The 144,179-nt window shown below is 41.7% G+C and overlaps 1 protein-coding gene and 2 pseudogenes across 36 annotated transcripts; all 3 read right to left on the bottom strand.

Moving 5' to 3' along the window:
- Positions 1–614: 614 nt before the first annotated feature.
- Positions 615–4,262, bottom strand: LOC148035254 (uncharacterized; annotated as a pseudogene).
- Positions 4,263–24,589: 20,327 nt separating this feature from the next.
- Positions 24,590–110,470, bottom strand: UBP25 (ubiquitin-specific protease 25). Of its 36 annotated transcripts, none has more exons than XM_087680254.1 (12): positions 109,319–110,465; positions 108,738–109,227; positions 96,625–96,700; positions 96,457–96,549; positions 81,444–81,530; positions 59,136–60,010; positions 58,893–59,018; positions 49,083–49,266; positions 25,307–25,740; positions 25,001–25,042; positions 24,823–24,882; positions 24,590–24,703 (listed from the first exon to the last, which is right to left on the bottom strand). In XM_087680254.1, exons 1-8 carry the CDS (start codon positions 109,491–109,493, stop codon positions 49,146–49,148), a joined length of 2,043 nt encoding a protein of 680 aa, XP_087536380.1. In that variant the 5' UTR covers positions 109,494–110,465; the 3' UTR covers positions 24,590–24,703; positions 24,823–24,882; positions 25,001–25,042; positions 25,307–25,740; positions 49,083–49,145. The 36 variants fall into 36 exon arrangements, with proteins under 36 accessions (XP_087536380.1, XP_087536362.1, XP_087536364.1 ...); XM_087680236.1 differs by having other exon boundaries at positions 25,001–25,131; XM_087680238.1 differs by having other exon boundaries at positions 24,998–25,131.
- Positions 34,737–36,623, bottom strand: LOC148035256 (uncharacterized; annotated as a pseudogene).
- Positions 110,471–144,179: the final 33,709 nt, after the last annotated feature.

Below are 144,179 nucleotides of genomic sequence, written 5' to 3' on the forward strand. Positions count from 1 at the left end.
GTCCATCTTGTAAAACTTAGTGCGGTGAAACGCATCAGCCCTTTGCATTGGGCATGCCATGGAGTAAAAAAATAATAATAAAGAAAGCGCAGCATTCCATATAGAGAAGAGAGGCAAGTGTGTCCTTGTGAGATCACTCCATAGTTCAACCCTTGATGCCAAGAGCTCGAAAAAGCAGGAGTCCCTACTCAGATTGCAAAAAGTTCTTCATGTTCTTATGAGACACAAAGTAGAGGCCAACATTAAGAAAATGACGAGTGTATCAACACTAACATTTTGGTCACATCTCAACCACCCTCAGCATTTAGGGTATGAAGCTACAAAAATAATACGCTACTACATGGCAAAGACATGAAGACAATGAGGCTGCTAAATATAAATTTTTGACTTCAATATATTTCCTTGCATATGATTTGAGCACCAAAGAGAACTTTTTTATGCCACCAGCAGGCAAATGGGATAATCGGTACAAAGTTGACTTTGCATGCCAACGAACCTAATAAGGTATCACATGATACAACTCAAGGCAAATATGTTAGTTTTCTCACCATGCACCAGGAAGATTGTAGAGAGTATTACCTGCCTAAACATAGCGGTCACTAAAAAACTGCATTTCAGAAACCAAATTTGAAGCTGCCAACTTTGGCATCCATCACTGTGTCCCAAAATGAGCCAGCATTTCTTTGCTTAGCTTTTGCTGCAGCTTTACTCTCCAGTTCTTCAATAGAACCAGGAAACATCTGGACATACAAGCTCTTGAACTTGTCATGCAAATTTACACGGTCTCTTGTGCCTGATACCAGTTGAGCAGAATTTGGCCGCTTCAGAAAGTCTAATACATTGAGAAGATTGCTCCTGCTCAACAGTGTAAAAAATATCAAGTCTATGTTCATCATGAATCAGCCCAAGTTTATAGCAACGAAAAGTCGACAAAGAAAAGAATGATCATGGTGCTGTAACAGGTATAAAAAGAAATATGTTCAGCTACACAACTTTCGTCTAGTGGAAAGCTATCAATGCAAATCAACAGAAGAAGCTACCTTTGAGCTTTGTACTCCCATGAGCATGATCATATTGAAGCTTAAAATTAGATGGAACAATGGAGCTTTGTACAGATAGGTCTGCATTTTAAAAAAATGAAAAAGATAAGATGGAATCTAAAATATAACTGCCACTGACCTCCTTCACTTAGGCTCCACTTATTCTTGTGAAACTTTTATACCAAAGAAATACATAATACAAACAGTAAAGTGAACAATAGAGCTTACCTGGTCCTGTGTCTGTGTTACTGGCATGACTACCACTACCATAATCTTTTATAAGCCTCTCTTGAAGCTTCAGTTTTTGGAGTATTATATTAGAGGAGTGCTTATTTGCTTCCTTGTTGACCTCTTCGAGTTCGTCGTCACCTTCTGAAGGGGCAGATGCAGATACACCATCCCTCACAATGATATCTGGTGTTTTGCGACTTTTTCAACCGAACTTCAGCAAGCGCTTGAAACCTCTTGCAGGTTCTTTGGGTGGAACGATCACTACTATAGACTTTTGAGAGGAGCCCAACTTCTTTTGTGAGTGAGTGAGATCCGTATCAGAAGAATACTGAACTCCAGAAGAATCCCGAGAAGCAAGACTTCCAACTGGGGACTCCACAAGGGTAGCAGCAGAGGGACTGAAGTAGTCAGGAATGATAGCGCCTAGACGCTTCAAACTTGAGCTAGCCAGAGAGGCAGCTTTCATAGGAGAGACTCTGGGTGCATATTGCTCTCCACTTGCTAGATTAGCACGAAATGACGCAGAACCACTTGCTGAGGATGCAATATGCACCACCTGGCAAGTACTCTCAGAGAGAAGTTGAGACAAAGTAGCACTTGGCACTCCCTTTCCAGCTGCTTCATCCCAAGGTGTGTGAGGTACAGAGTCTGGCTCAGATGCAAACTTACTATCGTGACGTTCATTAGTGCCCAATTCCATGGGAAATGAAACAATGTGACAACCCCTCTCAACGTGTGGCAATTTATCATCCTTCAAAAGTTCAGTAGCCTTGGCATCTTCGCATACAGCAAAGAAGCCACCATCTGAGTTATGAGTTACATCAACATCTGACAGCTCTAGAGTCTGTGCTTTCCCTTTCTCCTCCTCCTTGTAAGAAGATAAGGAAGCATCTGCAACTGGGGCTTCCACAGGAATGCATTCCCCATCGCTGGTGTCCATGACGCTCCTTGCAGATGCATGAGCCTCTTCATCAGAAATTCTTGTAGGAGTTCCTGGGACATCTTCGTCAGAACTCTTCACTACTTCGGCCTTCAGTTTTGCAATCCCTGGCCCAGCACCAGGTCCAATGCCAGACCCTTTGCGCAAAAAGGGCTTCATTTCCTGAATAGGAGCAACAGAACTTTGCCTTATCTTGCTCATGATAGGAGCCTCCACTTTTATGTCAGTTTCAGTGCTCAAGAGGGAGAGGGAGACCTCCCCTTCAGGCATAGGAGATGGATCTGTTAATTCACCTGTCACAAAACTCTGCCTGGTTTGCCTTGGTCGGGTCTTCTTCTCTACCCTTGAACTTCTTTTGGGTACACTGCCATTTGGTCCTGATTGTAAAGCCTTGCTTGCTCCTGGATGCTGAGCAGGAATCCCAGCATCCTTGGAAAGCACTATCGCAGAGCCCGACAACTTCCCTGGAGATGGTTTCATGTTTTCATTCTTCGGGTCTGAAAAGCAAGGAACCAAGGAGGAAAGAGAGTTCTCAGGGGCATTTGAGGAACTAGGGGTCCTCTGGACCAATGGCTTACCCCAGAGTTCCTCAAGGAGTGGTTTTAGGGGAGATGGAAACTATTCGTCTGGAGCTCCCAGGAGTGCTTGAGTTCTTTTGAGATGCATACACCGCCTTCTTTGCCCTATGAGCTTTTGGTGTCAATGCCTGCTCTTTCACCACTCGGGGTGTTAAGGGAGGAGAGGGAGGACTACTATCAGACCTCGAGTAATCCTTTGTCAACAATGGTTGAAGATTGCCATGCCCAACCATTCCATCCTCCTGCCAACAGATGTCAAATATTCATAACACATTAGAATCTATGGACAAAATCTCATGCCAAAACAAATTCAGCCAGATCTTTACCTGGAGTCTTTGCATATCCCTCAACTTGGCCTAAAGGGCAAGCAGCTTGGCAGCACGAGCCTTGGCATGAGCTTTGTCATTGAGCTTGGCTGTTTGGGCATCCATCTCCGCTTTTCTACGCTCTAGAGTTTCCTCCATCAGTCTTAGTTTGGCTCATCTAGAGTATAGCTCTTAGCCTTTTCTTCACCATCCCTGCTGCTACTGGTGTCCATAACATGGTGTCTCTCTTTACTCTGGCGTTCAGAAAAGTAATTGATACTGCGAATCACGACCGACCCGGCCCGCCGGCTCCCAAATCGACCAACTTGAACCTTTTTTAAAGGAGAGGCAGACCACCTTCTAGGAGAAGCTCTTTGTGAAAGACCTTTGCTTGGGTACCCTTGCGGTGGTCTCATTGGGCTTACTGCTGCAAGCTCATCAGGCAGTGGCATTGGGCTTGTACATTGTGAAACTACAGCTTCATTTATAGCAGAACAACCCCCTCTTGTATCACAGTTATCATACACTTGTGAGGGACTCCAAGATACTCCTCCATCAGCCTCTTTGGTTGGATTTGGCAGCTTACTCTGTAACTTCGGCAAGCCATGCAGGACTGCCAATCTGTCAGACGCCCTCTCCTCTCGTGCGGTGAGCTCATAGAACCAATTGCAGGCTACACTGCAAGAAAAAATAGGAAAAAAGCAGCTGTAAACTTGGGCTGATTCAAATAGCTGCTCTCACTAGATACTCCTTGTTCCAGTTCATCAAGGCTGGCCACTTACATAATGCATCTGTTATGATTACTAGCTCATTCGGTTCTTCATAGTTTGTGATAAACTCCTGCATAGAAAGGTTGCTCCGCTTGTCAATGTTGTCCACTGAAAGCCACTCCTGTTTCATACTCAGGCTGCTGCACAACCAGCCCAACTCTGAAAAAAAACCAACCACCTGCTCTTGTGTTACAAAAGGAGACCTTGATAGTGATATAAAATTTCACAGTGACTTGCAAACAACTGCTAGATCACATAGGGGTCGAATCTTCCAGTGAATTCGCCAGATTTCTTGCTTCAACTAGCTGAACATAGAGATGGCCCATATAGCTTGCGTCCGGATCACTGTCAAAAATACTTTTTAGAGATGACTCAACACAAAAATTAGTTACTGACATGCTAAATCAACAATTGAACAAAACAACTGATAGGAACCTTCACCATGTTGTCCTCTTAGATATTCACCATGTTGTCCTCTTAGCTAAATCAACAATTGAACAAAACAACTGATAGGAACCTGTACTGCAAATATCAATAACACAATCAATTGCTACGTGAAACTAATCTGAATTTGGGCTACTATAAAACTAGAGTACTATACGAGATAAACCCCGTTCTTCCAAGAGACAATGGTTGGAATTTACCTGCTCTCCCAAAAAACATATAGTGGATGTCATTCAGCTCATGTCATTCCACAAAAAAACACTTCAATCCCACAAAAAACACTTGAGTCCCACAAAAATTCAGCTTATGTCATTCCAACTCCTTCCCAAAAAACACTTCAGTCCCACAAAAATCCAACTCATGTCATTCCAACTCCTCCCCACTTTGCAAGGTGGAGGATTCGTTGCCTGCAATCATATGAAAATGGAAAGAATAAGGTCACCTGTGTTATAACATGACTAAAACACAAATTACAACCAAATGGTTCCATACTTACATGATTTAAATAAACATCTAACCAGCAGACTTCAAGAAATCGTTAAAGATTCGATAATCATTTTGATCAAGAACATATCTATCAGTAGCCTCATTGTATGTTAAATGTGCCAATGCAATAATTGACTCAATATCAACCATGTTTAAGTTTGTCACATCATAAGAGTATGTATGGTGTCCTTTCACCTTCTGATACCAACCAAGCTGAACCTCCATCCCTTGTGGTCGATCTACCAAGTCAAGACCTCGCTTGTAATCTACATACCTGCCACCTACCTTCTTTCGCATCTTTTGGACTCTTCCAAGATACCATGTACTATGAAGAGTTTGCATCTTCTTCAATTTTGTGGCTTTTCCATTTCTCTTGAAATTTGTGTCTCTGTTTCCACATGTATCATCGTAGAAATAAACAGCACAATCTGACCCTATTCCAAAGAAATTTCCATTGGTTGTTGATGCTAATTTTCCTTCATTGCTGAAATACACTCCTTGTCTTACCCTTGTCAACCTATCTTTTGATAGTGTTGAGTTTCCATTGAGTTGACTCACCAAAGTAGACTTGAAGATGAATTTCTTGTCAACCTCCACCACGGGCGAGATAGTCTTGTTTTCATCCTCAATGCTTGCCTCATCTAGAATCCCATCCACCTCATGTCGAATCTCACTCAGAGCAATGACCTCGTCATCTCCGTCGCTACCTTCAATGGGCCTATCTTCACTGCAAGGCTCCACAAAGTCATCGTGCTCATCGGCGTCACCCATTTCAGCATCTATCTTTGACCACATTGATTGTGTATCTATCCAAGGCTCTGTCCACCATTCAACTCCTTCGATTGTGCTAGGTTTGATCCCCAATGACTCACAAAGATCTTGTACCCGCTTCAATCCCTCTTTCAATGCATCTATCAACTTTTCATCAGAGGAAACGCTCTCGTAATTCCCAAGATCTGCTTCCAAAATGCCTTCATGCTTGTTCAAAACCTTCCATATGTGTTCTTGTTTCTTATGTGCCCTTGAAAAAGTCACCCCATTTGATTTACATTCATGCACGGTAATCTTGTTCAAGCTTCCAACACAATGCAAAACATCTCCAAAATCAAATGCTCTTTCTTGCCCAACCATACCTCCAATCTTGCTGAAATAAATTTCTGTTGCATCCGATCCTGTGAGATGTAAAGGACACTTGAGATTTGGGAAGAAATCCCGAAACATCTTTATAAGTAGAACCACAAAATGACAAGAAAGCTGGGTATCTGTGTAAGCCTCTTTGCTAATGAAGTTTTTCTTAAGAGTGTATGTAGAATGATGATGAATCCATAATCTCCACAACTTGAAGAAGAAGACCACTTTACTAGCAAGCACCACACGCTCTCTCAAGTCTAAATGTGGAGACAAAAAAATGTCTATATAATCAGCAACAACCTGCAAATATGCCCCAGTCCCTTGCATGCTCCTCTCTTTTTTTTGCATTTCTATCATACATTTTTGAACTTGTCTAGAGACAATCACTTGGGCTGCTCTCCAATTTTGCCGATCGTTTCGTTGTATATCTTCTTCTCGTAACTTGTGTTGATCGATAGAGAAATGATTATAGACCAAAGCAACATGATTGAGTGTAATCCAAACTTGTCCAATCGCTAGTTGTCGAATAGGACTATCAAGAGGGTTCACAAGCTTCTTTCCACAATGCACAAAATCTTGATCATGTAGTCCATACACATTGTCTCCTATGATTCTGCCTTTGAGTTTCCATCCATCCCATTTGATACCAAACTTTCTATCACTTTTTCCTAAATAGTCTTCAAGCATAAGCTTGCGACGTCTACTATCACCATCTGAAGCATGTCCAATTATTGGCCCTAGGCAATCCTTCCATTTTGCATTCCACATTTGCTCCACAAGACTCCATTGAGCTTTGATGAAATCGCTATCAAAGCGATTACAAGTGCAATGCACAGCAAGAGCTAACCGTGGAAGACTCTCATGAAGCGGGTTGACAATGAGCAGTCTTGCATAATGTCCCACTACGTGATTTTGGAAGGCATCCACTATTGTCTCATATCCTTGTGCTCCATCTCCAACAATGATAACATCATTTGAGGAGCATTGATGATCCTCTCCCTTTCTTCCACAAAACCCAATTAGAGTGTCATCCTTCTCATTCCATCTGCAAAAACATGAAGCTCCACTTTAACATCTTTATTTCCATGGACTTGTTACATAAATAAATTTTAAAACTGAAGCGAAGAGAAATTCAACTAAGTTTTTACCTGATGCGACGCTTGATGGTTGTTTCATCTTCAACAATAATGAATGGCACCCGTGATGCTATTCCATGTTTGGACTTTACATCCTTGTATATCTTTCCAACCATATCAACGATATACTCATGCTCTCCGGATTGAAATTGAGTTGCCTTTCTTCCTTGCCTCCTTGTGGTTGACAAAGATGGCCCTCCAAGGTTTACGCTTAGAAAATCATGCAAGCGCGGCCCACCCCATAGCTTTGCAACCTCAAAAATGGTCTTTGAGGATTCTGCATATCTTTGCCCCTTTTTCAATCTTAATGCATTATTTGCAATGTCTTGAAGAAAAGCCCATAAAGCTAATTTGCCACCAAACTTTCCTTGCCTATGAGCCTCAATAATGTTATTGCAAAAACGTTGCACATCCTTCCTATTAATAGCCTCATAGTTTGCTTCTTTTAAAGACCTGATTCTCACTGAAAGCACCACAATCTTTGCCTTCAACCACCATATTTTTCTCTTGGCCTCTCGCAAGTTTTTCTTTGTCTCAACTACAACACTTTTAAGCTCTGCACCAGAAAGGTAATCCAATCGCCTTCCTCGACCTGTTTGCCTCTCTCCTCTTTTCTCAATTGCACTACCCTCCCGAAACACTCTGCCACGAAAATCAGCGCAAGATGGAATTTTCTTACAATACTCGCATGTGAAACTTTCAAACGGAATTCCAATTCTTGAGATCCGAAGACAGCACACATGCCTAAAGCATCCATCTATCCTGTATTCAACATCCCCATCATATAAAGTAGCTTTTGTATGTGGCTCACAAAACCACTCTTCACCCATCTTTAGGTCTTGGAGAAAAGGTTTTATATCAACCTCACTACCATTAACATCAAGTTTACACTGCCATAATCCCCAACACAGATTTAATAAATGAGAGCTTGAATCACCTGCATGGATGGAAGCCACCTCCGCATGCTCTTTGGTTGATACGAGGAATGCACCCAAAGTTTGTTGACATGGATCCTTTTCAAAATTCTTTTTAGGTCGCCCACTAGCTCCTGTGAAGAGAGAAGATGATTGCTTTATTGTGGTCTTCTTGCTCCATGCATTGATGTGAGATTTTGCATTGATATGTTGTGTTAGGATGGTCTGCAAATCTGAACCTCGAGGACATAGGTGCAGCCACTTCCCATCATATTTGCACACAACTTTGACACTATTTTTATCTTTGTAGTCATGTAAAGTTGCTTCAACCAACTGAAAATCAGCCCCTACATGAGGATACAAAATTTTGATAAGAGTTTAGAAACGTAGCTGACAATTGAATCTGATATGCACAAGCAAAAATCCTTAAAAAAGGAACCAAAATAAGGGACTAAGAATTGTCTTACATGATTCAACAAATATCTTTTACAAAAAAATATTACAATTTACAACATAAAACAAGAAGTTGATTCTTACCTTCATGAGTTCTATTGAAATTATTCATCTCCTCAATAGCTGCCAAGATTATTATTGCATCATCAGAATCATTCTCGTCTTTTGGAGTACTTCCATGAGAACCATGAGTAGAAAATGCATCAAACCTCAAACTTCGGTTAGATAAGTATCGTTTTTGATGTGCTTGACCATCTAGAATGTGAAATCTCATGAAGTTTGACAAGCATGAGTATGCGGATTGCTTGCCACTAGTCACTCCCGATCCATAAGCACTCCCACATTCATTGCACCACACTCGAATCAAAGGTTGGTCATTGACATCTTCCGTGATGAGCTGAAATTTATCATCTCTAGATGGCTTTCTCTCACTCAACTTCTTGCGGACCTTCTCACATTGGACCTCCCAAATTTTGAGCGCTTCTTGTGTTACTAAAACACTCTTGAGCATGTTGACTCTCCCACCATGATCACCCGCTTCCCTTATTTGATCGCCCTCTTCCATCCCATCCATAGCAGTAGCTTCCATGGAAGTATTTAAGCTTCTACAAACACGCTTTGAGGACCCTCCATCATCCACCGTGGTTGATAACCTCTTTATGCCAACTCGCTTGCTATTCTCAATTTTCCAACGCTCCTCTTGTATTGCATTCAATATGCATACTCCATCACAGTCTTCATCTTCAATAACAAACTCGAATGATTCACTTACAATGCCATCTTGGATGATCTCTTGACGTATATCACTATAAGTGCAATCTGCCATCACTCTGACGTAGCCCAGCACCTTCTTCTCGTTACTCCCATGATCACACACCTTTATGTGAGTCTTTGATGCCATGAATGATCAGATCTCTAATCAAAATAACCATACAAGAGACATGAATGATCAGATCTCTAATCAAAACAACCATACAAGAGAGAATGAGGAAGGAAGAGTAAAAAAAAAGACAAAAAAGACATTGACACACAAACTATTCTCTCTTTTTCTCTCTCTCTCTCAATCTCTCTATTTCACACACACTAATGATGGGAATTGGAAAACTGGAACCTAAATAATATGTGCATGTTAGAATCAAAGATTACCAGCTTTTCAAGAGGTCATGAAGTAGATGCGGGGGATGCAGAGATCGTTGCCACCAGCCAAGATGGGAATCAAAGCTATGACGGGTGAATGGCAAGGTGAATGTAATCCAGCTCTGCTCTTTCTCAGGAATTGGAAACTTCTTTACCAGATGTTGGGGACTACTGCAAACATGCACAGTTCAGCAGCATACCATCAAGAAGTAGAGGTCCAACATATCATGCAAGTGGTATAAAACCAGAGCATTAAAAAGCGAGAGAGCAATTCAGCATATCATCAAACACGAGCAGTACACCATATCATCAAGAATTAGAAATCCAACATATCATCAAGAATTAGAAATCCAACATACTAGCCACATTGCTGGCTGGACGCTTAGATAAGAAAGCATCCAGCTTTGGCTGAGACTTTCTCTTCTTCCTATGAGAAGAAGAAGATTTTTCTATTCTCTTGTTAAGATCCATGGTCTTTTGATCAGATATGTGCACAAATCTACTCTGGAATCCATAAAACCATATCATGTAGAAAGCAAGAGATGATGACAAGATCTCATAAAATAGAGCACTCATATTACCAACGAAACCTTACAAATAGGGCAATCATATTACCAACAAAACCTTACAAATATGAGACATTGCAATTTGTCAAATACATGCAGTACAAAACAATAAAAGAAAAGAATAATGTTTAATATACCTGTGTAGCCCAAAATCTAAAAGCTTCATGTGCCCATGGCGATCTAGTAATAGATTGTCTGGCTTGATATCTCTATCAAAAACAAGTGACAAATCACAAACTAAATCCAAACCTTTCCATGCAGTAAGAATCCAGTAAATGACTTGATGTACGTCTTGATATGTTGCCTAACGGCCTACATACCGGAACCCTTCCTGGAGAGGGAAAACAGGATGCAGATGCAGTTTGGTCCTAAGCTAAGGTACCAACTTCAAGAGAAGAAGGCATCAAATTATGCTTGTAATTATGCCAATAAACAAAACGGCAATTATTGATGTAGCATGAGACAAGCAAACAGCTATGCTTCAAGCATTCCTATAATAGGAAAAGATTTCAAACCACTCACCAGTATTTTTCCACTAGTCATCCAATAACAAATGGAGTCACAAGAAAGCCTACCCAACCACAATAGTGTCACACTTAAAAGTTTTCACAACTTTTTTCAATTGAAGAAATGCTTACCAAGTTCTACGAGTTACATGGTGCTCCTCTCTCGCTTTTAAAAATAACACAAAATGATATCAGCAAACAGTTTTGTGGCATTTTATTGGGTGTGTATAGTTGGTGATTGCTACTAAGACTTTCTTCCAATCTTTCTTCCAATCGCCTATTCTCACAGAGAGGGACAAATAGTCTCTCACAACCTCCTTTGCTAAAGTTGAGGCCAACACTCATAGCTAAATAACGAACAACCTATGGCTTTATTCCAACACGTTGAAGCTTAGGAAATGCACCACAAGATGTCTCGATATGAACATAGTTAGGTGCATAACAGGAGAAACCTAGATGAGCACCTACTCAATAACGTAGCCAGGCACTGCTTTGCAGAAACTGGCATTGGACATGTTAGTAGAAGAAGATAGTACTTGATGGAGCTAGGCCTTCTAATATTAGACGAGCCATCTCACAAACTATAAAAATTCAACGATCCAAAAAGTTTAGGAAGCTGTAGTGTAGTCTCCCATGAGGGGAACCCAAAGATTCATAAACCCAAACTATGCATGAATGTGAGAGACATTACTAAAGGATAAATGGTGCCCTAGCTTTTTCCAAAAGACCCCCTACTTGTTATAAACGAGGGCAGCAACTTGGTTAAGACAAGCAGTAACAGAAAAATCCAAGTTTTCATCACAAATAACCGAGAGCATCAAGTAATCAGAGAGAAAAACAGAGAAAAGGATGCACTCAGGCGAGCACATTTCCTGCATTGCAAAGGAGCGTAGCGCCGCTGAACGTCCACTTGATTCACTGGATCGTTTCCATGTAGAAAGAGACACTGAGCCCAAAAGAGAACTTCAATCAGAGAAAAAAAGCTTACCTGGGTACGAGAAGAGCTTAACAGAGTGATCAAGAGAGCAGAAGGCGACGCTGGTTCCAGAAGGGGAGAGAGCGAGACTCGTAATGGCGGAGCGGTGGTGTAAGAGGCGCCGAAGTGGAACAATGGGAGACGAGGCGGGCCAAGAATGGATGAAGAGGGTAGCATGTGAATTAGAGGCAATAAGCTGTCTCTGCTTCTGGTGTTCGTGAGGAGGGAAAGGAGGGCAATTTTTTTTTTTTTTGCAATACCCTCCCCAACAGAGGGCAGACGATACCTCCGGGGGTTGAACTCACCCACCCATTCACCTTTTTTTTTTTGGCAATACCCTCCCCAACAGAGGACAGACGATACCTCCAGGGGTTGAACCTAAGTCCTTTACTCACCCACCCATTCACTTTAACCACTCGACCAAGCCCCCTTTGGTTTAAAAAAACTTTAAATGTAAATATTAAAATAAATTTTAAATGTAAATAAAAGGAGGGCAATTTTAACGAGAGGAGAGGGGAGGGGGTGGGGAGAGCAATTGGTCTGTCGTGTTTCTTTTCTTTCTTTTCTGAAGAAAGAGAGGCTTCTTATCGTGGGAGACGTTCCCATTGGGTATGGTGGTCGATAGATACCGAGAGAGAGAGAGAGAGAGAGAGAGAGGGAGGGAGGGAGGTACCTACTGGCACTACATTTATTAGTTGTTGATGGTTTCTCACGGGAGGAAAAAAAATCTTCATTTTGGGCTAAAGCTGGGGCCAGTGGACAATGGGCAATGGACATTGGGCACCGGACAATCCTTTGATAATGAGTCGTGACTCATAACATTCCCCCCGCTCTCCACTCCTTAGACTAGTTATCTTTACTACTACTAATAACACAAAAAAATGACAAGAGATTGATACATTTGAGCATGTCAATTGACATGCAAGGTTTTTCAACACTTGTCAAAGTGACAGGAAAACTTTTAAACATGAGTTGTTATTTGACAGAGAAATTTTTCCATTGCTTTTTTTGACAGGCAAAATGGCCCTTGATAGGAAAAACAGCCGTCAATTTTAGGCCTTGCATACCAGCCCTAAAGGCTGCACCCTCCCCACATGCGTGGAGTTGAGTGAGGGAGTGTTGGTGAGGGGGTTGTCGAACGTGTGGATGGTGTGGTTGCTGAAGTCACAAGACATTAAGTACAGACTCTCTTTCTAAAGGCCCATTATCAACACCTTGTGACCAAAAATCGCCAAATCCAGGTAGCTCTCAAAATGGTTTCCAGTCCAAAATTCCAAATCAATCCTCTTATGAAACAGAAAAAAAGGCAATCAAAGACCTGGAGTAACACCACAGGCTGGGGTTTTCTATAAAAAGGGATTTGTGTATGGTTTATAAAATGAATTTTCTAACTACAATAATGATGAAGATGCCGTGTTTGTTTTTTACTTGATTTTATAGTACTTTTTGTTATATGATGTTGGGAGAGTTTGGTGTATTTTTTAAAAAATGCCTTTGAAATTTAGTAAAAAAACATCCTAGTTCTTGCTTTTATAGGTTTTGTAAGCTCTTGCACATAAGTTTATTTCGAACACTGGTAGAAACCCATCACTGGAGAGAAAAGGAAAAGATTAAGGTTAGGACTTTTTTTTGGCCTTGGTATACGCCTCTGTATAAGTCTCGGTATACGCCTCAGTATTTTTGTATACCGACGCACATACCGAGACGTATAGAAAGACTTATACCGAGGCATATACCGATTTTTGCGTCGATAGGCCGTGTCGGTATATCCATAATACCTTGTAGTGTGTGTGTGTGTGTGTGTGTGTGTGTGTGTGTGTGTGTGTGTGTGTGTGTGTGTGTGTGTGTGTGTGTGTGTGTGTGTGTGTGTGTGTGTGTGTGTGTGTGTGTGTGTGTGTGTGTGTGTGTGTGTGTGTGTGTGTGTGTGTGTGTGTGTGTGTACTAACAACCTAGTTCTGAAGATTTATGGATAAAAATACCCCTTATTTTAATTTCTCAGTATACAATATTTAACCCCCTTCTTTCATTTTAAATCTGTAGGTGAAACTGATATTAAACCCCCTCCTGTTGAGTGCACGTGCTACACCTACGGGCCTATAAGGTGGATCCCCCGGGGCTATCTAGCAGAATGTTATGATTAATTGAGTTTCAATGGAAGATATTGCAAAGGGAAAACAATAGCAATTGTTGTTGCTGGCCTCTAAGAAAGTATACCAATTTTTGACACATACATTTTTCTCTCAAAATTGAGTTTTGTTAGAAATAAGCCGAGTTTTAAGCATTAATGTTGGCATGGTATGTTGACAGGTAACCACCATGGCAGGACAAGACAAAGGGGGCAAACTCCCATTTTCTGAAGAAGAGATGACCAAGTTCGGCATCAGCGTTGAGACACGAGGATTCAGTCAATTCACCTTCAAGCACACGCTGAACTTGGATGAGGCCATCTTGGAGGAACCTGCAGTCAAAGAATTGGTGGACAGATGCCACCTCCACAAGTATGTGGAAAAGATGGGGCAGGCCGTGGATTACGGCATGTGTGCTGAATTCCTGAGGAACTTTAATAAGGGCAGGAACTATGGCACTGTCACAGTGAGGACAGGGGAGCAGGAAAGAAGAGTTGAAGTGCCCCTCAATGCAGCAATCGTAGAGAAGGCCTTGGGGCTCGTACCCAAGAAAGAGAGGCGGCTGAGAAGGGATGTTTACGCCATGCTGGGGGTAAAGAAAGAAGAGGTACACACAGTGGATAGAATCAGCTTAGCTGACATCCCGGATCCAGCAGTGAAGGTGCAAGAGGAGATGATCCACACACTCTTCTCGGGCCAAAGGTACAACGCATTGATGAACAGGATCGGGGTCCCGTTGTTAGAAAGCATCGCAGCAGGAGTCCCTGAGGAGGTAGTCTGGAATGGGTTTGTGCAGAAAACCATTCAAAGCTCAACTGCCCTTCTTACTCCAGCGGAAGCACCAGCAGGAGGAGAATCCCCTGCCTCAACAGCACGCTTCACAAGGAAGAAACCTGTCTCAAATGCGGCCACAATTAGATATGGTGGTGTTTTGACAGCTATCATAAATGAAGCAATGAAGGATGCTGGAGTCATGGAAGAGCAAACTGCACATCAAACCCCACCGCATCAAAGCCCACCTCACCACCACGAAGGAGAAGAATAAAGTGAAAGAACGATAAGTGATAAGGGAGAACAGGAGGTGCCGCCTACACAAGCAAGCAAACCAGAAGGACAAAAGAAAGGGGACAGGAGACAGAAGGAAAGGAAAGAGGAATTAAGCAAAGAAGAACGAGCTGAAATCAAGAGGGCTCAAAGAGAGTCTAGGAGGGCTGAGGAAGAAAGAAGGAGGAAAGAGAAGGAAGAGCTTGCAAAGATAAGAGAAGAATCAAAGAAGGCAGAAGAGGACAGGAAAAGCAGGGCGGAAGAAGAAGCTGAAGAGCAGAGATTGAAGGAGCTAGCCAAGTTGGTAAAGGCTACACAAAGATCTGTGGAAGAGACCCACGGGGGTGGAGAGCTCGAACCTGTGAGCCCCCGTCATAAAGTCGAAGCTAGTTCAAGTGTGGAAGCAGCTCCAGTGTGGCTGTAGGCAAGGGCAAGTCCCTACTACATCCACTTCCTTCCTCTTTTGTGCCTGCAACGACTGAAACCACGACTACAACCACCACACCACCCACACCTCCCCTCGACACGGCACAGCTAATGAACATGATGCAAATGCTAGTGAGCAAAGTGGCCGAGATCGTGCCAAGAACCGGATTGACATGCAGAGCCATGGCAAGACCCTAAAAGACAAAGGTTGGAGGCATCAACCACCACACCCCATACTCCCATGCCTGCCGACACTGACTATGACGCATATGTGGCTGAGCTACTGGCACAACTAGACAAGGCGAAGGAAGAGAAGAAAGTGGCCTTGATGGAGCTAGAAAAAGAAAAAGAAATGTCAGCTGCTCTTAGGCTAGAAGTATCAAGGCAGGGAGCCGACCAACAAAGAGAAATGAAGGCCCTGCAGGACCAACTAGTAGCAAAAGCAAAGGAAGCCCAGGACAACGAAAGCCGCCTTAGACAAAGGCTGGAAGACGAAGAGCAGAACCTGGTGGCAGAGCAAAGGAGTCTAAAGCTACTAGTACAGCAATACAATGATCTACAGCAAAAGGTTGCTCAAGTGGAAAAGCTAAGACACGAGGTTCAGGAAGGCGAAGCCAGTACACCACAAGAACATACCATGGAGCTCCGTTTGTGGCAGGAGCTAGAAGAACAAAACAGATTAATAAGTGAAATCAAGTTTCTGAAGAGTGAAGGGCCAGGAGTCTCAGCAGCAGAAGTAAAACGGCTACAAGATGAAGCGCAAAGATTACAAGATGCGTTGGAGACCTCCCAAGAAGATGTAGAGCCCCTCATGGCCATGGCTTTCAATCAAAAAATACTATTCCTTGCTGAGATCCAAAGCCAAGAGCAGCTGGCGCAGGAAAAATCAGAAGTACTGGCTGAGGTGCACCAAAGGCTCAGCATTGTAGATCAAGCCAAAGGGATTGCTCAAGAGCAGCTGGCTCAAAGGTCAAGAGAAAGGAACCAGTTGTGGTTTTTAACAAATGAGCAGCAACAGGTAGTGACCACTCTGGCGAGCCAACTGAAGGAAGAGAGAGAAAGGATGGAAGAAAGAGCTATGGATTGGGAAATGAATAATTTTGACAAGGTGAGAGACTTGACCGAACGCTTGGTAGTGGCAAAATGCGAAAGGGTGCCTGCAGAAGCCAAGGTTGAAGCTGCTGAAATAACTAATAAAACACAGCGGCAGACCTTCCTCAACACGGTACTCCATGTCACACAAGCTGAGGGCGATGATCCAGTGGAAAATGTGAAAAGAAAGTTGGAGCTGACCACTCGGGCTCTAAGATATGGTCTTCAAGAGCAGGAGCTCCCAACAAGTACAGGGATCACTAAGGAGCAACAATTCCACTACTTATGCCATACGGGCCTTTCCACTGCTGAGCTCAAGGAGCTAGGTTTTGAGGAGCATGAACAGCCACCACCACCGCCGCCAGTCATCCCATCTGTGGTTGAGCGACATGTCGAAGAGGGTCCGGATTTCGAGCAAGGTGATGAAGAAGAGCAACAAAGAATGCCGAGTCATCTCCCACAAGAAGAACCTGCAGATGCCCATCTGCCTGAGCGTATAGTTGTAGCAAGGAGGAGAAGACAAGAATTAGCTGAGGAGGCCCAACGCCGAGCACGCACAATTCCAAGACAACTTCCTGAAGAGCCCATGCCACTGAGAGGTGATGCACATCCTGTAGACTGGCCCCAGGAGTTGGTCATCTGGCGTCAGCAAGAGTTCCACAAAAGGCCATTTGAGCTCTCATTTGCTTTCCCACGCTCTCTGGACCGGGCCCTGCCTCTAGGAGTCTTAGCCAAGATCAAGGATCTGGCTAATGAACTTGCAAACAGGTGGAGTGAAGAGAGGAGCCTGATAATGACTAGGTGGCGACAAGAACCACAGGATTACTGGGAAGATAAGGTCAATCTGGTTCCCAAATCCGTCCAAGGCTACGAGGCACAGTCGAAATGGCGGAGGAGCATTTGGGACACCAATTTTGATGCATGGACCGCCTTTTGCAGTTCACTCCCCGAAGAGCGCAATGATCCTATCTACATGCCCTACCCCCGTAGGCATGGAGTGGACTATGATAGAGACTTGCATGGGGATTACGACTTCCCAAAAATATATAATGTAAATGCTAGGAGCCCTGAGGAATGCTTAGTGTTTAGGTTAGAATATATACTTCCTTCTATAAATCGTTTCCTTTGCAGACTTCTCTTCCTGCCCAGATCCAACGTTTTTGACCACTTGTAATTACCTCCGACTTATCAAATTCCTGCTACTCCAAAAACCCACAACAGAGGAAGCCCATCTTCCCCCACTCTTCTTTGATATCAACCTAGGAATAGATAGTAGAGCTATGACTAGGTTAATGATGCGGGCTACTCTCCTTCCTTCCTTTTATCAAGAGCTCTTAGAAAATATGAGTGACACCCGCTTCACAAGGTGTAATCACCCTTTCTTGTCAACCACTCCTCTAAGAGCTAAGGCCGATATTAAAGAATACCTACAAAGTCGCGCATTCTTATCTCAATGCCTGCGATCGCCCCGTGATTAAATGGGTGTGATATGCCTTGACAATTGTACTCCCTCTCTCATTCTCAAAAAGAAAAAAAAAAAGAAAATAAAGCAAAAAGAGAAAAAGCCACAACGGAACAAAGACAAGGTGACTGGAGAGAAAAACAAGAGCAAAAAATAGCAAAGCTGAAAGATGAATCTACTACTAAGCAAGTTAACAAGGAGAACACTTCACATGTGCTTGCAGTCTCCCTTCATTGTTATTGTGCACCACATTCACTGCATCTAGGGTTCTCCCTAGCCCCTTCCCCACTTCACACTTAGGGCACATCAAGGGCAGAACTTTCAGACCTGTCACCCTAAGTTTTGCATCGCACCTCTAACGACGCACGAACTGGGTCCTCAAGTATGGGACATTACCAAGGGCTTACCCAAGGTTAGATCCATCTCCCAGTTCCACTGGCACGGACACCATGCACTACACAGTGAGACAGACACATCCCCTAGGAAGTGCACAACTTTTCTGGCAGGTTATGTTCGTGTTTCAAGAACTGGCTACTTGGCTGAAGAAGATCATCCACTACATCTTCCAATGACAAGGAATTTTTCCATGAGTCGGACATGACTCCATTACTGCAACTTCAGGAGCTTCGCTGCTAAGGTTTAAATGGCTCAACAGATTTCATGTTGCTAGCCATCTGCCTGCTATAATGGCTACCATGATTGAACCAAGGTAGAACTGCCATTGGCATAGATCTTGGAACCTCACCATCCAATGATCCATGCCCAACGCCTCAAGATCTACGGATTGCTTATTGATTCCACAAGCCTGAAGACCTTCAACTCAAAACTGAAGACTTTCAACTCAAAGATAAGGATCTTCAATCAAAGCAATGGATTTTCAAGGCAAACAACGTTCGGGGGGGTTTCCCCAGAATAAATCCCTCCAATACCACCCTCCTAAGGGATTGCTTATTGCTTCAAGCATTTCTGATACTCAAAAGACGACCGGCTACATAAGGGGCGCCACAACAGTGTGAAAGATGCCAAGTATCTCCATGAACCCTAAAGCATGTCGGGAATCTTTCCTGGTCATCGTCCTTAAACCACATCACCTATCATTCACCCAACCACATTGGAAGCAGTGTCACCCACCTACCTATTCCACCTAGCAGCCGACCTAACTAGCCACTACGTCCTTGTCACCCACATCTTCGGTGCATGCTACAGCCTGCTACCTACGACGGTGAGTGCCATGGAACTGGCACTCGTCTAAGAGGGGGGTAATGTTAACCCCAACATGAAGGAAGCAAAAGGAAATAAAAAAGATGCAGGGCAAAGGCGGAAAAAAGATAGCCCCGACTGAAAAAAGAATAAGAGAAAAGGCCAAAAGCGCAAGGGCAACCTTAAAAGTCCAAGGCAAATGCAAAAGGGGAAAGGCGCATTTTAAAATAAAAAGGCGCACCCTGAAATCTTGTAAAAGAACTTCGGGCTCTCACCCGTGCAATTTGTAAATGTAGACGGGCGGTGGAAAGGAATCTAGGAAGATAAAAGGACAATGAGAAAAAGGGCCTAAGCCATGTAAAAAAGAGGAAAAGGGGATGACCGCCCAAAAGGGATTTAGGGTTTTGTATATAAAGTTGAAAAGTGAATGAGAAGCTCATTCTTGTGTGTGGCCAAAGCTTCTTCTTCTTCTTCTCTTGTTTCTTGCCTTCTTGCTTGTGCTTGAGAGAGGGATTGAGAGAGTGTGAGGGAGTGAGGGAGTGATTGTGTGAGAGTGAGGAATCTTGGAGAAGAAGCTCTCTATCCTCTCTTTTCATCTTTCCCTCCTCTCTTCTCTTCTCTTGTCTCGCGCGTGGCTATGGAGGATGAAGCTCATGGGAGAGGAATTGAGGTTGCTTGAGCTTGCCTCACGGATCGTGGAGCTACCGGTGTGCAAGAAAGAGGAGGGTACTCGATCGAGCATCAAGGTAAGCTCACTACACCCGTAAGGTAGGCATTGCACGTCGGCTATGTGAGAGGTAGCCATGGCCACTCGGTTCGAAAAACTTGAGCAATAAGTGGTCCGTAGGTCTCGGGCTAGAGCTTGTAGCTCCCCTTCAGTTGAAACAATGTCGGGTCAAGGGCTTAGGCTCTTAGGGAAGATAGCTCTAATACCAATTGAAGGGAGTGAACCGCCCTAAAGTGAAAGCACGGAGCAAAAGCAAGAGCTATGGTGCAAGGAGCAAGAGCAACACAAAGAGAGAGAGAGAGAGAGAGAGAGAGAGAGAGAGAGAGAGAGTCAAGCCACCATCTCTAGTACTAGTCCCCTGATTTCATCAACTCCTATGAGAACCTTGGGGCTTTCACTTTGGAGAAGACATGAATTTTGATTAGATCCAAAGTCTAACAATCCCCACGTGCTACATAGCTTTCTATTACTTACCTCCACCAAGTCCATTAGCATACAAGACCAAGGGAGGTCCTCTGACCACCAACATCTTTTTAGCATTTTGACCCTAAGAGCATGCACCTCATTCGAGGGATCAGGAGGACTCATCAGGACACCATCTAAAAGTGAAGCCATGTGCTTGTCTAGAGCAATGGATGTAGAATATCTTTGCTTTTCCTTGCTTGCCCCATAAGAATATGTTGACTAGAGAGTCCCATTGCTTTTGCTCCTATTTCCCCCACCTAATGAATGGCAAGTAGAACGTTAACATTGGAAGGCTGAAGTAATGCAATATACTCAATCTTATGTGAAATGGGCATTTGGTTGAAGCCCAGTTACAGACTTTCTCCCTTACTTTGTTTAGTAACCAAGAGACCTACTTGATTCATGGGCATCCACCCCCCTAAGTATTCCCAGGTATTACATTAATTGCACTTTTAAAATCCCATCTCTTTGTGATTACTTGAACTCTTGAACTTGTGGCCTTGAGTGGAAGTCTTAGCCAACACATAGCTCTCTTGTATCCCTTGCCTTATTTTATCTTCTCTATATGTACCTCATAACGGCTCTTTTGTGTTCTCCTACTAATAACCAACTTCATGATACTAACTACTTATCTTAAGAGGGTCCTTTCATAGGCTTGTTGTAGACAAACTTAGGTACAATTGAGGTTGATGTCTCAATTTGATGCTCTCAATGCTTGAAATTTCATAGCTTTAGACAAGGGTGACATGCAAAAGAAGAAAAATGTATGGTGCTACCATTGTGTCAAGATGGGACATCTCCAAAAGGATTGCAAGACATTAGGGGCACAATGGTAGGAAAAGTAGAAGACAAAGAAAAAGGGTAATGACTCCTTTGATGATTCATCATCCTCTTCATGGTTAGACTTGGATTTAGGCCATGTAAGCAAGGTGATAGCTACACAAGCTTCCTCATCTATAGTGCACACAGTCATGACAACCTCCACTTCCTCCTCCTAATCCTAATGGTGTTGTCATCCCTCATGACTTTCCAATGCCATAGAGGGAGTGTGAGAGGATGGTGAAGATAAGGTATCCGAGCCTCACCCATATGTAGGTGCAATGGACCCAAAGTGTTGCTTCCAATATGTAGGTGCAATGGACCTAGAATGAAATGGACCCAAATTGGGGTTAACCAAGCGAAAATATATTGGACCCAAAACGTAGCTTTTCTACATATAATCAAATCTAATTGAAATCTTGGTGCTAAGGTTGACACCTAGGTCTTATATGCTATTGCAGAGGCATTGTTCAAAGGCACATGATGTTACTATGGTTACTTTGTATTTTTAGGGATTGGTATGATCGACATCGATATCATTGTCTTTCCAATGCACCTTGGTGGTAGATTGATCACACACTACTTGGGTGTGCATGGTCCTATCTAAGTGTCATTGTTGTATGCACAATGATAAGCCATCATCATTGGATATTGCATTGTGTTGATCACCCATGATCTAAGAGAGGGTGTTAGTAGTTTGTACATCTCATGGATCAAAGTTACATATTAATGGGCTTTCCACATTGTGTGCCAAAGAGAGGATCAAGATTGACTGCCTAGATTGTGGGTACCAGTTCTTTTTCCATGGTGTACCCTCTTTTTGGGCTTGCCACTTCTAATATTTTGTATGCCTATTTATATCTAGGCTTCCCTTCCTAATTGAGAGAGAGAGAGAGACCGTCCGCATTGCAAATGCTATATGTTAGTACATTCTTCTAGAGTTCTTTTGTTCTTTGTAGTGTCCTTCATTCGCCTCATAATCATGCAATCTTTTATAACAATTTCTTATGCTTCCATTGCTACCCCCTATCTTGACAACACCTTGAGCTTCTTCATTTACTATAGGATCCATGCCATCCAAGAGTCAAGTTGTTCACTTAGGCAATTACATTAGTTTTTTGGCTTCTTTAAGCTCATTATTCTTGTCATGGTGCAATTATTGTGCCTAAAGAACCACCTTCCTCCTCCACTTAGCATGGTTGCTCAACAAACACCACATCTTGACTTATGGACCTTACTTTTAGTAGGTTTGTAGAGCCAATAGTGGTTTGTAGAGTAATCACTATACCCAGGGAAGATACATTTTTCACTCTTTGCATCCCACTTGGTTAATGAAGCATGTGGCACATGTCCAAAACATTTACTTCCGAAAACTTGAAATGAGCAATTGAAGATTTCTTATTGATAAAAGTTTGTGAAGGCATCATTTCTTCTATGATTTAGGATGTAAATAGCAATCTTTACTAGACCAATCGAAAAACACAGTAAGAAGATTCTTTCCTTTGAGCATCTCTCTTTTCAAACTCCATTACGATACAATTATTGCATTCCACCACCCAAAAAAAAAATGTGCACATATATCTACATCAATAATGCATTAATTCCATCTAGGGTTTGTCTCAAGCAATGTGGTCACACCTGGCGACCATCCACTTTGATATTGCAACTAAGTAAATCTTAATTATTCAACTGCACATACTTTTGTCTTATAATTTGCTAAAACTTATCTGATCAATTAATCTTACAAAAAGAATTGTCTTGTCCTTGGACAATAATACAAAAGTTCCAACAAGATTACACAAACGTAATACTTTGTATACTAAGTGTCAAAATTATAATAATCCCACACCAAAGTGCACTTCAATGATAAACATAATTCATGATTGCATCTAATCATGTGGTCACCAAAAATGCACAACACATTAATTAGCTACCATTTATTTGTCATGCCAAATGCAACCATTGTTACAAGACTCCAAGTGTAAAAGTCACTATTATGCAACAAATAGAAAATTAAAGGCAACCAAACAAACAAATAAAATTTTATTTGCATATGTGGCACCACATGCGATAAGTCATTATTATTCAATCAATGGACAAATTAAAATTCACATTTACACTAAAAAAGCATGTTTCGAAATTGGAACATCAACTTTCAACCTACCTGGCTTTTAATACAATAAAAGTTAGTGTCAATTTTCTTTATACACGTGCAAATATAGCTTATACATTTAGGCAACTAAAGCATCAACCTTGTAATGTGGCTCACACTACCTTTCTTGAAAGCCCTACACATTGGAATCTTAACATGTACTCATAGCCCAACATCGTTTACCATTTCAAATCTATGGTACAACATATCTTTCAAAAAGCAAGCTTTAGCTCATGCTTACAATGGCAAATGCACAATGAAAATGCACATGCACATCCTTTTTTAAGGTCCAAGTCTTTGTCTATATTAGAATTTACATTTGTAAGGTGCACCTAAAGGTATCTTGCATTCTTTCTTGAAGAGAAGTCATATTAAATCTTGACTAGCACTTTTAAATCTATATCTAGTTCCATGTTACCAAACACTATACCAACCTATGTAGCCATGTAAACGACTTGTATTATCTAAAACAAATTTTATTATTTCTAAAACATACATAGATTTTTCACTGCCACATTAAAAGATCAATGAATATATCACCACAACCTACATTACATAACTCATATCTAATAATTAAATATCCAATATAGCTTTGTACAAATAAAATCTAATGAGTTTTAAGAATTTGTATACTCAAGTCCTTCAACAAGAACAAGCATCACCTAACCACCTTTGTTTCAACCACCTATAACTAAAATATATCATACCTATAACTATAATATATCATAACTCTAGATGAATATAGCCACCATACGTTTTAATCTCGATATAGGTGGACTTTCTTTTTTTAAAGAGAGAATCCAAGCTTGCCAATAGACCTTTTTACATGAATGCTTATTGTGAAAGAAATTGTACAAGCTAGCTTTGATAACAAGAAATAAGAAAGAAAGATGTATTGGCATCCTTTTAGACAACTTATAAAGATATGTATATGACAAAAATACACATCAAAGTTTTTAGTTACAATCCACTCCAAGGAGCTATCGGCACACAAAGAATCATGGAGTCAAGGCACCATTGGCACCAAGAAGAAGACTTGTTACTAAAGCTATCAAAGTTACTTGATAAATCACGACCCAAAGGTAACTTAATGCTTCTATGATGACTTTGCCATCTGGTTAAACTGTTTTTTTGACCCAACGCTCTAGCCACTTTGCCACCTTGATACATTGTCAATTTCCCCTTCTTTCTACCTACCTTTATCTTGGCAATTTCACCTAGTCGCACAATCCATAGTTTACTTCCCATGAAACATTTTGATTGCTTTAATACTTCAACTAGATTGAGTATGCCTTGGAATTGAAATAGCATGAATATGAAGAAAACTAAAGAGCAAAAAAGTATTCACTACCTGAATGGACACAAACAAGCCAGATAATCACTAAGACAGCATCATCCCATTGATTAAAAAACCACCTGGAAACCTGACATTTAGAAACAAAAGGACCCTCTACACAGCAAAAAACATCAAAACAGCAGCACTGTATTATCTATGAAATGCAGTTATTCCACAACTGAGGATATGGCAGCAGCTACCAATGGTTCAGTTTGAGAAATCCTGAGACTGGGTATATGGCCTATAAACAAGTTCAGGTCCTACTGTCAGAATGTTGTTTCAGGCAACTCTTCCAGTGTACAAGCTACAAGTACAAGAAATTAAACATTAGCGGAAGAATGTCAAGTGGGCAGCCTAAACCTTTAATCTTTGCTGGATGCTCAAGGAGCTTATGAACGTGTCCTTTGCTCTGCTTAATAACTGGTCAAGATTTAAACTAGATAATGAAACCAGTTTGTACATCCAGATATGCTCAACAAGCCATAGGATTCCCACATAAAACCCAAAAGAAAGAAACAGCACCATGATGGCTCACCACCTGAAATGCTCAGCTTTTGCTCCTTTGTAGGACAATCACTCCCTGAAACATAATTTGAACGTCTCATTCAATCATCCAAACCAGCCCTCAACTTCACAACAAGTCGCATTTGAGCTGTTAAGACACCTTACCTGAGTACAACGCTTTTATTAATAACAGATAGCTTTTGTCTTCAAGGTGACCTAGCAAAGGAAACAACCTACTGACAGCAGCTTTGCATTCACCTAAAAATATGTAAAACAACAGAAGCACAAACTACCACACACTGGAAAGGTCTTCAAAAGCTTGGGAGCCTACAGTACATACTGGTATTATCACGTCATGCCCAAACTTCTCGAGATACTCTTTAAAGCATGGAGCATCTGTTACAGCTTTCAATGGAAGAAAATCTTTGCCAGCCGTGGAAACAAAACTTTAAATTCTGAATGCCAGCTGTTTCCGTCTTACAAATCTCATCTTCAAAATTTCAAGGTGGGTGATCTGCAATGTCACAAACTATGAAGCAAAAGGCATTACTTTGACTTGTCTTACAATCTTAAATATAAATTAAGTCGAGTAAAGCTCGAGATGCTATCCTCAAATCAACCTTTACCAAATTAGATACCCCTTGCAAGCAAACCTCTTGCCTTGGTATCTAGCAAAATTTCCTCAGAAACTGCACTTGTAGTAAGTTTGTTCCAAAATCATTCTTGGCCTCTATACCCTTGAACCATACTCAACTCGCTCTTGATCCCCCTCACCTGCAAAAGGAAACCTTATATTTCAGACAAAATTTTCCACATACAAAAAAGACAACAGCCATGCGCATAATGACAACTGTGTTCCCTTCTGCATACACTCACAGTAATAAACCTGATTTATAATGCAATATAAACACTATCATTTGTGAATCTGTGATCAGGATAGCAGTCAATTCCACCCTTAAGAGGTAAGGCATGTAGAAAAAATGGACCTGCACCATTTACCTGGCAGAGATCACATGGTGGAAAAGAAAGAAGCATGAATGGTAAACCCTGTAAAACTGATTACCACCCATCTAGTTGAGATCCTGTTCACACAGCTGTACAATTTTCTGAAAATGGTAACCCTCCCAAAAAAGAGGTGGCTCCATTTTCAACACGGCACCAGAAAATTTTACTGAAGTGGAAGATAGGGAGCATGTGAGGATATAAAGATATCTTGGCATAAGCTATGATATCAAAATTCACTGTTGGAAACAGGGTGGTGTCTAGGCTGATGCAATTGCTGAAGCCGGTAGCCAGATGCTCTAGGCATTCACTCTTAATTAGATAAATGACATAAATATGTATGTTTGTACTAATGTAGACATGCTTGCAGTAATAAAGAGAAAACTCCAACATAAATCTAAATTGGCAGAGGCTATGATATGATACATATAGTTCACTACTGGAAGCCAACGCAATTGCCCAAGCCAGTTATTTTGCTAACGTGGACGAGCTTCCACCTTTCTCTAGGTAACCAAGAAAAATTATAGATTATCATCAAGATGAACATGTACATGCTGCTGAACCCTAACCTAATAGTGGTATCAGAGCCATAACTCTCAGCTGCCACCTTGCTCACGTTCCACCATTGAGCCTCGATCTCAGCTGCTCTCTTTCGTGTGCTTGCTAGGCATCTTCCTCGACGGCCTGCACATTGTCTGCATCTTGTGCATGGCCTCCTGTCTAACGAGGTCTCAACAGTTCACTCCACTGTCCCTTCACGCAGCCTGTTCCTCATCAGTCTGCCTGCCCACTGTTGACTCTGTCCAAACAGCACCGTTTTCCACGTCATTTCCAGTCAACAGTCCACATACCACAGCCGACAACCTGCGAGCTTTCATACCACGTCGATCTGTCCCATCACGCCATCATGCTGTCCATCAAACACCAATTTGTTGCTCACGTGGTCATGTTTCTGCTCCAACATTATTTTACATTAAAATATTCAGCTGCCTTTGGCCTTAATCCACATTAACCTAACAAATAGCTCTTGTCCGCACGCAGTGCCTCAATAAGCACAAATTTTTGGGATTGTACAAAAAATCTGAATTTGCCCCAAATTTCTTCTTGAATTTTGGGGCCTGAAAACCCCAAATCTCAGAAAATTTTTGGGGGTTCTCCACTTGGTGCTCAAAAATTGCTCAATCTTGCAGCAAGATTTAGGGCTTTTCACATTTGAGCTCCAATTTCACCAATTAAATTTGAGGCTTTTGCAAAATTTTCCCAAATTCATCAACACTGAGGCCAATTACACCTTCTATATTGAATTTGTGCACATTGGAACCCTTTCAACTGAAAATTCTTCATTGACGCCATCAAATTTTCCAAAATTTGTGAGTTTTTAATCTTTTCTTTGCTTTATTTTTGTGCTACAATTGCATTTGTACTTTGAAAAGCAGCTTGTTATAAATAAACCAAAAAAGTTAGCAAGCAATGGCCGGGCAAAATGATTTGCTCAATATGTTTAGGGACACAGACAAATTAGATGACACTAACATAGTTATGCGAAACGGCCTAATATGGCACTTAGAAAGGGGCGAAATGCCGAAACAGGGTCAAAATCTCTCGAAATGTGTTTCCTCGACCGAAATGTTTCAGAATCGCGAAATGGTGCCACATAGTGTTTCGGGCCAAACCCAAAACGTTTCGGAAAATGTTTTGAGATATAAAATGTCTACATGGAATGGGATGCAATGTTTATGGTCAAATTTTGAAGGTTAGGAACCTTTTAAGAAAACATAATAAATTGCAAGTTACAAATGTGTGTCGTTTTGAGTGTTGATCAAGCGTAATCAAATGTGCCATTTCAATACAACCTGTTACAAGTAAAAAGGCATCTACACTAGCCTTTCAATCATGACCTTTCATTAAAGAAAAATCTTGATTCTTCCACGCGTGAACATTCTCTCTCCACCTTATAATGCATTCCAGCTTATAGCTTCATTAACATCTTCCAACTTACAACTATAAGTTCTTACATATTGATAAATTTAAGTTTTTAAAGAAAGTCTTTAAATCTTATTAACTAGGATATCATGTACTCCTCATCTTCCCTAAATGATGTCGTATTCTTATTCCTGTTTCTCCCCTTTTGAAAATTCTCGTTCCTATTCTCGTTTTCGTTCCCATTCCAAAGTTTTCCTCAACTATGGACACTATTCATCCCATGTGGGCATACATGATGAAACATATACTCGTTGCCAAATAACTTTGGAGTCATGCATGTGGTTCAAAAGTTAGGCTTGAAAGCTCTACTACACAGAATACCAGAGTTTCTTTTAACTCATCCATAATCACCAGTGGATCTTTAGCTCCAACTCTTCTTGTACCTCCCCTAGCAGTTTAGTTAAGATGGGATGGGCATGATGCCCAAGCCCATGCTTTGATTGCACTTTCGTACAAGAGACAGGTTATCCCACATATTTAGTCATGCACAACGGCCAAGGATGCTTGAGATAAGCTTGCCTCATTGTACTAGGTGCGTAATGAGGCAAATGTGGCCTACTTGTATAAGCAACTTGAGATGCAGCACATAGTAGACAAATTCTATGGATGCCTACATTACATGTGTCAAGGATATTAGAGAGTAGCTTGCTAATAGTAATGAAATCATTCCTGATGCATCTCTTGTATCTATAGTCTTGGCAGGTCTACTTGTCACTTATCAGAGCTTTGCGACTACACTCCATTCACTTGCAAAAGGAGAGATTAATGCTTACACATTTGATACATTGGTATCACTATTGTTGCAAGAAGAGCAATCAAGGCTGAATCGCTCTAATATAAATATGGATAATCAAGCATTTGCAGCTGACCATCGCAACAAAGGGAAGTCATGGAAGCTCTCTAACTCCAAAGGAAAAGGCAAAATAGGTTTTTCTATAGACTCCTCAAGCACAAAGGATGATGATGCTAAGAAAAAGAGATGCAATTATTGCAAAAAAAAGAAGCATGTAAGTGAAGAATGCAGAAAGAGGATGGCAACTTTTTAAAAAAAAATAAGACATGAGTGTTGTTGAAAATTCACCAAACGCAAAGGATGCAACCGCACCTTTGGCTAGCTTGGGGACAATGGTCAGTCTTATGCCTTTGTTGTGCGTTATCCATATGATTCTTTTTTTCATGAGCACGGTCTTTTAGTTGCTGAAATTTGCACACTTGGTATTTTAACAATGACACTTCTAAGCACATAATGTCCTTTCATGACTTGGTTGAATCATATGCAAATGTACAAAAAAAAGGGACCAGTTGTATGTGTAAAAGATGCTTTGTATACTATTCAAGGCATTGGTCAAATTTCCATTATTGCAATGGATGGGAACACTATCATGCTTGAAAATGTCTTGAATGTGTCAAGCATAAAGAAAACTTTCTTTCACTTTCAACCATTGCATGTACTAGTTTTCGGGTCAAATTCCACATGGATCGATACAATGTCTATGACTGTAGTAATGAGGATGCCCTCATTATCACTGGTACTTTATACAATGGACTCTATCAACTTGATTTATATGAGGAGAGCATCAGAGGATGCATTACATATTGATGCAACCATTGTGAATGACACTATGTTATGGCATGCTATCAACAAGGACCTGAAATTTTATTGTTTTGCTTAGCATTTGACTAAAAGTTAATCAAGTGTGCTAATGAGGTCCAAGTCAATTATTTCACAATGTGGAACCCAAGACCCTAAGATATCAATTGGTGCCAAAGATAAAAGTTGTAATAAGTTATTGTCTCACAGATACTAGGTCGTACCTAGTGTCAAATTTTAGTCTAGATCAATTTATTGACCATTAATCTCAGTGGTGACATTAGATACTAAGCATTAATTAATTAATCAATTAATGTTGATCTAAGGGCTACTAATTACTCACGGATATTTGAAAGACAAGTTGACCTGACAAATGTAATTGTTGACTCGTAAAATAAATTTTTAAAAAACTAAAATAATTATTAAATTAATTTTCAGTATTCTAAAAATTAATTTAATAAGTTGGATAATGTTGAAAAATGGGATTAAAAGGCTTCCACTTGGCAATACTTGCCCTTGCAAGTCAAAAAAATATTTTTAGGAGCTAGTGAAAGTCTATTCCAACCATTGTGAGAGAAAGAGGAGGTTGTTAGAGAGCAAGGAGAGGCTGTTGAAGTGATTTCCAGCCACCAAAGGTCGGTTTTACGGCATGTGACAACAATTTAGAGCCCAAGGTACTTCTGGTGCAGATAATAGCATACACGAAAGGGCGATAGTCTTTCTGATAGTCCTAAGTTGTAGGTCACACCTTGGCTATTTGAGTAAGGCAACAATAGTTTTTCAATGTTTCTCGCAATGAAACTCTGAAATTTCTCTCTCTACACATTCTCTCTCATTTTCCAACCATCTCCCAAGTTATGGGTTTGATAACCACCTCAAGATGTATACTCAAAATTAAAGGCATAGGACTTCAAATCTAGCAGCTGAAATTGAGGAATTTCAAGGATATTCAATAGGCCAAGCAGCCAATGTCAAATTTGGGGCTGAATTTATCTTTCAAGAAACAGGGTCAAGGCCAATCCCCATGCAAACCAAGGGGCAAATTGATTTGGAGGCTTGCATGTCAATTTTAATAGCAAGAGGCACTTGGATTAGCAAAGAAGATTAAAGGATCTCAGTTATACTCCATCCATTTGCAATTAAAGCTTTAAAAATATCACAAGGGGCACCAATTTTGAGGCTACATGTAAAAAGCAAAAATATGATGCTCAATCTCCCTCTACTGAAAGCATCTACTCACAATGTATGTAAAAGTTGTATGTACTCAGCAAAATGCATTGCGTTTTATTTTCCAAAAGTGAAACTATACGTGCTGATAAAAAATTACAGCTTGTATATAGTGATGTTTGTGGGTCCATGAGTGTCCCTCATTCTTTATGTGGATGACATGTTATTGACTAAACCTCATGACACATATTTCAGCTTTGAAAGCTAAATTATAGCATACTTTTGATATGATAGATCTGTGAGAGTGCACAACAAAAAGAAAAAAGTGAACACGGAGAGGAGGAGGAGACAAAGAGAACGCAAGATAGAGAAGGAACAATGTGGCTGCGATGGCTAAAGGGTACAAGTCTACAAAAGTCAACCCCAACACGCAGCTCTGTGCGTCAGTGTCTATATATAGACAAAAAAGATGAAAAACCCTAAATGTGGTCAAACTCCTAAAAATAGCCAAAAGTGCACAAAAAGAAATGCACTACAGTACCCTCCATCTAAAGTATCTAAAACACATAAAATGACAGACAAATACAATGTCAAAGCTCTTAATGTCCTCATCTAACTCAAACTCACAAGCAGGAGATAGCCATACGAGACACACGATTGCTAACACCCCCTCTCATATCCTAAATGTGTAGAAGGCCAAAGGAAATGCCGATCCAAGGGTGGCAATAAGAGTGTCAATGCCGATGTAATCCATCAATGAAAAAAGCCATTCAAGGAGCAAGACCCCTTCTTCATATAGCTGATCAAATGGAAGGCCACCAAAGGGCAAAGGTAATGGAGAGACCTCGACGCTCAGGGATAGGTGAGCCAAGCCTCTAACCCAACTAGATGACAATAGTAAGGAACTACAGAAGGTGCCATAAGCTACATAGAAACACCAAGGATGAAGGACCAAGCAGTAGGAAATGGTGGCGCAATGACAAAGAAAAGGGATAGCCACATAAAAGAAAGGCCCAAAGTAGACTGGAAACCCTGAAGCAACTCCTCACAATCCTAGAAAGCCCCATCTGAAACACAAAGGGATAGGAAATCCATAGCTGCATCACCAATATCATCCCCCTCTGAAAGGGATGGGAGATATGAGGTAACCACCAAAGGAGATAGTGAGGGATGAAATGAAACCTGTGGAATTGATGGTGCACAATCGAAAACGGGGGTGACAATAGAAAACTGTCTCAGAGGGCCCTAAACAATGAAAGGAGAAGGAACAATAGATAGCCCCCTCTCCTACAAACTTGTCACAAAAGTGGCTCCTATAAAAGAATCCCAAACAAAGATGGTCAACTCGATGAAGACAACACAAGTCTCAAGTCTAGCAAGGCCATAAACTGAGAGAAGAGGGAGACCCAACAACATATAGGGCCTCAAAAACACAGCTCAATGGACAGTTGGACAATATAGGCAAGGTGCCAACACCACTAATAGACATCGAAGAAACGTTATCCGCAGTGACAATAACCTCTAACAGACAGAGAACTTGTAACAAATCTCCTCAGGGAGGCATAGAACTCGATGCACCACTAGCAATAAGCCAAGGCTGCTTAGAAAAAGGAGACAACCAAAGAAGGCTCCTCCACCTAATAAATGTTTAGAAATGCTGACTCAGTGGAAATAGCAAGTGATGAAGTAGAGGTAGACAAAGCCTCCCAAACGAAGGTGACAGTATATCCAACACTTTTTCTCAATGTGCGAGGTCTTTTTAGAATGAGGAAACATGGGATATCCTCTACCCTTTCTCACAAAAGTTGTATCACAATCAAAAGATAACTGCAACTTTCTTCCTCTCCCCTTTCCTCTACTTGGTGTGTCCTATAATTGCAAATAAAGCCACAAAAGTACGACCATATACACAAGCTCCATAAGAATCTCTCTCATTACAATGCTCATTCTCCTCAAGCACCAGTGAGACTAGCTCCTCCCAAGTGAGAGTCTCCTCACTACAAGAAGTGAGAAGACTGATATAGAACATGTCATATGCCGGTGATGGAAGATGTGAGAAAAGTGTCACAACTAGGTCCTTCAAATAAATGTATGTACCAAGGAATGAAATCTCATCACAAATCTCCTCCATCATGACGATGTGATCCCTCATTGTAGGGGAATTTGTGACACAGAGCTATCGTAGCTTCAACTCAAGAGAAATGTCTAGATCGGAAAGAGAGATACCAATCTCCTCCATATCTCTACAATGATGCAAAGATGTCTAACATGTACGAGCACAAAATCTGTACAACTCCAAAGGAGAGAAGAGTGGGATTTGGCATTCAACCAATCCCATAAAGCTGCCGAATCCATGGTCACGTCATCATAAGGATCCACAGTAGGTCGGGGTATAGGGATTGTAACAAATTTCCAAATGTCACAATATTCAAGAGACACTCCATGCAACACAACCATAGAGGGTAGTTTGTCCCATCTAGCTTGTCAGATGCGGAGAGAGAGGGTAGGACTAGCACCAGCTTAAGAGATCCCATCAATGTCAATCAAGCACTAGAAGCCCCGAAAGAATATAACGAGAAAGAGTAATAAGATGGTGGCTGGCCTGAATGATCCCGAACCACATAATCTCCCATAGCATATACATCGGCCATAGAAGTCCTTCAATAAAGTACCAACAAGAAAACAAAAGAAGATATTTTCAATGGAATAAAGGTGACCAATAAGAGATGTCCTCGAGATAATCAAGGTCCATCAAGCCATGATACAAAAGAAGACTGCCCGGGGCAAGGTAGACAGGAAGTATCTGCCAAAGGGAACATATAATGTTGGGCTGAGAAAGGAAGCAATAAAAGCAAACGAAAACAAGTCTTCAATATGTAATCGCAGCCAATCCAAGGGCCGGTAATGTACCAACAGTGCCCAGAAATGGTGTGCCAGCAATTAATGTAAATCTGTCTTGCTACTAGCCTAAAACAGAGGCTATTCAACAGTAAAAAGAAGTTGCCCTGGTCAAAACAGATCAGCCAGTTTAAAACGCAGTAGAGAAAGGAATTTGTTTACCTGTCAAAAAGCCACCCAGCAGAGATCAGGTGCCACTCAACCTACAAATATGCCGCCCAACAAAGAATAGGTGCCACCCAACCTACAAATATGGCACCCAGAAGCACTGATGACCTACCTACACAAAAATGGAAGTAATGCACGGCTTTGGTTCTGTTGCATGTCCTGTCGAGGGCTGCCTACAGAAAACGTATGTCTGTTTTGGTGTCGTCCAGCCTGTTTGACGCTGCCTGGGTGCAATAATGGTGCCGCCCAGCCTGGTAGAACCCACCCAAGAGTAAAACGCAAATCTACCCTAGTAAATGCAGCCTAAAAAGGGGTTGGAAACATGCCACCCTACCATAGTACAGGGGAGTTTCGGAAACAGGGGAAACGGAAACGGGAAAAACCGGAGTTTCGGAGTTTCGGCCAAATTTTGAAAACGGGGAAACAGCGTTTCGGATTGTACACTAAAAAAAATACAATAATATATGGGTATATAATTATATCAATGTCTACAACAACATGTATTCAAATTTCATACAAAATTTTGAGTCTTCATGTCATATGATTAAAATCATGATTCATTACACATTTCACGAGTCACGAGTCACAAGTCACGAGTGAAGATTAAGGAGTCAAGACTCAGGACTCAATGGTTGAAACTTAAGACAGCTTAATACAATTAAGACTCAATTTTTAAATATAAGGTAATAAAATGAATTAGAATTTATGACTCATGAATAATCTATGATCTAAACTTTAAAGAGCGGTGAAGACTGACATTAAGAACAATGAAACAAGAATCAAGATACATAATAAGTGGGATCAAGATACAATGATAGTAACTATGTCATGTGAATAATCTATTATCTGTCAAAACTCCAAAGTCCAGTGACGCTATAAGTATCAACATCAATGAACAACCAACAACTCTAATCTGGACTCTACACTCCTAGCAGCTAAACTAACTCATGTATATCACGAGTCATCTGGACTCTGAGGATCTGTGCACCATCTCCTCGTCCGACTCCGAGGTCCCTGATCGAGAAGTTGATGAAGCAACCTCAGCCTCAGCCTCATCCTCAGACTCTGGCTCTGGCTCTGCCTGTAATACACTACGTGTGGCCCTTACTCTAACCCTCCTCTGTGTACGAGTCTCATGCGCCGGTGCCGATAGCTTCTCATAGAGCATGGAGTAGATATCCCGCTCCTCCTGTGGTAGCAAATCATCATCTACTCTTCTCATCATATCTATATCATCCCCTGTGAGGCGTCTCATGTACTCCATGAAGCCCTTCTCTAACTCCTCGCTAGTGTATTGTTCCTCGCTACGCCAAAGGGGATGCAAGATATGTGCGACAGCATGGATTGGTTTATGGAACCAATCCCATCGTGCATTCCACACTGCACGAATCTCATCAACCCTATAGATAAAATATGTTAAAAACTTAGATGTTAAAATAATTACCAATCATCAAGGAGTCATTAATACCAAATAATTACACATGTAAAAGTTAAACAAAAACTTGTCTTGGGGCAAAAAGCTATTGCGAAACAAGGCTTGGCCAATTTTATCCATATACTCATATAGAAATCCCAAAGTACTCCCCTCAATATCAGTGATGCTCAATACAGTGTAAATAGGAGTGAGACTTTCACCAATGCCTCTGCCTCAACCCACCAACTCTCATTTAAAACATTGCGCCTAAAAGCAAGAGCCTTTGAAGACTCTCTCTCGCTCCATGTGAGCCATTCCTGGCATGCAATGGTCCGTATCAAATTTGGACGGACCCGTATCAACCTCTCCAATACAATAAACATATAAGCAAATCGAGTGGTGGAGGGCTTCAATAGCTCAAGTGTGCTATTGGCTCGAAACATACTTGTGACGGATGGCCTCTTACAAATCTTACCATGCTTGTTGTCGTTTTAAAAATGTCATCCACCCAAGATATTTGCCCAACATCTTCAATAAGCAAGTCAAGGCAATGGGATGCACATGGAGTCCATACTATGCTAGGAAACTCCTCCTTAAGCATACGTCCCATAGACACACAATTGCTTCCATTATCTGTCACCACCTACACCACATTTTGGACCCTATGTCCATGATAACCTGTCGCATGTGATCCCAAATAAAAGCTCCTATGATGGTAAGACCTGAGGTAGAGGCATCGACGGCCTTAATGAACATGGTGCCTTTACATGAAGACACCAAAACATTGTAAACATTCCTTCGGTGCATATCTGACCATCCATCGCATAATATTGTGTATCCATATTTCACCCATGTCTCCTTCAAGGGCTCCAATTGAGCCTCTATGGATGCTTTTTCCTTTCGAAGCTCCCGTGTGCGTAATGCATCTGCGGATGGACCTTCCCACTCACACCCTATGCGGTTTACTGCCCTGATTGTCTTCTTCCATTGATGTGTAGTGGCCACATTGAAAGGGATAGCACACCAAATAAATAAGCGTGTGAGTTCCCTAGTTACCTCTACAATTGTCTGCCTTTGAAGTCCTACATGGACACTTGCACCATGCAAGGAGCCCTTTTGCCTACCACCACTAAAAAATGGCAACGTGATCCTTTTTGCACTTGGACCCGATACGGATATGGATGCACTTCTTTCTGATGGGCCACTGGCACCTCCAATTTGGCGCCAAAGATGGAGACTTACTATTACTTCTGCCGACACATTTGCATAAGGCCCAATATCTTTGTTTGGAACGCAAGCCAAGTAGTCTTTCACACGCGTTACACTCCCCGATTTCTCCAATCCACAATAGTTGCACCGCCACTTCTTTGATCCGTCGGAGCCCTCGTATCCCTTGATCGGAGTGACGCGCCTCCAATATGGTTCCGGCGCCATGATATGATTAGCCTTTAGGAGTCAAGACCTAGGTAATGGATTAAAGGAGGAGGAGAAGAAAAAGAAAAAAAAGAAGAAAAAGAAGAACAAGAACAACAACAAGAATAAGAAGAATAAGAATAAAAATAAGAAGAAGAAGAAGAAGGAGAAGGAGAAGGAGAAGGAGAAGGAGAAGAAAGAAGAGCAAGAGCAAGAGAAGGCGGGAGGTGGCTGTTGCAGGTCCGAGGTGGAAAAGGATAATCATTGCTACAGGTTCGAGGTGGGGAAGGAGAAAAGCCGCGCGAGCGAGAGTCGAGACGAACTGGGGAAGGACTCGAGAATCACAGCGCTGGACAACCACGCGAAACGGAGCCGACGGGCCGTAGGATCCCAAAACGGCGTACTCCCATTTTCGTCCCGGTCCGAAACAATCGGTCCGTTTCGGACTCTCCAAAACGTCGTTTCGAGGTACATAGCACCCTACCTTGTTAAACTCCAAGTGCAAAATGTGCAGCACATGGGGATGGCACTTAGCAAGTTTTGTTGTGGACAGTATGCTTCTCTTCGAGATCTCGGACTCCCGCACATGGCTCTGATACCATGTGAGAGTGCGCAATGGAAAGAAAAAAGTAAACACGGAGAAAAGAAGGAGACAGAGGACCCATGAGAAAAAAAAAACAATGTGATAACAATGGTTGAAGGTACAAGGCTACAACAGTCAGCCCCAACACGCAGCTCTACGCATCAATGTGGGCGACAAATGGTGGCAAGGGGATAAGAGAATGAGGAGGATTGGCTGATCACGAAGTATCAATGATGGATAATGGATAATGAAAGTAAAGCAAGTTGCCTATATATAGGCGAAAAAGAGAAAAAACCCTAAATTTGGTCAAACCCCTAAAAAGTAGCCAAACGTGCACAAAAAGAAATATACTAATGTGCCATTCATCATAAGTGTCTAAACACATAAAATAACAAACAAATACAATATCAGAGTTTCTAATTTCCTCGTCGCACTCAAATTGGGGCTCACAAGCACGAGATGACCACACAAGTCACACATGACTACTAACAAGATCTTGGCCACTTGCACTACTATTTTAGCATGTGTCACGAGGACGTGAAATTTTAAATTCTTGCCGATCAAATGTGCGATGTTGTTTAGCACATTTGATATACATGGCAATTATTTCATGGTACAAACCAAGGTCCCCATAGATACACTAGGTATCAAAGAAAAAAGTTGTGATAAGTTATGCCAACTGGATTTTGGTGGCCAATAAGTGTCAAAAATGACACTAAGGACTAGCATTAATAATTAATTAATCCCATTCTAAGGTCGGAAACTACTCCAGAATGCAAATGGCCTAGATAATTAAATTATGGATGGGCACATTTAATTTTGGACAAGGTCAAAAGGACTGAAATTAATTTTCAGGATTATTTTATTCCAAAAAGTAATTGAATTGCTAGATAATGCTAAAAAAATGGGTTTAGAAGGTTGTCACTTGACAAAAAATGCCCATATAAACTGAGAAAACGTTTTTGGGAACTGGATCTCAGTCATTCAGTTAGTTTACAGCTTGGGGAAGAGAGAGAGACTAACCCATTTTCAGATCAGAGAACAACAATTTGCTGCAAAACGCAATCTTCTGGGGATCTCACCAAGTAAGGAGTTTAGCATCCACCTTAGGATCCACGCCAACAAGATAAGGCATCGTACACTAAAATTAGCACTTGAAATTCGTGGCATTGATAAGGATTTTAGATATCAGACCATCCACTGTGAATTGGGGCTACAATTGGTCCATTGCTGGTTCCATTTGTGCAAGTCTTGGCTCAAAATCAAGGGGCAATTGGCCCAAATTGCTTGCTAATTGCTTTTACAACAAGAGGTTTTTGGATCAACAAAGGAGATTGTGGAATCTCAACTTATACTCAATCCATTAGCAATTAAAGTTAAAGAAATACCTAAAGGGGCACTACTTTCGGAGCCAAACGGATGTCTACCGTCCAAGATTGATGAGATAATGTGTGCATTTTAGTTTATGCTCATTTATTAATTATTGTAATTAAGTGCTTGATCCGGTTTTACCACCCCCTCCAAGAAGGAAGACTGGTTTCAGCATATAATTTCTACAATTGAAGGGGGTATTATTTTGCGGCAGTTGAAGTATATTGGGCAGCTCCTTAAGCATTTTTAGATGTATAATGTCCTCTTGTTGGGCTGCACTCTATAAGGTGGCTTGTTAGGAGGACTGCTACTAGGGATCAAATCTATGCTATGGTCCTCAAGGCCTTTCAAGTGGTAGCTGCCCCGAAAATGATTGAGATAAGCAATCAGTATACATTTTCAGAAATGATATGCAATCTTTATCCAAGTGAGCCACATTCCAAACATTTTCATTATCACTTTTATTTTAGTAAAAACCAAGCTAAAACATGATTATTCATTACTTTGGAAATAGCAAAGCAAATACAAAAGGGATAAATTCTCCTTTCAGTTTTATATCTAAAGCACGAACCTTACCTTTATGAGAGGGTCACAATTTTATCATGAGTATCAATAATTGCATGCACATGATGGCACCAAGGCATCCCAAGCAAAACATCACATCCTTCCAAAGATGCAATAAAAAACTCTTATCTATTCACATAACTTTGGATGTGCAGACGAAGTTTTCCAATGATAGGAGTGACTGGCTTTACATGCCCCTTGCATGCCATACTAATCTCACCCATGGGCCCTATCTAATCCTCTCTAATACCTAAGCAAGCAGCCATATCAATAGAGATAGGATTTGATCATACTCCTAGATCGTGGAAAATAAGCGTATACTGATCTCTAATTTTGCCCCATGCTCTACAAAGCTCAATGTTATCATCATTGGGCTGATCTACCACTACATCAAACACTAAACCAACTGAGATTTTGTCTTTCTTTCCCTTACTCACCCCATGGGCCCTATCTCATCCTCTCTAATGCCTAAACAAGTGGCCATATCAATAGAGATAGAGTTTGATCATGCTCCTAGATCAAGAAAAATAAGTATATACTAATCTCAAATTTCCCCCATGCTCTACAGAGCTCAATGCTATCATCATTGGGCTGATCTACCACTACATCTAACACTAACCCAACTGAGATTTTACCTTTCTTTCCCTTACCATCATCCTTACTAACTTGCTATTTACTAGGACAGCTCCTTGCCATATGCCCCTCCTGCTCACAAATAAAGCATTTATTTGCAGCCATGAGTTCCTTACCACGTGCATCATTTTTCCTAGACCTATTTGCCTTCTACTCCTCTTTCCAGCCCTATTTTCACATCTGCCCTGATTTTCAACTTTATTTTCAGATCTGCCCTTTTTTTTCAGCCCTTATCTCTTTGACATTTGAGATGACATCACTGTCTTGGAATCCTGCATCATTTCCATGCAGCAATACATAAATTGTAGTAGCAATTTCTTTTAGTTGTGACATGCCAAAAACAATGGACTTAATGAAAAATTCACGAATTCCCTATGGCAAACCACATACATACTTCTCCACTTGCTCATGAAGGGGAACTAACAGATAAGAAGTAACAGCAACAAAGCATCCCAAAACTTCTTATTGTATTGGTCCAAGTTCTTGCAATCTTTTGCATCTAATTGGTTCCATGCCATTACCATGTCCACTTCAAATGTGCTTGTCAACCGGTTTGAAGCAAACATTTACTTGAACTTAACCCAAGTGGTAGGTGCCCTTCCCCTTAATAAGAAGTGTAAACCACCACTATAATGCATTTCCCTTCAGAAATGTGATTGCCTTACGAATTTTAGACGCCTCTATGAAGTTGTCTCCCAAATAAGCTGCATCAAATTGCTATATGAAAGTGAGTTTTCAGCCTATCTTCTACACCACTAAAAGGGTCAAACTTCACACTTTTGCCACCCTCATCATAGTCCTTTGCCGAACCTATCGAAGTCAAATTGTCATAAATAGGCTGCTGCAAAAAGGATACACTTCTTGCATTTCCATGATAACCAGCACTATCAGATGCATTTGCATGACCAACAGTAAATCATTATGCACCAACAGCCCAAGGGGGTGCTGATTCATTTCCATATGGCCCACTTTGTGCCCCAAGCATCATATCTATGGTCATGAGGACATGTATTTTTGAAACCTCACCTAATATGTGGATTAATTTTTAAACACATGGTTAAGTAAATGTTGCATATGTGAGATGTAACTAGGGTTAGAGTAAATTTATGAGCCCGGTATCCAAGAAAAACACAAGATGTCAAAGGCAAAGGTTACTATAAGTTATGTTGCAGAGGTACTTCATGGTATCTCGTGCCAATTGTTGGCCTAGGTCATTCATTTGGCCATAAGTGTCAATTGGTGACACTAGAGAAGTGGCGTTTAATGGTACCTAAAGCCAATCTGATGGTCAAAGATGGTGCACAGACACTAAAAAATAAAAATTCCCTAGTTTTTGGCCAACTGGATTATTTTTTTGGGCAACAAAATAATTACTAGATTAATTTTTAGTATTAGTAATATTGAAAATTAAAATTTAATTATTGATAATGTTGGAAAAACCATTTGGAAAGACTACCACTTGTCAAAAATGCCCATGCAGGACTCGAAAACGTCTTTACAAGCTAGAGAGATGTTGGGATAAAGACCCATTTGACCTTCGTGTATAGTACACGCACATTATTTAGCTGTACATGTGAATGCACCCTTACGTGCCCCAAGTATAAATACATGTTATTCTTTGTGTACCAACACACATTGTTGGTATACTCAAATCTAATCGTACTTTCACTCTCCCTCTTTGACTCAAGCCGTCACTCTCACGCTCACTCCTCCACGAACTACTGTACATCCCCAGCTAAGATCCAACAATTGGTATCAGAGCTTAAAGTTTCACGCACTTTCTGAGACCACCAACACGAGACGAGTAGTGGGTAACATTTAGGTAACAGTCAAGTCGTAGTTGACGAGCTCACTACAAGGGTCACAGATAGGTGACACTGCAATGTGTGGCGTGCAAGTGACGTGTCAAGCAACAAGCGATAGGAGGGCAGCACTCGGGTGACAAGGTAGTAGTCGACTGAACAGACGACGCACGCAGCGGGAACCATCACGGCCGCTAGTCGGCGAGTGATATTGGGGATTTTGCCATATTTGTCAAAATTTCACTCTTTTGAGTAAAATTTCTTAACATTGAATCCCAAAAAATTGGGGCTTTTCATATATTGGTAAAATTTTCCTCAACTAGGTCTGATTGGCTAACATTTATGTACTTTTGGACCTGAAATTTTGGGGCTTGTGCAAAATTTGGTAAATTTCTGCATTTTTGCTTGTGTGGTGGCTTGTTCATGCACAAACAACAGAGATTTATTACTGTTTGAGGAAGAACAGCAGTGTGTTTGCTGCTTCAGCTTGTGTTTCTGCAATTCAGGGGCGTTTACTCTTATGTTTGTGATAAAATGGCTACAACTTCTTCCAATTCAGACATCAAGAGTTTGATGCAAAACAAACAGTTTGATGCTCATGGCTTTGACCTTTTGGAAAGACCGTATCCAGGGCATATTGTTCCTAAAGGATTGTGAGGATGCTTTGCAGGAATATAAACCCGCACAAATGTCTGATGCAGATTGAACCAGAGTAAACAAAAAAGGTTATGGCTTACATTAAGATGGGTGTCACTGATGACATCTTGACAGACATTAAGGGTTTAGATAGAAGTTATACAATATGAGAGAAGCTGAAAACTACCTATGAGATCACCACACCTGTTAAACATCTGCATTTAATGCGCAAGTTGGTGAATATACGATTGGATGAGTCAAAGCCTACAGTTGAGCACTTGAGTGCATTTACATGCATTTTAAATCAGCTCAAGGATGCAAATTTGGATTTTGATGAGATAAGTTGAGGGCAATCTTTTTTATCATGACGCTGTCTGGCTCTTGGGAGACCTTGGTGGTTTCTCTCAACAATAATCCCAATCTCTCATATGATGGGGTGAGGGGTTCAATCTTGAATGTAAGAGGCAGGGCTGAAAAGAAAAGTGCAAATGTAGAACAAAGAAACAAGAGCAAGAGCAAAGGAAAGAAAAACAGTGACATTACTTGCTATCACTATGGTCGAAAGGGCCAGAAGAAACCAGATTGCAGGTATTACAAGAAGGAACAAGAGAGAAAGAAGAATGCAGGAGATAAAAAGGAGGAGGATAAGAACAGATCCATCTAAGATAGCCAAAGGCAAGGGAAAGGCCAATGTGACCTCCAATGTGGTCATAGAGGAGCTTTTGAATACAGAGGCTGATGTATTATGTGCAGTTGATTATGACGCCCTTGTATGTCACATGTAGGATGTGCAGATTACCAAGGCTGATGTGATTGATGAATTTTTGTCAGTTGATGATGGTCTCACTCAGACTTGGATTATAAACTGTGGTGCCTCTTTCCATGTAACTCCTTGCTTGGAGTGTTTTGCTATGTTCAATACAAGTAGTTATGGAAAGGTATATCTTGGAAATAACTATGCTTGCAGCATTGATGGGATTGGCAATGTACACTTGTCTTTAGACAATGGGCAAGAGCTTGTATTGAAAGATGTCAAATATGTGCCTAGCATTAAAAAGAGTTTACTATCTATTGGTCAGCTTGACTTGCATGGCTACACTCCACTGTTTGGTGGTGGTTTGTGGAAAGTGAAAAAGGGTTCCATGCTGATTGCAAAAGCTGTTTGCAAAGGCATCTTCATGGGGTATGGTGATGAGGGTGAATTTGGCTACAAAGTGTGGTTACCTTAGTCCAAGAAAATTATTCGCAGCCGTAATGTTGTGTTTCATGAGGCAAAATTGTTGAAAGGTACTTTAGCCTCTAATGAAGATATGTCAAATGTCAAATTTCAAAATTTGCAACCACCTATTACTTCAGAAAATGAGCCTCATGGTGCTCTACCACATGCTGAAACTGATGATCAGTCGGTTATTTTTTAGCCAGATAATGATGGACAGCAAATAAGAGCACAAGGAGGTCATGGACAGCAAGATAGACTTGCTGATTATGAAAATGCAAGTGCTAATAATGAAAATGAAGGTGCTATACAGCATGAACAATATGCTGAAAATGGTTTACAGTACCAATAAATGCTAGAAATAATATACCTCCAGATGTAGACCCAGTTCCTAAAAATGTTAATCATTGGATACGCAAGTCTATACGCGTAAGAAGGCAACCACATAGGTTTGACGACTCCTTCATTTTGTGATGCTTACAAATGAGGGTGAACCTCTTACATACAAAGACGCCACGTTATGCGAATTAATAAGTGGGAGCTAGCTATGCAAGAAGAGATTAAATCTCTATATGCAAATGATACTTGGGATCTTGTGTCGTTGCCCAAAGGAAGGAAGCCTCTTCCAAACAAATGGGTTTACAAAGTAACGACTATTGATGGGAAACCCAAGTACAAGGCAAGATTGGTTGCTAAAGGGTATGCACAGAAGGAAGGGCCAACTTCCAAGAAGTCTTCTCACCTGTTGTGAAGATGACCACTCTACGTGGGCTTTTTGCTCTCATTACTGTATTGGACTTACAGCTGTACCAAATGGATATAAAAACAACTTTCTTGCATGGTGACATTGATGAGGAAATTTACATGAAACAACCCGAGGGCTAGTGACATTGTTGTACTAAAACACAGCTTGTATGGGCTGAAGCAAGCACCACGGCAGTAGTACAAAAAGTTTGACACCTTTATGCTATCTCATGGGTTTACACACAGCCATGCAAATCATTAATTATACATGAAGAAGGATACGGATGGCAACCCCATCATACTTATTTTGTACGTGGATGATATGTTGCTAGTTGGGAAAGAAAGACTAGCTTGGATGCTCTCAAAAATCAGCTGAAATTAGCCTTCTTCATGAAAGATTTGGAAAATGCAGAGCAAATTTTGGGCATGAGGATTTGCAAAGATAGAATGCAGAAATTGTTGTTTTTATCTTAAGAAAAGTACATTGAAAATGTACTGGACACATTTAACATGGTTGAAGCTAAGCCTTTTGGGGTACCCTTACCTCCTTATCTTAAGCTTAGTAAAGCCAACAACCCAAAAGATGACATGGAAGCAAATGCTATGAAGAGAGTCCCTTATGCATCAACTTGTAGCTCTCTTATGTATGCTATTGTTGCTACTCATCCAAACATTGCTCGTGCAATGGGAGTTGTTAGCAAGTTTATGTCAAATCCTAGCAAAAGACATTGGGAGGCTGTCAAGTGTATTCTTCGATACCTAAAGGGTACACAAAGAAAGTGTATTTGCTATGGGCAAGGTGCACTTAGTTTACAAGGTTATTGTGATGCAGACATGGCAGGTGACTTGGACACTCCTAAGTCCACCAATGGGTATGTCTTTACAATTGCTGGTGGGGCTGTTTCTTGGTGTTCCAAGTTGCAGAACATCGTCGCACTGAGTACTACTAAATCTGAATACATATCAGCTACTAAAGCTTCTGAGGAAGCTATATGGTTGAGCAAACTTACAAAGGATCTCGACATATCTATGGGTACTGCAGTTTTAGGAAGTGATAGCCAGAGTGCTGTGTATCTGGCTAAGAATGCCATGTATCATTCACGCACAAAGCATATAGATGTGCAATATCACTTCATCAAACAGATTCTGGAAGATGGCCTAATCACATTGACCAATATCAAAATACAGGACAACCCTGTAGATATTCTCACTAAAAGTCTAAGCAAAGCTCTGCATGAGCATTACATACGATTAGTGGGAGTTGGTTAGAGGTTCACTTTGGACCTTTAAGTGGGAGGTTGTTGGGATAAAGGCCCATTTGACCTCCGTGTATAGTACACACACATTATTTAGTTGTACATGTGAATACACCCTTACGTGCCCTAAGTATAAATACATTTTATTCTTTGTGTACCAACACACATTGTCGGTACACTCAAATCTAATCGTACTTTCACTCTCCCTCTCTGACTCAAGCCGTCACTCTCACGCTCACTCCTCCACGAACTCCTGCATATCCCCAGCTGAGATCCAACAAAGAGAGGTATTTTTAGTGTATTCTATCTACAAGAGACAGAAAGGAGATGTTGCCAATCTGATTTGCAGCCATTGGAGGACATTTTGAGGTAGCTAGGGAAAAGAGAAAACCAATCAACAGCAAGTGACAGCATCTATAGGTTGTTGAGACAAGGCAGAAATAGTAAATGATTGATTTTCTTCAGTTCTTTGCATCTATAAGCTATTGAGACAAGGCAGTAACAGTGAATGACTGATTTTCTTTAGTTCTTCATAAAGAAAGTTTGTATTTCTCTCTCCTCAAAATTCTCTCTTATCTCTAAATCTTTCTACAGCCTTGCTCCGAAGATTACAAAATTGAGATCACCAAAGGCTAAGAAATTTCAAATTTCTTTGTTGTAAACCCTAATCTGCAACAGAAATTAGGGTTTAGCAAGAGCCTCGAGAAGTGTGCCAAAAATTGGAAGCTTCAAGACTTGGATTCAACAAGGTTGAAGCTGTATTTAGTCAAATTCAAGTGGAGGGACCATCAAATCAATGAATTTGGGACATTCTGCCAATTGACTGCCCAAATCAAGGGGCAAATCAAATTGAAGACTTGCTAGTCATTTTGAACAACAAGGGAAGTTGGAATACTGAAAGGAATTGAAATAATCCCATTGTACATCAACTTCTTCTTCAATTAAGTCAAAGAAATACCGAAAGGGATGCCACTTTCAGGGCCAACGGGTATCCATTGTCCAATATTGTAAGTTAATTTGCGTTTCTCAATTTTGAAATAAATGTTATTGTTGTAACAAAGTTGTAATCAGGGAATTACCACCTATCCACAGAAGGAAGATAGGTTTAATCTATGTTGCTATACATGGGATTGTGCATTCCATCTGGCATACCCAAATACATTGTGTGTTAAGAACCATACATTGGCTATTGCATACCATAGGGATCCATGCCATACATTCCCATATGCGATCCTTCACCAACCATTGCATGACAAATGATGCCATTACCAATGTATCCTTGTTGTCCCATGCTTGCATTTGCATAAATATCATGTTGTCCATATTCCCATGGATTGGCATTACCAAGTTGGCCATGCATTTGCACTTGTTCCATGAGTACCAATTGTTTGTGCTCTACATATATATTGTATGACCAATGTAATGTAGAAAACATAAATTGATATTATTCATTATTCTATACAATGCAAATGAACATTCAACATAGCATTAATACTTGCATGCATCATGGTTCACTATCCATGCCCAATATTAACTTTGGCTCCATCAACTTTGGCTATACAAGGAGCCATCAATATAAGCAATCATCATGGATAACAACTCAAAACAAAACTTCAGCAATCAATGCCAATATCCATGTCAATGTGTTAAGTAAATACATGATAAACGATGATTGTAAAAGTCCCAAGGCATTAAGGATATGGCATTTGTGAAAGTTTAAAATATATATTTATGTAATGCCTAGGTATGAAACAAGTTTCCTAACCTTATGAAACAGGTTTCTTCGCAACGATGTCCCCATATAGGTGCATTTGGCTCCAATTCCAATACATAGTTACAAAGCCCCAAAGTGGGAAAGGGAAAAATGGACATCTAATAGCCGGAGCCAAACCTTTTCTTTTTCTTCTTTTTTTTTGGTGGGCCTTGGTGTTTGGTTTTTTTTTTTTGGGAAGGGGGGGAGAAGATTAGTCGACACGTCTCAATAGCTGCTTTCAGACCAATAATGACCTCAAACATTGGTGATCAAGGGGTATCTATAACCACTCAAATACCTTGAGAGATCATTGTAGACAAGGCAATTTTATAGAGTACGACACCCACAATCCACTGGACCAAGGCCTTGGTCAATATAGCATCAGAATATCCAATTGGTTTTGGTGGAGCCATTGCTTTTACTTTAAACCGAGATATTGTTAGTCATATTTCTTTTCCAATTTACATTTTTAATTTTGGCTCCAAGACATTTAATTTTCCTGAGTTTTTGAATGCATGACAAACTTTATTTGAACAATACAATAAACCTTTATTAAATGACCCTTCGGTTTGGTTTAATCACCAAGCTGATCATGTCAAAAATGGTTTAAGCGTTGTGTTAAGCAAGAAAGAAGAATAAAAAGTTTGGCAGTTTGTCTAGCTGACCTTCTTTCCCAAATGCAAAGGAACAAGCAAATAATTCTCAAACCTCTCAATTGAGATCTCTTTAACAAAGTTCTCAAGATGTGAATACAAAAGACCAGGGAGTATATACAGCAAAAGCATAGGGGTGTGGACTTTGATTGGGCATACTTCAACAAGAGATATATATAGAAGAAGAGTGTGCACATGTGGACTTCAATAGGGTGCACAAATACATGGCATCCATCAAGTTAAACCAAAATGTTAGAAGGACCTATTCACCAAAACTTCACATCACCTCTCAGACATACCTTAAAACCCAATGTTGGACAATTTAGATGGTAAAAGTTAGCCTTGTAGTTTGTGACTCTTGCAGTAGTTAGCCACTCGTTTCAGCTTTTTCCCTTGTTTCTTCCCATTTCGTGGATACATTGTAATCACTTTAGTTGGCCCGACAAGCCTTGATTTTTGATGTATATTAACATCCCACCTCCCTTTTCTCTCTCCCTGACTCCCACTTCTTTCTCTCTCCTTACCCTTGAAAAACAAAATGATGGATAGTGCCATGGAGTTTTCTGGTACTATTAATCATAGAGGTTGTACTAATGAGCTGTTATAAACAGCATGCTTTCATCAAACAATCACATCCTTAATGCCCTTGCTTCCTTGTGAAAGCACATTCTTGGAATACACTTATTCCTTGAAAACTAAAACAAGGAAGGAAGTACTAACAGAGGGATAGCCAAGGGTGCAGTTGATAGCAAACAGGGTGATATTGAAGAGCTCTCGAGTGAGATGTTTATCCAAAGGAGATGGCTGGTGCATCAATAAAATCTCTAGGTGATTGCACCTCGTCAGAGCTCTTTTCTATGGGTAGGAAAGAAGTGCCTACATAGTCATTACAACAACCCTTGTGGTTGCAAACTGTAACTATTCTAGTATAACTTTGTGCTTGACCATGTTGTTTTTCGATCTAATGCATATGGGTTTTTCGTCTCCTTCCATTACCTTCTGTTTTGAAAATAAATCATGATTTTGTTTTTGCCTTCTGCACAATATGCTGACAACCCTTCTCAATAAAAAGAATTTTGTAGTCTTAAAACCCACTTTTCAACTATCACAATTATAGGCCTTACTAACAATCAAAATTCTCAAAAGTAAAGAAGACGGAAAATCTTCAAGGAGGTCCACAATGAAATTGACAAAGCAAGCCTAACACTTTCTGATCATTATGGCATTAAAAAGCAAATTAAACCACACAAAGGGAGACAATATGCGTACCAACTAGAGGTGCAGAAGAACTTCAGTATCCAACAGGTCCCCTGAAAATTAACACTGGGCATCTCATTTCATACTCAATATTTTCCCTTGAATATGAGTTTGGAGCTGTTCTACCAAGTATTCTTTCAACTCCTTTGGAATTTGCCGTCTCAGAATGTCATGGACACTGGAAAACAGCTCATGACTGCACTCAAGTGAAAATACGACCAAGTCAGCTTTGCAGTGATGCGAGTTGCTAAGATGAAAAGCATATGATATTTCATGGTTATTTATTGCCCTATGTAGTAATTTACAGTACACAACCAGCAGACACTTTGATATGTGTATGAGGGCCTAGCAGTTCTGAGTTTGCATTAAAGATAGCGTGATTAACAAAAGCCACATTGCCCATGCACCTGGCAATCTCAAACAAAATGTCGATCAGTTCTAATTGCACCTTGAAGAATAGTAAGCAATGAAAACTACAAAGTACGACTAGAGTACTTTCCGCCAACTATCCTGGAAGATGGCCATTTCAAAGTACAGAGACTAAAGAGCAAGTATACACAATAGGCTACAGTGAGCAGGTAAGCTAAGCAAGTAAATATTATGCATAGTGTTGGTGAATTCTATGGTGCTCATTAGAAATGTGAAACCCTGCCTGGATCAAAACAATTTACACCCAGATATCAATTGCAAGTCCATGAGCTTCATAGCACAAACAGTTCAGCACTTGAACTGAAGCAAAAGACTCGATCTGGCTCAAGCTATGAAACCACAAGGTTAACGTAAAATACCTGATCTTTATCCAGAACAGGAAGTGGTGCATTCATATATAGAAGGACTTTTGTACATATGCATGGAATTCGTGACCAAGTTTTATGCACACCCAGCATCAAGCCGAGGGCCAGATGGACTATCATGTAGGTGGAGAACCAACAATTCTCTTTTACATTTACAAACATCCCATATCGCCAAAAAGGCCCTTGCTTTTCTCTTTAATTGTGAAGTGACAAGTCCTAAAAGTTTGCAGTCACATAGAAGGTCCTTCTTCAAATGCAACTTGGGGAAACAACACTTTCCAAGGTTTAATCAGTGAAAAAATGGAGGAAATACCCAATGAGGGTTGACTATGAGGAGAGCCAGCTTTATGATTTTACATTGAAGAAGCATACACCACAGATCACCAAAAAGGTTTTTGAATTTTCTTTCAACTGCCAAGGTCATCATAGCTTTAAAGCATCCGTGACAAATAGATTTTGCTGTATAGATTGGTTTCCAACAAAACGCAACTTGGGGTCCTATGGCTTCAACATGGATTCATTGATCATATGATGAAACTACACTCCCTCGCCGATTATCATGTAATGGATTTAGAACAAGCATGTGCAGCCATACCATTGATTGATGTTACAACTCCAATTGTCTCATGCTACCACCTCCAACAATATAATGGATGCAACTCAGTCCGCATTAGTTGTTGTCATGAGGTTATGAGTTTAATGCTATTTGGCAAATTAAGTCGTGCACATATAAGATTAAGTTGAATGTGAGTCGCAATGACAAGCAAACCCTAGCTTGGGCAATGGGGTACATTGGCAAAAAAATTCTGGACAAGTGCCAATAGGTGCTTGGTGACAAATCTTGGTCGAAGACATTGAATATGCCTTGGGGAATGACTTTAGTGTCATGGGGATTAGAGAATCAAATCCTTTAATGTCTTGGACTAAGGTCTGTGAAAGTTTTAGCACTTTCAAGTTCATAGAGGTTAGAAATTTAAATTTGAAGCTAGGCAGTGGCCAAAACTTGGAGAGGCCAAGTATGTTTCATGGTTAATGAATTATTGATGGCTGGAGTTCAATCTAGAGGCTGAGTTTTGCAGGGGCAGGTTTAGCACATGCATGCAACCATGTCAGTGCCATGCAAAGCTAGGCGAGGCCATTGTGGACAATTCTCAGGCTGGAGAGATCAGTTTGGAGGTAATTAAACAGCAATATTTTTCATTGTTATTGAATTGCTAATGGCTGGAAATGCAATCTAGAGGCTGAGTTTTGCATCTGCAGGTTTGCCACTGGGGATGCAACCATGTACAAAGCCATGCAGGGCTGGGGAAGGCCATTCTCGGCAGTTTTGGGGCTAGAGATATTAGTGTGGGGATAATTGACAACAGTTGATGCACAATCTGGAGAATTAGACATAAGACAGCAGGAAAAACCTAATTTCAAGCAGGTGACCTGATTTTGGGGCCTCATTTGGAGGAGTTGAATGCTGTGGACCTCAATTACGGACATTAAGTGTTGCTGTTGGGACTTTACTGATCCCAAGTCTGTAACCAGCAAGGATGAGGGTTTGCATGTATGCCTTGGGATGTGTGCACGCATGCCTGAGTGTTTTCCGAAGGTTGCTGCTGTAAATTTAGTCAAAGGAAAACAATTGTGTAAAATCTGGTGGTCTGCAATAGGGCTAATTTGCAGGCAGCTGAAGAAGATTCAATTTGTCTCCTCATAATGTGCAATCAAGGGGCAAATTGAAAATTAGGGCTCCTGGATACAGAGAAAGGCAGGTTGTTCAAAAATTTTGAGAGAATGAGCCTCAATTTGCTGAAATTGAAGGGGAATTCCATCAACAGAACTTGGAGGATTTTGTGTTCTCAGTCTAGTCTCCTAGGGAACTTGCAGGAATTTCAAGTCCTCAGTCTAGTCTCCTAGGGAAGATTTCAGTTAAAGGAACTTGCAGGGATTTCAAGTTCTTGGCTGGTCTCAATTTCAAAGTTTCAACCTATCCTAGTCATAATCAATTTCCGGAATTAATGAGGGAAACCAAGGTTTTGGGAGCAATCACTGTTGGCTTGTCTCTTTTCTTGAGGGCAATCTAGCCAAAAGTGGTAAAGTGCTGAACTTTCAATTTATCATTTATTTTATGCATTTATTGCTTGCAACAATCAATTGTAAATCAAGGTCCCACCACCCTCCTAAATCAAGGTAGGCTGATTTCAATTTTTTTGTGGATGGTACCAAAACATAAAACATTACAAGTACAAGACAAATAGTATGATAAATAAATTCATTCGCAGCATGTGAAACACCCACCGTTAGTGCTAATGTAGAATCTCCTTTCATGCCATGCTAGGCTAAATCATGATCGAATTTTTCTCTCTTAAATGAATGAAATAGCTTTCTTAAAGCTTTTGTCTCAAAGTCTCCCTCATCTTCCAAAATATTGCCACCAATGGCACAAGTTCACATGAAATCTCCCAAATGAAGGGCAAGTCTAAAATCAAGCCACAATCTCTAATTAGAGGGGCATTCAAATATTGTGTTTCTCAACGAACATATATGGAGCAAAAGACGCATCTTTCAAAAGAAAAGGTAAAATGTATCAAAAATGTAAGTAAAGATATATGTGCATGCAAGTCATCACGCTCACATATCAAATAATGTCACTTATTTCTTTCTTTATTGTTTCTCTCCTCTTCTTTATCAATTTACTTCTATATATCAGCATGCTCTTTATACGATAGCCTTTCAAAGCTCAATTTTAGACGTGTAATGATTTGTGCCACTGGCAAGAAGAACCCAAGATTTGAACTCACATACCCATGATACTCAACCCACACCCAAACCACTGGACTACAATACAATGACAAATATTGGAAATATACTAAAGCTTAAAATAGACAAAATGTTTCCTATGGCTATACATCCATTAAGGGAGCCCATGGTTGTGATGTCTGAAGCCATACATCCATTAAGGGAGCCCATGGCTGTGATGTCTGAAGGCATCCTATTAGTTTTGTCCGAAGTCACTAAGGTATTAATCGGACAAAAAGTGATCAATGCTACGTTAGCTACAAAAGCATTATACATATAAGTCGAGGGCTATACTTAGGCTGTGTTCAGACAAGTAGCGGTAGAGATTTAGCAAAGGGGCGTGCTTTTGACGTGGCATCCCTCAAATATCTAAGACTTCACTCCTCTTTCCGCTGGACCCACCCTCTTTCTACCGACCCCTCCCCCTCGGAAGAGCCTTGGCACTAAGAAAAAACCTCTCTTTACTTGTTTGTAGCACACTGTGCCTCCAACTTCATTGTTCACACAAAGGAGGCGGAAGGTTTGTCATGGTTTGCAGTGCTACCGCCTTCGTCTAAACCTCGCCTTAATGTTGAGGCTTAAAATTATACACTTCAAACATTTAAAGCATTAACTTCAAACGTAAGTGTAAAAACTTTTGAGATGAGAATCTAGATACCAAAATGACAAAAGGGGCAAATAGAGCAATATGGTTGGCTAAATTATGCAAACCGTTTGTACGTGTACCCCACCAACATATAACTTATAGTTGCAAGCCGCATTCATGCTTTGGAAGCAACACCCCTTTCCAATATTTTGATTTGGTAGTAAGGCTCTCACAATTGCTACCCAATTGGATGAACAACCTTTGAAAACGTTTCAACATGGCCTTGTCCAGTAAATACATCGAACGTACTAATTTCAAACCCGAAATGTATCAAATAGATACTAAGCTACCTCAAAGGTCCAATAAGTAAGGCCATATGCGCAAACTTTGATACCAACCGAGGAACACTAGGGGGTGGATATCCTTGGGTGGTTGTTGAGCTAAGAAATCTCCACTCAAGTCTCCATCTCGTCTTGCAGATTGTTGGCACCCCGTCTACTGTTGTCTACACCCCTCTCCAAGCAGATACCTCAATTCATGATGTCTATCAGCAAAGCACCTACATTCAGCCTTCATCCTTGTTGCATTTTCTGCCACAGATCATCCATCACCAACCTGTCTACAGTCAGTCGCCATCAAAACAGGCTGTGTTTTGCCATCAGTCATCTCCATATTGCTGCCACATCATCAACCAGCCATAGCTATTATCCCAAACTATTGTGTTTTCAGCTTACAACTGCCACCCTGCATCCACAGTGTCTTCAAGAGCTGCCTAATGTCCATTTGCTGCTGTATTCTGATCAATCATCAACATCTTCAGCCCTGAATTTTTTGGGACATTGCAGTCTGCATAGCTGTTCTCAATCATTTACAGCAGCTGATCACTATTTCAAGGCTGCATGTTGTGATTCAAGATCCGTTTAGAGTACAACTCACTCACCAGCTCATCTCTGCCCCAATCCTTTCAAAGATATTGGAGTTCGAGGGTCTCTATTCACTTTGCATAGTGTGTTACTGCATTGAGCATCGTATTATTCGTTTTTCTTTCTTTTATCTTCATTATCCCTATATTCCTCTTTAAGTCTGAGTTCTATTGCTATCGCTTTATTCTTTGTCATACATTTGTGTCTCTCTTTCGTGTTGACTATTCATTTACATAGGTAACCCTTGTGAAGGAATCCCTATAGGTGCTTGGGGTGTGGGATAAGCTACAACCACAAGTACACCTCCACCACCTAAATGGATGTCAGCATAGGGACCTAAGGATAAATGTGAGCTTTGTGGTCCCCCTAATGTGGTGAAGTGTGACTAAGGTGAATGCATGGATGAAGATGCAGCAAAAAGATAAAAAGATAGGGTGGGATGGGCAGGACTTCAAAATTAGATGTTTGTAGATTTTGAATGTGAGATGCATGTGTAATTAGTGGAGTGTTTGAATCCAAAGAAACTTCTTTCTAAATTTTCAACCATTTGAGAGGTAATACCTAATGGTTTTCTTTTCTTCCTAAGCCACCTCTATTCATATTAATATACTAATACAGATCAAGGTTATCATGCATACTTGTACCCATGATTTGCACGTCAACTAAAGTAAAAGAAAAACTAGAATATAAAATCTCTTTACCTTTTGATGATTCAAATTGCTTCGGATTGTACACTGGTACATATTCAGACTCGTTGTGCCCTTCCCGAGTTGAGGGTTCCGAAACCCTGACGACTACACGCCCAGATTGAGGAGCACCTCCCTTGAGTGCAAAGAAAGGATTATCTAGATGATATGCCAAAGTGGAAGAAGTATGGTACCGATGTCCAATTCGAGGTAGGCCCTATTCAACCCTATATTTCTTTGCTCTCACTGTGATACCTTCAACATTTCTTCAAGAGTGAGTACAAACATCCTTTTGGTAGGATACCCTGAAAGAGGGGGAGCATTTAAGATTTCACAGGGGATAGTTCCCAACCTCTCAGAGCTTCCATGGAAGTTGGTATGAGCACCAAAGAAGTTGGCTCTTCAGGAGACTGCTTTGGTGATGGTGGAAGAGACTCTTACCTTCTGTATTCATACTTCACTTTGATGTCAAGCTTTCAAATCAAGGCTTAGGTATCTTCAAAGTGTACCTAGCTCTAACACCAATACACAAGGAGTACAATAAAACACAATGATAGAATAGTACAACAAAACACACTATGCAAGAGTAAATATAGAATCTCAAACCTCTGTCTTAGAATGGACCGGGATAGAGATGAACTAGAGTGTTTCTCATACTTTGAACAAATCCCAAATTGCAGCAAATAGCCTCTAGCTAAGTGACCAGCTGCTAGTAAATGGCCGACAACAACTGTACAGCCAGCTCTCTCCCAAAAACGCAGGGCTCACCATGATGCAGACTGAACTAGTGAAGTATGCAGCAGTTCCCAAGTAGGGGATAGCACCTAAATGATGTTTAGACATTGAGTGGCATGTGCAGGCAAGAGATGTGCACGCGAAAAGTCGGATGATGCCAACAACTGTACAAATGGGTTATGCAAAAAACGCAGTGATAGATGATGTCATCTAGCTGCACACAGCTCCAAGAAGGCTGGAAACTGGTTGTGTGCAGCAAACGCAGCTGTCAAAGAACGTTGAACAAGGTGTCTAGTTGAGGGACAGCACCATGTGTTGAGCTAAAAATTCATTATACTGATTAGCTCTTTAAAATAGCCCCAAACCATGTAAATTACCAAAGTATCATTAAACGGGGAGCAATTCTACAAAGTTTCTGTGTCCCACATGCAAACCCCTAATTTGGGAGAATCCTTCTACATCTATAAGTAGACAGGCTGCCCACCATTCAGCCCTATCCTTGTGTGCAGGTTTCTCACTCCTACGTGCAAATTTCAACTATCAACCACCTTCCATTTGCTGTCCAGCCCCTGCCAACTGCAACATCATCGTCTCCAACACCTCGCATATTCTTCTTCCTAGCTATCACCCTACTTCTTGGAGAGCCTACACTACTGTGTTTGCAGCTTTCAGCCATCACCAGCAGTTCCCACATCTCTCCGACACCTAATCAGCTTCCATTTGCAGCACCTACTACCTAGTGACAAGTTGTTCTCCTCCCGGTAACTGCATCAGCCCTGTGTTTTGTACACTACTCTTACAACTCCAACCAGTGGTTTCAGCACTCGAGATCCATCTCTAGTGGACATCACCCTCCGATATCACTCATTGCTTTGCCCTTGAGCATTCTATACACTCTTACATTCATTTACTGCATTGATTCATTCACTTCAAAGTTCCTTCTCTCTCTATTTGTGTTTGTGTTTTTGTGCTTTGAGTTTGAGTTTTACATTTAGGGTTTGCATTTATTGCATTATAGTCTAAGTTATTGTGTTTCAGTCGTGTTCGTACATTCCATATTTCCTCTATGCAAACCCTAGCATATATTCACACCATGAACTAAGATATCCACCAAAAGGGTGTGGACAACAATGGAACAGGACACTAGCTGAATATAAATTTGCAAAACAAGGGTTGAGCAACTAGTTGGGCAGCCTCCTATTTATAGATGTGGATCCTCCCAAAAGTTTGGGTGTTTGCTTATGGGACACGCAAACTTTGGTATAATGAATTTTGGGATTGTTTTAAAAGCTAATGAAGGTCTAACTAGTAATTCACATTGTTTAACTAGTAATTGACATTTTTGACTTAATAGGAGAGAGCATGATGTATCGGGTGAAAAAGAGAGAGTATGTGTGTATGTGTACCATGAGAGAAATAGCCTAAAGCAGCCCCAAAACCAACCTAAATGGTTGTATGATGGTCACCCAAAACAGACAGCCCAACAGCCACTTTTCGGTCAACACAATGGACATCAAATGGGTAATATTAGACAGGATGGGACTGACAGGTCCATCCATCCATCAGACATGAACAACAATAAGAGAGGCTCCCATGCCTTCTCAAAACTTAGCCATCCCAAAAGAAAGATGCTCGATAAAAGTAACCTATCCTTGGACTTGCCTCTTTTAGAAGTATCTGTTCCAAGCTTTGATGGTCTCTTGACTAGGTACAAAATTAATCATAGAACAATGCAAGTCAAGGGACAGTCTTGCAATACATCTCACGGTTCAGCTCAGCTGAACACATATATACAGCATTTAGAGAGTAGCATTGAGTTAGCTAACCAAAACAACACGAAAACATGAATATTCGCAGTTGAAGTTCACATCCGCACATAGTGCCTCAAAGAAACTGCCATGCAAAAGTCATGCCAACTGCCACGTCAATGCCTAAACTAAAAGAGGAAGTCATAGACATGCCCCTGAGGGTACCTGCGTAAGTCTTCTTCTCTTAGAGTAACCACCTTCATGGATTGCGAACCAGACATCTATTTCATTATACACCGACTAGTCAGTCCTCAACCTCCACAGTACTTCACAGATTCAGACTAAATCCAGATTCTTCATTCTACTATACCATGGCAATTGATTATCAGTTCCTGATAGATAGGATGTAAATCAAGCCCAAACATTATAAGCTAATGATTCCTATTGTGCCACTCTTTGAACAGCCAAAGAGCAAACAAATACGAAAGCAACTTTCAAAAGCTCATTTCACAGCTTTTGATTGATACGATTAGCCAAGGTACTTATATCCACACAAGAGCACAGCTTGCTTACTTGTATATCAAGCATCCATCCATTTTTTAGGCAACTTGCACCAGTTTAGTGTTGGCTTCATCTGACTTTGAAAGAATAGCCAGGAAAATAACAACTGTAAGGAAAATTTAGTTTTCGCCTGAATCATCAGAACATTACATAGAAACCCCAAATCTCTCAGTATAGTGACATGATATAAAGAAAAACTTCTTTTAAATGCTCTGTGAATGTGCCTACACATTGAAAGCCTAGAGCTGCTTGATCACTTATCAGCAATTTTGTAGCTGGTCTAAACGATCACAATCCATTTGTAGACCTGCACAGGAGTCACTCAACCTCTTCAACCATTCAAGGCATGTGCCAGTCTTGCAGTCTTATCGGAGAGCTACAAATTGCGGCAGAAATGCAGTTGCAATCTTCTAGTGTTTATAAGTACTTTTTCTCAGATTTGAAAGTACTATGCCTACAGAACTTGAGAAAGTTGTCTCCTTGACTGGCTCAGCGATCACCATTTTTAGTAGAAGATCAGTGAATCTAGCATCAAGGCCCAGAACCCTTTTCCAAAAAGGATTATGGAGCTTTAGACCAGAAAATCAAGGATCCTGTCCTACATAAAACAGGCCTTTGAATCCCATGGGTGTTTCCAGCCCAACTCGGCCAGTTTCTTGGTACCTCCCTATCACGTTGAAAGCCATCCAGCATCCAGCTAGAATTGCCATACCCAGTACATTGCGTCCCTGGTGGAAAATGCCACCACTGCCTCCATGCTGCAGCTCCCCTATAGCTTTTATATATGTACGGACCTGGCTCAAATGAGCTCCACCTGCCACAGTATATGTCAAAAGTTCTGTCTATGGCCTATATATTTGGCAGAGTTAGACAAGCAATAAAATTTACTCACATGCATCCTCCGAGGATGCTGATGTGAACAGTATGTGTATGTAGTCAAGAAAGAAATACACAAGGCGTCCCTTTTACGCACAAAAAATTGGCAAGAATGCATAGACTTACACTTGCCTCAGATTGCTGTATTCCAAATTTTGTGAAAGCCTCTCCCTCTTGACAGCTCGGAAACTCTCACGAACAGAGTCACACCAACCTGAGTGCAGTAGCCAGGCACGACTATCATCTGCCATCCTGGAATATACATAAACAGAAGGAAGCTATAAATCAAAATAATGAAGATAAACATACCATATGAGAATAAGTAGAAGGAAAGTGAAAGCAATACTGCTAGACACTGAAAATCTGTACCGTTTTTTGAGTGTCTGGAGTTCACACTCATCAAGCCCATATCTGTCACAAGAAGATTGAGTTGGAGGTCTAGCATACTCTTGATAACATGGAACCTCCCCAGATGAAAACCTGATGTCAAGCATCTTCCTCTTTACACCATTGGATCTGCCTTGAAAAGAATTTTCTTGTGGCATGTTCTTTCTGTTACCACAACTAGTAGAAGCCTGCAGACCATCAGCAACTCCATTTGGGTGCCGAGATTCTGTCTGGCATGATTGTTCACCACAACTTACAGATGACTGTACAGTACCACCCTTACCAAGAGACGTATAATTTTGGCTCTCGGCATTTGATGTCTCGAGCTTATTGCTGTCTTTCAATTTATCACTTCTAGTTTCAGATCCAGTTTCTCTGGATATAAAGTGCATCATACCACCACTGGTACTGGATGCATGTGCATCAGTTCTTGGAAGCCTAACGTGGACATCTGAACTCTCTCTCTTTGTCTGCCCAGAACTATTGCAGCCTGATAACCTCTCTGCTTTACTGTTTAAACCTACCGGGACCTTTTGATTGTGACCATTAGACACAAGCTTAGATATGCTGAACTTTACTTGATCTCTATTAGCACTGAATGATGAAACATTTGAAGAATCGCATTTTTTAACTGCCATCTTTTCTTTTGCAAGCTCTAAACTTGCAGAGCATGGCTGCACTGGACTTGGCAAAGACCCTGCTTTAAGTCCATTTTCTAAATCTCCATGCCTTTTGATCTTCAAAGCTGAGTTTTGTCGAGCATAGAAAAGAATGTATGCCTTTTCAAGGAGTACTGAGTGACTAGAAACTGCAGTGATGTTAGCATCATTGCAGCAAAACCATTTCCCATTTGCGTCCTGATTCAGATTAGACAAAATCTTTAGATTTCTCAATCACCTTAAATGCAATAAAGATGAAAGTAAAGAGCAACTATTGGTTATCCAATTTAACCTTATCCATAAGTAACAAAAGTTGACAAGCTCTAAGATGGTGCCTACCAGTTTAGTCATGTTGAAATATCACAGATCACATCTGCTTATGCACCAATTTTGTTCCTATACATGCGCAGGTTTGCCTAGATATATGGAGAGGGTGGGCAACATGCAAGCTGAAAGTGCTATCTGGGTACTTGACCTTAGGATGTGTAATTGCCTTAAGGAACAAACTTAATTGCTCATGCCTGATAAAACAGGGTCTAACACTCCTTGCAATCCAGCTTTCACTTTATGGATGTGACGGATATAGATTTAACAAAGGGCATGTGTGGCCAGCATACAGACATCCATATCAGTGGATGGTGTGCTGAAGGGTGGAAACATAGGAGCATAAGCATGCAACCATACTAAAGAGTTGTCAAAGATACCCATGTCATATTCCTTGGCGCAGTTCTTGTGTCAGCATACCCTACCACTAGCCACTTTTACCTCTTGCCTAGGAGGGGTTTGAATCTATACTTTCTACCCATTCTGACATTTGCTGAAAGTATACACAGCACCACTACGAGACAAAAACCCAACTTGTCCACAAGGACCCATGTCACGCGGACGTGAAATTTTGAGATGCTTTAATCTTGCTAGTACCATTTGATTAAGTTATTAATCAAATGTGCAAGGTTGTTTAGCACATGTGATGAACATGGCAGTTATTTCATGGGAACGGGCCAAGGACCCCCAGGATGCAGTGGGTGTTAAAGGCAAAAGTTCTGTTAAGTTATGCCAACTGGGTTTTGGTGGTCAGTTGTGGACCAAAGGACAATTGTTTGGCCATTAAGTGTCAATGGTGACACTAGGGACTAGCATTAATTAATTAATGCTAGTTTAAGGGTCAACAAAGGTTGGGAACCACTCCAAGTTGCAAATGGCCTAGCTAATTTCATTACAGATGGACATGTTTAATTTTGGGCAGGGTCAAAAGGATTAAAAATGCATTAGGAAGGCTGCCACTTGGCAAAACTTTCCCATGCAACTAGGGAGAAGGCTGTTGGAGGGTGGAGGAAGCTGAATGGCAGCCATTCTGAGCTTGGTGGAGGGAGAGGAGGTGATCAGATTTGGCTCTGAGAGGCGACGACGACTAATCGCACACCGCGACAGGATAGGGGGCAGCAAGTTTTCTCTTCTGCCTCAAGAGAGGCGGCGGTAGAAGAGGAGGGCTCACCAGCCGAGCTTGTGTTTTACCCCCCTTTTGAAGTTGTTGGTGCCATTCGATTTGTCATCAGAGCTACGAATCAAAAGATACATTTCAGCTGATTTTCTCTCTCTCTACAGCATTCTCTCATCTCCTCCAGTCTATGCTCAAGCATTCTCAGTAATTCTCAGCCATTGGTAGTAGAGTACAGCCAAATTTGGTGGACAGCAGAGAGTTTACTGCTGTAAACCCTAAATTACATCAATAATTAGGGTTTAGCAACCACCTTGGGACCTGTGCCATCAGTCAAAGGCATTGTACACTGAAATCAGCACCGGAATTTCGTGGAATTGTGAGGATTTCAGATGCCAGCCCATCTATTGTGAACTTGGGGCAGCACTTGACCAGTTGGGGTTCCATTAGAGCAAGTCCTGGGTGAAAATCAAGGGGCAATTTGCCCAAATGTTTTGCTGATTATTGGAACAGCAAGGGGCTTTTGAATCAACCAAGGAGATCGTGAAATCTCGGCTTGTAATTTATCTATTAGCAATTGAAATTAAAGAAATACCAAAAGGGGCGCCAGTTTTGGGGCCAACAAGGTGTCCACTGTCCAAGTTTATGAAGGTAAAGTGAGCATTTCAGTTTATGTTCATTTGCTGATTGCTGTAATTAAGTTCTTAATCAGGTTAAACCACCCTATCCGAGAAGAAAGGCTAGTTTCAACCCAAGCACAGATCATTGACAAATTTTGTCCACAGATAAATTCCTACAAGCACTACTTGTTTAGTAGGCACAAAGTCATTCTACCAAACTAAACCTACCCCATATTGCAAAGTCACACTAGACAAGGCCATTGCACTTTTCTGACCATGGTGACCTCAACGACCTAGTAGACAACTGAAAGGCCCATACCATAGTCAAATCAGAGCCATCATTGCAAGGCACATGAGACTCACCCCTCAACACATCAATTGTGTGGCTTTGGACCACATCATAGCTGAGATTATATGTGTTGGGAATAAAGGCTTTCTGTGCCTTTTACAGTGTTCGGGTGTGCACGCACCCTTACACTTATACTTTATATATATTATCAAAACTTAAAGTGGTACATCTTGTCATTGTACCAAACATTTATTTGTGTGTCGTGCTCTCACTCTTTTTTCCCGCTCTCTACTTTGCTCTCTCTTCCTCTTTCGCTGTGCGTATCTCAATTGCACACACTATCTCAATCCTCGATCGCATTCGTCATCAAACTAGTATCAAAGCGAGAGCTGGACAACCAACTACTGGTTGCAATGAGGTGAGAGAAACAAACGATTGTAAATTGGATAGCTAATATAGCAAGTCGACGTAACCAAGTGTGCAACACGTGAAAAGGCGACTACCTGACGAAGGCGATTGAGCACAGATCCGATAGGCGATGGGCGCGCAACAAGCAAACAACGGTGTAGGTCCAATAGTCGATGGGGACGGGGGCACAATCAGCTAACAAGTCCAGTAGTCAATGGGGGATGAGGTGCACAGTCAGCCGACCGGCCAGCGTAGGCAACAGGCTGCAACCAAGAGGGCAGCACTGACGGGCGCTCACGTGCACATGCACATTGTGCAATCTTGGCCTAAAAATTTGGGGCTTTTCCTAGATTTGGGGACTGTGATGCAGAACAGGACAATCTGACTCAGAAATTACAAAATCGATACACATTTGCCCGGGAAATTTTGGGGCTTTTCACACTATAGTGAAATTTCTTCAATTTCACTGAAATTTGTGCACACCAAACCTAAGAAAATTGGGGCTTTTGCAGAATTTCATCAATTTGTGCAAGAATTGCTTGGTATATCCACTAGGGTACATGTATTGATGCAATCTGGCAGATTTCCTTTTGAAAATTTGGGGCTTTTGACTGAAATTGTCAAATTTGTGCCCATGAATGCTTTTGGAGCAAAAATTACAGTCAAATTTTGGGGATTTCACATATAATTGGTGCCTTGGCATCTAAATGTGGTTGTAATTGCTTGTGGAGTGCAAAAGCAGACACTCTTTGATTCTGAAAATCAATTTGCAGATCTGAAAAATTTTTATTTTTCACTGTTGGTTGGTACTTGCAGCATACCATGGTCACTCGCGTGACGTTTGGACTTGCATTTGGTGACTTTTGAGTTGATTCACTGCTGTCTTGGTGCAAAATAAACAAGTGAAGCCTATCAAAGTGAAAGGAATAAAACCATCAGATATGGAATAAGAGGAGTGGGATGATTTGGATGAGCTTGCACGCTCTACCATTGAGCTCTAAGTGTCAAACAACTTGCTCTTTAACATTGAGAAGCTAAATTCAGCATATGCAATGTGGCAAAGACTTGAAGAGTCAGAAGAGTGCAACTAGCAAGGTTAATTGACTGAAAAAGTTGATGGACTTTCGCATGAAAGAAGGTACACCCATGTCTGTACATTTGAACAAGTTTAACTCAATTTTCAGTCAACTGATTGCTTTGGATTTCCATATTGATGATGAGTTCAAAGCTACTTTCTTGCTATACACTCTACCTAAAAGTTGGGATACTTTCAGGACAGCCTTGAGTAACTCGAATGCTGGACTGTTATATTCTGACGTGGAGAGTTCCTTGTTGATGGACGAACTCAACAAGCAAAATAATTCAGCAAACAAGTCTTCTAATGCATTGCACATTAGGAACACATTTCAACAAAAAGGGCGGTTCTGAAAATAGAGCACACAACAAGTCTCCTGGCAAAAATGTGGAATGTCATCATTGTGGCAAGAAAGGGCACTACAAACGGAACTATTTTCGATTGAAGAAAGAGAAAGGCAAAAACAAAAACACTAAAGACAACAAGGCTGAGAAAAAGAATAGCCAGCATACCAAGAAGAGCAATGTAAGAAGAGGTTAATGCAGTCACTCATGAGAATGATAGTGACGGTGATGTACTTCTTGCTTCTTCTTTGAATGCGCATGCATTGATTGCCGATTCTGAGAATGACATGCACACTTGGATACTTGATTCAAGTGCGTCTTTTCATGTTACACCACATCATGAGTGATTTTCTAACTACAGTAGTGGTGTACGTGGTGATGTCCACTTGGGGAATAACTATGCATGTAAAATTGCAGGCATTGGCAGTGTGAAATTGGAATTTCAGCATGGCTCCATGTTTGTTTTGCATAATGTGAGGCATATACCTCAGCTCAAGAAGAGCTTGATAAGCACAAGGCAACTAGATGATGAAGGCTATCACACCACCTTTGGGATAGCAAAAGGAAAATTTATAAGGGCTCTCACATTGTTGCCAAGGGCTCCAAAAGTGATACTTTGCATGTATCTAGTGTGCATGACCATGTAGTCGCCATAACCGAGCAACCAAGTGTTTCTTTGTAACATAGCCAGTTGGGAAACATGAGTCAAACCGGAATGAAAGTGCATTTTTGCTTGGGTTATTTGCCATCTTTAAGATATGCTGATTATGAACAATGTGATCAATGCATTTAAGGGGAGCATGCTCAAACATCATATAAAAATCTCTCTTAAAGTCTTCACCCTTAGACTTGGTACACTCACATGTATGTCAAATGCCAGGATTATCTCTAGGGGGGAAGAAGTATTTCATTACCTTTGTTGATGATGCCACATGCAAAGAATGGATTTATCCAATCCATTGTAAAGACGAGGCCTTGGATAAATTTTAAAAATTCTTGGCTCTTGCTGAAAATCAAACCAGCAACACATTAAAGTAGCTTCGCTCTAACAATGGTGGAGAATATGTGTCCAAAGACTTTCAAGACTTTTGTGATAGCAAAGGGATTAAAGGGGAGCTCACGAGCCCTCACAATCCACCCCAAAATGATGTTGCAAAGCATATGAAAACCATTCAAAACAAGGTCTGTACAATGCTATCACATACTGCTTTACCTCATGGATTTTGAGGCAAAGACTGTTATGACAGCCGTATTCTTGATTAATCGATCACCAAACAAGTTTTTGATGGGTTTTTTTTTTTTTTGGAGGGGGAAGAGGGGGGGGGAGGGAAAGGGAGCAATCCCTCAAGAAGCGTGGTCAGGCAAGCCACCTTCATATGCTCACTTGAGAACGTTTGGCTACGAGGCATTTGTGCACATTTGCAAGGAAGAATACAACAAACTTGAGCCAAAGTCCTATAAATGTATTTTCCTAGGATATAGTGACGAAGGTGAAATGAAATATCGATTATGGGATCTCGAGAAAAGAAAAATAGCAACAATGATATCATCTTCCGGAAAGATCACAGGCACAAACAACCCGAAAAGACAGAAGAGGTCAGGAGGGTTGTATTCCAGGGATATACCAATAGGACAGCAAAGAATGTCCGCTAGACAACAACAAATACCTGCTGCAAATGTCCCTGAAAATGCAAGGAATAATATTGAAAATGTTTAGCAAGATATTGCCCATGATGTACCACAAATTCAACAAGTACAGATGCCTTTGAAACAACCAGAACCAGTTGTACAGCATACTGAACCTGCAAAAACAGCAAGTTGTTAATGCAGATTTGCAAGCTGAACATCCAGCCAATCTTGACCATTGGGTTTGTAGATCAACCAAAGTGCAAAGACAACCAAATAGGTTTGTTCCTGGTGTCAATTATATGGCTGATTATATCATGTTGATAGATTGTGGTGAGCCGTCATGCTTTCAAGAAGCAATTGACAAAAAAGACAACAATGGCATAAGGCTATACTGTCAAAGATGGAATCTCTCATGAAAAATGGCACTTGGGATTTGGTGTATCTGCCTAAAGAGCAGAAAGTGATACCATGCAAATGGGTTTACAAAATGAAAGTGTACAGGGCACCACTAGTTGCTAAAGGTTACAAGCAAGAACATGGAATTGATTTTAATGAAATCTTTTCTTCTATAGTTAAAATGACTACTTTGCGAACCATTTTGGGCTTGGTTGCAACTGAAGATATGAAACTCATCCAAATGGATGTCAAGACAGCCTTCTTACATGGTGATCTGCATGAGGAAATCTATATGCAGTAGCCTGAGGATTTTATTGCAAAGGGAAAAGAGCACATGGTATGTAAACTCAACAAGAGTTTGTATGGGCTAAAACAGACACCATGAGAATGGTATCATAAATTTGATACATTTATGCAATCTTAGGGATTCCATCACTCTCAAGTTTATCACTGCTTATACACCAACAAGGCAACAGATGGCAGCCTTATCCTCTTGGTTTCGTATATGGATGACATGCTAATTGCAGGCAGGGATGTTCATGACTTGGACTCCTTGAAGCAAAGCTTACACAGTAGCTTAGATATGAAGGATCTTGGTGTGGCCAATCACATTCTTGGTATGCATATACTCAAGGAGAGATCGAAGGGTCTTCTCTATTTGTCACAAAGGGAGTATATTACTAAGGTTTTGCAACGTTTCAATATGGAGAGGGAGAAAGCCATTGGTGTACCATTGCACCATATGTGAAACTTAGTGCAGATGACAGCCCTACATCGGACAATGAAAAGGCTGAGATGGCCACGATTCCTTATGCTTCAACTATTGGTAGCTTGATGTATGCTATGGTTGCTACACGACCTGACATTGCATTTGCAATGGGAGTGGTTAGCAAGTACATGGCATATCCTAACAAAAAGCATTGGAAAGCAATGAAGGGTATCATGAGATACCTTAAGGGCACAAAGGATTTGTGAATCTGCTTTGAAAAGCAGATTTCATCTGTTATTGACTTCACGGATGCAAACTATGCTGGTCATCCTGACTGCAGGAAGTCTACTTCAAGATATATGTTCATGTTCACAGGGGGAGCAATCTCTTGGATATTTGTGCTGCAAAAGTGTGTTGCATTGTCTACTGCAGAGGCACAGTATGTGGCTGCCACCACTGAGGCATGCAAAGAGACTGAGAGCTTGGTATCACAAAGGTTCCTATCCTCCACTGTGACAGTTACAGTGCTATCATGTTAGCATGGAATCTTGTCTTTTACGCAAAGAAAAAGCACATACAAGTGAAGCATCCTTTTATCAAGGATGTACTTGACAGTACAAGCATTGAGCTTGTCAAGGTGCATAAAAATGATAATCCTGTAGACCTTCTCCTTCTTACAAAGGTGTTGAGAAACCCTTTATCCGCAGTTTGCATTTTTGCGTTTCTACGTTTTGCGTTTAGGGTTTGCAGCTCCAAAAACCGACATCATCCTAGACTGTCTATGCCTATTTATAGGCCACTCTCTCATTCATTCCTTATGGCTGATTCATTCGGTCCGTCACCTCTTCTCTCCAACCTCTCCACTACCCTCACACCCCTTCATGAGAACATTGCGGTTCGTGGTTCATGGTTGTCTTCATCATCTTCCTTGTGCTACGGCACCCTTGTTCCCTTGTATCACATTCACTCTATGATTCGGAACTTCATCATTCCATTCATCAAAGTTTCTTCTCTCTTCTCTTCTCTTCGCCATGTTTGCCAAGTTCACTCCGTGTTCCTCCCCACAAACCCTACTGTCTCGCTGGTATGTTAATCTTTTGACATAGTATCAGAGCCGGTTCTGCTCAAACATTGGCAATGATCCTCCACTCCAGTGAAGGCAAAGACCGACGGCGGGTTCGGCATCCACTTATCTTCTTCTTCCGCTCCATCAAAATCTTGTTTTTGAAGATTTCAAGTGTTTTCAGCTTGCTGCACATACCCCGTTTGCGAAGGACACCTCAGCCGAAGCTGTCCATTGCTGTCTCCATCAGTCTAGCGCCTGTTTCCAACCTTCCACCCGTAGTTTGCAGCTATTTGCAGCTCTTTACAGCAGAACGACTGTTGCTGATCACTCTCCATTCAGAAAACAATTTCGTTTTTGCAGATTTCAGGTATTTCAGCTTGCTTCCCACACCCCAAACACGGAGGACATCATGGTCCAAGCTGGCCATTGCTGTCTACAACAATCTGGCACCTGTTTCCAGCCTATCACACACTGTTCGGAACCGATTTCAGCATGTTGACTGCTGCTGCTGTTTTTTTCCTGCGTTTTTAGTCTTTCTCTCACCTGTTGCCTACTTTTTTAGTCTTTGTCTCTCCTCACCTGCGTTTTTCGACTGGTTGCAACCTCTTACTGCTGGTCGCATCCTCCTCCCACTAGCAGCTCACTTCCAACCCTTCCACTACCCTCCCACCCCTCGAGGTGAACATTGCGGTTCGTGCTTCACATTGCCCTCATACCCCTTGAGGCGGACATTGCATTTCGTGGTTCATGGTGGCTGACCTCTTCTTCTTTAGCAAGGCACACCAGTACCCATGGCTTGTTTGCCAACAGATGTCCAGACTACTAGGTGCTCCTACTGTGGCATCACCGGACACACCACCGATGCTTGCCGACTTTGACCTTTGCTCCCCAACCCCCCAGAGTATATGCGTCTTCCACCAAGCACTCCTTGTGCCACCTCTCCTTTCTGGGCCTCAGAGATTGTTCTGCATCGGCTATCAGAGTACTATGCTCAAGGCAATAAGACGCATCCGATGTGCACTAAGTCCTTTCGAGCACATGGAGGATCGATTGGCGCTACGATCTCTTGGAGATTGTCGCAATGCGAGCGGCAGTCTTCTCCCACTTATTTTCAGGTACAGTGGCTTCCACCACCTACGGATATATAGTCCGCTCCATCCAGAGACAATGATTGTTTGATACTGTCTCCTCGTCAGTCTGCTCCTTGGAGAGACAGTGGCTGCTCGACTCCTTCCTCTTCTTCAACTACCCAATCTGCTCCACTGAGAGACAATGACTGTTGCCCACATCTTGCTCATTTTGACCCCACCTTTCCCCACCCTCGACTACTCAGGTTCAAGAGGCTGCCTCTAAGAGCTCTTCGGCACCCCAAATATCTTCTTCGGCACGACCGGCGGCACTTCCTTCATCATCAGACATTTCGGAGTCCGTGATCCATGAGTTTTTGGCTTCCCTATCTACTTCAAAGGGGGATTCAAAGGGGGATGTTATTTCTTTGCCCTCAGAGGGGGCATCTACTTCTTCTTTGACTTCAGCGGGGACCCCTCCACCTCCCACCTCAAAGGGGGAACCTACTCCACATGAAGTTTTCCACCCATCCTCTACTTTCTTGGGGTGACGTCTTCGACCAGTCATCTCTTCTACTGATACCCAAGATCTTTAGGTACCACCTAGATCTGGACCTCAGAGGTTCAGCCGCAACTTGGTGACGAGACCTTCGTATTCCTTCCAGCATGGATACACGGAGCTAGTGGCTTCTCTCCCAAGGTTGAGTTTCCGATTCTCCAGTTCACTCTGTCTACTATTCTTTACTGCAAGTTCCCTTTCCGATAGAAATCTTGGATCTTAAGGATCCTCTACATCTTCTTCCTCCTCTTCTCTTCTTGCCTTCTTCACTTGGTTAGCATGGAGCCACCTCCCAAGATCAAGTACGGGCATATCCTTATGGTTCTCGACACCACACAAAGTCCGACATTCCTCCTATGCATTGCATGTTTTCATCATCTTTGTACTAGGGTGCCTGGGCAAGTGAAGAATTTTCCCTAGAGGGACACTGTCCAAGTGGCACCTGTTGCATGAGCATTCTTCAGCATGTAGCATTGCATCTCCACCTCACTCTTCTCTTGTTCCCCTTTTTGGGCCTAAGAGGGAATGTTGAGAAACCCTTCACCCGCAATTTACATTTTTGCGTTTCTGCGTTTTGCGTTTAGGGTTTGCAGCCCCAAAAAGGGGCATCATCCTAGACTGATTATGTCTATTTATAGGCCACTCTCTCATTCATTTCTTACGGCTGATTCATTCAGTCCGTCACCTCTTCTCTCCAATGTCTCCACTACCATCACACCCCTTCACGAGGACATTGCGGTTTACGGTTCGTGGCTGTCTTCATCATCTTCCTTGTGCTACGGCACCCTTGTTCCCTTGTATCATATTCACTCCATGATTCGGAACTTCATCATTCCATTCATCAGAGTTACTTCTCTCTTCTCTTCTCTTCTCCATGTTTGCCGAGTTCACTCCGTGTTCCTCCCCGCAAACCCTACGGTCTCGCTAGCTCGTCATCTTTTGACAAAAGGGTCTTCCAGCAGAGCAATTTGCTCGTTGCTCGTTGCCACCAGATGATGGGGATTGGATAGTATATGTGTATTTCAGCTTTGTACATACATAGACTTAGTTGATTCTTTCCTCTATCTTCAAGCACGTTGCCTTTAGATGGGAGGTTGTTAGGTATAAAGGCTTTCCGTGCCTTTTACAGTGTTCAGGTATGCACACACCCTTATACTTGTACTTTATACATATTATTAAAACCTAAAATGGTACATCTTGTCATTGTACCAAACATATTTTTGTGTGTCGTATAAAGTGGTACATCTTGTCACTGTACCAAACATATTTTTGTGTGTCTTACTCTCACTCTTTCTACTCACACTCTACTCTACTCTCTCTTCCTCTTTCACTGTGCATATCTCAGTTGCACACTATCTCGATCCTCGCACGCACTAGTCATCGATATGCTGACCTTGAGATTTAGAGAGGAGCTATTGTAACTAGATACCTTGTTTATACAATTTTTTTTACGTTAGCCATATGCTAGGATGTTCTTTCAATTCCATGATGAGATGACATTGAACACAGAGGAACTTTAGTTTTGTCTCATAGGCCACATTGGCCTTTTGTAGACGTCAATCTCTCTATTGCTTCCCAAACAGCTGGAGCAATAACACTATTGTGTCTATCCTCGAGTCAGGTAATCCTATCCTACTCGATAACTATCAGACTAAAACAGTCGGCCACACATTGACCAAGCTATATGTCTCCATTCTTCAACATGTGGGGGCTCAAAGCACAAGGAGATGCAAGCTTTAGGACAAATTTCTCTAAGTCGAATCACATCCTCACACTCAAAGTGATTATTGAGGAGGGCACAGCTCATGGCCAACTGATCTACTACTACTACATGGATTTCCACAAAGCCTTTGATACAATGCCGAGAGACAAGTTGCTACACAGAATAAGTAATACGGGAGAGCCTGAGGAGCTCATTTGGGGGATTTTGGCACTAAATGAGAGGTTATTGGCAAATGACTAACACCTAAAGACTTTTTAGCACATGTTCACTCCACCATTGGAGTGAAGTAGAGGTGTACCCTTTCTCCAATACTATTTGGCCTACACATTGATGTAATCTATTATTCTCTCTCTCAAGGAGGAGATTGAGGGGCTCCACTTGGATACCTCTCTTACAATATGCAAATTCATTGTATTAAAAGTTGATTCTCCACATGGACTACAGAGACATTTGGATGCATTACACTCCTATGCGTTGGATAGTAGGCCTTCAACGAACCTTGGTACCTACTGTCAATATTTAACTTGTCACATTGCACATCTGTCATCCAAACTTCAATCAATCAATCAATCAATCAATCACTCACTCTCTCTCTCTCTCTCTCTCTCTCTCTCTCTCTCTCTCTCTCTCTCTCTCTCTCTCTCTCTCTATATATATATATATATATATATATCTCTCTCTCTCTCTCTCTCTCTCTCTCTCTCTCTCTCTATATATATATATATATATATATATATATATATATATATATATATATATATATATATATATATATATATATACTAAAACCCAAAATATCCCTCCAATGCCACTTTTCTCACTTCCCCCTTCTCTTTTTGGGACTTCTCAAAGCACCATGTGTTATCAATCTAGTCAACTCATGTGTGAGTCTGGGCTATGCTTGACATTACTCGGTATCTTAGGCATTTTATGATAGTCATCTTAGTGATTATTTAGGCATTTATAGTTGGACAACCAACATTAAATGTTGGCTGACCACCTGTCATATTTAGCATGTTTTGGGCCTATTTATTCAGTAGTTGCTCCTCCTCTCATTCACTCGTCATCAATCTTTAAGTGGTCTTCCTATTGGATAGAGGAGACAGTGCTGCTGCCCACACAACCAGTGACTCACTATTGTATACGTCATTCTCGTGTTTGGTATATGGATTCCATTTCCCAAGCACATCTCTAAGTTCTCTTCCTTTGCAATGTTCTTTTGTTCTTTTGTTTTCTCTCTCTTTTGTCTTGTATTCAACAGTTTATTTCAGCACTTGTATGTGCTTCCATTGCTGCACCACTTCTAACATGGTATCAAAGTGCAGGATCTAGGTTCTTGCTGTAATTTTTCTGCTGATTACAGGTCTTTCTCCCCCTGCTGATCAGGCCTGCGTTTTGCAGACCAGCAACTTGCATTTTCAGCCTATGACTGGATTCCAACCTGTAATCGTCAATTTGCTGCAATCAATGCTCCACCAACTTGCATTTTTGTTTTTCTGCCCCTAACCATAGCTGAGCGATTGTTTGTGCAAGCCATTTTTGCTGTTTTTGGCAATTTTTGACTGGTTTTTCTTCATTTTGCAACAGTTGACCTTCATTTTTTATCAAATTTTTTGTTACACTGCATGTGCTCTCATTTTGTGCAGTCTTTGTTGTTGGTTTAGCTATATTCCCTCTCCGTATACCCTCTATCCTCTACCTTCTCTTCTTCCTCTCTCCAGATAGCTCCTTCATGCACTTCTACAAATGATAAGTTACATAGACCTGACTACCTTACATGGAGTGTTGTGATGAAAGCTTGGTTTGTGCAAAAGCAGATTTGGTACATTGTATGTGGAGCTATAACTTAGCCTCAACATCCTTTTCCTCTTCCCGAAGATTTTGATGAGGACAACCATGAGGAAGCTATGCTTACATGGGATTTGCATGATGCCCATGCATATTCTACACTACTTCGGTGTATCTTTTAAGAAGTTCTACCGACGGTTACCTCCTATCAAAGTTCAAACATCACCAAAAATATGGTCGAAGCTTCATATGTTGTACGAGGCAACTTCCCCCATGCGTGATGTGACCCTTTATGGACAACTTCAGCAGATGAAGTTTGAGTCTAAGGACACCATTTAGTCTTTTTTGCTCCATATTACACAGGTACGGTTGAGCTATACTTGACATCACTGGGTATTTTAGCCATTTTATGGTGGTCATCTTAGTGATTACTTAGGCATTTATTGCTGGCCAACCAGCTGCTATATTTGGCATGTTTTGGGCCTATTTATTCAGTGGCTCCTCCTCCTCTCATTCAATCATCATCATTCTTTAGGCGGTCTTATTGGAGAGAGGCACCAATGCCGATGCCCACACAACTAGTGACTCATTATTATACGCATCCTTCTCGTGTCTGGTATATGGATTCGATTTCCCGAGCATATCTCTGAGTTCTCTTCCTTTGCAGTGTTCTTTTGTTCTTTTGTTTTCTTTCTCTTTTGTCTTGTGTTCAATAGTTTATTTCAGCACTTATCTATGCTTCCATTGTTGCACCACTTCTGACACCATGCATGCAATCACCTTATCAAGCTTCAAAGTTCAAAGCTTTACTAACCAAGGCCGATACTTATCAATCTGCAATATTGTTACAATCCTCTACCCCCATCTCTTTCTTTTTTTTTGGGCTTTTTTTTGGGGGGTTGTTGGGAGAGAGAGAGAGAGAGAGAGAGAGAGATTATCGTCTCTCTCCAAAAGGCCAAATTGACCTATGAGACTATCAATTACTTTCTGAAAAAGAGCAATAGAAGAAAGCTAAAAGCTAATGATAAAAGGAGAACCCTAGCTAATATAGTCCATAATAATAAAACATGATGCACAAGAGCAAAGAACAAGAGTATCATGGAGGTATATAGAACCTAGCTCTAGCCCAAGCAATGATCTCCTATATCTGCATATGCATGTGCCATCGACATCTATGTCAGGGTCTACTACTAGGACATTTGGATGGGTCAAGCTAGATGGCTCAATTAATCAATGTCCTTCATGTAGATGTAGAATGTGGTAGTGTCAAGGTCCCCTTGATCTTCCTCCTAGGCTGGGACTACTCTGAGGCCTCTTGGATCTCCCTCGTGAAGAAATCTGTGAGATGACACTAGATAGGTCTTCAATGTCCCAGGGCTGTACTTCTGAGAAGCGTCTCTCTAAGCCATCGCATCTCAAGGACGAAGAGACCAAGGTATCGTTGATCAACACACCCAAAGATCTTATCACCCCCCAGAAAAGTCTTGCAAGAAAGAAGTCCTTGCTCTGATACCAATGTAAGCGCAGAAAAGAATGTGTAATATTTCCACGCAGCAAAAGTTTGATGATTAGTTCAAAAGTTAGTTAGTCAATTAATAAGTTAGTAAGATTACTAACTAAAGTCTAACTAAGGTAAAAAAACTAACGTTAATAGCTAACAATTTTTATTTAATTAAAAATATATATTAAAAGAAAAACCGAGAGTCGTAATCCGACGGACGTTTTTCTCGAATTAACAAGAACCATAGCCACCCTTCACGGAAGTTATAACGTGAACGAGACTTATGAGCCATATGAATCACTAGTATTAATATGTATAGTTTGGATGGTCCAAAAAAGTATATTAGGTATTATCCTAAAAAGATAAAACTGAATGTCATTTTTTTTTTTAAAAAACAAGTGATGTTTTAGTTAGTTTTGGAGATTTTATAAAAAGAAAAAAAAGATAAAGAGAGTGATTGGCGAAATCGCGCGCGTCACGATCGTAGTCTACAGGCAGTAGACAGCACTTCGAACAGGTAGAGAAAGAATGAGTAATCAGAAAGCTTTCCAACCAAGCATCTTGGCAAGCATCTTGGGGTTTTACTTCCCTTTAGGAGCCAATCGAACCATCAGATTTATGAGTTAAGCATCAGATCACTAAGTTTTCCAAGATTTCCTCCACCAAGAACTCTAGTTCTCAACCTCATCCCCTCCTCTCTAATTCATTATAAATATGAGGCATGGAGAGGCATAAGGAAGCATAAGGAGACTCTGAGAGATTGCAAGAGAGAGGTAGAGAGAGAGGATACCCCTCCAAGAGATTGTGAGAGAGAGCGAGAGAGAGAGAGAGAGAGAGAGAGAGAGAGAAAAGAGTTACCTCAAAAGGCTGCATAATTCTCTCTATCTCGATTCTCGACTTAACCATCTTCTCTTATGCTCTCCCATCTCGAATCTATTCCGCCTTCTTCATCTCTTGAGTCTACTTGCGGACAGTGGCCTCTAAGCGAAGAATGTCGCATGCAAATGGCAATCCTACAACCAGCAATGAAGCTTCGAGCGAAGGCATCACTGTCAATCCAACTCTGGTTCTGGCTGTAAGTAATGTATTTCTAAATTGATAGGTGCTTGCTTTGATTCTTGCATGAGATACATTAGGCCCATGCTATGATGTATGAGAATAGATCATGGGAAGGGATATGCCTCTTCTCACATCTTCGAAAGATGGAGTTTGCAAAGTACATATATTAAGGAAAGTTAATTGCACTTACTTGCGTATGGCTTATTCGTTGATAAAGCAATCGGTCAGGGATTATGAATAGCATAATCGTAATAAGAATGACCTTAAGAATTGTACATACAAGTATTAAGAAAATTTTGCATAGAATCGCTCTTTGATCCCAAGGGGAAGAGTGAAAATGCAATGGAATTATTATCGCGTCTATTCTTGTATTATTTGGAAAAAATACCATTAGTTTTATTGGTTGATTGAACAACACTCTAAATGTTTTTCTTTCAATCAATTGATTTTTGCATTGTGATTTGGATAAATATTCCAAGGCTTGTGTTGATGGCAAATGCATGACAGGGGTCTATAATGACAAGTTGCCATGGGAATAAATGAATGTTTTCCTAGAAGATGATATTAGGGTTGATTGCCTTGATTATACTTGATTCTTAATTAGTTAATTAAGAAAGGATATTTGCACGTGTGGATCATCTCCAAGATCGCACCGCGTATTACCCCGAGAGGGCACTACTCGATTCACGGGCCGAAGGTTGAGTGGTGAAAAGGCCAACCACGAAAATGGCATCTCACTCCTAGACCGCTTGTGGGTTAGGTGGAGCTCTAGATACCCCTTGCTTGTCCAGAATGGAGTTGGAGATCCCCGTGAGCCCAACGTCTGGGGCATTGGAAGATCTTATTCTAGATAAAGGATGGGAAAATATGGTGCCATGTGATTTGGACCAGGTACTTCTGTCGGACAAAAGGGACACATAATTCTCTTGTATGAGTAGGAGACAAAGACTAACTTGAAGATAAGTTAAGGAACTTGTTTGTCAAAAGGATTGCTTGTTTTGTTTTCGTGTCTATGCTGTAAATTACGCGAACGAACCCTGTTCCCTAAAAGGCTTAATTAATGAAGCTGATTTTAAAGATCGCACATAAATGTGATAGGACCTAATTAAAAAGCTAAAGCTATCAAGGGAAGCGGATAGACGAAATCCCCGACGAGTCCGTCCTACAACAAGGTGGTCCTAGAGAACTAGGAGACTTCTCACAAGGATCTATCGCCGTTCGACTTTAGGTATTATTAAGTTAGAACCCGATTCATGCCGTTTTAGAAAACCCGAATAGGACTATGTCCTACAGGCAGAGAGGTTGAGCAGCACATCCCTCTCATTTTCCCTTTTCTTTGAACCAAGTGCGGTATGGATCTGCCTCAGATTGGGTATCTCTGTGTAAAGTAGGATGTCCAAAACCCAATGCTAGAATGCCGTTAGGAGACCTTGGCCCTAGGGCCCCAGACTTCAGGTCAATCCTAGTGGGTTGGCCGTGAACGTTTTGTTGCGAGGCAGACTCAGAAAACCCTAGGCGACAAACCCTAGAACATACCCTAGGAGTGCCGAGCAGTGACGCTTAGATTCATTTCTCAATGGATAGCTAAAACGTGCTCAGACAACCAATAGACGGGCACGTTACAGAATGTGAGAATGACAATAGTTGGAATTTAACTAACTTGATCAATTATTGTTATAAAAATTAGACGATGGAGAGGGAGAGAGAGAAAGAAGAGAGTCGACACCACGTTGAGAGGAAAACTCGTCTCCCTTTTACAAGATTTTAGAAACCACAGGCACCAAGTGTCTGAACCATATACAATGGCCTGACTTACTACGAAAATCAAGATTTTAAAACCCTAAATTCTATATACTCCAGGCACCAAGCTGATTTTCTTCTTTAGTACTTGGACTTGATCAACCTAAGTAGAAAGTGCTTCTTGGATGAGTGCTAGATAAACATGTACAAAGCATGTGGTTGAAAATTTGGTGTTAGAGCTTGTTGGAAATAAAGAGAGAGACCTTCAATAAATATGTATGGGCTTGGGTGCTCTCAAGTGGAAAGTAGATGCTACAAATTGTTGAAAATGACAAATGTTAAGCAAAATGACAATTGCAAGGATACTTATCTCTTCAAAATAACACATCCTATTTTAGATGCCACATGTTACTTTTCTAGAGAATGAAGCTTTCAAACCTTCTACACTAAGAATCTCCCAAATGATTAAGAATTTGAGACAACCAATGACAACAAAATTGTTCCTTGTGAATTTTGAATCCTTTGACGCGAACAAAATTTTCGTTTGAGCAACTTCCAAAAATAATAACCTTCTAAATTTTAAGAGTTGCCAAATTAGGATTCTAGAGGGCTTAATTGTATATGTTCACCGGTTCATGGTCTATTTCTTTGATCATGAGCATCTGATTTCACTTTCTAAAACCACTCATTATATTTATATGAGCTTCTAGTCAATGTGACTACCCGAGTGAAAAAGACTTAGTCATTTGGACTTTCTGGTCAATCTAACTCCGCAACTAAACTTTTAATTTCTCTTGTGCATCTTGTCAATGAGAACCCATGTATAATTATAAGACATTTTGATCAACATTTGACCATATTTTGAAACACTCAAATAACAGAAATCGCCTTTCAAAGTATATGAGCATCAAATTAATTTAAATCATTGAGCCAATGTCTTGGTAACAACTGATATACAAAAGGTTGGTTACCAATAGTCTGCCCATGTTATAGCCATGTAATTGAAACTAGGCTGACATATATGCACACTAACATAAATCGAAAGGACTCAAGAGCACGGTGTATATATTTATGTCAAGTAAATCCCTCAAGAGCAAGATATACATATCGAGAGGACTCAAGAGCCAGATATACATATCTATGTCAAGTGTATATATGAGACTAATTGTGTGAGCACCTCTACTACAATCAGTGTAGCCGCTAACTTAGCTCTAATGATCTTATGTCGAATTGAGGCCTTACATATGATCATCCTAGAGACCACGGATAAAAGAAGTCTCCCATCAATCTCCATCCATCATAAGTGTGACCTGTTTGGTTGCAATGATCCAAGCTGATCCCCATATCTACACTTCATAGAGTAATGGGGATGTGACTAGTGCATCAAAGAGACATAGGTTAGTGCAAGGTTCCTAAAATTGTACCTAAGAGTACATCCTCTCTAGACCACTTAGTGCAGCGTATCCTCACGTCAATCTAGTGTCCGATATCTCTCTCATAAAGAAAGTTGGGCTTGTAAATAGAACTCCTAGGTATGTATAAAAATCCCAATACTCCATCTCCTCCTACCAATATGTGAACTTAAGGTGTTGACCTCCTAACCCATTGTGATGTGGTATTAAAGCCCACATATCATTGTCATTAGTAAGCAAAGAGGGAGCTGAAAAAGGGGATGGAGCGAAGAGGGGTGAGGTGGAAACAAGGAGATAGGACAATAAATTAAAAAATGGGTGTCCCTTGTAACTGTGTCAAAAGCATTGCCGTCACTACAACTCCCAACTTTGTAACAGTAACAATAACTCTATGTATTTGCCTTGAGAGAAAAGGTGACTCTTGACAAGTTGACAATTGAAAAAGACATGATGGGTCACAAGGCTCGAGTAGTAGTACCAAGTGTATAAGCGCAACAACAAGCAAGAACGCATGGGTGAATATCACTGGAACGTGATTTTCTATGCCTCTTTAGCTAGGTCCAACACATTGCATGAGTTATGGTAGACGTGTGCAAGTACATTAGTTGCTAAGGTTCCATGAATCAACAATGAACTAATTAATGTATGAGTTTGTGCACACATTAAATAGATTCTTGTTAAATAAACCTCAATTTGACTATTCTATTAAAGTTTCATTTTATTGAAGTTTCAAGCCAAAACACTTAAATTTAATAAATTGATGGAAAAATAAGTGAATATTACCATTGAGTTCAATTATTGCTCTGAAAAGCAATCAAAATGTAATAAAGGCAAAAAAAACACATGAAAGGCTAATCGTGTCCTTCTAAAAGGCTAATCATATTCTTCTTACTATTGATCATGCTGTCCCTATTACCATCATGCTATATTCCTACTGCCAATCATGTTGTTCCTACTTTGGATCACACTAATCCGATTGTTGGAGGTGTTGTTTCTACTATCGGTGATGATGTTTTCATGCTAGCGATGGCAGATCTGAGTAGTGTGAAGGCTAATCTAGTGCAAGTGATGTTGTCTTGGGCAGGCCATCACAATCTCAAGCCTATTCGTGTGGTTCTAAGGCTTATGTTGGGTCATGTATTCTTTTTGGCATATTTTGTGGCATTTGAAAGAGATCTATTGTGACAAGGTCTAACTTCTTCTACATTGATCACAGACTTGGATAAAATTATGATCTTCCATGGGAAGGCGAAAAATGTGGGCTATGGGGTAAGTGAAGAACTTGTCTAGTTTGAGCTTTCCTAGCAGTGCAGAAGAAGAATCTAGCAAGATCCTGGCCTACATAATATTGGTCTTCTTGCGCTTTTGCGGATTCATAGCACATACTCAAAGCTTGTGTTCTTGGACTTGGCTGGTAAGAGCAAATGAACATGCATTCTTGAGAATTGAAGATCCATCAAGGAGATGTACTGAATTGGCTTGTTGAAGGTTGAGATTGGAGATACACTGTGCAAGATTTTATAAACAATTGTACCAGCAATTCAGTAATGATAAGGAAATACCACAAGGGGCAGCAAGCTTTGGGATCAATCCTTCTTGATGTCATGGTGTAAGAGCATTCTAGTTCCATTGTTCAAACCAATAAAGCATAGAATTTTCTAACTAGGTATGGTTTGCTTAATGAAGCTGCATGAAGCCTTCAAGGTTGTGCACATGGCTCCATTAAAAGACTGAAAGCAACCTCTTTCACAATCTCCTCTCCCAAATCTCCATTTTTATTGAAATGTAATAGACAAGTAACAAGCCATGGCCATTCCACATTTCCAAGCCATGTCCAAGAGATTCTCAAAATTCCAAGCCCACTCCCTTGTTCATTTCCATGCTTGCCATTCTTGTTCCATAAGAACATTACATACCTTGTTCCAGGCAGTGATTTGGAGAAACAACCACAATGAGGTTGTGAGGCCCACAATCTTTTGTATGATAGCCAACTAATAGGAAAGAACAGGTCTATGAGCATTTCTGGCCCATTTCCAAGTTTATTCCCATGTGTCAGGATTCATATTGCACAGCCAACAAAAACGTCATCTTTTCCACACAAAGTTGACTATTTTTTAGATAGTTGCAAATTGTGCTTTTCACAAGAAGTTTATCTTCAGCAGCCAAAACATTTTGTTCTTCAAGGTTTGAAAGATACAGTTTCACTCAAGAAGCAAGGCCATTAATGAAGAAATATGCATGTGCACTATTTGTACAGTGTTGTAGGAAAAACCACGATAAGTTTTATATAAGTAAAGATGTTGCTACAATTACTTTTGCATGCATCACAACAAGATCCAAGAAACAAGAGGATTCAAAACGCACCACTATTTGTACAGTGTTGTAGGAAAAACCACGATAAGTTTTATATAAGTAAAGATGTTGCTACAATTACTTTTGCATGCATCACAACAAGATCCAAGAAACAAGAGGATTCAAAACGCACCAAGAAATGAAAAGGCAAACATCATTCAAGAAGCGTGAAAGTAACTAAAACAATTAGTGCATTGGCATGCAAAACCCTTAAACAAAACACCTATTGAAGATTTGTAGTCTAACCTAATACTAGGGATTTATCTGCAAGGACTATAAGACTGACTAATTTTGTGACAAAAGTAAAGCTGAATGTAAATATTCTGTCTGTCAAACAAAACTGATCTGACTTGATTTCCAGAGATTATGTACGCGATTCAGTCCTCATCATTTTGGAAAAGAAAGGCGTATGTTTTTTCCTACTACACGGTAAAGCAGATCGGAAAAAGTAGATACCTTGACATAAGAGTAATAATGTCCACTGTCTTGAGAATAACCAGCATGAACAATCAAAGCATAGAGCTGATACTCTGGCTTGGGGTCCTATGAAGAAAGATTGCAAACACAACAAAATTAGTGGAAATGTCAGCTTCATGTGAAAGCATGAACATGCATCATTTTCTGGCTGAAAAGAGGGGGTGAAAAACAGAGTATTTTCCTGCAGCTCCTTCACAACATGATGATGCAGGCAGTTTCATTTTTTTAGTATGTAAAAACACACTTAGAAAACAATCACTAACTCTTGCTATTACAGCTTGCACATTTCTGGCCTAGAAGTCTACATGTAAAGCCAAGGTATCCTACCTCATAGAACCAGTTTACGCAGGTTTTTTGTAGCCTTGCTTCACAAAAATTGTACTGCATGTAAGGGTGTAAGACAAAAGAACTCGGATGAAGTGCCAAAAAAAGGCCTGGCAGAACAACAAGGAGCTTGGGGCAGGAACTAAGACCTTATAATTGGATGGTCCTAAGGTTGTAGATTCAATGTTGGCAATTTTCTATGGCATTCTATTAACCTATAAGGTGAATGTAGAACCACATCATTAGCAGTTGAGAACATTTGAAACGTGTGTGATATTGAATGACTCTTTGATTATACAACATACCAAAGTATCTCACTAGGGCCTTCCCAAAACCAAAAATATATAACAAAGGGAAGTCTATCTAGGCCTCAAGAGTTAAGAGTCACTAGCAAGGTAACTCTTAACAACTCACTATACCATTGGATGTAAACCATAGATAAACTTTCTCACCAACCATGTTGGAAGGAACTTCATTAAGAGATGTAAATGTCACAGATATAGCTGCAAACATGTTGATATGTGTTTCTACCGTTTCTCCTTGACTTTTCTTTGGCTCATCCCAGTTTCAAAGGATGAAGGCAGAAACTTCTTGTAGAGCATCTCCTTAAACTCCTTCCAAGACTTGGATTCGTTTTCTTCGTGGACAACTTTCAAGCCACCAATTTAAAGCAGGTCTGCGAGTCAAAGACAACTTCTTGAGAATCGTACCCAAAAACTTGATGCTCTTCTCTCCAAGTTCAGTGTCTCATTTAGCATCGTCTACTTTTGTTAAAGCATCGTTGACTTGCTCCTTGTCCTTCTCCATGGAGTGATTTTTGGGACCAAAGGAGGCAGCTTGTGTAAGAAGAGACTTTGAAGTTACAACTACTTAAGTAGATCTAGAATGATAGGTGATGTGTTAGCCTACATAGACTTTGATGCACCAATAAATTGATACCTTTTATGCTAAAAGCCTCCGCAACTATAATACCATTTGTCTCAAGAGCCTTCTTTGCAAAAAATCTTCAAGACCTCTGCTTCAACCCCTACTTTTACCCTTCGCTCCAAGGCTTGAATTTCAAGATCGATTTCCAACTCCTTGTATTTTTGCATCTTCTCATAAACAAAGAAGTATATAAATATAGAGTGTTGGGAGCATTCCAATAGTTAGTGTCATAAGGATATGAATTTTTTATACTTTGCTTAGCATTTGATTTAGCAATTAATCAAATGTGCAAATATAAGATGCGCGTGTTGTACAAGTCAGTTAAGCCACAATGACATGCCAAAGACCCCAAGATGTTAGTGGATCATAAGTGTCAAAGGAAAAAGTTGTAATAAGTTATACTAGACAAATACTAGGTGATGCTTAGTGTCAAATTTTGGGGCACATAAGTGTCAATGATGATACTAGGAACTAGGCATTAATCATTCAATTAACGCCAATTCAAGGGTCAATTAATGCTCAGGATAGTTCGGGTACCAAAACGGCCTAGCCAACTAACCTGTGAATGGGCATTTTTAATTTTCTAGGCTCCTAGGGACAAAAGACTAAGTTCATTTCAGAATTATAATCCTAACAATTAGTTTAATTGCTCAAAATATTTATTTAGAAAGCTATCAACTGACAAACTTGCCCGAGCAAGTGAGAGGAGGTTGGTTGAAGGCTAGAAGAGAGAGAGAGAGAGAGAGAGAGAGAGAGAGAGAGAGAGAGAGAGAGAGAGATTCTTTGTGTGTTGTAGCACAAGGAGAGGTTTGGGCCTTTTCCAGCCAGCAAGGCAGCAAAACCACCAAGCAACAAAAATCCAAGCCCCTTGAGTAGCAAGTGAGAGCCTAGACACCAAGCTTTCAACTTGGCTTAGTGCACTATGCACAAGTGCATTTATGCACATGTACGAGGGTAGTGCACTATTGTAGTGCTCCAGGGTTAGCTATGGGTTTCCTAATGTGCACTAAGGTAGATGGATGGAGGTTGAGATAGAGGGTGTACTAAGATTTGCTTAGGGACAGAGATTAGCGTATTGAGTTAGTACACCATACACATGCATGTTGAGAAACCTTTCACCCTTCACCCGCAGATTGCGTTTTGCGTTTCTGCATTTTGCGTTTAGGGTTTGCAGCCCCAAAAAGGGGCACCATCCTAGACTGACTATGCCTATTTATAGGTCACTCTCTCATTCATTCCTTACGGCTGATTCATTCAGTCTGTCACCTCTTCTCTCCAGCCTCTCCACTACCCTCACACCCCTTCAGGAGGACATTGTGGTTCGTGGCTCGTGGCTGTCATCATCATCTTCCTTGTGCTACGGCACCCTTCTTCCCTTGTATCACATTCACTCCATGATTCAGAACTTCATCCTTCCATTTATCAAAGTTTCTTCTCTCTTCTCTTCTCTTCTCCATGTTTGCTGAGTTCACTCGGTGTTCCTCCCCGCAAAAACCTACTGTCTCGCTGGTACATCATCTTTTGACATGGTATCCTACTGGATCTGCTCAGCTAGCAGCGAAGATCCTCCACTCCAATGAAGGCAAAGACCGGTGGCGGGTTCGGCATCCACTTCTCTTCTTCTTCCGTTGCATCAAAATCTCGTTTTTGCAGATTTCAAGTGTTTCAGCTTGCTGCCCACACCCCGTTTGCGGAGGACATCTCAGCCGAAGCTGTCCATTGTTGTCTCCTTCAGTTGGCGCCTAATTTCCAAACCTCTTGACGCAGTTTGGAGCTGATTCAAGCCAATCTTTCTCTCTTCTGCAGGCTGTCCTACCTGCGTTTTCAGTATTTCTCTCTCCTCACTTGCGTTTTTCTACTGGTTACAGTCTCTTACTGTTGGTCACATCCTCCTCCCACTGGCAACTCACTTTCAGCCCTTCCACTGCCCTCCCACCCCTTGAGACAGACATTGCGGTTCGTGTTTCACACTGCCCTCATACCCCTTGAGGCGGACATTGCAGTTCATGGTTCATGGTGGCTAACCTCTTTCTTCTTTAGCAAGGCACACTGGTATCCATGGCTTCTTTACCAACAGATGACCAAACTACTAGGTGCTCCTACTGTGCCATCACTGGACACACCGCCAATGGTTGCTGACTTCGACCTTTGCTCCCGACCCCCCCGGAGTATATGCGTCTTCCACCAGTCTTCTACTGATACCTAGGATCTTCAGGTACCACCTAGATCTAGACCTCGGAGGTTTAGCCGCGACTTGGTAATGAGGCCTTCGTATTCCTTCCAGCATGGATGACGGAGCTAGTAGCTTCTCTCCCGAGGTTGAGTTTCGGGTTCTCCAGTCCACTTTGTCTACTCGTCTTTACTGCAGGTTCCCTTTCCGGTGGAAATCTTGGATCTTAAGAATCCTCTACATCTTCTTCCTCCTCTTCTCTTCTTGCCTTGGTCACTTGGTTAGCATGGAGCCACCTCCCGAGATCGAGTACGGGAATATCCTTATGGTTCTCGACACCACACAAAGTCCGACATTCCTCCTATGCATTGCATGTTTTCATCATCTTTATACTAGGGCGCATGGGCAAGTGAACAATTTCCCCACGAGGGACACTGTCCAAGTGGCACCTGCTGCATGAGCATTCTTCAACATGTAGCATTGCATCTCCACCTTACTCTTCTCTTGTTCCCCTTTTTGGGCTTGAGAGGGGGTGTTCAGAAACCCTTCACCCGCAGTTTGCGTTTTTGCGTTTCTGCGTTTTGCGTTTAAGGTTTATGTTTAGCATTTGCAGCCCCAAAAAGAGACGCCATCCTAGACTGACTATGCCTATTTATAGGCCACTCTCTCATTCATTCCTTATGGCTAATTCATTCAGTTTGTCACCTCTTCTCTCTAGTCTCTCCACTACCCTCACACCCCTTCAGGAGGACATTGCGGTTTGTGGTTCGTAGCTGTCATCATCATCTTCCTTGTGCTACGGCACCCTTGTTCCCTTGTATCACATTCACTCTATGATTCAAATCTTCATCATTCCATTCATCAGAGTTTCTTATCTCTTCTCTTCTCTTATCCATGTTTGCAAAGTTCACTCCGTGTTCCTCTCCGCAAACCCTACTGTCTCGCCGGTACGTCATCTTTTGACAATGCATTGTACACAATTACAATTATGTGCAAATGTCGTATGATTTATGTGTAATGTGATGTGAAGCTCTATGTGTGGTGCACTAAGGTGGAGCTATGTGCAAGTTGTTGGAAGCGATAGGGATGCAGCTTGAGCAGGAGTGAACCAATGAGTGTGACAGCTTGAGAGAGTATGAGCAGAGTGAAAGTATAAGACAATAAGAGTGTACCAACAATGTGTTGGTACACAGAATAAAATGTCTTTATACTTAGGACACGTAAAGGGTGAGGCCACATGTACAGTATGCGTGTACTGTATACACGGAGATTACCGCGCCTTTATATCCCAACAACCTCCCACTTAAAGGTCCGATATGAACCTCTAGCTAACCAACTCCCAGTAGTCAAATGCAATGCTTGTGCTGACCTTTGCTTAGACTTTTAGTGAGAACATCTGCACGGTTATCTTGTGTTTTAATCTTGGTCAATGTGATTTGACCATCTTCCTGAATCTGTCTGATGAAGTGATATCGCACATCTATATGCTTTGTGCGTGAATGATACATGGCATTCTTAGCCAGATACACAATTCTTTGGCTATCACATCCCAAAACTGCAATACCCATAGACATGCCAAGATCATCTGTAAGTCTGCTCAACCATATAGCTTCCTTAGAAGCTTCGGTAGCTGATATATATTCAGCTTCAATGGTACTCAGTGCAACAATATTCTACAACCTGGAACACTAAGAAACAGCCCCACCAGCAACTGTAAAGACATATCCGCTGGTGGACCTACGAGTGTCCAAGTCACCTACCATGTTTGCATCACAATAACCTTGTAAACTAAGTGCACCCTGCCCATAGCAAATACTTTTTCTTTGTGTACCCTTAAGTTATCAAAGAATACACTTGACAATCTCCCAATGTGCTTTGCCAAGATTTGACATAAACCTGCTAACAACTCCCACTGCATGAGCAATGTCTGGACGAGTAGCAACCATAGCATACATAAGAGAGCCACAAGCTGATGCATAAGGAACTCCCTGCATAGCATTTGCTTATACATCATCTTTCGGGCTGTTGGCTTTGCTAAGCTTGAGATAAGGAGGTAAGGATACCCCAAAAGGCTTAGCTTCAACTATATTAAATCTGTCCAGTACCTTTCCAATGTACTTTTCTTGAGATAAAAACAAAAATTTCTGCATTCTATCTCTGCGAATCCTCATGCCCAAAATATGCTCTGCATTTCCCAAATCTTTCATGGAGAAAGCTGATTTCAACTGATTTTTTAGAGCATCCAAGCTAGTCTTTCTTTTCCCAGCTAACAATATAACATCCACATACAAAACAAGTATGATGGGGCTGCCATCTGTATCCTTTTTCATGTACAAAGCATAAAAGTGTCAAACTTTGTATACCACTGCCGTGGTGCTTATTTCAGCCCATACAGGCTGCGTTTTGGCTCACACACCATTTGCTCTTTTCCAGGAACTACAAAGCCCTCGGGCTGTTTCATGTAGATTTCCTCATCAATGTCACCATGCAAGAAAGCTGTTTTTACATCCATTTGATACAGCTCTAAATCCAAAACAGCAATAAGAGCAAAAAGCACACGTAAAGTGGTCATCTTCACAACAAGTGAGAAGACCTCTTGGAAGTCAATCCCTTCCTTTTGTGCATAACCTTTGGCAGCTAGCCTTGCTTTGTACTTGGGTTTCCCATCAACTGTCTTGACTTTGTACACCCATTTGTTTGGAAGTGGCTTCCTTCCCTTTAGCAATGACACAAGATCCCAAGTATCATTTGCATATAGAGATTTAATCAATGATCAACATTTTCAAGAATTGGGTCTACATCTGGAGGTTTATTATTTTCAACATTTATTGGCTGCTGTAAACCATTTTCAGCATACTGTTCATGCTGTACAGCACCTTCATTTTCATTTCCAGCACTTGCATTTTCATAATCAGCAGGCCTATCTTGCTGTCCATGACCTCCTTGTGCTTCTATTTGCTGTCCATCATCATCTGGCTCAAAAATAACTGACTGATCATCAATTTCAACCTGTGGTACAGCACCTTGAGGCTCATTTTCTGAAGTAATGGGTGGCTGCAAACTCTGAAATTTCACATTTTTCAAATCTTCATTAGAGGCTAAAGAGCCTTTCAGCAATTTTGCCTCATTATTAAACACAACATTATGGCTGCGAATAATTTTCTTGGACTGAGGTAACCACACTCTATAGCCAAATTCACCCTCATCACCATAGCCCATGAAAATGCCTTTGGTGGATTTTGGGTCAAGTTTATTCCTCACCTCATCCCTAACATGCACAAAAGCATCACAGCCAAATATGTGTAAACGGTCATATGAGGCCGATTTGCCAAACCAAACCTCATCAAGGATGCCATTATTTAAGGACCTGTTTGGAAAGCGGTTGCAAATGTGAACCACGGTTTTGAGTGCCTCTCCCCAAAATGCATGAGGGAGATTAGCAGTGGACAGCATGCACCGCACTCTTTCACATAAAGTCCTGTTATATCTTTCAGCCACCCCATTTGAAGAAGGGCTGTAAGGGGTTGTAAGCTCCCTCTTAATACCATGCAAGTCACAAAAGGACTTGAATTCAGTCAATGTGAACTCACCCCCATATCAATTCTCAAGCATTTTAGCTTTCTACTTGTCTGAATGGTCACAAATACATGAAAAGTTTTAAAAACAGCAAACACTTCACTTTTCTTTTTCAGCAAATGCACCCATATCTTCTTGGAACAGTCATCAATAAAGGAGACAAAATATGTAGCACCACCCAATGATTTCACGGGCATACTACATACATCAAAATGCACTAAGTCCAAGACATTGGACTTACGTGAGACACCAAAGTAAAAAGAATTTTTTATTTGCTTTCCAAATGGACACTCATTACAAAAATCAAGTTTAGAGCCTTTTCCATCAACCCTCTTCAGAGAGGTAAGGACATCAAGTCCTTTTTGGCTCATATGGCCTAATCTCTTATGCCATAACTCCAAGTGGTTGCAAATTTCAGCAACTGCAAGAAAATTCCCATTCAAGGCTTTACAGTGCAAACAATACAATGTGCCCTTCTATGTTCCTTTTGCAATCAACATGGACCCCTTTTTTACTTTCCACAAACCACCACCAAACAGTGTGGTGTAGCCATACAAGTCAAGCTGACCAACAAATAGTAAACTCTTTTTAATGTCACGCACATATCTGACATCTTTCAACACAAGCTCTTGACCATTGTCTAAAGACAAGTGTACAGTGCCAATCCCATCAATGCTACAAGCATGGTTATTTCCAAGATACACCTTTCCATAACTGCCTGCATTGAACATAGCAAAACACTCCAAGCAAGGAGTTACATGGAAAGAGGCACCAAAGTCTACAATCCAAGTCTAAGTGACACCATCATCAACTGACAAGAGTGCATCAATCACATCAGCCTTGGTAATCTGCATATCCTGCATGTGACATACAAGGGCATCATAATCAACTACACATAATACATCAGCCTCTGTATATGAAAGCTCTTCTATGACCACGCTAGAGGCCACATTGGCCTTCTCTTTGCCTTTGGTTGTCTCTGATGCATCTGTCTTTAATTCCTTCTTCTTTTTCTCTCCTGCATTCTTCTTTCTCTCTTGTTCCTTCTTATAGTACCTGCAATCAGGTTTCTTATGGCCCTTCCGACCACAGTGATAGCAAGTAATGTCACTCTTATCCTTTCCTTTGCTCTTGTTCATGTTTCTCTGCCCTACATTTGCATTTTTCTTTTCAGCCCTGCCTCTTACATTATAAGTTGAGTTGTTGTCTTCTCCGCTAGACATACGTCTAATTTCTTCATTCAAGATAAAACCCCTCACCCCATCATATGAGAGATTGGGGTTATTGCTGAGTGAAACCACCAAGGTTTCCCGCGAGTCCGGCAGTGTCATGATCAAAAAGATCACCCTCAACTTATCATCAAAGTCCAAGTTTGCATCTTTGAGCTAATTTAGAATCCCTGTAAATGCACTCAAGTGCTCAATTGCAGGCTTTGACTCATCCAGTCGCATATTCACCAACTTGCGTATTAAATGCACCTGACTAACAAGTGTGGTGATCTCATAAGTAGTTTTCAACTTCTCCCATATTGCATAACCTGTGTCTAAACCCTTAATGTCTGTCAAAATGTCATCGGTGACACCCATCTTTATGTAAGCCACAGCCTTTTTATTCACTCTGGCCCAATCTAGTGCGGGTTTATCTTCCTGCAAAGCATCCTCACAATCCTTTAGGAACAAAATGCCCTGCATACGGTCTTTCCAAAGGTCAAGGCCATGACCATCAAACTGTTTGATCTCCATCAAACTCTTGATGTCTGAACTGGAAGAAGTTGCAGCCATTTTATCACGAACATGACTAAATGCACCAATTTGCAAAAAACACAAGTTGTACCAGCAAAAATGCACTGCTGTTCTTTCTCAACTAGAAGTAAATTTCTGTTGTTTGTACATGAACCAGCCAACAAACAGGTAAAAGATGCAGAAATTTACCAAATTCTGCGCAAATCCCCAAAATTTCAAGTCCAAAATTGCATGAATGTCAGTCAATCTAACCTAGTTGAGTAAAGCTTTGCCAATACATGAAAAGCCCCAAATTTTTGGGATCCAATGTCAAGAAATTTTGTCTAGAAGAGTGAAAATCTGACAAATTTGGTAAAATCCCCAAATTAATTTGGGTCACCTCTCACAATGTCTGCAATTTCTGACTCGGAATTTACTGCCAGGCCTGGATGGGATCAAATCTGGGAAAAGCCCCAAATTCTCTAGCCCGATTTGCACACATTTTGAAACTGTGCCTTTGGTGTGTGAACACCCACCAAGGCAAGAGGTAATTGAAGAGATTGAAGGAAAAAAAAATTATTTTTTTTAAAAACAGACGAGGGGTCCGTTGACCGTCGCGTTACTGACAACTGACTCGCGTCCGTTCCAGATGCGTGTCTCACGCCCTGTGACAATTCTCCACAATGGCCCCCTCCATCGCGACACGGCGTCTCCTTGCCAAACATGTCAGTCGCCTCACGTCTTCTTGCCAAACACATCAGTCGCCTCACGTCTTCTTCACAATGGCCCCCTCCATCGCGACACGGCGTCTCCTTGCCAAACACGTCAATCGCCTCACGTCTTCACCACGCGCAGTAACAGGCGCCTGGTTCACGCCCACTGCCCAGTGCCGCCTGGTTGGTACACGCGAGAGTAGCTGCCACCTAGTTGGTCCACGTTCCCGACGACCTGTCTGCACATCCGCTACCAATCGACTCTTCCTGTCTCTTGCCTGTTGAAGATCGCCTACTTGTTCCACGCTGTGACTAGTGCCTGCCGATCGCCACACGCTCAGCACCTCGACTAATCCTGGACCCGCCTGGTCCTTCACGTCGACCTGACAGCTGCGCCTAGCTCTTGTTAGCTGATCCCGTCAGGTTAGACTAGACTTGTCAATCTTGGGAAGCATGCGGGACTTGATGCTCTGATACCAGTTGTTGGAAGTGATAGGGACGCAGCTCGAGCAGGAGTAAACCAGTGAGTGTGACAGCTTGAGAGAGAGTGAGCAGAGTGAAAGTACGAGACGATAAGAGTGTACCAACAATGTGTTGGTACACAAAGAATAAAATGTATTTATACTTGGGGCACATAAAGGGTGTGTTCACATGTACAATGTGAGTGTACTATATACACGGAGGTTACTGGGCCTTTATATCCCAACAAGTACAAGTGCACATGCAAATGCAAGTGCAAGTGCAAGTATGCTCAAGTGTATACAACTGCTCACAAGCACACACAAGCATGCTCAAGTGCAGGCAAGTGCATACAAGCGCACAATGATAAGCTTAGTGCAAACTTACAAATAGTAGGTTTAGGGTGACGGCACAAAGTTCCTACAATAAATACAATGGAGATAATTTTCTTTAAATCAGAAAATCAAGGTTTTTTAAATCCTAATTTTTATATACTCAGAGCAACAAGCTGATTTTCTTTTGTCTCCTTTAATTTTATCAAGCTGAGTAAAAAGTACCCCTTGGATGGGTATCTAGCAAACAATTAGATAAGCGCATACACAACATGTGGCCGAAATTTCAATGGTAGAGCTTGTTGAAGTGAAGAGAGAGTGCTTCAAAATATAGATGTGAGGCTTGGGTGCTCCAAAGCGGAAAGGAAAAACTACAAAAGATGAAACCAACCTTCCATCTCCGAAAGAGTGGTTAATGACCTAATTAAATACTAATTACAGCAAGCAATAAATTCACATGAACTGAAAAACAAATGTTACCGATTAATCTTAGACAATAGATTCCTCATTGGCCCCAAAAATTGGCACCACTTGCGGTATTTTTTTAACTTGTATTGCAATTGGAAGAAGTACGCTAATATCGCACAACCTCCTTCGTAATCCAATGCATGTAGCTGTTGTAGCTGACAAACAAGCCTTCAAACCAATTTGCCCTTTCATTTGGCAAGGGATTCATCTTCAATTGACCCTTGTTTGGTCAAATCTAGCCCTGAATTCAATAGGGATGGGCTAACCTCTTGGAATTTCCAACAATTGATTCCAAGTGCTAGGCCTTTAATATTGGCACAAAACCCAAGGTGGCTGGTAAAGGCAAAATTTAGCTGTAAATTAGGATTTACAACAACAAACACATAGTTGCCCTTCACCACGGGCTCAAAATGGCTGAAATGTGTTAAGATTGCCAAGAATTGGCTAGAGAATAAAGGAGAATATTAAGCAAAGAAAACTTTCGAGATTTTGTCACCAAAATTTGCTCGAATTTGCTGCTGCCCTGATTGATGACAGCAATAATTGCTGTCACCTGCTGCCAAAGACCTCTAGGACGATGTTGCCAGCTGCTCAGGATGCCAAGGAAGATATGACCTGCAATCCCTTCGCCTTCTAGTGGCTGCCAAAAGGCAAGATTGCCTCCCAGCCGGCTGAAATCTGCTATTGAACAAGCACCTACACAAACGGCAGCATCTCCTCTTCTACAAGCCTTTCTTGGGCTCGCATGCGAAACTTTGCTACTTCGCAGCCTTCTAATTCAATTTTTCAGCCTTTTTGATTAATTTTCGAACTTGAAATAATTCTAAAAATTAATTCAACCCTTGTCCCTACCCAAAAAATTAGTAGTGCCCATTCACAATTAAATTGGCTAGGCCATTTGAACCCCCAACAAGTGGTCTTGTGCACTTAGTAATCATTAATTTATTAATTAATGCCTAGTTCCTAATGTCACTGTTGACATTATTGACCTATTTAAATGCCCTAGGCCAAAACCAACACTAGGCACTAGTGCCTAATTAGTATAACTTATTACACATGTGCCTTTGACACCCACTACAAACTTAAGGACCTTGGCACGTCATTGTAGCTTAACTAGCTTGCAAATCACATGTACATATTTATTAATACCTAAGCCAAATGCTAAGCAAAGCATAAAAGATGCACATCCTCATGATACAAGATAAGTGCTTGCTTAATATGATAAGTGCTAAGCAAAAGAACAAGCATAGGGATAGCTATCACTTTCATATGGCATACGTCATGTTCTAGATGCCGAATATCAATTCACTAGAGGAAAAAGCTCCTTAACCTTCTACTCTAAAGATATCTAAACTACCTGAGACTTTTATATAGCTACTAAAGATAATATTATCAAAGTAACTTCCAAAAATAATAACCTCCTAAATTTTAGGAGTCATCAAATTTGGATTCAAAAGAGCTTCATTACAAAGGTTTACCAGCCCATGGTTTGTTTCTTTGATCATGGACATCTAGTTTCACCATTTGAAACCACTCAATATGCAGGCTTCCAAGCAACGTGACCACCCGAGAGAAAAATCTTAGTCATTTGGGCTTTTATGGTATATATAACCTCAACTAAACTTTTAGTCCTCTCGAGCATCTCGTCCACAAACCCCCGATTATAAATACATAGGATTTGTGGCCATTGGTCAAACTTGATGGTATGGGCTGATGGTATGGTACATCATTCCTTGCAATGGGAGCTTGGTTTGATATGTTGCTGGTCCTAGGCTTGTAGGTAAGACCATTTGACTCTATGGTTAGGAGGTAAGTTCTATATCCATCTATTTGTGTGTCTTTTCATGCTATATGGTTTGTACCATGCCACATTTATAGGAAGGTCTATGTGGACATTTGATTTGCTTTAGAGCAAGAATTTGCTTTCACCATGTGCAATGGCAATATCCATAAAACCATTGGAACGTTGTATAGGAAAGTTTCGATAAAGAAAAACAGAAACGGGAAAACCCAGAGTTTCAGAGTTTTAGCCAAATTTTGGAAATGGAAAAATGGCGTTTTGGATTGTACACTAAAACAAATATGGTATTATATGGATATGTAAATATATCAATTCTACAACAGCATGTAGCCAAATTTTATACAAAACTTTTGAGTCTTCATGTCATATGATTAAAATCATCATGATTCATTACATGTGTCACAAGTGAAGACTCGATGATTAGGACAATTAAGATACAATTTTCAAAACTTTAAACAACAAAATAAATTGTGATGTATGACTCATGAATCATCTAAAGACTAATATTAAGAATGGTGGAACCAAAATGCATAATAAGTAAAATCAAGTTACATTTAGCTATGTGATGTGAATAATCTATTCAAAGTCTAGTGAGCACGGAGTATAAGTAATTACTAAGTAATAATTATCAACATCAATGAACAATCATGATATCATCATGTATATGTGACATGTATAATGCTACTGGTGACTAGTAACTAGCAACTGCAATGCTAAACTGACACTTGACTCCTAAATCCTGAGATACCATGAGTCTAGTCTCTAGAGTCCACCAGTCATGACCCGTCCAGATTCTGAGGATCCATGCACTATCTTCTCATGCGACTTTGAGAACCCTTGTATCCCTTGATTAGATTGGTATGCCTCTAAAATAAATCTAGTGTCATGACAAGGTAATGCTAAATAGAAATTCACAAAGAAATTAACAAATAAAAGAAGAGTGAAGAAAAAGAAAGAGGAGGAGGAAGAGGAAGGAAAAAAATAAAGCAAAAGGAGGGCAGAAGAAGAAAAAGATCTTAGAAAAAAAGAAGGAAGGAGAAAAACCTAGAAGGAGAAGGGAAGAAAAAAAAGAAGGAAAGGAGAAGAAGGAGAAGAAGGTGGTCGTGGTCGTGGTGGTAGTGATGGTATGCTTGAGCAAGAGGAGGAGACACTTGCACAGAAGACAGGGGCGAAACTCAAATCCGGTCTGCCCATCCACTACAAGGTGCCGAAACAATGTTTTCATGTTTCCGTTTTGGTTTGAAACGGTTGTTCCGTTTTGGGGTACTATGCATCGGAAACTCATGGAACCATGATGGTCCATGCACAAAATCCTATTTCATTCTTGAATGAGTAAAGAGAGTTTTTCAGTTTACTCCATACTCAAGGTTGAAGGTTTTGCTAGTTGTGTTGATGCAACAAACCTTCTATATACCAGCTATTGTCTGGATATACTGTCTCACTGATTCACATTACATTGATATTCGTAGAGCTTAAATGTCATTTGTATATTCTTTAAAGTATTAGCTAAACGCTCATCTTTGGATGTAGTTGTCTAGTATCTAGAGAGTCCAAGCGACAGAGAGAGCACAAATAAGCCCTAATGTCTTTTTTAACACTCCTTAACCGCCCTAGCTTTAGGATGCATTCACACTACAAAACCACTTAACTAGAGAAACTTAGAGGCATCCACACATAGTGTCTCAGTGGTCAATGGCCAATAGTCAATGCTATAGACACCCATCCAAGATGTCCAAAGATGTAATGGCACCATCATTACACTCATTTCTTGTTTGTAATCCCTATAATTAAGTGAATCCAAGGCATTAGAAGCTCCTCCTTTAGTCAACTCATCACCCACTTTTTTCATTGTTTGAAGTGTGAGGTCAACTTTTGGCCATCCTTTCTTTCTTGTTAGTGAGCCCCATCATTAGGTCAACTAGGGCATCAGCACTCCTCCCTTCGTCAACTCATCATCCACTTTTTTCACTATTTAGTTTTTTAGGTCAACTTTCAGCCACCTATCTCTTTTGGCATTTTCTGTAACTTAAGGTATATATAGACACCTACCATTTTGACAAATATGAGCACAATCCGAGCATCATCAATTTGCCTCACTAATATCTTGTGTGCATACTCTTCAACTCATCGTTAGCTCATCGATAACTTGTTTGCTTTTGCTTGTTGCCATTCTAAATGTGAGCTCAATAAGCCAGTGCACTTTCAAGACTGATAATTATCAGCTATGTGGGAGGCACTGATCTTGTGCATTTATTTGTGGTCCTTTGGGTTCACAATATAACTATTAGGGAGATTCTACAACATTTTGAATTGAATGGCAACTAGGGAAAACCATGTAGACTCTATAAGAAGATTATCATAACCATGTGTTCAAACTTTACTAAATCCACATATACATATATAGCTTAAACTATATCACTAGCTACAAAACCTACTACATGCAAGATTGCGAACTTCACAAATAATACAACCAAATTAAAAGAGTACACCAAAAAGTTTACCTTGCTTGCTTGACACATGTGCCCAGATAACTCCAATCGTTCTCCAAAACTGATATGTCTATCGATTTTACCACCATGAATGTTCTCAAATCTCTGCAATGAATGTTCAATCAAAACATGACACCGCTTAACTCAAAAGGTAGAATATAATGTGCAGAATAACTTTACCTTTAACTGCACGACCAGCACATTTGGAGCTTCAAATATTGACATTTGCTTTCTAGCTGCTGAGAGCTTCTTACACCTAAGAGCCACAGCCATAAAGCCTTATTTACAACATCATAAAAACATAAAAATAGCACTCTAGTGAAAGTTCCAATCCACTCTACACAATAGATAACTTGAAAGAAAGTAAACTTGAACACCCAACCTAAAAAGAAATGCCAAGTTATTGACAGTAAGATATATCCAATGGCTGCATAAAAGATTGAATTGTCCAATGTGAACAATGAGAGTTTCACCCATTATCTAAACTTGTCAAGACAATAATTTCACACCTCCCTCCCTCTTGTCGTTCTAGAATGTTAAACTCTCTCCCCTCTTCGATTGACTGCTAAAAGCTTGGCTTCAGATTCAGGCTGACCACGCAAGTAGCAGCTAACAAATGAACTCAGAAAAGTGTAGTGTGGATGAATGGAAACTCAATGGACAAACCACTTATATGGAGGTACCTGACTAAAAAATGCTCCATTAGCCACTGTCCCTTGGGAAACATGCTGAGGGATGCTAGGAGAGAGTACCAAAGTCCGATTACCATGTCAAAATCTTGTTCAATCAAGGAGAGAAAAATGATAGGCCTTGGCCTCAAAAAATGTGTATGCTACAAAGGTCTAGCTCAATTTAGGGCAAAAGCTTAGCCCACTTATCATCCGGTGTGTCCATGCATGCACGCCATCCAACAATTTGTAGGTATAAGAGAGGCTTCTCGCCATAAAACACCTCAAGCAAGGCCTTGAAGGCACTCAAGAAGTTCAACTACACACAACGTAGAGAGAACCATACTCACGACTGTCAAGTTCAAGTGCTTGGCCACTCTGTTCTACGTCGTCAGCTGGTGAGTAACGGCATGATGTTGCAACTAGTGGAAGTCAGACTCTCCACCATTACCAAATAAGGTTATCCCTCTATCTGAACGCCCATTTGATTGGTGACTAACCAAACTCACATAGCAAAGCAAGCAAAAGCCTTCACCTTTTGCTTTAGAAGATATACCCCACATGTAGCAAAAGAAAACATCCACTATCAAGAAATGGTAATAAATTGAAACATTTGAGAATGGCCACAAAGGTAGAGGTGAATCAGCCTAGTCACATGTTGCTTGCCCAACTTGCATAATCTATAGAACTCATGAGCCATTTTGTGTTTAGGTATCCTCCCAACTAGCTTGTGCTATGGAAACTCGTAAAGAAACTCGCATTACAAGTGTCCAAGACAATGGTACCATAGACATTGTGTCTTAGAAGGTGCTCAAGCCATGAGATAGTAAACTCTATGCTTTTGAGCTGCATTAGGGTAACTTACAAGTCCTTATGTTGCTCTTAGGTGCCAAAGATAGAAGAGTACCACTCCCTAACCCAAGACTAACAGAGAACAGTCAAATGATAATAACTCTGTTGGTGACTATTCCAAAAAAGCTAATTGAGACATCAAGGCTTGGTTTGTGTGTGGTCTTACAAAACTAGCGCTCACAATATCTCAGATGTTGTGAGAACCTGGCTCTAAACAATGTGAATACTATTTGAGGGGTTGAGGGAAGCTCATGGAGAGAAATTGACTTTGAAAACTTGAACTAGAAAGCAAGAAGGGACAAATGATGCTAAAAGAAATTGGAAAGACCAAGGGAACATGATAATTCTGAGTAAATGTTACCAACATGTGTTTTTTCAACTTCAAGATTAGCATGTGATCAACACCTAGCTCTTTGGATAGGTAAGACAATGCATAAGTTATGGAGGACATTGGTAGGTCCATCACTAGCAAAGGTTTGGTCTACAAGAGCCAACAATAAATTAATTAGCTAGTGTGCAAGTTTTACATGCAACATAATAAGTTGAAGCTTTTTGAACATCAATGCCAAGGTTTCACTAAAATCATTAGGCAAGATAACCGAGGTCAAGGCCAAGGACATTAAATTTAATAATTTTTTGATAATATATGTTTTTTCTAGGGGAAAACTTGTTGGGAAAAATGTACATAAAGTGAGCATGCTACGTTTGAGAAGTTGATTGCAGTTTTCTATGCATTGGTGGCAGCCAGGATGGTAAATAGTGGTTGTTCCCACGATTTCATGGGTAGTTTCTCTCTCCTTTGTGCCAATCCACAGCAAGGACATGCTATCTTTCCCAAGTACATATCAAGGCTTACAACATATGTGAAAGTGTGCAATGGAAGAGAAACACAAAGAGCACTAATACAAGGTTGCACGTAATCAACACCTATATAGTGCATGGGTGCATAAATAAGGACGTTGCTGGACTGACGACAAATTATCTAATTGAGGTAGATGTGGGAGAGTAATGATGAACTATGAATCTGAATAGTAGATATATGGGTGAGGAACTATCAAAAGTGGGTACAATAATGGAGGCATGGGCAATAACAGACTACACAAAACAAGACAGAGGAGAAAAGAGAAACATTGTGAAGAGATGCTCAAGAAACGGAATCCATATACCAAGACGAGACTAAACAAAAACAACAATGAGTCACCAGCTATGTGAGCACTGGCACCGGCTTTCCCTCTCCAACAAAACCTGTTGTAGGAGTATGCAGAATGAATCTGACAGACTAGAGAAGGGAGCACATGGCCTATAAATAGGTTAAGTAAATATTGCACATGTGAGGTGTAACTAGGGTTAGAGTAAATTTACGAGCCCGTGACCAAAGGAAATCATGGGATGTAAAAGGCAAAAGTTACTATAAGTTATGCCACACAAGTACTTGGTGGCATCTAGTGCCAGTTGTTAGCCTAGGTCATTCATTTGGCCATAAGTGTCACTTGGTGACACTAAGGAAGTGGCATTTAATGATACCTAACGCCAATCTAATGGTCAAAGATGGTGCAAAGACACTCGAGAATGGAAATTGCCTAGCCAATTTAATTATTGGCCAATCAGATTATTTTTCAGGGCACCAAAATAATTCTTAGATTAATTTTCAATATTTAAAGACTGAAAATTAACATTTAATTATGGATAATGCTAGAAAAACCATTTGGGAGGGCTGTCACTTGTCAAAAATGCCCATGCAAGATTGAAAAACGTCTTTAGAGGTTGGAGAAGGCATTTTTAGTATATTCAGTCTGCAAGAGAGAAGAGGAGATGTTGTCGGTCTGATTTGCAGCCATTGGAGGACCTTCTAAGCTAACCACGAGAAAGAGAAGACCAATCAACAACAGGTGACAGTATCTACAAGCTATTGAGACAAGGCAGCAACAGTAAATGACAAATTTTCTTCAGTTCTTTGCATCTACAAGCTGTTGAGACATGGCAACGACAATAAATAACAGATTTTCTTCAATTCTTCAAGAAGAGAGTCTGAATTTTCTCTCTCCTCAACATTCTCTCTCATCTCCCAGCCTTTCTACAACCTTGATCCAAAGATTACTGCATTGAGATCACCAGAGACTGAAGCTGCTTTTAGCCTATTCAAGTGGAGGAACCAAGAAATAATTGAATTTGGGGCATTTTCCATCTCCATCAAAGCGCGTGAAGGCCAAATTGATTGCCTGAATCAAGGGGCAAATCAGATAAAAGACTTGCTGGTCATTTTGGACAGTAAGGGGAGTTGGAATACCGAAAGGGGCGCCAACTTTGGGACCAATAGGGTGTCCAATGTCCAAGATTATATGGTAAAGTGTACTTTTCAATTTTGTGAATTTATTAATTGCTGCAAATAGTGCTTAATCAGGTTATTTTCCACCCTATCCGTTGGGGAAGGCTGGTTACATCAGCCAACATCTAGTGGCCCCAAAAATACAAGTTGGCCAACTAAAAATGAATAAAATAATTAGGCACCTAAAATAGGTAGACCATGCCCAACCCACTCGGACACACATAGACTCTATTATGAATTAACAAATCTACTAACAAGGACTATCTCCATTACAAGGATTGAGAATTTTAATATTGTGCTTGGCATTTTAGGTTAGACATTAATGAAATGTGCACAGGTGAGGTGATAATCAGTTAAGTCACAATAACAAGCCAAGGACCCTAAGATGTCAACGGGTGTCAAAGGCAAAAGTTGTATTAATTTATATAGATCAGACACTAAATGGCGCCTAATGTCAGTTTTAGCCTAGGGCATTTAATTGATCAATACGTGTCAATGGGTGACATTAGGAACTAGGCATTAATTGATTAACTAATGTCAATTCAAGGGTCAACTAAGGCACATGACCACTTCGGAATCAAAATGGCCTAGCCAATTTAATTTGGATGGGCATATTTTGATGGTGGGCTACAATCATTCAGCCATTTCAAGGGGAAAGCAACAAATTTGAGCACTTTCTCATGACAAAAATCAAAAAGCTCTCCTCAGCTTCCTCTTTATTCTATAATAAATCTCTTGTCAATTCTCAATAATTTTCAGACCCTACTGATAATGTGTTTTTGCTGCTGTAAACCCCAACTTATAGCAAAAATTAGGGTTTAGCAACCACCTTGAGTCTCATCCTACAAAATTAAAGGCTTAATACTTGGAATCAGGAACTAGAATTCAAGGAATTGCCAAAGATTTCAAAAAGTCAATCATTCCAATTAGATTTGGCGTTCATTTTGACTCCCCAATGGTCGATTGAAGGCCGGTATCCAGTTACATCAAGGGGTAAATCGTATTAAATGCTTGCTGGTCATTTATTACAGCAAGAGGCATTGGATTTTGAATGAAATTGGAATGAAACCTCAATGTACTTCATCCAATGTTAATAGAGGCTAAAGAAATACTACAAAAGGCGCCAATTTTGGCACCAGCCAAGAGTCTATTGTCCAAGATTGAGTGATAACATTTGTATTTTCAATTTATGTGAATTTTATGCTTGTCGAAATTAGTGCTCAGTCATGTCATTGCCACCTTTTCGAAGAAAGGCTACTTTCACTCTAATTCCACCCAACGTGCCTGAAATGAAGAAGACACACACAAAAATAAATGACAAACTCCAATGGTGACAGAGCTTCCAAAGTCCTCATCTAACTCAAACTAAGGCTCACAAGTAGGAAATGTACACAAAGGAAGAAAATATACATGTTTGCTTACACCCTCTCTCAATCTAAGTGTAGCCAAAGGAGAAAGAGAAGCACAAATCCGATGAAACATAGAACCACATGCATGTAGATGAAGTTTGTCAGCATAGATGACTAGCCAAGTGCCATGATCTCCTCTCCAAATAAAATCCCATTTTCTAGGAGTGGCTATTGCAAGTCAACTGGAATGAATAAGCCTCGAATAAGCCGCATCTCTAATCCAACTAGAAAATCACAAGGATGTGAAATTTTGACACTTCGCTTAGCATTTCATTAAGTGTTAATCAAATGTGCAAATGTGAGATTCACATATGATGTGCATGTTAGTAATCTCACAATGTTGAGTCAAGGAACCCGAGATAATAGCTGATGCCGAAGGCAAAAGTTGTATTAAGTTGTACTTGACAAGTACAAGGAGCCTGGTGTCAATTTGGACCTAGGATAATTATATGACCAATAAATGTTAGTGGTGACACTCTGAACTAGGCATTAATTACTAAACTAATACCAATTCAAGGATCAAATAATGCACAAGTCCACTTGGGGGGTCAAAGTGGCCTAGTCAATTTAATTGTGGATAGGCACAATCAACTTTTGGGGCCAAGACAAAGGATTGGCTTAATTTTCAGAAATACTTAATTCTGAGAAATTAAGTGGTTGAAATTTTCTAGAAATGGATTGAAACGGCTGCCACTTGGCAAAATTTTACCGTGCAAGTGGGGAGAAGGCTGTTGGAGGCTGGAGAGAGCTCATTCCAACTTGGGAGAGGCTGAGGGAGGCAAGAGAAAGACTATCCACCTGTAGGCACCTGTTTTGGGAGCTACTATAGCCATTGGAATGGGCATTTACAGCAAATGACAGCTGCGCAAAGGTCACAAGGGCTGGCAGCAAGCTACGGTAATCAAGTCCAAGCAAATTTTGCCCTTCCTATAGGCAAGCAACAACATTTGAGCCTATAAGGTCTGCGCTGCAGTGAATCAGCCATACACAGCAGGGTTGCAGCAAATCCCAACCTATTTTGGCAGCAAATCTTTGAGTTCTCTCTCCTCAGCATCATCTCTCATTCTCCAACCTTGCCTCAAATTATCTCAGCCATTTGTAGCAGAAATCTGCCAAATTTCGTAGACAATAGGAGTGTTTCCTGCTATAAACCCTAATTTACAGCAGTGATTAGGGTTTACTAGCCACCTTGAGTCCCATGCTCAAATATTGAAGGGCTAGTACTTGGAACAAGGCTGGAAATTGTGTAATTTAAGCATTTTCAAGAGGTTTGCCCATCCCAATCAAGTTTGGGGTTAGACTACCAATGGTCAATTGAAGGTCAATCCCTAGGTAAATAAAGGGGCAAACTAATTACAAGGCTTGCTGGTCATTTTTGACAACAAGAGATATTGAAAATTGAAGGAGATCGAGCTAGATCTTAGCTATACAAGTTAAAGAAACACTGCAAGGGATGCTAGTTTTGGGGCTAATAGGGTATCCATTTCCAAGCTTAAGTGGTAACTATTGCATTTTCAGTTTATGTGAATTTTATGTTGCTAGTAATAGGTGCTAAACCAGGTCATTAACACCCTTTTCCCAAAAGGAAGGCAGGTATCACAAAAGATAATAGCAAGGAGTTGATCACTGTAACATGCACCAGCCAAATAAAAACATCGTGTAACAAAGAACATGCCAACAACAAGGAAGGGTGACTTAGAGAAGAGGGAAAGAAACCAATGCACGATGGAAAAGCCCTGAGATAATATGTATCCTTGGAAGAGCTCCTCAACCATTGTGAAGAGAGAGAACAGTGACAACAAATCACACATGCACAACATAGGGGCAGCAGGTTTCCTTCTCCACCTTAATGAGAAGCAACGATAAAGGAGGAGTTCTACCCCCCTTTTAAAGCTATTGGCACCATCAAAATTGCCATCACACTTACCATTTGAAAAACCCTCTCCAACTTTTTCTCTCACCTTTGTTAAGTTCTCAGCCATTCTCAACTGATTGGAGGTGGACAATAGTGCACTTGCTATCAAAATCCTACCCACCTCCGAAAATGTGCCCATTAATTGGAAGCCCAATGATCAGAATAGCAGCTGCAATTGGAAAATTTACAGCTGGTCCAAAGACGATTGCATATCCACATTTTTATTGATCCATATGCAAGTATTCTCAATTCAAATTGTGCATAAACTGTACCAAAATGAAGGGGCAAATTGGATCCTCTTGTTGTTCATTGCTGGCAACCAAAACTATTGGAAATTGTAAAAAGATCAGCCTACATCTCAATATACTACAGATTCAAAGCAATATAAGACAAAGAAATACTACAAGAGGCACCAATTTTGGGGGCAACCGCATGTCAACTGTCTAGGATTATTGTGGTAAAGCATTCACTTAAGTATTTGCTGTTGAGAAACCCTTCACTCTTCACCTGCAGTTTGCGTTTTTGCGTTTCTGCGTTTTGCGTTTAGGGTTTGCAGCCCCAAAAAGGGGGCGCCATCCTAGACTGACTATGCCTATTTATATGCCACTCTCTCATTCATTCCTTACAGTTGATTCATTCAGTCCGTCACCTCTTCTCTCCAGCCTCTCCACTACCCTCACACCCCTTCAGGAGGACATTGCGATTCGTGGTTTCTGGCTATCTTCATCATCTTCCTTGTGCTGCAACACCCTTGTTCCCTTGTATCACATTCACTCTATGATTCAGGCCTGCCTGGCGACGACTGACTGCTGATCATCTACACTGCTGTCATACAGGCAATAGCTCAGAGAGACTAAAAACGTAGGCAAGACAGCCTGCAGGAGAGAGAGAGACTAAAAACGCAGGTGGGACAGCTTGCAAGAGAGAGAAATTGTAGCAACTGCAGCAGGAGAGAAAACTGTCAGGGCGGCAGCTGGGGCCTGCAAATGCAGCAGTTAGCTGACGTGACAGGCCTACATTTTTTGTCTTTCTCTCTCCTGCAGGCTGTCCTGCCTACGTTTTTAGTCTCTCTCACCTGCTGCCTGCGTTTTTAGTCTCTCTCTCCTGCAGGCTGTCTTGCCTACGTTTTTAGTCTTTCTCTCATCTACTGCCTGCGTTTTAGTCTTTCTCTCTCCTCACCTGCGTTTTTCTGCTGGTTGCAACCTCTTACTATTAGTCACATCCTCCTCCCACTAGTAGCTCACTTCCAGCCCTTCCACTACCTTCCTAGCCCTTGAGGCAAACATTGTAGTTTGTACTTCACACTGCCCTCGCACTCCTGGAGGCGAACATTGCGGTTTGTGGTTCATGGTGGCTAACCTCTTCCTTCTTCGGCAAGGCACACTGGTATCCATAGCTTCTTTACCAATAGATGACCAAACTACTGGGTGCTCCTACTGTGGCATCAACGAACACACCCCCGATACTTGGCGACTTCAACCTTTGCTCCCCCCAGAGTATATGCGTCTTCCACCAGGGACTCCTTGTACCACCTCTCCTTTTTGGATCACAGAGATCGTTCTGCATCGGCTATTAGAGTACTATGCTCAAGGCAATAAGACACATCCGATGCGCACTAAGTCCTTTCGAGCACATGGAGAATCAATTGGCGCTTCAACCTCTTGGAGATCGTCGCAATTCCAGCGGCAATCTTCTCCCACTTATTTTCAGGTACTGTGTCTTCCACGACCTATGGGTCTATAGTCCACTCCATCGAGAGACAGTGCTTGTTTGATACCGTCTCCTCATCAGTCTGCTCCTCGAGAGACAGTGGCTGCTCAACTCCTTTCTCTTCTTCAACTACCCAGTCTACTCTACTGAGGGACAACGATTGTTGCCCACCTCTTGCTCATTATGAGCCCCACCCTTTCCCACCCTCGACTACTCAGGTTCGAAAGGCTACCTTTGGGAGCTCTTCGACATGGCCGGCGGCACTTCCTTCGTCATCAGACATTTTGGAGTCCGTGATCCATGAGTTTTTGGATTCCCTATCTACTTTAGCGGGGGATTCAAAAGGGGATGTTATTTCATTGCCCTCAGAGGAGGCATCTACTTCTTCTTCGACTTCAACGGGGGCGCCACCACCTCCCATCTCAGAGGAGAAACCTACTCCACATGAAGTTCTTCACCCATCCTCTACTTTCTTGGGATGGCTGTCTTTGACCAGTCATCTCTTCTACTGATACCCAGGGTCTTCAGGTACCACCTAGATTGGGACCTCGAAGGTTCAACCACGACTTGGTGACGATGCCTTCGTATTCCTTCCAGCATGGATGCACGGAGCTAGTGGCTTCTCTCCTGAGGTTGAGTTTCGGATTCTCCAGTTCACTCTGTCTACTCATCTTTACTGCAGGTTTCCTTTCTGATGGAAATCTTGGATCTTAGGGATCCTCTACATCTTCTTCCTCCTCTTCTCTTCTTGCCTTGGTCACTTGGTCAGCATGGAGTCACCTCTCGAGATGGAGTACGGGCATATCCTTATGGTTCTCGATACCACACAAAGTCCTACATTCCTCCATTGAATGATTTCATCTTCTATGTACTAGGGCACCTGGGCAAGTGAACAATTTCTCCACGAGAGACATTGTCCAAGTGGCACCTACTGCATGAGCATTCTTCAACATGTAGCATTGCATCTCCACCTCACTCTTCTCTTGTTCCCCTTTTTGGGCCTGAGAGGGGGTGTTGAGAAACACTTCACTCTTCACCTGCAGTTTGCGTTTTTGCATTTCTGCGCTTTGCGTTTAGGGTTTGCAACCCCAAAAAGGGGGCGCCATCCTAGACTGACTATGCCTATTTATAGGCCACTCATTCATTCCTTACGGCTGATTCATTCAGTCCATCACCTCTTCTCTCTAGCCTCTCCACTACCCTCACACCCCTTCAGGAGGACATTGCAATTCGTGGTTCGTAGCTATCTTCATCATCTTCCTTGTGCTACGACACCCTTGTTCCCTTATATCACATTCACTCTATGATTCAGGTCTTCATCATTCCATTCATCAGAGTTTCTTCTCTCTTCTCTTCTCTTCTCCATGTTTGCCGAGTTCACTCCGTGTTCGTCCCCGCAAACCCTACTGTCTCCCTGGTACATCATCTTTTGACATATACTTGCTATAATTAGTGTTAAATCAGGTCATTTACCACCCTATCCAAGAAGGTTGGTTTCAATTATCTTATGGGGATGCTACAACAAAAAGTGAAACTCAAGTAGTAAATTATGTACCAACTCAACAATGGCACTCACATTGTGAGTATCCAATTGATATACAAGCTCAAAGGTCAAAGAAACATTAATTATGCTGAGATTCCAAACCTTACATAATATTCCAAAACCTTGAGATGAAAAGACTTGTTGCATTAAATTAGACCAGGTAGTAGAGTTAGACCCAATGAAACCAGGCTTGGCACTAAAGGTATACATGGCTTATAGCAAAAAAGAATGGAAGGCACCACATGACAGTAGCCCATAGGAGCAAGTTACCCTGGAACCACTTCAAAGTGCCATCGGGCGAAGGAGGATTTCCTAGTTGGGTGACTCCACTAAGCAAGTAAGTGTAAGGGGGAAGCTTGGTGCAAGGTGAAAATGCCCTATGAAAGTAATTCAAAGCTGAAAAAACACATTGAAAACTTGAAGGTTCAAGCAAATATTATGCAAAAGGCTGGAAGGCAACAAACCAACAGCTGAAAAGCAGAATCAAACAATGTGTCCTAGAATTCTCTGGCTGAACCAAAGAGCTCTAATCATCATAGACGAGTTGTAGTAGGGTTTTAAGCAGCATCAATATTAATCCAGCAAGCTGCCCACTGCTACGTGATCGTTAGCAAAATTCCATTAACAAGCTTTCTACGCAAGTTTAAGCTCTCATCAATAATTCAATAAAGGTTGTACCAGGTAGCAATGACATAAATGAACTCTCTACATGAGGCTTGAATACAGATACTGGGTGCTCCCACCAATAAGAAGATGCAAGGGAAGCTCCCCAAGTGAAAGAATGCAGCACATCAAACTCTTAGTAGAATTGTCGGGTCAACATGCTCAAAGGCAACAATTTTTCCTTAGTACGTTGCCTCACTACTGTGTTAGACAAAGCTACAATGCCTTAAAACAAATCTAATCTGCTGACCTGATGAAAATGATGTTGCTCTAGCTACTGTTTCATAATAGTAGCACCACAAGCGAGATTACTGCAAGATACTTGGGTGCAGCATGTGTGAATACAAAGCACAACAGATTTGACAGCCCAAGTGCATTTATGCATCCAAGGAAGGAGGAAAGTACAACATTCTCGCAGTTCACTCTCTGCTGAGAGCAGTGTACTATATCATCACAATAGGCTGCAAGCAAGAAAGCTCAAAGGCAATGATGATTCACCACCAAATACCAGAATTGAACCAACTGATATGTGAAAATGACAGGCCACATTTCCTCAGTTCACAGAGTACGCTGAAAGCAGAGTATTAAGATCATCATAATAAGCTAGAAGCAAGACAGCTCAAAACCAATGATAGTTCAGCACCAAATAGGAGAATTAAACCAACTGATCTGCCAAAATGGCGGGCCATGTTATCACACTGCATTGCTATGTGTTTCATGAATTCATTTAGCCCCTTTTGCTATGGATTAGTCTCTATCGTGCAATTCCAATTTATAGCCATGTGAACCACAATCTCAACTTCAGTAATAGTATCAGCCCATGGTCATATGCATGCCATCCCAGGGTCAGTTGAAGAACACTAGCTTAACTTCTGAAAATATATGCACGAAAGTTTGATACTACAGAAGTAGAGACAACACAAGTAGCTGATCAACACAAAGGAGAAAAACATTAGCACTTGGAAATTCATAGTGAGACTGCTATGTCTGCATACCCTAATTGCAAGTACACCAATGCTTTAAAAATATCACTGGAGGTGTGAAATTTAAGAAATCCTAGAACTCATTACTTACAGTCCTTACTATTTCTCCAACTAATCATGGCTTATGTTCTTCGATGTGACTAAAGTGACAATAGTTTAGAGCCCACACTTGATTTCACAAAACATTTAAAGTGCACAACTTTTCAAGAAAAGGAAATGCATACTTTTCACACTTGTACTTATTGTTGCCATCAAGGACCTCCGGCTGGAAAAACCGACACATAGCTTCCTTCAAAGAACATATCTGGAGGACATCAAGACTCAGATCCATCATGTCATCAAGCTTGTTCGATTCTGCTTTGCAAGAAAGACATCTAACTTGACTCTGCAAAACACCTCCGAAAATATCCTTGACGACAGTGCGGGGCTCTTCCTTGGCTGCCTTTTGATGATCCTGCCTTGTCCTCGTTTTTGTCACAGACAGCAACTTGTGTATCTTCACACACACACTATTGCAAGCCTCAATAACATAGCGGAGGAACTCATGTGCATCTTCCTGGCGGCCATGCCGGAAATGCTTCGCAAAAATTGAGAGACAATTATGGATTCTGACAGGGGAGTCTGCCGCTAGATCTACTGTCAAGGACCTAGATATCCTTTTCTCAACTAGACAAAATGGGCATGTACCACTTCCACTGCCATTAGTAGTCACACCTGCAACAAAACATGGAAACGGCTCATTAAGCACTTGCAAAGATCAAAAATGCAAAAACCCAGCAATGACTTTTACCCCCACTCAACTTACAGGAGGATGAATGATTGTTGAGGAGACAAAAGTTGGCCAAGGGAGGTGTGTATGTGAGGCATTGCAGGACACTATTGAGGTAGCAAGTGTTTCCAAGATTCTTGAGCCCCAATGGTCCACCTTTCCTTTTCTTCAGAGGTAACCAACTCATTTGCAAGCTTGTTGCCCCAGCCATGCGGGTTTGGACACCAACCTAATCATTAGACTCAATGCACAAATCCACGCGCATTAAGCCACAAGCCAGACCAGTGAGCCATCTGTTCCTGATAGCAATACCACTTAATTTCATGATCCATAATAAAAGCATTTTTATCGAGATAGATAGCTGGAACTGCTGCTTTTGTGACGGGAAAAGGAAGCTAGCAGAAACATGTACAGCATAAACAGAAGCTACGCTTGACAATCGTCTGGATCACACTTATGGGCGGTCCGATTAATAGATCCAGCGTCGTGTGGCTGTACACTGGTAAAATTTTGTGAACTCGATCAGATCATGTTTAAAATATGACGATGTTGGCTCGATGCCCTGCATAGAAGCAATTCTGGAAAGCCTCAATACTGCGTTTTGTACAGCTTCGCTGTAACAGATGATCCTGTGAGAAATCGCCGTTCTTCAAAGTTGCATAAGAGAAACCTGACAGAAGCCCCTTTAATCACCCTTTCTTCGATTCCGCCTGAAAGGAATTCGTGCAAAAGTACGCAACTTCGGCCTCGACGCAAGAGAGTGCTGAATTGAAGCGATAGCTACAATACAATCCTCCGACGTTCCATATCCGGTGGAAGTCAGACGCAGGGATGTTGATGAACAAGAAGATCAAGCGCTGGTGCGCACAAAAAACGAGGAACTACGGTCTGACAAGTGTTGGCTTATGCTGCCGAAGAAAGCATGCATCGGGATCCTCGATCGATGTCAAGAAGCGATCTCTGCTGGCTCCGGAGTCCGGAGGCTGGAGGCGCAGTTGACGGTAACCCTAATTTCCTCACACCAGCTAACTTGAGTGCTGCGTGGTAATCGTCGGGTATAAATATTGACCCAAAACTGTGAGAGCCTAGAGGGGAGGGGACTCGGGAGAGAAGACCAACTGTTCGAAGAGTTTAATGACGAGCTCTTCTCAGGGCAATTAACATATGCTTTTTTTGCCCTTTTTTTGTTTTAATGCGAATGGACATATGCCGAAAAAAATGTCTAAATAGCACTCATATAAGATCATACAACGTACGATTTCAGGAAAGACTTCCTTAGGCATCGCATATATAAAAGGCTATCTCCACCGGTTTTCTTGCCCCCGCTCCCCACCCCCCCCCCCCCTCCCCCCGGGCCCCACCCAAACAAAAAATAAAGAAGCCAAGACGTATTATGGATACCCTCCATTCTTTGTCCCCGATCACTTTATTGGCCTTCCGGCTTCTTCATGCAACACTTTGCAGAAGCTTCACATGAGCTTTAAATTTTGAGAAATTTTGATCGTCTCTTTGGAGCCCAGAAAAACTTTCCATGTAAGGATGGACTGGATGGCTAGTCGATAGAACAATGTAGGTAAGGGAAGTCGGTAAAACGGATACGTAACTTCGAGAAAAGGATTGGCTCTGAGGGCTAGGTCTAAGGGTTTGCTTCTTGGCCTCGAAGACTATCGAGGGTCTGCCTGAGCTACCCCAACGGCGAGGCCAAACCTTCACGTGTCGATCGGGTGACGGGGGCAGGACGTCGTCCCTCACAGGGCGGCCCTCCCTAGGCGGTGAACAGCAGTCTTAGAACTGGTACGGACAAGGGGAATCCGATTGTTTAATTAAAACAAAGCATTGCAATGGTCCCTGCGGATGTTGACGCAATGTGATTTCTGCCCAGTGCTCTGAATGTCAAAGTGAAGAAATTCAACCAAGTGCGGGTAAATGGCGGGAGTAACTATGACTCTCAAGCATGATGGATCAAACATCCATTCTAGCAAGGCAAATTTTTGGCCTACTCGACTAGGCATGAAATACTCCAATCTTTACAAAGGCTTTTTACTATTCGTCAAGACCTAAAAAAACTCATTTACGCTACCTAGACTTCAATATTACTCAATTTCATGCATTCCACAATAGTAAACAATAATGACTTTCTAGAAAGCTGTCAAATTTAGTTGTGCACATGTGAATATGTAATACATTCAGCAATCACCTCCCAATTTCAATGGCACCCCCACTAGGAGCAATATTGGATATTCAAGCTCATGTGAAGTTGCTCTTAGTTCTTAAAGCACCACATCACCCTCAATGTGACAAGCCTAATGATTTTCCGTGCCTTTTAGCTTCTAACACAAGAGTTTAGAGAGGTATCATTGTTTAGCAAGTGGTGATCAAAGGCAAGCCTCACTCACAACCTAAAAATGAGACATTAAGGAGGGTCGGTTAGGGAATTGACTTTGTCAATGAATAACACATAATAAAAATTTACAATGTTTCACGAACACAACACAACTAACACATAAACACAATCAAACAATTATGCCTCTTGTAGCTCTAAGAACATCATAGATACGCACTGGGTAGAGCATCAAACACAAACTTTTAGCCAAAAACAAATGTAAAAAATCCTCATACCTTGCCTAAAGTTGTTACAACACTTTGAAACCTTTGTGTCCTCAAACTCTTCAATCAACGTGACAAGTCTCCTCTCACTTGCATGTGACCCTTCACTCTTCTCACACAAGAGAACAATTTGAATATCAATGGAAGGACGAGGCCCCTTGCACTTCACTCTCTCCTCCTTTTGTAGGTTTTCAATACACGATTGTGCTTTTGGAAGCTTTAAGCTTTTAATCATTTTGTTGCTTTTAATAAAGCCTAAAAAACATTTATCATTGAGAAACTCTCTAAGCCTTTTAGCCTTAATATAGCTTTCCAACAAGCTTTTGATAAGCTTTTCTTGTGATCACTCCACCCTTCTTCATTTCTGATGTTGTCTAACATTCTCAATCTTCTCCTCCTCCTAATTTTCTTTATCATCGACTCTTTGAGGGCCTATTTCTTTCTCAACTCTAACCACATGATCATTCTATCTCTCCCTCTCTACAGTTTGATGCTTCATCAAACAACCACCAATTTCCTATTTATCATGACGATCAGCAATCACAAACTTACAGTCTTCAACCTCACTAACATAGGATCAAGAGTCCTCACCAGCAATGCCCATATGATCCACCAACTCATGAAAAACACAAAGTGGCCAACTACGTCAACTGCTAGTTCTAGAAATATAGATATCAACACTACCAGCTTTAGATAACACATCATGCCTACCCACAGTCTTCATCGCCATGATTTTCAAGTTTTGAAAATGTTGTCACTATAGATTTGGATGACATGATGTCTATTCTCGACAAAAACGTCATCAACGAAGCCTTCTGCAACCTTTTATGTTTCATGTTGTCTTTAGAGAAGACTAATCATTTATTTAAACTACTTGGGCTCTTCAATCACTTCTTCCACATATTCATATAGCTCTTTGATATCCTCTTTACAATTTAGCATTCGGAGACTTCTGCATTACCAACTTTGTCCCTAGCTCATGAATCTTGCCTTCAGATACTTCACAAACCACTGGCCCATTTATGAAAATTTCAATGGAACCTAAGCTCTCTAGTACAACTAACTCAAAGCCATCTCTTATGTATTCTGATTCTTTTATAATTCTCCACCTACCTTCTTCCATAAACTCCATGACGATGGACACAACCTTTTAAGTCTTCGGAAAGTATTTTGTTGCTTCAAGTGTAGTTGCCTTTGTTCATGCATTCTATCCTAGAGAACATGCTTTTTGAAAATGTACTTTGTGCTCAATCATACATATGATTTGAGAAAACATGAAATGTCGGATCCATGCTATGCAATCAAACACACAATGCTTCACACAAAAAGATGGATGCACTAGATAATATAGAGTGATTAGCCTATCTACATGTGCATATACAAAAACAATTCCTTGATTAGATTAAATTGTTTATCTCACCTCTCATCACTCAGCGACCAAAAAATGTTCTACTCCACTCCATCTGCCCAAAATCTCAGAATTTCTCTCGACAAAACTATTGTCCTCAAGATGTTGACTAAGAAACAACCCAACTCATAAGTGAAGGAACCCTTCTCGACCCTCAAACTCACCCAACTACCTTTCCCACTCAACCAGAGATTCCTAACTCAGTAATGAATATCACAACTCTCCTACATGCTTTCCTCTTTCTTTTTTTAAGTGACAAAAAATTAATAATTTTCTTGCATCCTCTTCCATCCCATCTCTCTCTCTTTTCCTCTTCCTCCCCCTCTTTAATTACCTAATTATAAAACCCTCTCTCTCTCTCTCTCTCTCTCTCTCTCTCTCTCTCTCTCTCTCTCATAGCCCTCTTTCACTCTCCATGTCCATATCCTTTTTCCTCTCTCCCTCTTTCTCTCTCTTAAGCACAATGAATAAAGAAAATTGAAGAAATAAGAGAATAAAAGGCTTAGCTCAACAATTAAAGAAGCGCGTCTCCTTCACAGTCTTCTTCTTATTCTCCTTTGCAATTTTCCTCCTCCTTTTCTTATTCTTCTCCTTCACAGATGTCTTAGCATACACACTCACACATTCACACACACACACACACACACACTCTCTCTCTCTCTCTCTCTCTCTCTCTCTCTCTCTCTCTCTCTCTCTCTCTCTCTCTCTCTCTCTCTCTCTCTCTCTCTCTCTCTCTCTCTCTCTCTCTCTCTCTCTCTCTCTCTCTCTCTCTCTCTCTCTCTCTCTTCTTCATAGCGGAATTGTCCACACTAGGTTCCTCCTGTGCAACTACACCTCCTTCTTCTCTTGACATAGCAGAAGCATTCTCCATGTTGTTCAAAGTCTCATGTACTGTAGAAGACCCTTTGAAATTAATGCACAAGGAAAATTCTTTTAATTGATTTTGGCTAAACAATGAAGCCATGGACAATTGAAACCTTGTGCAGATGTAAACCATCCATAAGTACATAAGAATGTTGTGGAAACTTTGCAATTTTCAATTGGAATGTCTAACAATCTGTCCACAAGGTCCTCTCTTGGGTTTACTACACAATGTCCTCTACATTGGCTCCCTATGGCATTGTAAATCTCTAAGTCAAAAGTTGTTGGCAACTTTCTTACCTTTCTTTCCTTGCTTGACATGTTCCAGTATGAAGGACGGCTTGACGGGATTTGTCACTCATAGTCAAATATAGACTTCCATTCCCTATTCACTCAATTCTAATGGGCTTTGCACTCCTTAATTGATTGCGATACCCGTACATATGCTTGCACCATTTGACCAATGGCAGGAGGATCTCTATGAAAATTTTGGTTTGTGATGGGCTGGGAAGCAATTTTGGCCATATCTTCACAAGCCATGGTTGGTGTCAAAGGGGGAGGTCTAGCAAAGAATGGACGATGGAAATCCAAGCTTGAAGGGACGCATGGTAGAGAATGAGATGTTGTTATTATGCATGGCCATAGGATGCAATGATTGATGCATCCTATATGTGGATCCAAGAATGGTAGTGTTCAAATCCTGATCAAGTTGAGAGGACAGAAAGAAAGAGTCTTCCAATCCATTGAACTCATTTTCGTGGGACCACTCTTATGAAGACATGCTTATACAATAGGAAGACATCCAACACATAACCAAATTTTGAAAAATGTCCACATTCACTTTGGTTCTAGCTACCTATGGATATTCAAAGAACCAAATGAGATCATGGGATTGAAAACGCTACATACTCTAAGAATTTGATCATGCTAGCTTTGAACTCATTTTATACCAATGAAAAAATGGAAAACAAATCTTCTTCAAAAAATCATAACATTCGAGGAGGAGAGAAAGAAGAGGGATTGGGCTTCAAGCGATAGAGGTCAAGCATAAAAAAGAATGAGATGAGAGAGGAGAGGAAGATTTTATTTATTTTTTGGATTAATAGCTCCAAGTTTGTTTGTTGTAATGAGTGTGAGAGATAGAGGGTGATTGTGTGAGGTGCCCGCCCATCGGCTTTCCAGGCACTCTTTTAGCGGTCTATCGAGAAACGAATCTAAGCGTCGCTGCCCGGCACTCCCAAGGAATGTTCCGAGTTTTGTCGCCTAGGGTTTCCCGAATCCGCCTCGCAACAGAACGTTCACGACCGAACCCACTAGGATTGACCTGAAATTTGGTTTCCTAGTTGTAAAGGTCTCCTGTTAGCATTCTAGTGTCGGGTATTGGACATCCTACCTTACGCAGAGATATCCAACCCGAAGTAGATCTATGCCGCACTTGGTTCAAAGAGAATGGGAAACGAGAGGGATACGTTGCTCAACCTCTCTGCCCATAGGGCATAGTCCCATTCCGGTCCCCTAAAATGGCATGAATCGGATTCTGACCTATCAATATCTAAAGGTCGAATGACGATAAAAACTTGTGAGAAGCCTCCCAGTTCTCTGGGACCACCCTGCCATAGGACGGACCCGTCGGGGATTCCGCCCACCCGCTTCCCTTAATAGCTTTAGTTTTCTAATTAGGTCCTACCACATTTATGTGTGACACTTAAAATCAGCTTCATTAATTAAGCCTTTTAGGGAACAAGGTTCGTTCGCGTAAATTATAGCACAGACACGAAAACAGAGCAAAGCAATCTATTGACAAACAAGATCAAACAAGTTCCTTAACTTATCTTCAAGTTAATCTTTGTCTCCCGCCCATACAGGAGAAATTATGTTTCCCTTCTGTCCAACAGAAGTATCCCTTCTGCCCTGCAGAAGTAACTGGTCCAATTCACATGGCACCAAAACTCAATCCTTTATCTAGAATAGGATCTCCCAACATGCCCAGATGTTGGGGGCCACGGAGGTCTTCAACTCCATTCTAGACCTAGCAAGGGGTGTCCAGAGCTCCAACTGACCCACAAGCTGTCTAGGAGCGAAACATCATTCCCGTGGTTGGCCTTTTCACCACTCAACCTTCGGCCCATGAATCGAGCAATGCCCTCTCGGGTTACTACGCGGTGCGACCATGGAGGTGATCCACCCGTACAATATATCCTTCCTTAATTAAATCCTTTAAGAATCAAGCACAAACAAGGCAATCAGCCTAATATCATTTTCCAAGAAAACATTCCTCTAATCCATGGCGACTTGTCATCACAGACCCTTGCCATGCATTTACCATAAATCACAAGCACTTGGAATAATCATCCAAACAATAACTAACAACCAATTGAATGTAAAAACATTTAGGATGTTGTTCGATCAATCAACAAAACCAATTGCATTCTTTTCAATCAATGCAAGAATAGACGATATAACATTTCCATTGTATATTTGCTCTCTCCCTTGGGATCTAAGAGCAATACCATGCAAACATGTTCTTAACACTTCCTTCCTTCGGCTAGGGCATATGTTAAGGGTTCAAACACTATTCATGATGTAAGTTCTATAGGTCACTTACCTTGATTGATAACCCAACCCTGAATTTGGATTGGCAAAACTCATCCTTATCCAACGGATCTCAAGATATCTTAGTTTTAACCCTTATCATTAATTTCTTGTACTAGCTCTTAGTCAAGTCATGAGGCTAATAGAAATTTATCCTCATATATCAAACATGTTATAGGCATAACATATAAATACTTGATAAGATAAGTGCGAGATGATCTCAAGTAATTAGACTCCAATAGGCCTTGCATTGACCTAGAATCTAGTTTTTCTTAATATTTGGCCTGTTAGACTAAGTACTTTTGAGGTATCTAAATTTTAAACTAGTACTTCTCCATTCATGATTCTTAATGTCATATTCTTTTAGCAATTATGCTATCTATAACCCTTGACTATACTTTAATCTAGCACTTATATGCCCAATCTTTTAATGTCGTTCTTTTGACGACTATGCTATTCATAACGCTTGACTAATTCTTCCTTGTAATTGCTCTACTAGCAAATAAGTCATATGTGACTAGGTGCAATTATCTCCCCTTGATATATGCACTTCACAAACTCCATCTTTCGAGTAGGCGAGATGAAATTTATCCTTTCCCATGACCTATTCTCGTGCAATAGTATGGGGCCTAACGTATCTCATACGAGAACCAAAGCAAGCATCTATGAATTTGAAAATACATTACTTACAACCGGAACCGCAGTTGGATTGATAGTGATGCCTTTGCCCGAAGCCTTGTTGTTGGTTGAGGGATTGTCATCTGCACGCGATATTCTTCGCTTGGAGGCCATCGTCCGCAAGTGGACTCAAGAGATTTAAGAAGGTAGAATAGATTCAAGATGGGAGAGCGTAAGAGAAGGTTAAGTCGAGGATCGAGATAGAAGGAATTGAGTTAATTCTCTTGCTTGTAGCCTCTCGAGGTGACTCTTCTCTCTCTCTCTCTCTCTCTCTCTCTCAAGCTCTCTTTCAAGCTCTTCCTCACAATCTCTTGGAGGAGTATCCTCCTCTCTACCTCTCTCTCGCAGCCTCCCGGGGTCTCCTTATGCTTCTTATGCCTCTCCCATGCCTCATATTTATAGTGAATTAGAGAAGAGGGCTTGTGGTTGAGAAGTAGAGCTCTTTATGGAGGGGGATCTTGGAAAGATCAGTGATCTGATGCTCAGATCATAAATCTGATGGTTCCATTGGCTCCGAAAGGGGGGTAAAACTCCAAGCCACTTGCTTAGAAAGCTCTTAGTTCACTCCTTCTTCTTTTCTCTGTTCGAAGTGCTGTCTACTGCCTGTAAATTGCGATCGCGGCGCACGCGATTTCGCCAGTCACTTTTCTTTATTTTTCTTTTTATAAAATCTTCAAACTAACTAAAAAATCACTTATCTTTTCTTTTAAATGACATCTAGTTCTAAAAATCTCCATATCTTTTTCTTTTAGGATAATATCTAAAATATCTAGAATATACTAGCTTTGCCCAAAATCTAATATTTTTGGACCTTCCAAACTATACACATGAACTTAGTGATTAATATAACTCATAAGTCTCGTTCACGTTGTAATTTACGTGAAGGGTAGCTACGGTCTTTGCTAATTCGAGAAAAATATCGAATTTACGACTCTTGATTTTTCTAAATAAAATATTTTAAATTAAATAAAAATTATCAATAATTAATGTTAGTTAGTTTTTACCTTAGTTAGTCTTTAGTTAGTAATCTTACTAACTTATTAATTGACTAACTAACTTACGAACCAACCAACTAACTTTTATCGTGTGGAGATATTACAGATTGTTTCTCTTAATCAAAGAGATTGAAAAACCTTGATTCAAAAAAATAAGGCATGCAAGATGAAGTTCAAAAGTGGAGCATGCAAGATGTAACCTCAAAAACCATGCAAGCTGTAAATTTAGAATCAGAGAATGAAAGTTGTCAGTTCAAATATAGAGAAGGCAAGATCTACAATGAGAAGACAATATAAAAAATAGAGTAGGATAAATACAATCAAATAGCAGATTGTGCAAGCTTAAGTTAAAAGCAAAGCCTACAAATACTCTATAAGAGATAGAGCAACAAATGGCATGACGAAGGATGGCATCCATGCATCATAGCAACTAGAGTCTAGATGTATATATAGTACATGAAAACTAGCTTTGAACTAGCATATCATGGACAAGGGTGTGTCCTTCCATTTGGCTCTTGTTCCACTACATGAATTCAATAGGTAAAAGTCATGCTTGGCATCTTCTTTAAACATATCCTTGTAACATCTTCACGAGTTGAAGATCAAAGCAACAAAGTTCACATTATATTGGCAAAACAATTGATGAACATTGACTAGAATAATCAAAGCGACATAGCTCACATGATTAGCTAATACATAGACCTAAGTCTATCTATGATAGAACATCTTCCCACACGAGTAACCAAGAACTATAGGCTTTGAATATCTTCAGAGTATCAAAATCAATATGCTTCATGTTATTGGAAAGCATAAGAGTAGATATGATTTGAATATCATGACATCGAGTTTTGCACATGCACATTCATGTGCTCCAACACAAATGGAGCATGTTCTAAAAGAGCATAACACAAGGAGAATACCATTCTCAATAGGCAAGAGCATGCTATAGATGGAATTATAGAGAAGAAGCACCTACTATGTATTCATATCAAAGAAGTCCTCTTCGACATTTGATAGAAATTAAAAATAACACTTTTCATTTTATGATCATTAGTGTATAGAATTTTCTACTAGCACACAGAGAGAGAGAGAGAGAGAGAGAGAGAGAGAGAGAGAGAGAGAGAGAGAGAGAGAGAGAGAGAGAGAGAGAGAGAGAGAGAGAGAGAGACAGAGAGAGAGAGAGAGAGAGAGAGAGAGAGAGAGAGAGAGCTAAACAAGGCAAAGAGAGAAGATTTGTTACAACATGAGCAAACAACTAATCACTTGCAAAAAATCAAGACTCACATTGTTCATTGATCACCATCGTGCAGCCCCAATTTATCAGTGCTTTGGCCCAATGATGGCAAAGATTAGCTAGGGGAAGAGAGGACATGCCAAACTCTAACATTCCAATTCTCAAATTTTGGGAGAGGGAAGGAGGGCCTAAAGACAAAAGGCCAAAATTAGATGGGGGGTTTCTAGTGAAGAGACGTTCCATAGGGGTCTTTTGTGAGAATGGGGGGTTTTCTTAGAAAACTAGAAAACTCCCCCCCAATCCCACCACCCCCAATAATAAAAAAACCCCTCATGTGAATTGATCCAAAGTGTGTGTATGTGTGTGATAGGGCAATACTAGAGACACACACACACACACAAAAATTATCCAGGATTTTGAGTTCAAAATTCAAAATTGAAATGAATAAAAAGTAGTTTTGGATATTTGAAAGAAAAGTGTTAGGTTTGGGAGCTTGGGGAAGCTTTGAGAGGTTTGGATATTCTCGAAGCTATACTTAAAATAATATAGTACAAATAGAAACCCTTTATAGTAGGGGAGTTTATATTTCATAATTTCTCCCTCTTTAACACAACAACCCATCTTTTAAGTCATTGCCCTGGCATCTTCAACAACTTGTAACAAATTTGAAAAGTTCAAATAACCTTGGTTTGAAATTTGCAAGGACTCTATTAAGTCTTCTACCACATCGAGACCTCCTTATACTGAAGAAATTTGTCTAAGTCAAATTTGTGCATGGCCCCAGTCAGATATATCGATGCTTTTGAAACCCTTGTCTACAACAAAAGATGCATCTCAAGCCACCCCAAAACAACACAATGAACTCTAGGCTCATTAACTCCAATCTTTAAGGTATCTTTGCAACAATTGACAATGTCAAGTGAATTCAATGGTAGATGGCCATTTCTTTGTACAAAGCAAGAAAATCCAAGAATAGTTAGAGATGAGATCAAGTGAGGTTGGAGCAATGAATGACTTTGTAAACGATGTTATTCAATGCTAACATTTTATACATGACTTTCCTAGAATTGTTATATTTTAAAGATCTTATTACGATAAAATGCATTTTTATTGAAATAAAAAACATACTCATTTAATATTACATACTTACATTAGATAGCTATTGTTTATGTCACGTATTTGGATTTTATGTTACCATCACTATGTAGAAAATGCGCTAGATATTATTTACCTCATGACTTGTATGCTCCTAAGTTATTTAGCTAGTCTGGTCCTTATTATACAAACTTCTTGGCCATGAACACCTCCCTATTTTAGCTTACATCAAAATATGTTTCTAAAGTCCATCAATGCCACCAACTTTTTACATGATTAGTACATCCTTTATAGAAAAGAGGATTTTAAAACATTGAAAAGCATCCAAATATTACCTCAGCTTTAAGATTTACATTTAGATTGGGTATTACTCCTTATTAGAAAATTCATATTTTTTTAATTTGCTAAATATTTGTGTTATCTTAGTTTTCAAATAATATTTGCTTTTGTATGGTGAAGGGCTAAATGGCCTTCATGTAGTACTCCAATTACCTTATGTTAATCACCTCAGGTAAAGGTAGCCCCTACCATTTGAAGTGAAGGGGCTATCCCTAAGATGGCCAAGACAACACATAAATAACAACCCATCAGTTCTATCCCTTTTTCCACCTCCAAGTAAAGATGGAAACTGAACCAAGTTTCTTTGAGGTACTAGCCTCACCCTATCAAAGCTCATCATTAAGCCTTTCCCTTGGGAGTGGTACCTATAGGATATGGTCCAATAGCTACAAGAAGACAACAATACATTAAAGAGGAGCCGAAAGAAATAAAGAAGAAGGTTCAAAAACTGGAAGGACAAATCACTCATAGCAAAAGCAAGCTAAGGATGAGACCATCCATTAGGTACAACAATTTTGATCATACAAATAAATTCTAGTAAAAGAAGTCATAAACAATAGATTGAAGAAAACGAACAACAAGAATAGATTACCAAATAAATCTTTCCCTTTCCTTAAGTTTCTAATTTAATGATGCCTTTTGGCACTCAAAGAGGAATGTGCAAACTCTAATATACTGGATCTTGTCCTTTAGTTCAGTTTTGGCTCCACAAGGCATTTCTCTTTCTCAAGCTATGGAGTAGAGAAGAACGAGAGAAGAACTCTCCAAAGTTGCATGATCATGAATAAGTCTCTCTTCATTTTTTGAACTTTAAATACATGGGGTTACATGGGAAAATTTGTATTGCTTAGATTCTCTAGCTATAGTACTAGCTTTATGTCAAGTTCTTTTTGCATATACTTGAATTGTCAACTTGGCAAATTTTATTGAAAATTTGCAATAAAAAATGTTATTTTCTGAATAAATGCTACTTTCCACCTTTTTTCAAAAGGTACGTCATACCATTTGGGAATACAAGAAGCATCAAATATACATTTGGGAGCATATGCATAACATAAGTGACCAAGCTCGTATAATTGATAAAGCTCCAAACCATGCAAGCACTTCAATTATGTAAATATTCAAGCCCGATATCAAAGCTTAAAGCTTAATGAGAGCACATCCAAGCATGTATATCAGTGGTAAGCATACATAAGTCCATATAGTATCTTCGGTTCTATGTAGGCATCAAATACATCAAATAAACAAGCAATCAAGTTATATGCTTGCATCCCATTGGATATTGTAGCAAATAATCTTCCAAATGTTGAGCTAAACAAGCTTTAATCGATCTAATAAGCATTTTCGAGCATCAATACATTATCCAAGAATCACAAACTTGTCCCCTAAGCATTAGTAGAGTGCTAAATAATCAAATGTATGTTGCTCCAATTAGTGAATAGTAGTTTTTTGGAAGCAATAGTTGATTTCAAAATCTCCGAATGGTACTCAAGTTCAAGCCAAAAGTACCTAGGAGCAAGTGCCAAGGTTTGCCTAAGTGCCAAGAGCCAAGTAATGGCTAGAGATGAAGTGTGACCTAGAAATGATAGGGAAAAAGTAGGCCAATAATTGTGAGCTATCCAAGAGGTTGCAAGCTGTTCAAGAGCTCAATGATTGCTTGGGGACACTCAAATGGTATTAAGAAAGGTCCTAATCAAAGTTGGGAGGTGTGAAACTGATTGAAAGAGCAATGGGATTGATGCATATCTCAATGAGTGGCTACCATGAAAATTGTGAATGAAGCTCTCTTCACAAGTTGAAGGGAAGGTTGATGAAGCTCCTTGAATGCCCGCTTTGATGCTAGTTGAAAGTTGGAAGGCTTGAGCAAGAATGAGAGCACATGGGGAAGAAGTAAGCAAGAGCTATGGAGGTTGGAGCATGAAGAGAGAGCAAGACTATATGTGGAAACCCCAATAGTCTCAATATGTGAGACCTTCCCTTATTCTATTTTCATAGTAAGGATAAAGAATAAATTGACAATGATGGGTGGCCACCACTTGCAGTGTACAGGTATGTGGGCAATAAGTGCAAGATAAATGTAGGCAGCTAGGCACGAGTGGCTTTTAACCCCAACAAAATTTAGAAAACAACTAAAAGGGAGGTGCATTAGACATGTCATGCAACATTAGCATTGCCAACAATGAAGAAATTACAATAGTGGTCACATCCCCCCCCCCCCCCCCTCTATCAACTAATGGGTTGCATAATTGTACCTACAAATACCAAAGATTGACAAATCAAACACAATGCAAGCATCCTATCAAAACGTGAGACGAGTTTGGCTATTAAAGTGCTTACAAGGCAATGTGATGCTCTTCTATGTTTTATGAACCATCATCCACCCCCAACCTCAAATGACTAGTATGCTTATGGAACATTAGATAAGCCGACATGGTTGCTATTATCTGCAATCTAGACTCAAAGAATATGTTGCCAATAAAACGAGATACCTCATATTGGCTTAAGGTTCATCACATTACCCTTATATATACCAAATTAGCCTATGTAGAGCTACAAATACTTAATGGTAATCTAGAAATCCTAATAAAAGAAGATGAAATGAATTTGTATTAGTGGGCTAAATCTCATAAGTCTATTATTAGGGACATTTTCTCTCATATGAGTGTTTCTTTTTAGGATGAAAATCCTAAGCTACTTGAGAAAACCATGGACGTTGTTGTGCCATCTCCTATTCATGGGGAATAAAGGGCCCTAGTCCTTAATGACTTTGCAGAAAGAGGAAGCTAAATTCCTAAATGCAACTTGGAGATACCAAAGTGGATTGAAAAACACAAGCATGGTTCTTATGTTGATGCATTCATCCCACCAAGGTTAAGATTTATTTATAGGCTTGCAAAACCACCAATTGTGGGCTTATGGCATCTTCATTACCATCCTCACTACCCCCATCACTACAAAGATGTAGCTACCCTTACTCAAGAAGAGGACATTCCCATTGCTGAAAAAGACTTCTTAACCTTTTCCCATGAAGATGTATCTTCTCTTTTAAGAACCACCATTCTTAATATGGCCCTATTACGATGAGGTTTTTTGAAGCAAACAAGTGCTCATCTCCCTTTAGTATTTACGTGTCTACAAAATCCACCAAGCTTATTAATAATAAGCATGATGCAAAGTCTATATGTTGTGTGCTTAATTTCCTCGTGCCTTTTATCAAATGTTGTTATGACATTGCTAGTCATAAGGTTGAATGTGAAAAAAACACCATACTATGGTCTAACCATGACCTTTGGTACACTATGCCCAATATTAATACTATCTTGATTATTGTTAACCCCAGTGCAAGACAAGGAAAAAAAAAGCAAAAATAAATCCAATAAATTTTAGAAATGTAGACTCGATAAAGGAAATAAGAGAAGAAAAGGCAAAAGGTGCAAAGGCAACCTCAAAGAAGGCAAAGGGGAAAGAGACATTTCAAAAAATGCAAAGGCACCCCCAAATTTTGTAAAAGAGCGCTAGGCTCCCTCCTGTGCAATTTGCAAAGAGTAGACAAGCATAGGTGAAGGGATAATGTAAATAAAAGGGAATAGGAAAAGAGAACCTTGGTAAAATGCCTGATCGTGTAAAAAGGGAAGGGGTGCCCAAAGGGATGAGGGCATGTATTAAAGTCAAAAAGTGAATAGAGAAGCTCATTCTTGTTGGTGTGTGGCTAAAGTGGCTCTATTCTTCTCTTCTCCTTGCTTATGCTTGAGCCTTGTTTGAGAGAGGGAGTGTGAGAGTGTGAGGAAGTGAGTGAGTGAGGGCAAGGGACCATGGTGGAGAAGCTCTCCATCTTCTCCTCTCTTTTTCTATTCTCTTCTCTTCATTTTGTCACACGCGCACGGATATGGAGAGTCGAGCTTGGAGGTAGAGGATTGAGTTTTCTTGAGCTTGCATCTCGGATCGTGGAGCTACCAAAGTGCTTGAGGGAGGAGGCTACTCAATTGGGCATGAAGGTAAGCTCACTACACATAGGATTGAGAGCGCGTACAACTATGTGAGAGGTAGCCATAGCATTCGGCTTGAAACATTGAGCAATAAGTAGTTCGTGGGTCTTGGTGGTGGTTGAGCAAAGGCTCCCACATTTTGGTTCCATTGTAGGGACCAAACAGATTCAAGCTTGAGTGCTTCAAATTAGGCGACAAAGTAGGAGTTAAACTTTGAAACAATGCTTGGTTTTAGATAGGAAGCAAGGGATTTGGAGGTTGTTCGATCTCTTTTGCGAATCAGTTTAGGTAGAATAAGCTTTTAATGAAATGGTAGAATAGGAATTGTGTGTTTTGCTTTAGATTTGAGGCACCAAGGTTTGGGAAATAAGGAAAAAAGAGGAAAAATATAACTCTTTAGATAACCAAGGAATAGGGAAATAGGGGAAGAAAGAAATCAGATTTTTGCATATCCAAGGAGAAAAATAGAGGTAAGGGGAGAAGGGGAAACCACAAAAGGGGGCAGGAGAGAGAGAGAGAGAGAGAGAGAGAGAGAGAGAGAGAGAGAGAGAGAGAGAGAGAGAGAGAGAGAGAGAGTTCAGGTTACATTGCCTACATGGTTTGATGCATTCGGCCTTACAAGGTACATTCAAGATCCTAATTGCAATCTATTGTGTTGTTCTAGAATCGTTGTAGCATTAACTAACATGCGTTAAATACAATAGAATCATTTTTGTGCCATTTGGCATCTTTCTTTGCGTGTCGCTTGGACAGCAACCATAGGCCTTGAATGATCGAGTCTTGAGCGGCTCGGATGTCTGAGTCACTAGGTGTCCACTCTGACAGCTCGCGACCACCCCTAAGACAACTCGGCCTCGGATGGCTGATTTTGGTCCTTGAATGGTCGACTATTGGAACTTGGCCTCAGACGGCCACCCCTCACACACTCCGGACATGTACTCTTGTTCATCTGAGTCCAAGCCTGCTGACTACTCGGACATCCGAGTCAGGGACTTGTACCAGAGGACTAGAACCTTGTCTGCTCCTCCAACTAACCAATGAACCGGTTAAGAACCCAGACCCGTAAACGAGCTAGTAGACGTGTTTGCACCTACGAAAAGGATGGACCCCGGCCTAGTAGTCCATAGGGAACCAAAAGACCTAACCTTTGGGTGCAACTAAACTAACTAGAGACCCAAGTTGACTCTTAGGACTGGCAGACCACTTATAGTAGCCCTTAAAGAACTTAGGCTCAATCGGTCGGGAGTAGTCAAAACCCCTTTTTCTAACAGTATCAAGAGCAAGACAAATCGAAGTAGTTGACTCCATTAAAAGTCACACTTGATAGAGTAGGCACAGAAGCATGTATGGAACAACTGGAAAGCTTGAGCATGTTATATACATCCCTTTTTGGTTGTCTTTCCACTTTGTTGGCCAGGCCCAATGCTCTCTCCACCAGCTCCGGGGTCAACTCAACTTCCACTTGGTGGGTGACCTCTCCTTGCCATACCATCACCGTGTTGCAGTTCGTGTTGAAGGTACAAATGTGTTGGGGGTAAAGGTGCCTTCGCCTAGCCGCCCGTGTATTACTACACTGACAGTCATTGCCACTGCACACTGCAAGTGGTGGGTGCTCGTGACCGTTACTTTATTCTTTATTCTTTTAGTGACAATTTGAATAAAGGAAGGCCCGGTCACACATTGTGACTGTTGGAGTTTCCATTTCTTGTCTCTCTCTTTCTTGCTCTTGCTCTCCCGCCATAGCTCTCGAGTGCAAGCTTCGATCCTTCTCACCTTTCAACTGGTATCAGAGCACGGCTTCACGACTCTTGAGCTTGGCTTGTGGCATTCTCAGCTTCCCATTGACTCCCCACTCTCATTGGGTCTCCTTCCCGGCAGCCATAGCTCATTCTCTTGAGCTCCCATCACTCCTCGGCTTCCCGAGCTTCTTCCCGGCCTATTGAGGCACCATCAGAGCATTGACATTGAGGTATTGCTTCATTATTTCAGAGTTTTACTTCAGTCCACATGTCTAGGTAAACAAGGTTTTCACAGGTTGTGGGTAGCCATAGCTCACACCTCTTGGAGCTTCCTTCACCTGGATCTTGCTTCTAGCCTATCAAGGCTTGGTGAGACTTGGTATAGGCCTTATTTGGCCCCCATTTGTGCCCCCTTTGGGCCCCATTATTGACACATGGGACAGTAACCCCCCAGCCAACTCACATTTTTTTTGCGCCTGTTTCAAAATCTAGCCCAATAAAATCACTCTTTTTGTCATATCTCGGGCATTCGGAACCCGATTCAGGCAAGGTAAGAGTCTAACTTGGGGTTTTGGCACGCTCCGGATGTGATGGTGATATTGGATTTGCCAAATTTTGATGACAGAATATTTTGCAACAGATTTGAGGTCTGAGACAGCATGTATTTGTATGCCCATGGCTTATGTGATGCTTCTACTAATGTCATACCGGATCACTTGTGGATGTTATGCCTCTTATGTGAGACGCATTTGGAGCTGATTTAGCTCAGCCATTTATTGTTTTGAACAATCCTAGATCTGTCCAAAACAGGGCAACCACCTGTTACTTCAATTTTAAGGCCTACAGGTCTTGGCATTTGATGCCCGATTATGCCCGATTAGTGCCTATACATATGGGAATGTATGCCTATGGTTTGCCTATGGATTTGAGCTTGGATTGAGCACTGATTTGATCAGTTTACAAAGGTTATATGCTGATAGAAACTTCAGGGCTGAAGTTATTTATGCTACAGTTGGGTTATGCCTATTGGTCACGGGGTGCTCCCGGCTACTCTGTATGATGTCATGATATATTTGGACTATGCCACATGTCTTGTTTATGCTCCAGAATGCTTTTGAGCTAAGATTAGAGCTCGATTTGGGTTTGACTGTCACTTCTTTGCAGCTAGCATTTCATCTATGACATGGTTTATGCCTAGGCTACCCAGTACGGGTTATGATGTCTTGGTGAATGCTTTATGCTTTGGTTGTGGATGGCAGTTGTTTGAGCTCGTCTCGACATTCATTTGAATATTCCCTTGAGCAGTTGGACATTGACTTGGATTTTTCCATTACGACTTGGCTTTTTTCATTACAACCTTGGATGTTATTGAGGCATTGTCTTGGTTACCTGTCTTTGGTACTTTCACTTGGTTCGCTTGAGTTGTTGAGCTCGTTTATCCGTCTTTTGAGCCTGTGGGAGCATCTTGTATGCTTGACTGACATTGAGTAGGAGGTTTATGCTATTTTGAGCATTTTGCAGATACTTGAGACTTTGGAATCTCTTACACTTAAATGTTGCATGGTTCATGCATTGATAACTTGGAGTTGCTTTTGACCCGAGCTTGGGCTTTGCACTCTTGTGAGCATACACCTACTGGTGTCAGGTCTTGCTAGTGCTATATATACTTTGCCCTATTGTCCAGGGGGTATGCCTACTCACTAACGGATACTTTGGTGACATGTTTGGGTGTTTGCTCAGGGTCTTGATGACTGTTTGGTGCTGATTTATGCCCGTTTATGGCTGGTCATGTATGGACTGCCATTTCTTGACTTGGTGCAGTGATTTGGTCAGCAATTGCCTCTCACAGTACCCTGTTGTCATTTATTACATCAAGTATATAACTCCGGACTGATATGGATTTTTCATGCTGAAATATTCTTAAATGATGTACTTTCACTAGTACTTGGTGGGTAGCAGCTTTGGTTACACTTTTCTCACCATTTTCTCTCAATTTTCATTTTCTGCAGTAAACAACAAGCAGTTTTGAACTATCTACAGTCTTCTAGCTTGCATTATGGCGAGTTCGTCCACTGATCATGTTATTTTCAATATCACTAAGCTTGATGGTATGAATTACTCTTATTGGAAGAGCCAGATTTGGCAGGTATTGGTGCAAAAATCGCAGATCAAACCATTGAGGTTGAGCGGGCATTCGCCTGCAACTATGCTAGATGAGGAATGGCTTGAGCTTGATGAGTTATGCAAGTCCACTATTATATTATCTCTCACAAAACAGGTTCATTACAATGTATTTGAGGAAGAATAGAGTGCATGGCAGTTGTGGGATAAAATCAAGAATCTCTATGATAAGAAAAGTCCAGCAAGATGTATTGACTGAAGCAGCTTATGGATCTGCGCATGAAGGAGAATGTGACTATGTCTACTCACTTGAGCCAGTTCCATACTATACTTAAGAACTTGACTTCACAAGACATCACTTTTGTAGAGGATATCACTCCTCTTTTCTTGCTTGGTACTCTTAATGAGTCATGGGATGTATTCCACATGCAGGAAGAGGTTAACCGTAAGAATTTGGATGCCTCTCATGTGTCGCATGCTATGACAGTTAGAGGCAGGAATGATGGATATGGGAAGCATGGCAATGGCTGTAGTAGCTGTGGACGGGATTCTCAGAAATCTCGGTCCAAGTCTCGTGGGAAGTCATGTAGCAAATCCCATGGCAGGAATGCAGATGTTACTTGTTATCGTGTTCCCACAGCACAGAGGAGCGGAAAATGGAAAAAATGAAAATAGCAAAAAAGGCGCAGAATAAAAGCAGAAAAAGGCGCCTTGACCGGGAGCCAGTCCCTGAAAATTCAAATGTTCAAGCACGACCCTCAGAAAGCTTCGGTGTCGGCCCGAGGCAACAAAAGAATTAAAATGCAAAAGCGTCCCCGAATCTTTGTAAAAGAGTGCCAGGCTCGCTCCTGTGCAAAGTGTACGCATTAGTTGGGAATAGGATAAACTAGAATGGTGGGAAATGGGAAAAAGGGCCTAGGCTACAACTGGCCATGTAAAGGAGGGAAAAGGGGATGACCGCCCAAAAAGGATTCAGGGCTTTGTATATAAAGTTGAAAAGTGAATGAGAAGCTCATTCTTTGGTGCGTGGCAAAAAGAGTCTTCTTCTTCCTCTCTTCTTCTCTCCTTCTTGCTTGTGTGTGCTCTTGAGAGAGGGAGTGTGAGAGTGTGAAGGAGTGAGTGTGTGTGAGAGTGAGGGATTAAGAGGGTGAAGCTCTTCACCATCTCCTCTTCTCTTCTCTTCTCTTGTCTTATGCGCGCGGCTATGGAGGATGGAGCTTGGAGATGGAGGAGGCTTGAGGATGCTTGAGCTAGTATCAAGAATCGTGGAGCTACCGGAGTGCAAGAGAGAGGAGGGTACTCGATCGGGCATCAAGGTAAGCTCACTACACTTGTAGGATCAACGTTGCGTCGGCTAGGTGAGAGATAGCCATTAGAGCTCGCTTGGAACGCTTAAAACAATAAGCGGTCTGTGGGTCTTGGCGGTTGAGCGAAAGCTCCCACATTTTGGTTCCGTTGCCGGGACCAACGGATTCAAGCTTGAGCACTTGCACACCTCATATCGAGCATCGAAGTAGGGTACTCATCCCCGAAACGGAGCTTGAGATAGGTAGGAAGTTGGGTGTTTTTAATCTTCAAAACAAATAAGTATTCTGGGATATTTTGGTTGTTTGATGATTGGAAAGCATGGAGGATTTATTTCAGTTTTTTGCCTTAGATCTTCGTTGCATTTAGCATAGGTTAGAGTTAGGAAATTGAACCGGAAAAGGGTAGAGTTTACTGTTTCAAAACAGGGCAAAACAAGGAAAAATCGTGCAAAATGCGCAAAATGCTCATTAATGAGGCCTAAGATCGACAAGAGAGCGATTGGGGGCATCAACGCCGCATTTGAGAAGGCATATAAGAGCCAGGAGGCCAACAAAGAGCTCATTTGTGCCATTTTAGTGAGAGAGAGAGAGAGAGAGAGAGAGAGAGAGCGAGCTAGAGAGCCCCAGCCCGTGTGATTCGATCGCATCACCGACGCACTTACCGACCCGTTCAGGTATACAAACCTCTCCCTCTACTTCCCTAGATAGGATCTGGAAGTGCATGACCATGGCGTCGGCCTACATTGGGTGAAACGATCGAATTTGCATTCGCGCGAGTTGCGTGCGCCGCGTTCAGCCTGTCCGAGTGGCCTCTCCTGGGCCGAGTCCCAGAATCGGCCCTCGGTCCTTGTCACTCGGCCCACTTGGCCAAACCCTAGTCGGCCCTCGTCCGAGGCAACTGTCCGAGTCAACCCACTCGGCCGTTCGAGTCAAAGCTCTTTGCCACGTGGCACATCTGGCCCTCGGCCCGTCCGAGTCTCAAATTCGGCACTTGGTCCCACCCGGGATTCTGCCCTCGGTCAAGCGTCGTTCGGCCCATCCGAATTACCCTGTCCGAACCTGCCATTCGGCCCATCCGAATAAAAATCGTCCGAGTCAAATTCGGAAATTCAGCCCTCGACCTCGGGCCTCGGCCCGTCCAAGTAACCGATTTGGATCCTGCAATTCAGACCAGTTGGTTCGAGTGCAGCTTTTTGTCAAATCTGTCAGAAATTTGACCCGACCCGGCAAGTATGCATTAGCGTAACTTGTCGAAACCCTTCGGGCACTCAGAACTTGATTCTGGCACACTTGATAAGAGAAATTGTAGTACACAGCCACTTATTAGCAGTTGGGCAGTAGACAGTTGAGGGACCTAAGGACCTGGACGCGAGCCGCTGAACCATAAAACCTGATCGACCAAAAGCGAACAAGGCAACATATAAGGAAACCCTAAACCCTGACTAAACGGCCAGAAAATGGACCTACAAGCCTATCAGGCCCGAAACGAGCGAGAGTGAGTAAGACACTGGGGAATTGCTTGCGGCACTCACATTGAATTTTCGCACTTGAAGTACACTTAAGAAAGCTGAAAGCTTGATTGGGCACAAGTGCACGAGAAACAACACACTCACCGAGTGACCATAAATTGAGGTTTGTATTCAATAATCAAAGGAACTCACTCAGATAAAATCGCTTAAGGAACCGACTAGTAGGAGAAGACCCCAAGACTTAGACCGGTGCCTAAGTGCCCTACCAGTAGGACCTGGAGAAGACACGAAGACACGGAAAGCAACAATATAGAGGATTGGACGCTGCCGGAGCTGCTTGGATTGATTGACAACCTCGTGGAGCTGGAAGCAGAAATAATGTCGGGACCAAGAGGCGAACGAGGAGAGGACCAATTAGACTTAGGAGAATTTCCAACCTCAGTCCAAGAATTGGTCCACGACTACAATCTACTCACTAGGACAGTGATCCAGGGTAGACCTGTAGAGGAAGTGGTAGCTAACCTGGAAGAAGAGAGAAGAGCTATCAAGAGAGCGCTAGAAGGCATAATTGCCTACAACCATGAGCAAAGGGCTAGAAGGTTATAGCAATACGTAGATATGTACGAGGCTAGACGAGTGCTAGACTTAGCTAGAGCGGCCAAATCCAGACTGAATGTAGAGAGGGAACGGGCAGCAGAGGCTGACATGACATTGAGCGAACTGGTAGCAAAGCGACTCTTGGACAACACGTCCGTTGAACAGAGCGCTACTGCCCTAGCCAAGGCGCTACTATCGGGATTGGGAGTCACACAAGGGACTAAAGGGCAGGCTAGAATCCCCATCGTAGCAAAACAACTAGCTAGATACAAACCTAGCAGTGACCCGTACAGCTTCATAGAGCAGTTCGAGCAAGTATGTGAGGCAAATGGTCTTACTGACCCTGCACAACGAGCTCAAGCTTTCGACCTGTGCTTAGGCGATAAGGGGAGGACTTGGTATTCTAGTCTGGATGACGCAGAACGTACAAACTTTGCTCGCCTTAAGGGCCTCTTCATCAAGAGGTTTTTGGAGGCAAGGTATTCGGATAACCTCATTGTTAGGTTGATGAATATCAGTCAAAGGGAGAAGGAGGACGTTAGGGATTACGTCACTCAGGTGCGTAGCCTCTACAAGAGAATTCCTGCCAATGAGCGACCTACCGAGAGGGCAGTGTCTACAGTGTTCATGAATGGGATTCGGAATGAGGAGCTCTACAAGGCTTTGGCCAGTAACTCCACCTTGTAACGAGACCTGCTAGCTAGAGTTTTCGAGGAGGCAATACGCGTAGATGATCAACTCAAGGAACACAGCATGAGGACTACCAACCGAGAAAGTGCAAGCCAGAGGGACCCTGAGAGATCAACTACTTCGGGGGAAAAAGCAACTGCTAATGTGCAGGATAAGGGAAAGAGTGTAGACTACGACCAGGGGATGGCAGAAATGAGAATGGAGATTGCACGGTTGCAAGAGCTCGTGAGGAAGCCTGTGAGATCGCATGTACAATGTATATACTACGGTGGCAATCACCTCCCTGTTGAGTGCCAAGATCCCAGATCTCGGCCATGCTCAAATTGTGGTAGATTCGGGCATGATGCAGTGCATTGCAGAATGCTGAGGAGATTCCCATACACGCAGTAGTACAACCCTCCATACTTAGGTAACAGGCCATCTAATTTCTTTGGGAGGGGAGCCCAGTTAGCTCTTCCAGCATCGACTGACTCAAGACTTGCCGTGCCTAGGTTGGAGATGAACCCAACTGGTATACCCAGGCCACCAAGGCCTTTTGTAACCCACCCATCTAGTGATGCTCCTGTTCACTTTGTGGAGGAGCCTAATGAGGAAGAAACATATGTCAACCCATACATGTCCTATGACGAGGAGGGCAACCCAGTCCTGATGGACTATCGGCCAGTGCTGGTAATGGCTTTAGGAAGAGGAAGAGGCAGAGGCTTTGGAGGGCCTAGCCAGGATCCAGTCACATGTTGGACTTGCGGCCACCCAGGCCACATTTCATCACACTGCCCAGAACAAGAACAAGCTAACAAGGACAAAGCGGATCTTCGATGCATAGAGTGTGGAATCACACATCTGTTTCTTGACTGTCCTAGACGGAAGCCATCAACCAGCTCTACCAACATGCCATCGGTGCCTTTGGGGCTCTTTGGAGTGGAAACATTTGGTAGTGAGGATATGCCCATTCCACTACATGCTATGACGCGAGCTCAAACAAAACAGGCAGGCATCTCCTTACCAAGGTCAAGTAACCTTGATGCAACCTCAATAGGAAAGAAAAGCCGGAGGAGACAGAAAAAGAGAACCGATGCAAAGATAACTCTTAAAATCGAGGAAGCAACTACGTTAGTAACGGGAAAGAAGGTCACAGACGCAGAGGCGGAGACCTCAGCTCCTAAGACAGCCGAGCTAGGGAGTGCCAAGGTAGGGGAATATCCCCACCCCAAATGACAGCTCGAGGCTATAGCTAAGGTCAAGGAGTGGGTCAAGGATGCCCAAAAGCACCTCAAGGATGCTGAACCCATATTAGAAGATCCTATTGACAATTTCTCCAGCGTGAGCACACCAGTCTCACCTTCAAAACCACAAGCTGCGAGCATACCTGCACCATTAGGGGCAACTCAACAGCAAGGCCAGGGGGGAACTTGCCAGGGCAGACAGAACGCATGGCCTAGAAATGCTAGCCTTAGGGGAAGACGAGAGCCCAGTTGCCTCCTCACAACCTTGTTGTCTACTCCAGTAACTCTAAGCTTGGAAGATCTGCTTAGGCAAAATCATTCCTTGTGGCAGGAGTTAAAAGACTTGGTGGAGGGACACACAAGACTTGCGGGTGCTGTTCCGCAAGATCATGATGCAGTTACACAGATCCCAAGTCTAACTCTACACTCAAATCCTAAGTCTTTGCACATCAATGCTTTTTGGGAAGGCACTGAAATGCACACAGTTTTGCACATCCTAGCCTTAGGAGATATGACGTGAAAAGGAATTGTAGAAATAGGCGCAGGTGTTAGTGTACTAAACCATGCAGTCTTAGAGGCATGGGGAAACCCTCATGTAGAGATTGCCAGGTTTAACGTCACGTTAGCAAATGGGATGAAGGTAAGACCATTCGGGGTCTTAAAGAATTGGCCCGTAAAGATTGCCGGTGTGCAATTTTCAATAAACTTCATTGCCATGAAGGGAGTGGATTACGACATACTATTAGGCCGACCTTGGATGAGGAATGCGCGTGTCATTGAGGACTGGGGCAATGGTTTGATTTTCCTAGGGAAAACTAGTGCAGTAAGGGTAGAGATGGACACTTGGAAGACGACCCCTGTTGACCTAGATGCCATCTTAGCTATGTTGAAAGGCGATACTCAAACGACCAAACCCTACGGATCACTCACTAAATATATTCCTTGCCTTGAGGATGAGAGGGATTGGATGCACGTTTTGGCAACCATTGACCTACCAATCTTGGATGAGGAAGAATTATATTGGCAGGCTGCTAAAGCCGCAACCATGCCAATTGAGGAGCCAATTGTGCCACTCTGCATGATGGCAAAAAGCTCACTCAGCCCAGGCAAACCAGCCTCGTTCCACATCCCCAACAACAAACTAGAGCTTCAGGAAATCGTAGAGTATCTGACCAATAAACTGGAAGGCAACTCGCTGCTAACTTAAAACCTCTACGTGATCTATTAGCTAAGCCAGAATGGAAATGGACCAAGGTCCATGACCTGAATTTGTTATATAACTGGGCTTTAGTTTACTGATGACACGGAGACTGGAGAGGAAAGCTTAGGTGATGATGAGCAGTCAGAAGGACAGGACTCTGATGATGAGGAGTATGAGGACTGTCGCTCTACGGGAGAGGAGAGTGAAGAAGAGATAGATACAATAGAGTACGACACGGAAGGAAAAGCGATAGAACAAATCAGGGCAGACTCGAGGCCTAGGAGAGGAAGGACCAGTCAGAACGAAAAGGGAGTCATGCGAATGGAGTGTGACAGATCCTGGCTAGAACGCATAGGAGCCATGGATTACGAGCAGGCCGAAGTGGCACAACCATGGGCAATCCCAGTGCTCAAGACGGATGCACCTACTGAACTATGACCCCCTGGGGAAACACCTTCCTCAAGTGAGGGATGCGAGTTTAACTTAGAGTCGGAAGTCAGCACTGAGAGTGATCCCGAGATACCACAACCTTCTAAAGTCAAACGCACCAAGGGAGACTTGCCAGTCCACTTGAGGCACAGGAGGCTAAAAGAGGAGGCCAAGAAGCAAGCAAAGGACTCAGAAGCAGAAAGGCAAAATAAACCGCGGGGTCTACCCAAACGATTTACAAAATTTAAAAAGGGTGACAGAGTGGTGATTCTTCTAGGTGCGAAAAGACAAGGCCAAACTAGTGAACCGATTGAGGGACCTGCCAAAGTCAAGGAAGTTAACTTGGTTGGGGAAGGTGAAAAGCCAAGACCTGTGTTCATTGCAGATGACTTGACGGAGGATGAGGAGACCAAACTCGTTGCGCTCTTGCAAGAGTACATTGACGTATTTTCCTGGACATTGGATGAACTTAAGGGAGTCGACCCTAGGGTTGTGACTCATAATATCCCAATGGTCCCTGATGCAGTGCCAATGAAACAATGACCTTACCCCATGAATCCCAAATACGCCTATGCAGTAAAAGAGGAGATTGATAAACTCATGAGGGCAGGATTCATATATGAGATCGAGCACACGGACTGGGTATCACCTATCGTGATTGTCATGAAGAAAAATGGAAAAATCCGAGTGTGCGTGAACTACAAGAAAGTGAATGCCGCTACGAAGAGGGATAACTATCCTTTACCTTACACCGAGCACATGCTTGAGAGGGTAGCAAGTAAAGAAGCCTACAGTTTTCTGGATGGTTTCTCGAGCTATAATCAAGTGCAAGTGCAACCTGACGATAGGCACAAGACTGCCTTTGCCACGGAATGGGGTGTATTCGCATACATTGTCATGCCTTTTGGGCTAATGAATGCACTTGCAGCTTTTTAACGCCTAATATGCACTATCTTTAAGGACATGCTTAGGCGCGAACTGGAAGTGTTTGTAGATAACTTATGCTTACACTCTAGTTGGGCCGAACACTTAGAGAAATTGAGAGTTGTCTTTGAAAGGTGTAGGTTATACCACCTCTCGTTGAACCCCTTAAAGTGCCAGTTCTGGGTGAAACATGGATGCATCTTAGGGCACGTAGTGTCAAGGAACGACATTGCTACTGATTTTTCTAAAGTCAGAGTCATTGTTGACTTACCGCTACCCGATAACTACAAGGGAGTTCAGTGTTTCTTAGGACACACTGGATATTATCGACGCTTTGTACTAAATTACGCACTAATTGCTAGACCATTGTACAAGCTGTTGATAGTGTTCGAGTGGACTGAGGAATGCCAGTGCGCATATGAGGAGTTGAAAAAGGCTCTTACGACTGCACCAATCTTACGAGCCCCAGACTGGAACATAACGTTTCATGTACACATAGATGCCTCTAAGTTCGCTATTGGAGCCGTGCTATGTCAGCCTGGTGAACATAACTTAGATTACCCGGTGAGTTTTGCCAACAGGCAGCTCATAGAGACCGAGATGAACTATTCCACGACAGAAAGGGAGGGGTTGGCCATGGTATTTGCGGTAAGGAAGTTTCGGCATTACCTGTTGGCCATTCCCTTTGTCTTCTTTGTTGACCATCAAGCCTTGCTATATCTAGTAAGCAAGCCTTGCGCTACGGGACGTATAGCTAGATGGTTACTCATTCTACTGGAGTTTGACTTCTCTATGGTTGTACGCAAAGGAAAGCAGCACTACATGGCTGACCACATGTCCCGCATACCCACAGGAGAAGCCGCTGGACAAGGCATACCTGACGATTTACCGGATGCTCATCTCTTTAACCTGTCTAGCGAGAGAGAATTGTTCAAAGCTGATTTGATGTCGTATTGGGCCGATGACGTAGTGCAAGTGCTAGAGAGCGGACTACTTGACCGACCCATTGAGAAGGCCAGGCTGAGAAGACTTATCCTAAAAATTCAGCCATACCAACTGATAGCCGGCCAACTCTATAGGTTGGGACAAGACGGTTTATTGCGCAGATGCGTATGTAAGCACGAGATGCACGATGCATTGAAAGAAGCACATGGCGGAATCGCTAGAGGATACTTTAGCGGGGACACAATAGCCCGAAAGGTGCTACAATCCCAACTATGGTGGTCCACCCTTTTCCGCGATGCAACTAAATTCGTAAAGCACTGCGATGAGTGCCAAAGGACCAAAGTGCCTGTGTGGAAAGAAAAGATGGACTTGACCCCTGTCATAGCCCGACAACCCTTTGAAAAATGGGGCATCGATTTTATTGGACCTATCAGTCCTGCGGTACAATATTCCCAAGCTCGCTACATCATAGTGGCAACCGATTATCTAACGAAGTGGGCAGAGGCACAAGCCACGAGGAAGAATGATGCTAGAACCACTGCAAAGTTCTTGTGGGAGCATGTCATTTCACGGTTTGACTGCCCAATCGAACTTGTAAGCGACCAAGGCACGCACTTCATTAATGAGGTGATTTCCCACTTGCTCTCTACCTTCCTAATAATTCATCGGAGATCCTCTCCCTATTACCCTCAGGCTAATGGCCAAGCCAAATCTACAAATAAAATCTTAGTCAACGTGCTTACAAAGGTAGTGTCTACCTCAAGAAGTGACTGGGACAACAAGCTAATGGCGGCCTTGTGGGCCTATCGCACGACTTATAAAACGGCTGTAGGACAGACGCCTTTTAGGCTGACGTACGGAACTGAAGCCATTTTACCCTTAGAATTCTTCATCCCTAGCTTAAGGATAGCAGTCCAGGAGTGTTAGGAGGGAAGAGAGGCTTGAACCAATCGCTGAGTGAGCTAGAGCGCCTAACGGAGACCCGACTCCTCGCCACTCACTCTCTGATTTGTGAAAAGGCTCGACGAAAGATGTGGTTTGACAAGCATGTCAAATAGGGAGACTTTGAACAAGGGGACCTTGTTCTTCTATACTCTGTAAAAGGACATAAACAGAAGATGAAGTTTCGGGGGCTAGGGCCTTTCAGAGTACGCATGATTAGTAGAACAGGGAATGTTGAGTTAGAGACACTTGAAGGTGAAGGAATAGGCTTTTTTAATGGCAACCGCATAAAGAAGTACTATCCTCCTTCCCATCCATTACATGAGCCACCCATGGTAGAACCCCCAGTGAACGTCTGCATGGCTACTATAACCGACCTTATAGATCAGGACGAAGAAGCAGTGGCACTGGCGTATCTACGAATCACAGTCGCAGCAGGAGCGACGTATTCTTTCGATGCCTTGAGTGATGAAGGTGCCGACTACAACATCTTGACGCATGACCATTGGACACGCATTGGTCAACCGAAGCTACAGCCTGCTACCCTGTTTGGGGGTACTGCTTATTCACTCCTAGGGAAGTGCAAGGTAGTCATTTCTATTGAGTCTGAAAGTTTACTAGCCTTCTTCCATGTGTTGCGTGACACTAAAGGAGTTGGTAATGTGTCACTATTGGGTCGTACTTTCAAGAAGCAAACGAACTATAATGTGGATTACAACCTAAACCGCATTCATCTTGCTATAGGCAACATGCGTATAGTGACGACTTTCAGCAAGGGCTGTCATGATTCCTCCACCATTACGAAGCCACTGGTAGAAACCCCTACGACCATGCTCCAGTCCAAGTCTAAACAAAAGAAAACTACGGCCTCATGCTAGACTCTCGACCCTAGGCCCAAACCCACCAAGAGTGCTCACAAGGCCAAGGACTCCAAGTTTATATGGGTGCCAAAATGGCAAAGACCACATCCGAGTCCAAGCCCACCAAGAGTGCTCACAAGGCCAAGGAGTCCAAGTTTATATGGGTGCCAAAACAGCAAAGACCACATCCGGGTAGACCACACAAACGTGATCCTAAAAGCCAAAATCATCAGCCATCATGGCCTAAGAGGCAGTCCAGACGCTATCAACGTAGACACACAACCACGCCGCGATGGATCCCCAAAGATCTCTTGCGAGCACAAGGATACTACGAGGGCAACCCCTAGATTTGGGTGCCTAAAAATGTCTAATTAAAAAGCTCATCTACGAGCAATCTCACCCTAGTGAAGCAGGCTTGCACACATGGTGCCCAGGGCATAGTCAGCAAACCATTGCCCGCTGTGGCTAGTAAGCCCCAGCTCATCTATCGACTAAGGCAAATGCCACAAGCCTTAACCTTACCTAATCCAGAGAACTTAAAAACCCCCATGACTGCTCACTCAGAACCCAGCACAACTCCCATGCCCCCAGAGCTTCCTACAGTACCTCAAAGTGCTTCGGAGTGCAAAGCCCAACCTGTGACACCAATGATGGAGTCACCACTATCCAATCCATTTGCACCATCCCCACCAGCAGGTCTTAAACCTTCCTACGTGGTACGACCTTTCCTCTCCTTGGCTAAAGATCTCGACGTGACTTCTGGGGATGACTTAGTAACGTGCATCAAGATGTTGGACAAAACTTTCACTACATTCGCTAGAAGTTATGAGAGGTTAGACCTAGGTCTTCTTGACGAAACACTTGCTTCGGATGTTCGTGCATTACCATGCACTTGGGAAGAATACAAACTTATGACCACTAAATTTCCCAAAATTGCTGCCAAATTGATAGCAAACGACGAAATCTCAAATGAGCAAGCTGCCCTCAGAAGACTAATCACTTCTTATCGTAAGCCTCCTCGTTCTGTTCCTGAACACGAGTTGCAAGAGCTCACGCAGATGGCAAGCTCGCCGTCCACATTCTTGCAACAGTGGTTTGCTCTGAGAATCCAATGGGAGAAAAAAGGCTGCCGGATAATGACCAATGCTGAGCAACACAGGGAAGTTAAAACCATCGAATATGACCCTACTTATGTGGCACCTATCTCGTTTAGGGTTTTGGCCATCACTCGCAACCAGCATTTAGACGACCATGTGCTCGTTCACCCCTACATTGACCAATTCCTTACAAAAGAGGAATTACATGTTGCCAGCTGCCTTAATACTGGAGATCTCTTTCATGATGTCTTGACCTACATCTCCCAAGTCTCCATCCAACCATCTGCTCTTGATTGTCATGCTCAACTGGAATAGAATCCAAAATTCTACACGTGGCTTCTTCACACGTAACTCCTACCCCAACAGGCCCAAAGCCCCTCACCTTTTAACCCCTAATCCTAGGAAGGATTCTTTTCTAAGCTGGAAGGGGAGGGGATATGCGGGCATGTTGGTGAAGGTGAAAGGAATCAGATAGGAAATGAATAAAAAGGGGGTACAGTAAAGTAAAGGTAGTGAAAAGCATAAGCATATAGTATGAAAAAATGGCTTCCTAAAAAATTCATTCAAGAGTTTTTATTTTCACATAAACAGCAAAGTGATATGTGGAAAATACTAACGAAAGTTATGAATTATGGCAGGAGCAGAAAATGTTGCAGCAAGACCGCGACCATCGACTCCCATTCACAGACGAGTAAAGGGAGCAGTATCGCATCCATCTAGAGAACCGCACCTTCGGCCAGCTCAAGTTTCAAACCATCCACAACATCGAAGTCGTGGTGGCCAAGGAGGAAGCAGCCAGGAGGGTAGTGGAACAATGCAACCTTACAAAGTATATTGAAAATTTCTCGCAGGAGCCGGATCACCTAAAATGCATAGAATTCCTCAGAAAATACAACCCGGACCAAGAAGGTGGCATTGTAACAGTGGGCCGAGGAGAGGGTGCAAAGCAGGTGCAAGTCCGGTTGGATCCAGCCTTGGTGGAGAAGGCTTTGGGATTGGTACTAAGGACAGAAAGGAGACAAAAAAGGGATGTTTATGCCTTGCTGAAAATGAAGAAGGAAGAGGTGCTCATGAACGACGGCATAAGCATCCAGGACATCCCTGACACAGAAGCTAGGTTGCAGGCCAAGTTGGTGCACATGCTCTTTTCCAGCCGTCGTTACAATTCCTTAATGCATCGAATTAGCATGCCAGTGCTGGAGAACATAGCAGGCCATACCCTAGAAGAAGTAGATTGGAATGGGTACGTGCAGAAAACGATTGATCAAGCGGCCAAAGTGCTAGCCCTAGGAAGTGCACCAATAGGAGAAGAATCTCCGGCTTCTAAGGTTACAGAAAGGAAGAAAGCCTCCTTCAAGGCCTCCTTCATCGGGTACGGAGGAATCTTGATCGCACTCATCCAGGAGGCAGTAAAGGAAGCGCAGGAGGCGAAGGAGGGAGAAGGAGAAACGCCGGAGAGGTCGCCTCCTCGCCAGGACAAAGACAGGTCCACCGACAGAATAGAAACAGAAGAAGAAGGGGAGGGGCAGACTAGCAAGAAGACAATCAGGACAACGAAGAAGAAGGCGACACAGAGGAAGAAGAAGAATGACGAAGGTAGGAAGAAGGAAAGGGAAGACTTGGAAAGGGTGAAGAAGGAATCTCTGAAAGAAGCAAAGGAGAGAGAGAGAACAAAGAGACAGGAGGAGGAGAGGGAAAAGGAGGAGTTACAGAAAGCAAAGGAGACGTCAAAACAAGAAGCAGAAGAGGAGAAAAGGAGGGAAAAAGGATAGAAAGGGAAAAAGAAGGAGGAGCAAAAAAAAAGGGAGGAGGAAAGGAAGATAAAAGCGGATGAGGAGGAGGAGGAGCTACGAAGAAAGGAGGAAGAGGACCTGGCGGAGGCCACCCGCCAGTCCATTGAACAACAGTGCTGAGCAGATGAACTAAGGAACCTGAGCCCGCGCAGAGAAGAGGGGCCAGGTTCTAGCACACAGGTGCCAAAGTTTGTGCCACCTCCAGTCCCTGAAGGCAAGGGCAAGGCCCCGGTCCATCCGATCCCTACCCTCCTGGTGCCTTCCGCGGAACTCACCACCATCACCCCAGCATCCCAACAAGTGCAGATGTGTCTAACTTTGTGGCGTGGATGCAGTATTTCATCAACAAGGAGATGGGCCAGGGGCAGAGCACGGAGACTACGACCACAGGATAGAAGAGGCCATCCACGGATGCGGAGTTCAGGCAAGAGCCCAAAAAACAAAAAGTCGAAGCCTCAACTCGCCCATTCACACAACGATGACGCCATCGGCTAATTACGACGAATACGTTGCCGAGCTGCTCTCCCAATTGGAGAAAGCGAAGGAGGAACGTAAGATAGCCGTGGGCTGAGTTGGCAGCCCAGAAGGAAACAATGGTCGCCTTCCAGCTGGATAAGACAAGAATGATAGCCTTGCAGTAGCGGGAGATTGCAGATCTGAGACAAGAACTAAAGGCTAGGGATGAGAGGGAGGAACACTGGAGGCAGCTGCTTGAAAACGAGACTCAAGGGTTAGTAAACATGCAAAGAGAGCACAAGCTCCTAATAGTGCAGTACCAGGAGCTTGCTGCGCAATCTGCTCAGATTGATGCACTCATGACGGAGCTGAATGCCAGGGACGAAGAAAGAAAACGAGGCATGGAGGAGCAGTAGGAGAAACTCAAGCACCTGACAGATCAGCTGACCTCTGAAAGAGGAGAATAAGAGAGGCTAGTCAGGGAACTAGAGCATTATGAGCAGAAAATCATGATGCTAATCTTAAGACAGGGAGAGGGCTTGGAAGTAATGAACAAAAGGGCAGAGGAGTGGGCTGCACACAACGAAAAGAGGGTGAAGACACTGGCGCGGCACCTTGCTCTGACAGAAAAGGAGAAAATCATCGTAGAGAGCAAGGCGGAGGCAGTCCAAGTGGCCTTCAACACTTAACAGAAGGCCTTCCTCGACACTATCCTGGACGCCACGCACGCAACGCAAGGAGAGCCACTGGAGGCAATGCAAAGAAAGCTCGGCATGGCAAGAAGAGCCCTACATGTTGAACTACAGATGCCACCATTACCTGCGGAGGTTAGGCTGAGTTTGGATGAACAGCGAAAATACCTAATGCTGGCTGGCCTAACCCCCCCAAGAGATAGACGCCCTCGGATTCGAGGAAGAAGCAGCACACGTAGAATGGCAGGGGAAAGAAGCATAGCTGGAAATCGATGTGAATCGATTCAAGGAAGACGTAGTCCCACAACCCCCCTCACCGCAGTCCCAAGAGCCGCCACAAGGGGACCCAGCTGTGCAGAAAGAAAAGCCATCTCTAAAGAAAGATGCAAAAAGCTGGTGGAGGAGGCCAAACAAAAACCGAGAGCCAAGCCAGCCGTGCTACCATCCGCGCCTCTCCCTCCGTGCCTAGATGATCTTTCCGTAGGATTCCACGCAGAACTGGTGGTGTGGGAGGTACAGGAACTAGGAAAGGATCCATTACCCTTCAGTTTCCTCCTACCCAACAGTCTGCGGAGGGTCCTGCCGCTCAAAGTGATGGAGGAGGTAATCGCGGTCGG

Source organism: Lygodium microphyllum, chromosome 6, assembly GCF_053477565.2.
Source record: "Lygodium microphyllum isolate KBCC chromosome 6, Lygodium_microphyllum_v1.1.10, whole genome shotgun sequence".
In the NCBI taxonomy this organism is placed as follows: domain Eukaryota; kingdom Viridiplantae; phylum Streptophyta; class Polypodiopsida; order Schizaeales; family Lygodiaceae; genus Lygodium; species Lygodium microphyllum.

What these genes read in the sequence shown, in the direction of transcription:
- UBP25 (XM_087680219.1), bottom strand. Translation starts at nt 109,493, where the DNA reads ATGGCTGGGGCAACAAGCTTGCAAATGAGTTGGTTACCTCTGAAGAAA. An exon ending in AATAAGTACAAGTGTGAAAA is followed by an intron (nt 96,701 to 108,737) that starts GTATGCATTTCC and finishes TGTGGCTCTTAG; the next exon opens with GTGTAAGAAGCTCTCAGCAG. An exon ending in TACAGCAATCTGAGGCAAGT is followed by an intron (nt 58,705 to 58,892) that starts GTAAGTCTATGC and finishes ATACTGTGGCAG; the next exon opens with GTGGAGCTCATTTGAGCCAG.